Source organism: Eubalaena glacialis, chromosome 9 (assembly GCF_028564815.1).
Source record: "Eubalaena glacialis isolate mEubGla1 chromosome 9, mEubGla1.1.hap2.+ XY, whole genome shotgun sequence".
Lineage (NCBI taxonomy): Eukaryota > Metazoa > Chordata > Mammalia > Artiodactyla > Balaenidae > Eubalaena > Eubalaena glacialis.
In genome coordinates, this window is record NC_083724.1 from 114,591,612 (window position 1) to 114,735,311 (window position 143,700).

The 143,700-nt window shown below is 46.1% G+C and overlaps 3 protein-coding genes across 9 annotated transcripts in view; 1 reads left to right on the forward strand and 2 right to left on the reverse strand.

Moving 5' to 3' along the window:
* The first annotated feature begins 7,868 nt into the window (after positions 1-7,868).
* On the forward strand, positions 7,869-34,341 carry PNOC (prepronociceptin). 3 transcript variants are annotated; one of them, XM_061199457.1, is made up of 4 exons: positions 7,869-7,913; positions 18,337-18,486; positions 30,156-30,549; positions 33,950-34,341. In XM_061199457.1, the coding sequence occupies exons 2-4, from the start codon at positions 18,361-18,363 to the stop codon at positions 34,033-34,035; spliced, it is 606 nt and encodes a 201-aa protein (XP_061055440.1). In that variant the 5' UTR covers positions 7,869-7,913; positions 18,337-18,360; the 3' UTR covers positions 34,036-34,341. The 3 variants fall into 3 exon arrangements, with proteins under 3 accessions (XP_061055440.1, XP_061055439.1, XP_061055441.1); XM_061199456.1 differs by lacking the exon at positions 7,869-7,913 and adding an exon at positions 8,156-8,179; XM_061199458.1 differs by lacking the exon at positions 7,869-7,913 and adding an exon at positions 8,156-8,179 and having other exon boundaries at positions 30,156-30,607; positions 33,950-34,034.
* A 2,817-nt stretch (positions 34,342-37,158) lies between these two features.
* On the reverse strand, positions 37,159-76,828 carry ZNF395 (zinc finger protein 395). 4 transcript variants are annotated; one of them, XM_061200738.1, is made up of 11 exons: positions 71,127-71,273; positions 70,023-70,062; positions 53,341-53,587; positions 51,761-51,993; positions 49,261-49,370; positions 44,795-45,030; positions 44,240-44,340; positions 43,251-43,530; positions 41,817-41,909; positions 40,837-40,940; positions 37,159-40,614 (listed from the first exon to the last, which is right to left on the reverse strand). In XM_061200738.1, the coding sequence occupies exons 2-11, from the start codon at positions 70,055-70,057 to the stop codon at positions 40,503-40,505; spliced, it is 1,551 nt and encodes a 516-aa protein (XP_061056721.1). In that variant the 5' UTR covers positions 70,058-70,062; positions 71,127-71,273; the 3' UTR covers positions 37,159-40,502. The 4 variants fall into 4 exon arrangements, with proteins under 4 accessions (XP_061056721.1, XP_061056720.1, XP_061056722.1 ...); XM_061200737.1 differs by lacking the exons at positions 70,023-70,062; positions 71,127-71,273 and adding an exon at positions 76,775-76,828; XM_061200739.1 differs by lacking the exons at positions 70,023-70,062; positions 71,127-71,273 and adding an exon at positions 76,081-76,152.
* A 25,486-nt stretch (positions 76,829-102,314) lies between these two features.
* Positions 102,315-143,700, reverse strand: part of FBXO16 (F-box protein 16) — a 66,183-nt gene continuing 24,797 nt past the window's right edge. Inside the window, exons 5-8 of one of the 2 annotated variants that reach the window (XM_061199460.1) lie at positions 140,716-140,880; positions 136,515-136,747; positions 130,312-130,414; positions 102,315-102,451 (exon numbers count right to left, since the gene is read on the reverse strand). In XM_061199460.1, the coding sequence (XP_061055443.1) occupies positions 102,443-102,451; positions 130,312-130,414; positions 136,515-136,747; positions 140,716-140,880 (510 nt within the window). In that variant the 3' untranslated portion in view covers positions 102,315-102,442. Of the gene's footprint in view, positions 102,452-112,576; positions 112,774-130,311; positions 130,415-136,514; positions 136,748-140,715; positions 140,881-143,700 lie in introns of those variants that run through there. The other variant, XM_061199459.1, reaches the window with a different exon arrangement.

The following is a 143,700-nucleotide window of genomic DNA, read 5'->3' on the forward strand; positions in this document are numbered from 1 at the left end:
CAGCTGTGTGCGAGCGCGTGCAGCCGGCAGAGGCCCAGGGTGGGTAGAGGACATGAGGGAGGGAGACAGTCACGACGAGGTTCTTAGGAAATATCTTTTAATTGATGCAGAAAACTTGGACTTAGAGATCTATTATTTCATTTTGCAAAGAATGAAAACAATTTCCTTTCTCAAAAAAAAAAAAAATATATATGTGTATATATATATATATCTGTTTTGTATTCTCCTCTCCCGAAACCATGAAATAGCTTTGGGAAGATAGTCATCTTCTGTGAAAAACAACACAATTTCGTGAAATGGCATTCTGTGAACTTTGGGGAGAGGGAGGAAGAAGGGGCCCAGACACTCTCCCGCTTTCTCCCAATCAGTATTTCCCATCTGCCCTAGCGTAGCGCTCCCCAAAGACTGCCTTGAGCCTCTCACCCCCTGAGCAAAAACTCTCCATGTCTTCCGATCGCCAAGACAGAACACAAATCATTGAGGCCACCATTCCAGGCCTGCGACTGTCTCACCCAGCTGGCCTGTCCAGCCCCTTCTCTGACCGCCCTCTTCTGCAAAGCCTCCTCCACTGCAGGTGAGCTGGCCTGTTCGCTGTAACCCACTTTCCTGCATCTCCATCTATCCGGATCTCACCCATCATCCAAGAGCCGGGTCAAATCTTGCCTTTTGGCCAAGTCTTTCCCACCACCCCAGTTGGAGGGGGATCCATCACCCTTAAACATCCACGTATCTTTTGTAACAGTCTTATGCATCTTTTTCCATTCCTGCAGGTCATCTTCCAAGCCAGACAGACTGTAAGCTCTTTGAGTGCAGGGATTTTTATTATAGTTCACTGAATCTCTTGCTTATTCATATGTGCCTTGTGTGAATCAAATATCTGATGCTCAGTCAGTGTATGTGGGATTGGTTGACTTCAGTGTGCTTGACACCGTGCTCAGTTGGAGAGGAACAGGAGAGAATGTAAGCGCGTCCCTCGCGTGGTTTACAATCCTCCTGGACAGGCAAGATGTGACACCGGCAGAGAACAGCAGGGGGCGCACCATGCAATGCAAACTGCAAATCTGAATACCACGAGCAGTTGTCAGGAAAAGGGTTAGGGAAGCTCAGGAAAGAAAAAGGCCAGCTTTTAATTAGTTGTAAGAAGTGGTCGTGCTTGAGATGGTCTTGAGGGGTAATTATATTTTGTAGTATTTGTGTGGTACCTTAGTGTTTTCAAAGACCCTTCACTTACACTGGCTGAATAAATGTCACACTGCTGTTGTTAGGGATTACTATTTTAAAGAATAAGAGGACGGGGTCCTGGAAGCAGGAGTGATTTGGCCAAAGTCACATGGCAGGGTAGGGGCAAAGCTAGGACTCAAACCTGGGTCTTTGGAGTTCAAGTTCACTGGGCCCCCACTGCCTTCTGACTCTATCATCCTTTGCCTTTAAATTAGAATTTTGGAGCAAGGTAGTGAAGCAAAATGAAAACGTCACTTAAAAACATATTGGGGGCTTCCCTGGTGGTGCAGTGGTTAAGAATCCGCCTGTCAATGCAGGGGACACGGGTTCGAGCCCTGGTCCGGGAAGATCCCACATGCTGCGGAGCAACTAAGCCCGCGAGCCACAACTACTGAGCCCACGTGCCACAGCTACTGAAGCCTGCGTGCCTAGAGCCCGTGCTCCGCAACAAGAGAAGCCACCGCAATGAGAAGCCCGCGCACCACAACGAAGAGTAGCCCCCGCTCGCCGCAACTAGAGAAAGCCCATGCGCAGCAACGAAGACCCAACGCAGCCAAAAATAAATAAAATAAATAAATTTTAAAAATATGTATTGGGCACAGAAACAGAATCACGGATATAAAGAACAGACTGGTGGGAGGGGTTTGGGGGAGGGATGGAGATGGGAGGTGGGGTTAGCAGATGTAAGCTTTTATATATAAATTGGATAAACAACAAGGTCCTACTGTATAGCACAGAGAACTATATTCCATAGCCTATGAGAAACCATAATGGAAAAGAATATTTTGAAAAAAGAATGGATATGTATGTATAACTGAGTCACTTTGTTGTACAGCAGAAATTAACATAGCATTGTAAATCAATTCTACCTCAATATAAAAAGTGATGAAAATAATAAATTTTTAAAAATAAAAATAAAAAATACTTGGCAAGCTGCTCTGTATAGGATAGATTGAAGGGGGGGGCAGTTGGGAGCTCTGACAAATGGCAATAAAGATGAAATGATGACACTTGATAACACCCTGGTTACAAAGGCTAGGGAAAGAAGGGGGCGGAAGACGACTCAGGTCGTAGGGCTGAGTGGATGTGAGAATGTTGTTTGCGACACTGGAAAGGTGAGGGGGTGGGCTAGAGTAGATAGGACAGCGTCCCTGTGGGCGTCGAGGTGACATTAGTGAGGACTCCTGAAGGCATTGGCAACGTGGCACTGGAAGTCCAAGGGAAGCTTTGGGCTGAGGGAGACCTAAGGGTCCCCCCAGTGGGTCAAGGAAATAAGCTCACTGACGAACCTTGTGCCTAATTTAACAGAGGGACCAGCTCAAGAGGGGTTTCGTAGCATTTATTTACACAAAACGATGGAACATAAGGATGTCGGGGCCACCCCCCGGCATTCAGATACTGACCTGAAGTGGCTGGAGGCCTTCTTCCTCTGAGCATGGCACTCCTTAAGTTTCCATGATCTTCATATTCCAAGTTTCAGGATACACCTCCCTATAGGGATGGGACTCTAAGACATGGCCCTGAGAACGGCACGGGTGCCAGGCGCACCATGATACGGCAAAGCAGGACATGTATGGTCAGGGGTTGGTGTCTGGGGTTACCAGGGTCTGGGGTTACCAGGGTCTGGGTCTGGGGGTCTGGGTGGGGGGCAGGGGAAGGAACCCACTGTGCACATGAGTTGCCCGGTGTCCCATAGTGACCTTTAGTTCCCTTTCTGGGGCTTTATCCCCATTATCTGATGGGCACAGTATCATTTCCCCCATTACAGGTTGAATTGTGCTCTCCCATCCCCAAAATGTGTATGTGGAAGTCCTAATCCCCAGGACCTCGGAATGTGACTGTATTTGGAGAAAGGGTCATTACAGGAGGTGATTAAGGTTAAATAAAATCATCAGGGTGGGCCCTGATCCCATATGACTGGTGTCCTTATAAGAAGAGGAGATGAGGACACAGACACACAGAGAGAGAAGACCACGTGAGGACACAGGGAGGAGAAGACAGAAGGAGAGAGGCCTCTGGAGGATGCAACCCTGCTGATACCTTGACCTCAGATATCCAGCCCCCGGAACTGTGAGAAAATGAATGTCTGTCGTTAAGCCACTTGGCCTGTGGTGCTTTGCTGTGGCCGCCTGAGCAGACCAATATACCCCCAATCCTGATACTTACCCAGATTGAAGCCCAGCTGCCCCTTTTCTACCCACTCAGAACCTGCAATTGATCTTCAGCTTCTTAACATTTCATTCAAAAAATAAGACAAACATCCTGTCTCTCCCGTCTCACCCGAACTTTTCTCTCACTTCCAGGCAGATCTGCAATTAGCCCCTTATGACGTGCGCTCTCATTCTCTCATTTCTAAGCCACTGGAGTGTGTGCTGTCCTGTCCCGCAGGCTCACTTCTCAAGGGCGGGACACCTGAGTCCATCTCGCTTTTGCTCTCCCGTCACCTGGAGTAGCACTGGGCTGAATGCTCTGGGTCGCAAAACCTACCCTTGTGACAGTAACAGGCTCTTTGCCTTGACATTGGATTTGCCTAACTCTTCATTTAAAACGATCACTACTACTCAACTTTCCCCCAATACCCCAAAAGCCCATCCATTTGGGGAAGCAAGGTTGGGGAGAAACAGGGGAGTCTCTCCATTTTCAAAAGCTATCTGTGTTCTGATTTAGGGTGTTTTACAGTGTGAAGAGGGTTTGCCCTCTTTGAAAATATGAAGCAGCTTTTCCAGCTGGGACCCTGCTCGCATGGTTACTAAGGCGACCAACTGGCCTAGGTGCTGTAATTAATCACTAAATTCTGAGCAGCCAAATCCCCGGTGATGAGGGCCTCTTTCCTTTGAGAGGGACAAGTGCTGGGTAGGTGGAAGTTTGAGATGTTCACGGTGGAAGCCCAGCTCTGGCTGTCCCTTCCCCCTGCACTCCCTCCACTGAAATTTGCCAGCGGCTGTTTTAAGAGCTTCTAGATCTGCTTCCAAACTTACCTGTCAGAACTGAATGAAGAATAGATATAGGGACTTCCCTGGTTGTCCAGTGGTTAAGACTCTGCACTTCCAATGCAGGGGCCCCAGGTTCGATCCCTGGTCAGGGAACTAGATCCCGCATGCTGCAACTAAAGATCTCGCACGCGGCAACTAAGACCCAGTGCAGCCAAATAAATAAATAAATAAATTTAAAAAAATTAAAACAACGACAAAAATGGAATAGATACATGTATATGTATAACTGAATCACTTTGCTGTACACCTGAAACTAACACAACATTGATAATCAACTATACTCCAATATGAAATAAAATTTTTTTTCAAAAAAGAACTGAATGGAGTCTAATGCTTGCAGCCACCCTGGCTCGGGCCCCTTGGCTGCAAGAGGATGGGGAGCTGGGATGGGCAGAGGTGACTTTTCCTCTCCAATGATTTGAATAAGTAGGTGCTGTCAGTCAGAAGAGCAGAGGGCAGCTTGCTTTTCCAAGACCAGGTCCCACCCCCGAGGGAAGCCCATGGGCCTCAAGGTGTCTTGATTCAGCCACCAAGTGCAGAGGAGAAAGGCTTTAAGTGACCCTGAGCACCCAGTTTGCACCCCTGCTAGTTCACTCCTGCTGTTCCGAGAGGCAAGCTTCTCACACACTCCCCCCCCCCACCACACACACACACACACAACTGTGGCCGTAAACTCCCTCTGGGCTCATTCCTGCCCTCCCCTCCAGGTGGTACAGGAAACAACCCCCAACAAAAGGCAGCTTCACGGGGCTTCCTTGGTGGCGCAGTGGTTGAGAATCTGCCTGCTAATGCAGGGGACACGGGTTCGAGCCCTGGTCTGGGAAGATCCCACATGCCGCAGAGCAACTAGGCCCGTGAGCCACAACTACTGAGCCTGTGCGTCTGGAGCCTGTGCTCCGCAACAAGAGAGGCCGCGATAGTGAGAGGCCCGCGCACCGCGATGAAGAGTGGCCCCCGCTTGCCGCAGCTAGAGAAAGCCCTCGCACAGAAACGAAGACCCAACACAGCCAAAAAAAAAAAATTAGTTAATTAATTAATTAATTAAAAACTTAAAAAAAGGCAGCTTCATTCAACCCAAGAGGAACGTCCGGCTCATTTGGTTCAACGCTTCCCTTTGGTAAAGGAGCAAAGAAAAGTTCAGAGAAATTAAGTGGCTTTTCACTCTTGCTTTTTCTCTCCCTCCACTGCAAGGACAGAAAAGCCTCTGGTCCCCCAACACCCAGGGAATGATGAGATGCTCGAGGGCAGGGAGATCATGGAAGATGCTTTTCTATTGTGAGTAACAGAAAACCCAAGAAGGGTTTAAACAAAATGTGGTGGTTAAAGTTAGCAATGGCTCCAGTGAACAGCCTCGGTATAGCCACCCCTTTGTCCTCTGACCCTGTGGTCTCCACCCAACCTGGCTCTGGACTGGCCTTGGGATGACCTTTAGCCAACAAATGCAGCCAGAGCAAACGGAGTGCCAGTGCCCGGCTTAGGCTTCCAGGGATTCTACGTGCTTCTGCTTGGCGCCTTGCTTGATTGTACTTGCTTGCACTCGCACCTCAGCCTTGCTATGAGACCATGCCAGACCAGGCCTGCTGAGGGGACGTGAGAAACACAGGAAGGATAAGACACTTGGGAGAGAACCAAGATGCCTCCAACAGACAGACAGCCAACGTGCAGCTGACTGCAGATTCACGAGGGTGCCTGAGACCAGGACTTCCCTGCTGATCCCAGCCTAAGTCGCCAATCTGAAGGATCAGAGCCAAATAAATGGTTTCTTGTTTAACAAAGCCTCTGACTTTGGTGTGGTTTGTTACAAAGCAACAGTGAACTGAATCCTGACATTTGAAATAAATATTTGAGTTTTTTCTCTTAAAAAAAGTTGGAAGTTTCAAATCCAGGATTGGTGTGGCAGCTCCATAGTCAACCGGGACCCAGAATGCTTCTATCCTGATGCTCCACTATCTTTAGTTCATGGCTTTCACGCTCAAAGCTGTCTCATGAACCAACATAGCTGCTGAAGCTCCAGCCATCACATTTGTGTTCCAGGCAGGGAGGAAGAAAGAAAGGCAAATAAGAGGCCTCTTCTACCTGAACTGTTCCCTTTTAAAAGAGTTGGAAGCCCCACCCAATGACTGGCAGCTTGATTCTTATTGGCTATCCTTGGCTGCAAGGAAAGCTGGGAAAGGTTGCCTTTTAGTGGAGCACATTGCCACCTAGAATAAAATCAAGTATACTATGTAGTAAGGAGGAACAGGGGAATGGGTGTTGAGTAGGCAACCAGCAACATCTGCCTCAGCGTGTGTAAAATCAAGCTCCAGGCCCCAACATACATCAGGATGCAAAACTGACCACATGTCATGCTGATTTCTCAGAGTTCATAGTGGTGGCTTTGCCCTGTAGTAACAAAGTGTAAGATTTGGGCAATAGACATCTAAGTGGACAATCGTGAGCGTGCCGGTCTCCTGGGCCCTTTTGTAGTGAATACAGATGGAAGCGAAGTTTGTTCTTAGAAGGTGTTGCTCTTAACCTGGGGCAGGTGTTGCTTGCTTGCTTGCTCTCTTCCTTGCTTTCTTCCTGTTTTTTTTTTTTTATTGAGATATACTTCACATAAAATTCACAATTTTAAAGCATACAATTCAGTGGGGTTTTAGTATATTTACTATGTTGTGCAACCATCAGCACTATCTAATTCCAGAACATTTCCATCACCCCAAAAAGAAACCCCATATCCATTAGCAGTCAGAGCAGATGTTTTCTTTAATCCTTCTCCACCAAGTCTCAGGTCCATCAGAGAGCCAGACTCGCCACATGAGAGAGTGCTGAAGATCCTTGGACCACTTAGGCTCAAACCCTGGGATTCTAGAATATTTGTGGATCTTCTTGGGAGAGCCAAGGAGGAGGTCATGGTGTAACTCACCTACAGCTGGGAAAGGAGGGATCCACAAGGGCGCTGCAGAATCTAAACATTCCCTGCCTGGGCTGACCGTGAGGCTACCTTCCCACAGGGAAAGGAAGGGAAGGGAAGAAGGCTCCACGCTGAGGGGTGGGTGCTTGGTGGTGACACCCTAAAGTAGAGCAGCAGCTTTAAAAGCACTCTATTGTGACGGTAGATGTTGGGAGAGGAGTTTCAGATTCAGTCGGAATGATTTTTGTGAAAGGATGCCGAACTCGCATTTATTAAATGTCTCAAAGGTTCCAAATACAAACAGAATCTCGTTTTTCTACCCACAACCATCCGGGGAGTTATTTCACCCCTTTACAGAAGGAGGACCTGAGGTTCACACAGAGAACTTGCTCTAACCAGAATTTCAGACACTTCATGCTGAGTCTAAAATCTCAGCATCTTCCATTGTGCTGCACGGTGGGCACCTGTGAGGCATCTCTGGCCCCGGCCCATGGCAGGTGGAGCCACTCCCTTGAGTGGCCTAGTTGCTGCTGCCTGTGGGGCGGTGACAGCAGGAGGGGGCTCATCTGAGCTCAGCTCTGGGCTTCTCTGTGCCGGTGGGAGCTCCCCCTTTTCTGCCCACTCCCTGTTCTTCATTCCTCAGGCACAAAGGTTGCTCAAGGAGACTCCAGGACTGGGGTCTGCCTTGTCACTGTCACCAGGAGCCTTTTTTTCTTCCTGACTAGCCAGAGCTCCCCGTCAGTCTTCGCAGCGCCTCTGGAAGCAAAGGGAAGGCAGCTGTGGGATCCTGGCTGAGCTGAGTCCAGGTAAAGCAGGCTTGGGAATGGACTGATGGGGAGGTTGGGATGTCACAGGTCTGAGCACAGAGCCAGGGGGGCGGGGAACAGCCAGGAAGGATGGTAGGTTCTGCCGCTCGCTTGATTAAGGGGGTCAGCGTGTGTCTGTGTCATCGAGGTGGGCAGGGAAGGGGAGGGCTGTGTGGGGCGCGGGGGGCGGGGAGCGTATATATGCTGGTGTGGCTGATACCGTGAAGCCTCACATCCGAAGGAGCCTGGCTACTGACAGCTCCCAGGTAGGCGACTGCAAGCAAGCCCCAGCCCCAAGACTCGCTGCTGAGAGCCTGGGGAAGTAGCCGGGCGGCAGGGCTTTCTCCCCAGCCCCTCTGCTTTGTCCAGTGTGGATGCTGCTGGCCTCCTGTGAGATTATCCCTTCATTCGTCTTCTTTTCTGGGCTCGGATGGGGGGTGGAGGGGAGGGCTGAGGCTTTTATCCTGAAGAGAGATGCCGAAGAAGAGCTGAACTTGGAAATGAGGAAAAGTTTTGACTCCCCAGCTGTGGCCCCTACTTTGTCACTGCTGTCTGTGGCAACAAGGTGGTTATAGGTGTGAGGTTAGGGGAGCGGCAGGCACTTGGGGGTGGGAGTGAGGGCTTGCATTTCAAGGCAACCCTCCAGAAGCCCCCAGCCCTCCAAGCACCCTTGTGAGTGATTTCTCTCTGCGCCTGACTTCTTTTCATAGGGCGTGGAGGCTGTTTTCAGCATATCACTGAACTTGATTCGGATTTGGGTTTTTAATCCTGAGGGAACCCTGCTCCCCTAGGCACCGAATACAAATCGCTAGTAATGATACGGGGGAAATCGGACCCTGCCTTGTGCTCCACCAGTACTTGGCTGATCGCGGTCGCTGTGTGTGAATTCCACGTAGATTTCTGCGAGGTTGACCTTGGTCTCCAGATGCTGAATCCTTTGGAGGTCTCTTCTCTTTCTTTGCATCTTTCTTCCTCCCGCCCGTCTCTCCCACCTAAAGGTCTCTGCCGGGGTCCTGTGGAATACGATGTTCAGAAGTCATCCAAACTCTCTCTGGCTCAGCCTTTTTCCTCCTTCTCTCTTTGTGCGGCTCTCCCTTTGCGTCTGGCTTCCCCTCCCACCGCTACCCACCCCATCCTCCCCCACCTCATTCTGAACATGGGCAAGTTCTGGGGGAATTTCAAGTAAGGCAGGATGATTCGGGAAATGGACTATTTAAAGCAAGCAGCTTTGGACTTGAATACCCTGATCCTGGGCTTCAACATCTGTGTTTCGTTTCCTTGAGCAGCCCATAATTGTCCCAATTATAACCAATAACATTGGTCGGCAGACTAACAAAAGATGAGCTTTGCATGGCATTCGCCAGCAAGCCTAAACCGGAGTTTTCAACATAGAGGGGGGAAAAGTAAGTGCCTGGCTTCTTATCAAAACCTCCCAGGGAAACTGCTGCTCTCTCGCTTCCTGTGGCTGGCTACTGCAGACACTCCTCTTTCTCATTTATAAAGTGTGGCAGGGAAGAAGTCTGCACGCTTCCACCGCTGCTGTGATACCGTTCACAAAAAGCATGCGTGTTCCTTTGGCCTTGCTGAGTCTTCCGCAGGGGAGGGTCCCTGGAAAGACTGCCCCCAACCACCATCTTGGTAAAAGGAGCAGCTTCCACCGTTCCCTGTGCTGCCCATCGAGGGCGCTGTGGTGCAGCCTGGGGTCATTCAGGGGGTGCAGTTTTGTTCTCCCAGGGGCGGCAGCCCTGGCTTTATCAGCTGAAGGCTGAGGGTACTGGGGGATTTAGAGGATGCCGATTTTGCATTGTCAACGAAGGGAATAATTGCAGGATTAGGCGCAAACCCGGTGCTCTCTGGAGCCCAAGACCGGAGCTGTCACAAAGCTATTCTGCATTCAATCAGGTATTTATCATCTACACTCCACCAGGCAGGGTGGATCCAACAGAGGTGATAATAACAGCCCTTTACACTCATACAACGAGTTACATCTTAGCGCTTTCACACCCACTAGCCCCCGCAACAGCCGTGAGAGATGGTGTCATTATCTCCATGGTGCAGTTGAAGAAACTGAAGCTGAGAGGTTAAATAATTTGTTGAGGACGTGGCAGAGAGGGGACTGAGTCCAGCCTTGCTGGCTCCTTTGCATCCCCCTCTTCGGGCCAGGGGTGCTTACAAACTAACGGGATGGGCGTGGGGCTACACACACAGTGAAACAACTCGCGGATGATGCGAGGCTGGGTGTAATTAAGTCCTGAATTGCGTGGTCCAGACAGCAAGTGCTGGAGGAATTTGGGGGAAGGAGTCCTTGCTCAGAGATTCCAGGGATTCGAACCGGGCAGGGAAGGAGGTAGAATCTGGAAGAGCCAAGGGCTTTGGAGAGGGAGGTGGCAGCCGGGACAAGGGCACAAAAGGAGGGCAAAGAAATGAACCTTTATTGAAACCTACTATGTGCCAGGTAGTGAGCTAAACTTGTCTACATGCCTATTTCATGCTGATACACACACGCACAGTAGGGATGGGAGGTTTAGGGTGAGTGTTCTACGCTTTTATCCACACGGTTCAGTTAGCCTCACACCCCCAGCCCCAGAGCTCCCATGAAGGAAATCTACCTGATGTGAATCTGGGTGGAACTACTCATCAGATATCCTAGGGAGGGGATGGCCCCCCCCCAGAGAACAGGAGTCATAGTGATGACAGCCTGCAGTGGCTTGAATGGCTGGGAGTTCATTAAGCAAACTGGATGTTCTAAATACTTCTATGTAAATACCTATAGGTCCTCCCACTAACCAACATGCTGCTTTCCTTCTCACCACACACTGGCTGTGAGATTTAGGGCACACCAGTTTGGGGGGCAAGCCTATTTTCTGGGCATCTCCCTAGATAGCCAATGATCACGTTCGGTCTTGATTTTCCCCCATCCTGTGATTTTTCAAATACTGGTTGCTGCCTCAGTGTTGCAGAAACACAGCATCGCCAGCTCTGAAGGGCTTGGCTCGGCATGTGACTTGTGGAGCTGGCCTCCGAGGAGTCCTGGGTCTCGGTGAAAATGTCAGCGGATCACCAGCACGCACCCAGGGCTCTGCCTTGCAACCAGGGCTCAGAGCCAACCTCCCCTCAGCTCACACTCATCCTGTGCCCCTCCCCCACCAAGTCCCCATTCATCCTTTCATTCATTCAGCCGAGAAACGTGCTTGGCTTACTGATAGGAGCCCGCAGTGCTGAGTGCCAGGAAAACAGACCTGGCAGCCTGTCCTCAGAGCTCTGGCCAATGTCACTAGATGTGAACGAGTCTAGGCCAAGTGGTCTCCAAAAGGGGCGTGGGTGCCCGACAGTCCACTGGGCTTTGGGAAACTGAGGCTTAATTTTCTATGTGGTTATCTTGTCTTTCTTAATTTGCACTTTAGTGGGTTTTATATTGTATGTAACTTTTATAAATAAATTGGGAAGGTGAGCTCAAAACGGTCTGATTGCTAGAAGTATAAAGTTAAAGAAGTTTGAAGATTATTGGTCTAGAGCCATTGCTCTTTTGCTTATCTGTATTTTCTAATCTTTTTGAAAGGAACCTTAAGAGGCTTTACTGTAAAAGTAAATAAAAGCTTTGAAAACTCCATTTAATTTATTTTGACAGTATGTGTGGAACCGTGGGCCAGAATCAGGAAGATCCAAGTTAAGAGCGATGACACCTTTCCACTTTTGTGGCAGCCCTGATAGAAAATGTGTCCCTTGGGACTTCTCTGGCAGCCCAGTGGTTAGGACTCGGCGACAGGGCCCCAGTTCAATCCCTGGTGGGGGGCGGGGGGAGGAGGGTAGAAGCAAAAATAAAAAATAATAATAAACACAAAATTTTAAAATAAAATAAAAACAAAGACTTAAAAAAAAAAAGAAAGAAAATGTGGCCCTCTCCTGAGCCCCAGCTGGGCTACTGTAACAACTATCTGGCCACTTATAATATCAAAAATATTGACCATCTAATCTATTGTAACTGCCTCTTTTTGGAGAAGGGGAAACTGAGCCCCAGAGAAAGAAAGGGCCTTGTTCAAGATCCCACAGGTGAGGGCAAAGCCAGGCCTCTCGCTTCCAAGCAGAGAGCTTTTGTTCATTCACTGCCCACCCAGCTCCAGGCACACCCGGTCTGTGCAGGGCAGGGGCGTGCTTTGCCCTCCATCCCCTCCTTCCAGGTGGAAGTTTAGAGCAGAAGAGGGACCTTTTTGGATGTAAGTGTATTTGTCAGAGGAGGAAAAGAAATAAAGGGGCCTCAGTCATAGCTGGTGAACAAGCAAAACTCAGTGTAGGAGTCACGTCTGCGTTAAAGAAATGGGGCGTGTGGAAGACAAACCCCCGTACTGGTGGGCAAGGAAACACTCCTCCAGGAACTGGGGAGAAGCAACAATAAAGAGGGTGTCATCAGAGAGGGGGAGCCCAGAGTTCAGGACAAAAGGAGCTCCTTACAATGAATTCACGTACACGAACACAGACAGAAAACTGCCGAAATCTTTTTTTTTTTTTGGCCGCGGCATGTGGGATCTTAGTTCCCTGTCCAGGGATCGAAGAGTCCTAACCACTGGACCGCCAGGGAATTCCCCTGCCGAGATCACTGAGAGGTCTGGTGAGAGCATGAGCTTGCAAATCAGATGGGTTGGGTTCTCAGCTCTGCCACTTCAAGTTATTTCTCCTCTTCAGGCCTCAATATTCTCAACTGTAAAATGGGGACAACAGCATTTACCCCATAGGGTGGATGCTTATAAAGCAATCAGCACAGTGCCTGGCACAGAAGATGCTAAATATAATAATAATGTGATTACTATTAAATACAAACAGAGACCATCCCAACGAGATTCCACCAGAATTTGCCAACCTTTCCAAAGCAGGACTAGTGTGTGGAACTTATGGTTTCCCAGAACACGTTTTAGAGTCAAAACACCTGAGTTTGTCTGGCTCTTGTATAAGCTGGATGATCTTAGGCAAGTTGCTTAACCTCTATGAACATATGTTCATCTCAAAAGGGGGGATAATATTAACCCTAGATTATAGGATTGTATAAGAATATAAAACTCTTTTGTAACCTACAAGAACAATATTTATATATGTGGTTGATGAGAAGAATGGGGACAGATATACCTCTAGCAGAAAGGCATATCTGTCATCTTCCCTTCTCCACTAGAAGCACTAAAATTACAGGCTTTCTCATAGGTCATAAGACAAAACCCAATTGACTTTTCGCTTTGGCTAAATCTTCATATGTAATCCTCCAAACAGATAAGCAACTAATTACATTGCCCTTGGAAGCAAGATTACAAGCAAATAGATTAAGCTAAACACAGTGGTATTTTATCTTCATAAAGAGTGAGGCATGATTAATTTATGAGGTGTTATTACTGAAATAAAAGGTAATTAAACATTTCTTTACTCAATACAAGATGTCCAGACGCATAGCATCCCCACATAGAAGGGTTAGCTGAGTTTGGTTCACTAAGTGAATACAAGCCATGTAAAATTCAAACACACTTAGGGTAGTGTTATTTACTGATGGTCTCTATGGTACAATTTAGAACAACAATAACAACAAAAACTGTTGTTACCCCCATTTTGCAGGTGAGAAGACTGAGGCTCTCAGAGGGGAAACAACTTGCCCAAAGTCACACAAAGTGCAAAGATCAAACATAAATATAACTCGGGAATTAACTAATTCCTCACCTTCATTTTACTTCACATTAACTGATATACAGAGCAACAAAGCACACAGATGTTGTCAAGTCTTCTCAAAAATGAAAAACTTCTATTGAGTTTTCAAGAAAGTTTAGTCTTAACCTAGAACACAATTGTTAGAGGGTTGTGAGGAGTACCAAAAAGGACAAAGCGTTGTCTCCTTTATAAGGATTATTACATATATTCTGAGCTTTTATTTATATTCATCTCATTTAAATATCAGGAACCATCTTTGAGTTGGACTGTGTGGTGATTCCCATTTTAAGGATTCTTTGAATTGCAGAGGAGAATGAATAACATTCAGTAATGACTGGTTTTTAATTACTAGGTGGAGTCACTAGTTAAAAGCAAGGGGTAGAAATCTCTGTCTTCCGGCTTCTTTTACAGGCTAAATGCCCACTGAAATCCATCAATCTTTCTGTTTCAGTGTGGCTGGAACATTGTTATGAAAAAGAAAGAAAAACTTTAGCCTTCAGCATCAACTACTCTTTAAACTCATGCTAATGCATAAACAAGGATAATAACCAACCATGCCTCCCCAGCACTCAATTGCTTCCAAGTGTTTCTCATTAAATCTAAGTGAAAACACTTCCCACGATGCAATTTTAAGGGAATATTATTAATCACATGCCTTGATTAGCCTTGGGGAATGCAATAAGCAAATTGGCTGAATAAAAATGACTTTCTTCTTTCTGAAAAAAATACAACTTTAAATTTTAAATTTTTAAATAAATAAAAGTGCGGGGTAGGACGTGGAGGGGTAGGGAGGTCAGAGATGGGAAGAGAGGTAAGTGTACCATGGACCAGCAAGGAGGGCCAGGCTAATGCCAAGTAGATTTGATAAGGTTTTTCCAAGTGCCAGACCAACAAAGGCCCACATTTTACATGCAGGAAACGTATCAAATGGAACACATGCTCAATGTCCCAGGAGCTCATCTTCTTTCCTCAACTCATCCTAAAAACCCATTTACCCAGAATTTGAGATAACAGGAGCAGTCAATCCATCAAACATTTCCTGAATGTGCAAATTGCCACGGTTAATGAAGTTCATGAAAAACCTCAGCAGGAGAGCACTTCATTAACATCTGCCACAACTTATCAGCTCAGCCTGTGCAAACATGTGTTGCAATTTTGTATTAGGAAGCAGTCCCTTTTCTCCCCGTCTTCTGTGAAGTACAGACACTGCCATCATGTGGCCAAAGAGAGCATAGCATGCTGGACAAATCCTACAAAACCGTCTCCCACCTAGAATGAAATTGAGTAGAACAAGAAACGTAAAGGCAATTACCAAATTAAACAAAAGATCTATCCAAGCAGTCCTCAGTTTAAGACATTTGCTTACATGGTGGCTGTTTGGAACTCAAGATACGTGTTCTCTTCAAAAGAGCCTGTAAGTGGTGATGAGTTTCCCTGGATCGTCTACAAACATGTTGCACCAGAGCAAACTTAGCACGTAGCTAACCATTCCAACCACGCCTCCCGGCTACTAGCAACCAGTCTTCTTCCAGAATGGGCATGGTGTTCCAGCTTAGGATGGCATCTTGCCTTGCTCTGGAGCAAAACTCATTCCCACCCCTCCCTGCCAACCCCCCCGCCAAGCGGAACAGTTAGCTACTGGACACTTTGTCAGTGACACAGGTCCTGAAGTGACTCCTGTGCCATGAGCATCTCGGGCCCCCGGGGGGCCGGTGATCCCAGACACTCCCCAGTTCTCTTCTCACTAATTTGTGAAGGAGAAGGGAGAGGGCTCCTGAGATACTCCACTGTCACTTATCAAACTTTCTTGAGCACCTCCTAAGTGCCTGGCCCTGTGCTGGGTGCTGGAAATTCAGAGAACCATAGAATGAGATCTCTGCCCTTCAGGAACTCACAGCCAGTGGGAGACATAGACACATAAGTCCAAGCTTACCACGTAGAGTGCTAAGGGCCGCGCGAAAGACAGTGATAGTATCACAGAGTGAAGGCTATGTCCTAGGCTCTTTCTTTGACAAGCTTTTACGTTGTACCTGTTCTGTGCCAGGTGCTATTTTAACAGCTTAAAAACATCAACCCATTCATCGTCCAATAAGATAGGTACTATCATTATCCCAGTTTTACAGATGAGAACCTGAGAGGGTGACTTGCAGGCGTGGGATCTGAACCCACATCCGTAGCGATGAGCAGCTGACAAAACGTAAATCCCAACAACCCCGTCTTGGGAGGTCTGTTGTGCCTATTTGACAGGCCCCTGGGCCTCGCTTGCTTCCCGGTGTGATGTGCTGCTTAGCGAAGCCACAGGAGCAGAGGAGACTCATCTAACTCAGACCAGGGCTTGGAGAGGGCTTCCCAGAGGGGATAATTCCTGAGGTGTGTATGAAGTATGAGCTGGTGGCGGGTATTCTGGGCAGAAGATAGAGCAAGGGCCAAAGCGCAGTAGGCGTGAAGGACCCGATAGAGTTGGGAATTATGTGTGATTCACTAGGAATGGAGGAGATTCAAGGGTGAGTGACAGGAGCTGAAGCCAGAGAGCTGGGCAGGAGCAGCGCCGCCTCCCACTGGGGGTTACAGAATTATCTTAAGTATGAGTAACATCATCAGATGTAGAGATGGCTTGGTCGGGAAGGGGGATCATTAGGCAGACTAATTAGAAGGCCATCACAGTAACCAAGGCAATAAATCTCAGCTAAGGCACTAGCCCTCGGGGTACAGGAGAAAAATGCATTTGAGATATATTCATCTGAATAGATGTTCAAGTTCATTATTCATTAACCCCAGACATCCCAATCTGTAGGGTAAAGGTCAGACCCTTTAGGATGGCCAACATGACCCTGTTTCATCTAGACGGAGCCTCTCTCTCTCTTAGCAAGTGCTTCCCTTAGGGAGGGGGCCCCAGTGCAGCTGCCTGCTTATCTCCCCCCACCCCCCGATCCCGGGCTGTGGTCCCGATTCCAATACGCCTTTGAAAAGGTGGAGTCACTAGTTAAAAGCGAGGTAGTTCTGTGTCTCTCAGATGCCCTCTTCTTTGTCCTCTTGGCAGACTCTTACTCATTATTCAAAACCCATCTCAAATGTCACCTCATTGACTTAACAAACATTGATTGAGCATCTTTCATTCGACATCCTCTTGGTATGAAATGCTTGGATGACGCCCAAGAAGAGCTGGGGTGGTCTCCCAACATGGCCACTGGCGCTGGATCCCCCTCCTTCCCCATTGACTTGCTCCGTTTCACATCCATCTTCTACCATTTCTTCTCAAACTTCAGCATGTGTATGAATCCCCTGAGACTCTTACTAAAAAGATCCAGATTCAGTGGTTCTGGGGTAGGGCCTGAAATACTGCATTTCTTACAAGATCCCAGGGGATGCTGCTGATCTGCAGACTGCATTTGAATAGCAAGGCTTTTACGTTTTCTCCGTACAGTCTGATGAAAAAGCAATAAAGGCAATTATTTTTGTCTTTCTATGCTCAACTCTTATTAAGGTAAAATTTATGTACAGTGAAATGCACAGAATCTAAATGTACAATTTAGTGGGTTTTTGGCAAACGTATACACCCCTGTGACCTACACCTCAATCAAGAACATTCACATTTCCAGAAAGTTCCCTTGTTCCCCTTTCCATTTAATCCTCCAAATAAAGATGGTTCTACAGGGACCCAAAGTGATGTAGTCCAAGAAAATAGCTTTCTGATTCAGGAGACTTGATCACAGGAAAAATTTAAAGGGAAACAGGAAGAACTGTACATCTTTGAGACAATCCTACATAAAGAATATAAACAACTGATCTAACTAATAATCATTAGAGCTATTACCTTAGAATAGTCTCTTTGTTTATTTTTTATTTAAGATTTTTTTTGATGTGGACCATTTTTAAAGTCTTTATTGAATTTCTTACAATATTGCTTCTGTTTTATCTTTTGGTTTTTTGGCTGTGAGGTATGTGGGATCTTAACTCCCCGACCAGGGATCGAACCCACACCCCCTGCATTGGAAGGCGAAGTCTTAACCACTGAACCACCAGGGAAGTCCCTCTTTGTTCATTTTTCAATAGATAACTCCAAAGCCTGGTTCTGCAAAGCCTCGTCCTGTGCTTTGCACGGCTTAGCAAGGTGAACATATTAGCTCTGTGCTCAGGAAGCTGGCTCAAGTCTAGCAGGGGAAACAGACAAGGAACCTAGCAGAACCGTCCCGGAAGAGTGAATTCTGGGCCTCGGGGCATTCCTAGCAGAGGCAGGGGAATCTGGGGAGGATCAGTCACACATAAATCTACTTTACACGTCTCACTCATCACCGCACTTTGCAAAACGTCCCTTATGGGTCTAATCTTTGCAATAGCCCTGGGACAAGGTGAGTACCACTATTCCCCTTTTAGAGTTAGGAAAACTGAGGCTGGGAGAGGTTGTCTTCAGGCCGCACACTGGTAAGTTGCAAAGTGAGGCCTTTAGCTCCCTGGAAGGGTTCATGCACGTGGAGGTCAGCTGAGTGGCAGGAATCGCAGGGGTGCTCCCCCCAGGAGCCCAGACACTAGCCCTGCATGAACATTATGCCTGGCAGACAGTCCCGGGCCACCTGTGCTCTCAACAGTCCACTCCCCTCCTGGGAGGTGGAATCTCAGGCCCGGCTGCACTGTCCCCTCAGAAGAGTGTCTTTCCCGCATCCCCTATGTGAGGGTCTCCAGCCCCTACTGGCCCCCACAGAAGGGCTGAGCTAATTGCCACCCGCCCTCACTTGTGTTTTAGCATCCTGCTTCCAGCTCCTGCACCATGAAGATCCTGTTCTGTGACCTCCTGCTGCTCAGCCTCTTCTCCAGCGCGTCCAGCAGCTGTCAGGAAGACTGTATGACCTGCAGAGAGAAGCTCCGCCCAGCTCTTGACAGCTTCAACCTTGAGGTAGGTCCAGGAGCAGCCCTGTCTTCCCCTCCCCCCCCAGGTCACGTGACTCTCCCAGTGTCAGAGGGTCTGTAGGAAACAGATGTGGACTTGAGCATCTCCTGAAAGCAAACCCTGTCATCTTTCCTCTTTATCACGTTCATATAAAGACCCACCCATGCTGCCATTTTGTTCCCATCATTAAAATAATGCATACTCATTCTAGAGAATTTGGCAAATTCCAAAAACGATAAAAAAAAATTTAAATCACCTTTAATCCCACCAGAGAAAGAATCCTAGTTTTTTCACTTGCTATGTTACACAAGGATAATTTTCCCCTGTTATTAACATTATTTTAAATTACTTCTTCCCATGAATACAGTATACTTTGCGTAACCAATCCCCTCCTGTTGAACATGTATGTTGCCCTTCCGTTTTGATATTATAGACAGTTCTACAATGAACACCTAAATGCTCTCTCGTGTTTTAAATTTTGATTTGAGCACTAAATTTCTTTTTACTAAATAAGCTGCTTTCTCAACTGCTTTCATTACAGTTTAGTTATTCCTCTCCTATTAAATCCAATATAACTCAATTACTTTTTCTTTGTAGTCAAGTAAACTCTTTTCAAAAGATACCATGTTTGAAACTCCTCAACCTTTAAGAACAAACTTTCGCCTACTCTTCCTTAAGGCAAGCGTACAAATATAGGAACCAAGTACTCACGCTGGGATAACACCCTAACGTGAGCAGACATGGCCCCCGACGCACCCAAACACCAAGCTCCTCCTGTGCCAGCTCAGTGGTTTTCAAGTCTGTTTTCTGAACGGTAATAACCACCGAATCATGAAGCTCATCCCCAGAGAACCCATTCAAAGTTCATCCATTCTCCTCATTCAGCCATTGTGGGTTTCCTGAGCACCTACTATGTGCTGAGCACTGGGCTTGGCCAAGGGCCCCGAGGTGAGCGGATGGATGGCTTTTGCAACTGGTGGGAGAGAAGAACCCCCAATCCCTCCATGAGCGTAATTACTGAGCCCCAGGGAAGCAAGAACAGGGGACCCCAACCTAGTCTAGAGGGGCAGAGGGGGCTTTTGGAGGAACTAAGTCTCTAAGGAAACCGTAAGAGGATCGGGAGTGAAGAGGCAGGGAGCGAGAGCCCCAGGTGCCCAGGTAATGGAGGGAGGCGTGGGGTAGGGGAGGGGGGCACATGTGCAAATGCCTTTCGGGGGAGGGGAGCGGCAATTAAGGAACTGAGAAAAGCTGAGTTTGGCTAGAACACAGAAGGCCCACCTGCCTTTTCTGTGCAGCCCAGAGAGGCTTAAAAGTTCACCCAAAACAAAACGCTTTCCCTTGGTCTTAGTAAACAGAGCAGACAACTAGTTTACACGTAAACCAGCGAAGGAGTTGATTAAGCAATAATCTCATAAATGCCACACTTTTACGGCTCTGAGGTTGCAGCCTAGACAAGACTGAAAGTTGTGAACAATTCCTGAATCACGAGCTTTAACTGCAACCCTTTATCTCCCACTCAAAAAAGCATCAGGACTCGAACAGATATTTGTACACCCGTGTTCATAACAGCACTACTCACAAGAGTCAAAAGGTGGAAATGACTCAACTGACCACCGAGAGATGAATGGATGAAGGAAACACGGTCTATGCATACAGTGGAATATTATTCAGCTTTAAAAAGGAAGGGAATTGTGACACATGCTACAGCATGGATGAGCCCTGAAGATGTATGCTAAGTGAAATAAGCCAGTCACAAAAGGACAAATGCTGTATGATTCCACTTACCTGAGGTTCCTAGAGTAGTCTGATTCGCAGAAACAGAAAGTAGAATGGGGGTTGCCAAGGGCTGGGGAAAGAGAAAAGGGGAGTTAGTGTTTAATGGGTACAAAGTTTCAGTTTGGGAAAATGAAAAAGTTCTAGAGATGGCTGGGGGAGGTGATGGTAGGACAGTAATGTGAATATATCAATACTTAATACCACTGAGCTGTACACTTAAAAAGGGTTCAAATGCTAAATTTGATGATATGTGTATTTCACAATAGAAAAAAAAGTGTTAGGACCTCAACTGTAAGGATAACCCTAAGTCTGCTCTAATTTATTTTCTACAAAGTAAAGCATTCATGGATTTAGGTGATTTGTTTGTAACAAACATCACACCTGACTGTGAAGCACTATAATGCTCCCACTCCCGGGACACCTTGACCTTGGGAGCCCCGTTCTGAGACAACGAGGCCACCAGGGACAATCGATTCTCTCCAGCCTCCTTATTGCCATCTCAGGATCTGTCCTCCTGCCCTTTCTTCTTCCTTCTTCCTTTGTACCATTGATTTTCCTGCTGGGAATTTTTCCTTTTTTCCTCTCTCCCACTTGCTCTTTCCTTCCCTCCGTGGGCATGTTTTTGAAAGAGTATCTACACTTGTGACTTTGAGCCCCTTGCCTCTGCCTCACTCCTTAGCTGCTCTCGGAGGTCACCAGCAGCTCCTAACCACAGAACCCCCGGCAGATGTGCAGGCTTCCTCTCCTCGTCCTCTCTGGGTGAACCCGGCTCTCTTCCCCACTATGACTCTTCCTTTTCTGCCTCCTGTTGGGGTCCTGTTCCTTTTCCTGCCCCCTGAACATAAGCAATCGCCAAGATGCCCTGCTTCTTACCTCCTTCTGAGATGCCACATCCGCTTTCCAGGCCGTCCGCTCTCCCCAGACAGCAGGTAACGCCCAAAGGTACACTCCTCACTTCTTCTCTGCTGGGCTTCCATCACTTTCCATAGTTTCTGGGAAATCCAGGCTTCCCTTCCCTTTCCACGGCTCCAAGAACCTGACCTGCCATCTTGCTCGTGGCTCTCCCTCCTCCCCCAGCCAATAAATGCTACTCTTTCTTCAAAACCCAGATTAGGTTTCCCCTCTTCGGAGAATCTTTGCTGATTCTCCACCTGGCCCCAATTGAGCCAGCCCCTAGCTCCTTTGCTCTCTGATGATTACTTGCGTCGGCTAGTCTCTCACCACCAGGTATGAGCTTTCTTTGCTGATTATTCTGGGTATCCCCAGCATGTTGCAGTGTGTGGCACAGAGCAGTACTCAGTTAAGATGTCCCATGGAAACTGTAAAATTGCAAGACCTTTAGTCTCCTAAGAGGTGCAGGCACTGCACAGTTTTTACACTGGTGTCTTTCAAAGCCAGTAAAGAATTTGGAGCCTGTTTCCATTTCTCCATAGCATCTTCAATCTCTGGGGTCCAGACAACACTGTTAGAAAATGGCCAGTTCTAGCCTCACAGTGAGGGATAATCCCTGCCAGTGCCTGCGGACCCCCAGAGGATCTGGCTGCCTGGTTGTCTGGTTTCTAGCTTGTATTCACTTTTAACCTATTTTTTTTTAACCTATGAGATACCTAGAATTGAGGCAACCACATCTCATTTCCGAATCTTTCAACCCTTGAGTATGTCTACTCTGTGAATGATGGGGGACTCAGATATTTAGGCAAGGGTCACCTCCCCAATCCCTCCACCAAATGATGTAATCCTGAGTTATTCCCAGGACCCTCTGGACCCTTGGCTTCATCAAGAATTTCTTTATTTCTCATTCCAGGGCAATGGTCCAAGTATGGTTGTCTTTTTGTTAGACTATCATTTTGGTCAGTAAATGATTCACACACCCCCAAACCATTGCAATGTCCTGGGCTTTCAGCTAAACTGTGAATGGTACTTACACCAACGGCTTAAGAAGAAAAAAACTAGATTCACTGAGTTGTTTTAGAGACAAAGAAGAAGGTAACTCCCAAGAAAGGTCTGGGGAAATTTATTTAAATTCCCTAAAACTCTATTAACAGCAGAAGAGACTACCTTCTGCTAGTACTTTCTGTCTTCATTACATGAAAATTCTTAGTAGTTGACTTGCAGTAGGAGTTCCTAATACGTTTTTCTTTTGTTCTATTCCTCTGCTGGCCTGCTAGTGTTGGCCCTCAGATATCCTGGCAGAACCTCCTAAAGCAAATAGATCTCAAATGTCTCTCTGTCAGAAGTGGTTGGATTCCTTAGTGGCAGAAACGTGACAAACTCAACGAGCTGCTGCTTTTCCTTCCAATGGGCTCGTGGGCCTGTTTCCCTAATCTTCGATCCCAGACATCCAAATGGCCCTTTGCTCAGTTTCCTCCCAAGCCCAGCTTTACAGATCAATTTGGCACCAATCTGGGACTTTCCAGATGCTCCTCCGTACTGTGGCTTAATATAGCAATGTCATCAGTGTGGGCTGTGAAAATGTGTCCAGCTCACTTAACGGGCCATTAACCCATCTCTGGAAAGAAGCTGGTGGGTCCCTCAGACCAGAGAGTTTAGGCATTAAGCTCATATGCCCATCTGGTGTTACAAATGCTGTTGTGAATTTGGATTCCTCATTTTTGCCCAAAACCTTCTCCTAAATCAAGAATTGAGACGATTTTGTGAGTACCGAATTCATCTAATAGTATGTTGAGTCCCGGCGCGGGCTCTGCGTCTGGTTTGATCGTAGAATTTCATTTTCTCTGATTGACACACAACCTAATTACCATCTGGGCTTAGAAACTCAGGGGGCTCACAGAAGATCTGATAGCCTCTGGGCTTAACAGCTTCCAACTGTTTCTGTAAATGGAAGGAGCAGAACAATAGACCAAGCACTTTGAGGCTCCTATTCTGTGAGGATGGGACCCAGTGTGCGCCAAAGGTCCATTTCACCTCTACACTTCTACACTTCTGAAACCGCACAACTCAGATTGGGACTTGAACCAATGGGGCTGGGACTTGAACCCACGGTCTTTTAATTGAGATCACCCACCTGGTCTTAGGACTTAATGAAGCTCAGATTCTTTATGTCTCATCACAGAAAGAATTCAGTAAAAAACAAAGTGAAGGGTAGGAAGTGGATTTATTTAGAGAGATACACATTCCATAGACAGAGTGTGGGCCATCTCAGAAGGAGAGAGGCCCCGAAATATGGGGTGGTTAGTTTTTATGGGCTGGGTAATTTCACAGGCTAATGAGTGGGAGGATTATTCCAACTATTTTGCAGAGGGGAGGAGATTTCCAGGAATTGGACCACCACCCACTTTTTGACCTTTTATGGTCAACCCCGGAACTGTCATGGCACCTGTAGGTGTGTCATTTAGATGTTAATGTATTACAGTGAGTGTCTAATGAGGTTCAACGTTCCACTGGAAGTCGAATCTTCCACCATCTTGGACCTAGTTGGTTCTAACCTGTTTATGTCATATCTTCTAGGGCTATGTCCTTCTTTTAGAGGTTGTGCCCTGCCCCCTTCCCTCCTGTTTCACTTCTACTGGCTTTCCCAGTGCTACCCATGCTTTCCTGTTATCTCCTTGACTCTGTAGTGTAGGGTTTCTCAGACTCATCACTGTAGATATATTAGGCTGGATAATGAGGGGGGAGGGGAGGGGCTGTCCTATGCATTGTAGGATGTTTGCTAGTGTCCCTGTGAAACAGAGCAGGACTCTGTGGGGCCCTCCTGGGTACAAAGCCTTTCTGTGTCCCCCATTTCTTTTTTTGTAGGAAATAGGCTTCACCCAGCCTCCAGAACTTTCCCTGAGTTCCAAAGGGTAGGTTCAAACAGTTGTTAATCAGGGACAAGGGAGGAGCAATCAAACAATAGTGCAGCCTTGGGGCAGGGTTCCTCCTCAAGGGATACACATAACAATACCTTTGTGTTCTTCTGTGGGAACTAAGGCCCCCATCCTTAGGAGGATGGTAACTCCAGGCTGAGCACAAGATTCCTGGAGCACCTGTTACCTCACCACCAACACATCAGAACAAAGTCACACACCCTGCAGCCTTCACCCCAAATTTTGCCTATTAAAAACTTCTCCCCGAAAACCATCAGGGGTTTTGGGATTTTTGAACATGAGCCACCTGTTCTCCTTGCTTGGCCCTGCAATAAACCTTTCTCTGCTCCAGACTCCAGTGTTTCGGTTTGTCTGGCATCGCTGTGCGTCGGGCACACAACCTCGTGTTCAGTAACAGCTGGCCTCTACTCACTGGATAGCAGTAGCATCCCTGCTCCCACCCACTGTGTGACAACCAAATGTGTCCCCAGACATTGCCAAATGTCCCCTGGGGGGGGGGCAAAATTGCTCCCAACTGAGACCCACTGCTGTAGAGCAATAACCCAATAGGATGATGATCTAAAAGAACAAACTACAAATTGGTTCTACTCAGTTTTCTTCAAAGTGTTTCAGGAGCAGGCGAAGTGCAGACCCAAGTGACTCTCTGAAGGAGTCCCCAACCACCATGTTCCATGATGGTTTCTTCCTCCTCAGAGCCAGTTCCAAAGCAGGGTTTCTCAAAGTGTAATCCAGCCTCAGAATCACCTGGGATGCTTGCAAATGCAAATTCCTGGGCCCCACCCTCAGTTTACTGCATCAGAATCTCCAGGGGTATAGATTAAGAATTTGCATTTTAACAAACCCCAGTAGGGGTTCATAAAGACCACTCAAGTCTGCAGCTCCATTGTTCTAGAGTCCACCCTCCCCATCTGTGGAATTTGCCCATCATTCTTTCTTACCCAGTGAGTTTGTGGGTGTGAAAAACTGGTTTCTCTATGTGTCTCACTGAGTTGTCAGCATCTCTGAGGAAACTCTAAATGGAAAAGACATACTCGAAAAAATCTTGTGTATCAGTAGGGGCCAACCTCACCACCTCTGGCAAGCAGGTGGCCTGGGCAAAGGTGTTCCTTGGAAACCTTACCAGTGAAGGAGAGTGAGAGTAACACTCCCACTGGATACCATCTCTTTCTTCTCTCTGGTCCAGCAGAAAATGAGCAATTTCCCCATCAGAACCTTACTTTTTGGTCTCATAGAATCCTTATTTTCCCATTAGTTTCCACCAATTCGTATTGCAAGCACAGAGAAGTCGCTGACTAGGAGGTGTCCTGGGTTGGGACTTGAAACATTGGAGTTCTGTTCAGGTTATACTGTTATTTCACCATGTAGTTTTGGACCCATTACTGAACCTCATTATAACATGCGAACATGGACCACACTGGTCGTTTCCAAACCTAGGCAAATCTCACAGTTACCTGAGCTTTGTAAAAATAAGCTTTAAACCCTGGTTCTATTCCTCAGAGACTTAACTGGGTTATGAAACTCTGTGTTTTAAAAAGTTCTGCAGATGATTCAGATTCACACCCAGGTGTAGGACCCATTGGACCAGGTGTTGCCCAAGGAGTCTATGCAATGCCTTGATGATGCACAAGAAGAGTTGAGGCATCTCCCAGTGTGGCCATTGGGCGACCTCAGCTGCAGACCCCCTCTTCCTCCTCTTGTTTCTCTTCATTTCACATCCTCACAATGGACTCCACTTTGTATTCCAGCTATGAGATGCCTGGAATGCATACACGTTCTCCCTACAGCACAGCTAGCAGCCAAGTGAAGAGGTCCTAAGCCTGGAGTCCACGGATACCTGTCCATGGCTAGGCTTTAGAAGATGTATGAACCCCCTAAAATTATATGCAAATGTGACATGAATGTGCATTTATACGGTGAAAGGGAGGGAATCCCTTATGGAGAATCATTAGATTCTCAAAAGAGTCCATGACCCAAAAAAAGGTGAAGAACCCTGGTCTAATGGGACAGACAAGACAAAGAGCTGCAACAGGGTGACAAGCACTACATCAGAAGCGTGTGCTAAATGCCAGAGGAGTTCGAGTTTGGTTGCAACTAGCTGCAACTCCTGTTCTTCCAGTGACTCCCTTTCTCATTTTTTTCTTTTCTTTTTTTTAAAAAAAAGTTCTCCCTTTGTCACGCTTAGCTAAATATAAAGTGAATTCTTTATTAATATAGCTCAGGGCAACAAACCTCTACTTGAAACCCTCCTATTTACTGGATGGAGAAGATTCCTCCATGAGTAAGATGTGGTCCCTAACTTGTCATATTCTGTCTTGTAAGGTGTTACAATTATACGAAGCATTCAAACTTCCACAAGCGCAAAACAAAGTTTTGTGGGAGCACAGAAGCAGGAGAGAGCAATTCCAGCCAGGGAGCCAGGAGCAGGTGTCATTGAGGGGTAGCTCTGGAGCCTGTCTGGCCCCAAAGGATGGATGGAAGGAGGTTATTCCATCAGAAGGAACAGAGTGAGAAAAGACATGTGGGGAAGGCGAGGGAGCTCGCTGTGTTTGAGGCACTAGGAGCAGCCTCATATGCCTGAAGCAATGAGGGGTGTTGAGAGGAAGATTCAGAAATAAGAATGAGGGACTTCCCTGGTGGTCCAGTGGTTAGGACTCTGCGCTTCCACAGCAGGGGGCACGGGTTCGATCCCTGGTCAGAGAACTAAGATCCCGCATGCCGCGTGGCCAAAAAAAAAAAAAAAAACTGAAAGACGGGCAAGGACAGGATGGTGGAGTCACTTGAATGCTCTGCTCAGGAGTTTGGAGTTACAGTATTTTACAGACAAAGACAGATATTGGACAGTTGTCGGTAAGTAACGATATGTTTAGATCCATTCTTCAGGAAGGTTTTTCTGCCAGGGATATAAAATGCATTAAGGCAAAGCAAAGATCAGAGATGGAGAGATCTGTTAGGAAGCCACTGCACCCCAAGAGGAACTTAGGCAGAGGGGATGGAAAGGAGGGGGCAGACTCACATGCTGATTGGATGGAGGAATGGGGTCCTGAGAAGGGAGATGTCAGAGTGATGCCCAGGGTTCTAAACCTGAGTCAACTGGGGAATAAGGTGCTGTTCAGAGAGAGACAAAGAGACACAGAGCGGAAGGACAGACTTGGGGTGGAGAAAGTATATCAGATAAGAATTAAATTCACCCGCTCGTAACAAACACCTAAAGTAACATCTTTAATAAGATGGAGATTTGGGAATTCTCTGGTGGTCCAGTGGTTAGGATTTTGGGCTTTCACTGCCCTGGCCTGGGTTCAATCCCTGATCCGGGAACTGAGACTGCGTGGTGCAACCAAAAAAAAAAAGATGAAAAGATGGAGATTTGATTCCTCACAAAGAAGTCAGGAGGTGGCCAGTCCATGGCTGGTATGGCAGCTCCATCACATCACCAGACTCCTTCTCTTTCTGCTTTCCCTGTCTACGGCTGCCACCCTCATATGCTTCCATCCTCTGAGTCTCCTCAAGATTTCAAGACGGCCCATTAAACACAAGCCAAAATGTCCACATTCTAAGCAGGAGGCTGGAGGAAGGGGAGGAAGAAGGAAAAAAAAAAAGATGTTCTTCCCGGATAAATCAGCCCCCTACTTTCCCAGAAGCCCCACCTGGTCCTTTCCATGTATATGTCATCGGCCACCTCTGGCTACAAAGGAGGTTGGGAAACATATATGTGGCCTTCAGGAAGAAAAGAAGTGTTCTCTCTCTCTTTTTTTAAAAATATTTATTTATTTATTTGGTTGCACCTGGTCTTAGTTGCGGCAGGCGGGCTCCTTAGTTGTGGCATGCGAACTCTTAGTTGCGGCATGCGTGTGGGATCTTAGTTCCCCGACCAGGGATCGAACCCATGCCCCCTGTATTGGGAGAGCAGAGTCTTAACCACTGCGCCACCAGGGAAGCCCCACAAGTGCTCTCTTAGTAAGGAAGAGGGGAGATGGGTACAGAATGGGCAGTTGGTAGCCTCTGCCCCAGAAGAGAAGGTAGGCTTTATTCTTAACAAATTGCACTTAATGTGTTGGTCAGACATTTTGACGGAGATAGAAGACAGGGATCAGAGAAGTGTCTGGACTTCAGGAGGTAACAGGTACCGGATATAGAGACCTGGGGTGCCCTGAAAGAAGTGATGGCCAAAATCACAGAAATGAACAAAGTCACCAAGGGGCAGATTGTAAAGAGAGATGAGAAGTGTAAAGACCGAATCTTAGGAACACAGGAGGAAGGAGCCCAAACAGTCTGAGAGGTGAGTGCAGTGTCAGACAGAGAATTTTCAGGAGGGTGTGGTCCCCATTACCAGATGCTGCAGGTCAAGGACTAAGTAGGACCATTGGATCTGGTGACTGGGAAGTCGCTGGAGGTCCCTCAAGTAGGGGTGAGGGTGGGAAGCAGATTTCAAGGAGTTGAGGAGAAAGTGGAAGATGCTGAGATAGAGACATGGGCACATGACCACATCTTGGAGAACCTGGGCAGTGACAAAAGAGGGGCAGGGTTGGAGGTGGCAAAGGCTTCAGGAGAAGTCGGATTGAAGGGAACGTTTTGAGGGTTTGGTGGAACAGCCTGTGAGGTCTGTGATTTAAGCTGCGCACATATCTCACTCCTTGGTTAGAGATCAGGTTGGAAACCTTGCCTATAGAGGCATCCGTGCCACTCTGAACACCTGGGTGGATGTTCGTGCTCCCCAGGTAGGGCCGATGAGGCACACACACATCTTCTCACGTCCCACACCTGCCCAGGCAGAGCAGTAGCTCTTGATGCCCTATAAGCCAAGCAAAGATTCCGAGGTCTGACAAAGGGCTCTGCCGCTTCCTGCTGACCATGATGTCAAGGTCAGGTTGAAGGGTGATTTTCATCTGGCTAAGGCCAGAAACACAGAGAGGAGCATTCAGGGTGAAGTCAAAACAGCAAATAGGAAAAAAAGTTGGAGGCAGAGGCTTCCAGGAGACCTAATCGGAGACCGGAATGTGGGAGGAAAGGGCCAAGGCCAGGACCAGTCAGGAGGGTGGGAGATATCATGGTGAGGCTGGTAGTCTAGATGAGAAATGGAGATGCCTGGAGAGACAGAGCAGCAGCACGAGTTCCTCGGGGGCTGGCAGGTCTACTGGATTGTGTCCAATGTTCCCCGAATGCCCATCCTGCCTACATCCCAAAGTCTTGACCCCCATTTTCTTTTTTTTTAAATTTATTTTATTGAAGTATAGTTGATTTACAATGTTGTGTTAATTTCCGCTGTACAGCAAAGTGACTCAGTTATACACATATATACATTCTTTTTCATATTCTTTTCCATTATGGTTTATCCCAGGACATTGAATATAGTTCCCTGTGCTATGCAGTAGGACCTCGTTATCCATCCATTCTATACGTAATAGTTTGCATCTACTAACCTCGAACTCCCAATCCATCCCTCCCCCACTCTCCCTCCCCCTTAGCAACCACAAGTCTGTTTGACCCCCATTTTCTATAACTGATGCACAGATAGTGATGACTAGTGTATGTGAGGTGAAAAATGAATCACACCAAAGTTGATCTTTACCTGGTGACCTTAAAATAACCATGCAGATTTAACTACGTGACTACATACTTTGACATCCCCCATTTCTTAAACCGATCTGACCTCTCCTAAGCTTGATAAGAGAACAAAATAAAATTCAACTTTATGGGTGACCCTGATGAGTTGTGTTTGGCTCCAAAAACCCGACGAAGGCTATAACGTGGTGCAGATTTGGTGCACTCATTCTGTTAACTCGCTGTGTCTCCTGTGGTGAGTTAACCTCACCTCCCTGAGCCCCAGTTTTCTTTGTGAAATGACAGAGCTGGGCTAGTTTTCTGCTTCTTTCCAATTCTGAAATTCTACAAACTTAAATAACTGCATGTAAAACTGCTGCACGGTACTTGATAAATAGGTGCTTCAGGAGCACTTGCACTGGCACCAAAGTAGACGACAGAAGGACTTGATCTCCTCATGGACTTGATCTCCTCATTGCCTTGGACCAATAGCTGTCCCTGGTCTTTCTCCCTCCTCCACCTCCATCTTTGCAGGTGTGCATCCTCGAGTGTGAAGGGAAGGTTTTCTCCGGCCCTCTCTGGACTCCGTGCACCAAGGTCATGGCAAGGGGCTCCTGGCAGCTCAGCCCTGCTGACCCAGAGCACGTGGCAGCTGCTCTTGACCAGCCAAGAGCCTCTGAGATGCAGCATCTGAAGAGAATGCCCCGTGTCAGGAGCCTCTTCCAAGCTCAGAAAGGGACAGAGCCCGGCATGGAGGAGGTGGGGGAGATGGAGCAGAGGCAGCTGCAGAAGAGGTTCGGGGGTTTCACCGGAGCCCGGAAGTCGGCCCGGAAGCTGGCCAACCAGAAGCGGTTCAGTGAGTTTATGAGGCAGTACCTGGTCCTGAGCTTGCGGTCCAGCCAGCGCCGGCGCACCCTGAACCAGAATGGTAATGCGTAGCCGGAAGGGGAGCCCCTCCCAGCTGTACCGTCCACTTCAACCCATGAGTGAGTGGGGCCCGAATGAGCTGGGGGCAAAAAGAAACCTCCTCTACCCCTGTCTTAGCCATCCTCCCTGGCCTGGGGAAGCACGCTGGCCCCCAAGCACATGCACACACCCTACACCACCTCCAGGGGTTCAGCTCCTGGGAGGCCTGGGAGGTAAAGCCACCTCCCTACCTCCTGCCCACCTTCTCTCTGGGAGCAAAGATTTTCCTGGGAGTGCTCTCGACGCTGACCACTGCCATTAAGAGACTGGTTACCATGGGGATAATAGTAGTGTGTTGAGATAACTAATTCCTCTATAGCTCTCCAGGAGCTTAGTTTCTATGGGGACAGTTAAGTGGACCAATCCTCCTATCTGGTTGCCATAGAAACCATTCACTCACCTTTCCTCCTAGACTAAGAACCGAGAACTGGACCTACGCTTAGCCATTCGCAGAGAGTCTGATTTCTGTGGCTGTGATGTTGCTATTTCACCTTCAAAGATGGCTTAGCTGTCCCTTCCCTTCCCCCCTGTATCTCAAGGTGACTGGCTTCCATGGAAACCATTAAACTGTCCCAATCTCCCCCAGTCAAGGAGTTCTGGTTAGGACCAGTTCTTGTCAGGACACTTTCTGCTTTTCTTTCTTCCACACATCACTCGTCCATCTGACCACTTTGCCAGAGACGGGCTGATTCTTTGCAGCCAATGGTACCTGAGCAAGGCTTTGAGAATCTGGCCCAAATGACCTGAGTCGCTTCTGGAAGAGGGACTAAGGGATCATCATCTTTCCTCAGTTTTTGCCTCTTTCCAGGTGCCATTTTTGTTTTGTGTTTGTTTGCTTGCTTGCCCTTCTTCCTCTCTCCCTTCTGGTATGTTCTTACCCCCATAGACATGTTTATACATGTACCTATAATGCAGACCAGATGATAAACATCAGAGATGCTAATTTATTGCCCAGTCATTACAGACTCAGCTTTCCTCAGCCCATCAACTTATACGTAACTTTGAGTGGCACAGGGAACCAGCACAGTGGAATTGTCTGAAAATCTAAGAAAATCCCAACCATCAAGCATATATGCCTTAATTCATGTGTGGGAATATGATTATCTGCAGTATCTCATATCTTTCCTTAAACAGTCTAGAAACTTCCCCTAACAGAAAGAACTAATCAGTTGGTCAAAAACTTTCCCCAAACATTGTTACCCAGGTGGGGGCTTTTCCCTGACTCAGAGGCATAAGAGGAAAAAGTCTGCATGTGCTGTGTTATTTTGCTTCCCGTATGTCAAAGGTAGCCAGATTGTTAAAAATCTTCCTTCAAAGTATATTAATACACGTGTGAATCTTTGGCATCCACACTTTAGCAGGGAGGCAGCCCATGTAGTGCTTTGCAGGTAGGCTGGCTTGTTTGCAAAACATCCATTGCCAAATACGGGTATAGGTATTAAGTTGTGAGCCGAAGGCCGCCGTGTTTATTTTAGCAGAATGACTAGTCTCCGAAGGCCCTGAATTAACCTGCACTGTTTTTGAAGTCATATTCTTGGATCCTTAACAAGCATTCTATTTTTCCTAAGCCATACCTGCACAGGACCTAATGGTAAATCTTTCAGAACTAGCATGGACTGAATTCTTTCAAATCTTAAAGATACTCTTCTTTAAAGGGACCCTCAAGGAACACTGAAGACATGTCTAACTCTGAACTGCAACCATTTTCTTTACCTAAAGACAGTTCAGAATCAGTCACATTAGCAAGAATCGATTTATTTAAGAAAACAAAACAAAAACTATTTGAGCCCCTATTCAGGTAATTGGTTTTTCTAGTTATCTATTAAGCTTCCAACTGAGCGGCACTGAAACATAACTGGTAACCAGCTTCTGTCTGTGGCTTTGCTCAAGATGTAAAGTTCTTGATGGAAACACTGCAGATATTAACCAGCTCATTTGGGTGTTATTGATTGCTCTCCTCCTGTGACCATCTCACTCATTCTTTTTTCCACGCATTCATGGTTGCTGAGTTCCAGTGCGGATGTGTATTTATGAGTCCCTTAAGCCTGTCTTTATTTGCCTACACATACTCCAACCAGCCCCACACATGCTTGAGATTTCTCCAAGGCTGGGGGACTCCTGTTGCCAGGCTGTTCTGGACTCCTGAGACATCCAACACCAATCTATATTTAGAAGGCTGGAGGAAATGGCGCCACCTAACACACGGGATAAAGAGCCCTTATTCAGGGACTTCTCTGGCTGTCCAGTGGTTAAGAATCTGCGCTTCCAACGCAGGGGGGTGTGAGTTCAATCCCTGGCCGGGGAACTGAGATCCCACATGCCACACGGTGCAGCCAAAAAATTAAAAAAAAAAAAACCTTATTCAGAAAGTATAATTGTTACTGGGTCTAAGCTCGGCCACACGACAGGCCGATAACTGAGAGATGAGTTGTTGGGACAAAGCATAATGACTTTATTCGGGAAGCCAGCAAACCGAGAAGATGGTGAGCCAAACCACCTTGCCTGAGTTAGAATTCAGGCTCCTTTTATACTAAAAGGGGAGGGAGTAAGGTCAAACACTTCCTGGTTCCCATCAGCCTCCGGAGGGGATGTGTTAATTTCTTCCTCCCCGCAGTCATTCACAGGTGGGCCTGGTCAGGATGTTTCCTGGGAGCTAAACAAAGGTATTTTAGCTTAATGTTCATTACCTGGGAAGCAGGATTCCCAGAGATGGGCCTTTATGTATAACTTAAGCTTATAGGCAGCATCCCTTTAGTGATTAACATGTAATAGAATACAAAAGTTCTTCCCTATTACATAATGATGTCCTAGAAAGGAAGGACACTGGGGTGCAAGACCAGTCCTAGACAGACCTGTGAAAAGTGCACAACTGGTCATGGTATATACCGTCCCTTTCCCTGGCCCTATACTTCCCTCCTCTCTTCTGCTGTCCCTGGCCTTGAACTTCTAGACTGTGGAAAGTAAGCAGATTCATTCCTGGTGAGAAATTAGTGAAGTTAGCACTTGTATTATAAAAGAGAGCCATAAATGAGGGTTCTATTTAGCCTGAAGAAATGAATTACCACACACAGATTCCAAACTCCAGGGATGAGAGAACTGCTTCTGGGCAGTTCTCCCCTTCTGCCTTTCAAGCCCTAGCCCACAGACCTCCCTTCATTCTGTTGGTCCTGCCACTAGACCAGGGGCCAGGAAAGCAGGTGTGTAGAGGGAGACAGGGAACCCTTCTTGCTGCTTTTGGGGCTAATTATGTGAATGATAGCTTTTCTTTGCCTCCTGTCTATTGCTCAGGCACTAGGGAAAACAGAACTGAAGGGTCAAAAAAACTGTCAGATTTGCCACTGTAATCCTTTCTGTCTCCCCAGGTATCCGGGTGATCCCCAAATCAGCATGTCTCCAGCCCCAGACCTGCCGGCTGGGAATCAGGATTCCTTCCTCCCCAAGGCCCTGAGGAAGGCCTTGTCTCCAGGCCTCCACCCCCAGGGCCCAGCCCCATCTGGTTGTCTTCCCCTCCCCCCATGGCATGTTTCATGACCACCCTGTTACTACATCAGAGTGTATTTTTGTAATTCTTCCAGCTAACATTTAAACAGCCCCATCTTTCCTTCTCACCCGCCTCTTCCCTCTTCTAGGGGTGGGTTCAAGGAACAGGAAATCAAGAGTGGGGTTTTGACTCGTCACTGCCATAACTTGTTTGTAAAAGAGCTGTTCTTTTTGACCTATTGTTTTAAACAGATATTTCTCCATTAAACTTCTACTGAGCAAATGGTTAGCAAATTGGTTGGCTGGGTTTTTTTTTCTTAAAAAGTGAGCATTTTTATTCCTGAAGAGCCTTTAGTAAGAATAAAAACAGGGACAAAGAGGGACTTCCCTGGTGGTCCAGTGGTTAAGACTCCACGCTCCCAATGCAGGGGGCAGGGTTTTGATCCCTGATGGGGGAATTAGACCCCACATGCATGCCTCAACTCACACCTGGCACAGCCAAAATAAATAAATAAATTTTTTTTAAAAAAAAGAAAAGACAAAATGTTTAAATCCAGAAATTACCCAGGAATATGATCCAAAATGCAAAGTGGGGGAGGGGTGGGGGGAGGGGTGGGAGGCTGGGATTAGCAGATGCAAACTATTATATATAGGATGGATAAACAAGGTCCTACTATATAGCACAGGGAAATACACTCAATATCCTGTGACAAAGCATAATGGAAACGAATATGAAAAAAAATATATATATATATATATGTATAAGTGGATCACCCCAGTGCACAGCAGAAACTGGTTGGCTGTTTTTTTTGTTGTCATTTTTTATAAATGTGTTTATTTTTTATTTTATTTATTTATTTTTGGCTGCATTGGGTCTTCGTTGCTGCGCACGGGCTTTCTCTAGTTGTGGTGTGCAGGCTTCTCATTGAGGTGGCTTCTCTTGTTGAGGAGCATGAACTCTGGGTGTGCGGGCTTCAGTAGTTGTGGCATGCAGGCTCAGCAGTTGTGGTGCATGGGCTTAGTTGCTCGGCGGTATGTGGGATCTCCCCTTACCAGGGCTCGAACCAGAGTCCCCTGCGTTGGCAGGCGGATTCTTAACCACTGCGTCACCAGGGAGGCCCTGGTTGGCTGTTTTTAAGTGAAGTAAGTGAGAAGCACAGACGCCGGACACACGGTCAGAGCTGCCTCTCCTGGGAGGCAGAGGCAAAAAGAGAGAGGCTCTGCTTTATGTAAAGTGTGACGGGCGAGATACATGAGCAGAAACTCCGCGACTGTCCTGGGTCCCCAGATGCAAGCCCACAGCTGCGTGATTGGACTGGGCGGGATGGCGGGGGCCAGGTTGCTGGGCACCACCCCCAGTTTCTGACTCACTAGAAATTTGCATTTTTAACAAGTTCCAGGTGATGTAGAGCCTGCGGGTTTGGGACCCCCGGATTGGGTCGCAATTAACACGAAACATGTTACGATGTGTAATCAGTTCAGCCAAGAAACCTCGGGTCCACCCAAACGGAGTGCCTGCAGAGAGTCAAACATCTACAGAAGTAGACGGGGCCGTGGGAAATCAGTAAGGGAGGGAGGATAAGGCTCTCTGTTGGGGAACTGGGGGGCCCTGGTGCGGGATTACTGGAACCCAGTGAGAACTGTAGCTCCCTCTAGCGGTCAGTAGGGAAACGGCCACTCACTGTGCAGGGCAGTAAAGGGCGGCGAGATTCAAATACCCAACTCCTCTCTCCTCCGTCCCTTCCAACTCCAGCCTGTTGTCTCCAGTTGGTCAAACCCAACTGGAAGCCAGAAAGTTAGGGAGTCCTCGGATGCAGCCACAAAGGTAGGCCTGGGAGGGCCCAGGGCCGCAAACGGACAATGTCCAGCCCAAAGGCAGTAAACTGATTTAAAGGAGGGATGGGGGAAGGGGGTCAAACTGCAACAGAGCAATGATTCTATTGGGGCTTTCTTAGAGAAGTGGGGCAAGGACAAGGGAAGGGGGAGAAAGGAGCCCTCTGTTCTACCCCAAGGTGAGGAAAAGGCCAAGGACAACCTCCTCCGCAGGCTGCTGAGCTTGACGGACTTCGGCGGTAATCTAGTCCCTGGGTCTTCTCCAAGTGGCCTCACCCTCCCCACTGGGTGCTGTTAGGGGGCCCTAGAACCCCCTCCCAGAGATGCCTCACCGTCCCAGAAACGCCTCCGATTTCGTAAAGCAGTCCCTGAGCTACCAGAACGAGACATAGCTTTCTGCACCAGCTCCCCTCCCACCCACGCCAGCTCTGAACCAGCTACGTGGGCCATCATAGGACACGGAACCCATGAATTCAGGGAGCAGCCCATGTCACTCCCTAGCGTCAGAGCTCACTCCATAGCAGAATGTGACTCATTTTCTCCTTAGTCACTTGCCCACTCCCCAACAAACTCAGGTACACAGCCAGGAACATCTCCCTGTTGTCAATACAAGCAGGAGAGAAAATGGTTACTTCCTAAAGCAAGAAAGTAACTGACACAGAAAGTCAAAGAATAGTGGTTGCTTTTATGCGGAAGAGAGGAGTGGCACTTTTCTTGAGGTACAAAGGCAATTTCTGGAATGCTGGCAGTGATCTGTTTCTTGAATGACTGGTAGATACTTTGGTGTTTGCTTTGTGATAAATCATTAAACTGTAAAAATAAAAACTGGAGATTAAAAAGAAAAAAAAAAAAGAAAATGGTTACTTCCTAGATTATAATCCTAGTGCCATTATTTCCCAGATGATGACTTTGGTCAAGTTTTGTAACCTCTGGGCCTCACTCTCCTCATCTGTAAAATGGGAATGATGAAAAGAAGAAAATAAATTAAATTAATAAAATAAATTTTAAAAATAAAAAATTTTTAAATTTTTAAAATAAAATAAAATAAAAACGGGACTGACAGTAGTAACTCCTTCGTGGGTTATTCAGGTAATCCATGTAAGCAATTGGCTGGGTCCCTGATAATGTTGCCTGTTGTTATTATAAGCAAATGAGTGTGTATGCTTCGCCCCCAGGGCTATCACTTGTTTAACACCAAGGACAATGATAATCTTATCCTTTGTAGGGGGAGAGGGCAAAGGGACAGGCACACATTAAATCAGACAATGTACCATTTTATTCCTTATAAAATATATTTCATATTGTTGCTGTAAAAACATTACATTTCACATTTTTTAAAAAAATTTTTTGACAGTAAAAATAATACTTGGAAGACAGCTGGGGGAAAAGGCGCCAATAAGACAAGTTCACAGATGGGATTTGTCTCCCTCTTCTCCTTTTTTTTTTTTATTTGACCCTGGTAAAGTCAGAACCTGGGAGGACCAGAAAGTAACAGGACAGATTTCTTCAAACAAATCAGAGTTTCCACATCCAAATTCATTATGTCCTCCAAGAAGTCGAGCCACGGGCCGACTGCAACAATGAGAACGTCACTCAGAATGCATTCTGAAATTACACAATTGCTTTCACAGCCGGCTTAGAAGTCAGATCATTAAATCCAAGCCATTTTACTAGCACGTTGGTACTTATGCTTTGCACCTGTGACCTCATTTGCCCACAGCTACTATTCGCCGGTCTCTCTCTGCACTGAATGCACAAGCACGTGTGCAGATTTGGTATCATTAAGGCTGTTCAGAGCAGGCACCACAGACTCCAAAGGTACTTCCAGAAATATTCTGAATAAGGGAAACATCCCTGGAATAGAGAGTTTCCCAAGACACCTGCTTTTGCCGACCCGTCCTGTTAGTTTCCAGTGCGCACCTGTGGCCTCTTACCTCCTATCAGATTCTGCCGCCCGGGTGGGCCGGGAAGGAGGGAGAGAGACAGAGATGAAGAAAACAGGCGTGATCGCGGGATCAGTTCACAAACCCCCCCCCCACCCCCGAGAAGAGACGAATGGGACAACCCCAGGACAGACCACACGTCAAGAACCAACACGATAGCCACAGATGGGGCAGCGGGAGGAGGGCGGCCAGAGGAGGCCACCGCCTCCAGAAAGGAGGCAGGAGCAAATGCTGACGGGGAAAGCCGCACCAGAACATTAGAGAAAAAAAAAAAAAAGACCTCAGTTTTTAAATTGTTGCATCAATTTCTTCTCTCTTCCTTTTCTGCCCTGTGTACCAGTGACATAAGAAGCCTGCCTTACTTAGAGAAAATCTTTATATCCAGTTATATCTACACGGTCCAAACTGAGGGGGAAATTAAAACAGCTTTTCTAAAGGCGAGACCCAGCAAGAGCTCTGATTAAGAAGGGAAGGGAAGAGGCTGCTGGGCTGAGCCTCCCCCCACCCCCATCTCAGAAGCCCCTTCCCCCCTCGGGGAGGACCTGCAGATGCACGGGTGGGAAGTGAGGCGTCAGCACAGCAACCCCTGCATTAGCTTTTAATCAGGGAGCTTGAAGGGGCAGCAGGAAGAACCCAGGGCACCTCTTGCTGGCCTGGTTTCAAGCTTTACCAAGGGACAGAATTCCGCATAACATTTTTCTTTTTTTGACTAAATGATAAAAATATACCCCATCACCACCAAAAACACTCATGCATAAGAGTGTCTTTCCCTTCTGTCACCAAACCCAGGTCACTATCACCCTTCACAACATCACAGCCCTATTCTGATGTTTGCAACACTCAGAAACCTGCACGTTTGAAGGTGTGTCTCGGACTGAAAGGCATCTGCACGGTTCCTGCTTCAGCAGCCAGATGATCCCACCTGGACCAGGAGGACAGCCTCGCTCACAGCCAAGGGCTGCATGCCGCTGTGCAGGCCCCAGAGGGGTGGCCTGGTGGGATTCCCTGAGCCCCTGACATCTGGGACGCAGGCCCTGAGGAGTCCCCAGACCAGTCCCGCTCAGAAGAAAGGTGAGGCTTCGAGACAAAAACACGCCCTCCCCTCAGCCCAGCTCACCCAGCCTTGATCCATCACTGGCTGGCACGGCGCGGAACCCCCCTCTTCTCCCTCAACAAGAAGAGCTTGGCTTATTTACCTCCCAAGCATCGCAGTCTGGGCTCCCCTCCGTTCCTGAGGTCTCCAGAAGCGCCAGCAGCTGCTAAATCAACCCCGGTGCCCCTCACGTGACCTCCTCAGGATCCTAACTTCCTGCATCCTGCCGGCAGGCAGAAACGGCGCTCAGCAGGTATCTGGGAAGGTGACACCGTATCAAAGTGCGCCTCCCCATCACACTGACTGGACCAACCAGAAGTCTCCTGCACTGACTGAAGAGTCCGGTCCTACTTGTCACCTCAGGAAGGAGACCAGATGGTCCCCAAAGGGGCAGGTGAGCCAGTGGACCCTTTGGGGACCACTCAACACCCTCTCACAATGGGGGAAGCTGCCACCTACCTTTCAGTCTGTCCTCTCCGCCAGCCCAGCCCTGCGGCCTTGGAGGGACATGGGAAAATCCCTGGTGAAACCAGAGACAAAGAGGAACCTACCTCAGGGCAGGGTCTCTCAGCCAAACAAAAGGGATCTTTACTCAGAAAGAGGCTTCTGAATACACCGTAACAGAAAACAGAGTGTTTCCGGGGTGTCTTCCAGAGCTGGGGGGAGTTGATTCACTCGGGGAGCAGGGGACAAGTCTCACAAATACTACACCCTCTGGTCTCTCCTCAAGCAAAGAGGCAAGAGTCATCAAGGTAGTGTTTAACTGCCACACCGCACAACGTGAATTCGTTTGAGCCTTTTGGCTCAGCTATTTGGGGACAGTCTTTACAAACCTACAAGGAGTCTGGGCTTGGAGAAGAAGCCACACAATATCTGTTGGGCTGCAACTCAGCGTCAGGGAGCCCAGATTCAAACAGTCGTCACCAGGAAAATGGTTTTCCTTCGACTTCCACGGAAGCTGACTGGTGAGGACAAGGTCTCCCTTCTCCCAGATTCGGGCAGAGAAGAGGGCCGGCTGCACCTTACAAAGCCCCCAGATTCCCCCCACTCTCCCACCCCAGCCTCGGCAGGTCCTGCTCTCTGAGTCATCAGCCAGAAATTTCTTTCTTTCTTTCTTTTTTTTTTTTTTTAAAGAAAAGTAAATCCATCTTGCTCACCGTCCCTTCTGGAAGAGTGGAGAAAGCAGAGAATTCACCACCTCAGCAGGAAACAGAACGAGCTGTTGCTTCTTTCCATACGTACAAACTAATCCCCTAGGGAGGCGGGCTGGGGGGAGGGGAGCGGAATCAGTTCTTTGGTCTCTGGTTCGTTGCAGAATACCCTTGGTTAGTTTTGGCTCTCTTCTATTTTAGGGGGGAAAAAATATTTCCGTGGTTTTTTTTTTGTTTTTTTTGTTTTTTTTAAATAAAACGTTCCCACGCGGGAGGGAAAAACGTTTTAAGTATTAAACCTTAGCCAATGGAGCCCAAACTCCCAATGTCCACGCTTTAGCTTTTAGGTTTCTGCTGAGGGCTTAGGACGCATCTGCCTTTGTCCTCTGGCCGTCGGGCAGGGCTGCTGGACAGTTCAGTCCAGGAAGCGCTGGCAGGCCTTCTTCCAGCGGCAGGCTGTGCACCACTGGTCCCGGTGCTCGATGCCGTACACCTTGCGGCACTTCTTAGCCTCCCCACGGGCTTTCCTGCAAGACGGAGCAACGAGGGGACAGTCACGCACTGGCCGGAGCGCGGCCGGGCCCGAGGCTGAGCCAGAAGCGGTGGCAGGAAGGGGTGGGAGCCACCGGGACCAGAGGACCAGCTGCCTCCCCTCCGCACCCAGGGTGGTTCGCTGGGACTGACCCTGCGGACGAGGGTCGGGCGGGGACCGAAGCCAGAAGGGAGTCCACGGGAGCAGACGGTCTCACCTGGTGCTGCTCTGGGCCCGGGGTGAAGAAGTGACAATCAGGTGAGATTTCATGGCAGGTGGAGGCTGCTGGGGCTCGCTGAAGCTGAGCGACCGGCTCCGGACCTGGGCACGGGGGCGGGGAAGGGCCGTGAGCACGAGGGCGGACGTGCAAGATGAGACGACCATCCCAAGGGACAGCCGGCCACACCCGCCTTGTGCCAGGAGGCCTTCTCTGGAAGGACATTCCAGGCAGAGGTGAGCAGGGACCAGCTAGGGAGGGGAGGTGGAGAGGGAGGAGCCGGCCTGGAAAGCCACACTCTCGCTGGGAGTAGGGAGCACGGGCAGGGGGAGCCACTTGGCCTGGCCACCTTGCGGACTGCTCCCTGCAGATTCGGATGGAGCCACCATATGTGGGACAAAAGGAGGGACGGCCCTGCCTCAATGGCACCTCCAAGGCACGTGGGTTTTACAACGTGTGATGCCTTCCTGCAGGAGATGTTTCAGACTGGAACCCACCAAGCGTGGTTCAAAAGGAGTTCCGATGTATTTTAGTTCAGAGGCGAGCCACCTAAGGCGCTGGTCCCCAGTGGCCTGGGGACCTCTGATCCACCCGCACAGCCCACCCACAAGCTCCTCTCTCCTTCCTCACCTGCCCTCTTCCTCTGCAGCTTTCCCACGTTCTCTCCCTTCTCCTCTCAGCATTAAAACCTTACCAAGCACGCACAGACACTCACGGCTAAATAGGGCACGGACCCCGCCTGGCCCCGTGATCTTCTTGGCAATCAACTTGCTTGATCTGCGTGCTCCTCTGCAGGTGCGCCCCTCCCACCTTCTACAGGAGCCTGTGACCCGCTGGGGGTGGTGGGGGTGAGGGGCGAGCTGGGGGGCGAGGGCACACAGACCTTCGAGAAGCTGGGGCACAGGAGGCGTGCGCAGGGAGGCGGCCTCCAGCACCGGGTCCCTGGAAGTGCTGACGGGCTCAGAGCTGGGCACACTCACCGGAGAGAGGGAGGAGGCTGTAGAGGGGGCAGCGGCCCAGCTAATACTGGTGTAGATGTGCGGTGAGACGGGGATCTGGAAGGACGGCAGGGCCTGCCGGAGATCAGAGAGCGTCAGCCTGGGCCGCAGCTCAGGAAGCCTTCGGGGCCCAGCCCTCCCCCCGTGACCTCACGGTCTGCAGCAGCAGGTGCACCTCAGACTAGGAAATTCTGGGACACCCCGAAATGCTCTTCCAAAGAGAAACATGAGAGTACCGACTCCGTGGAGTCGCCTGAGTCTCAGGCTCCAATCTTTTTTTGGAGCCCTCCTCTCGGAGCTGGTGTACATGCCAACCTCATGACTTAATCATCTCCGCGGATTAATTTCTTGGCTGGATCACCCACCAAGAACATGCTCGAGGCAGTTTCCCCCAAGAAGTCCAAAAGCCTTCCGAGTGGGAGCTTCTGGGGCTGCGCTAAGGGTCTGGCGTCCCCAGGCAACCGCGTGAAGTGGCACGTCCAGGTTGAGGGTTGTTTGTAAAAACACCAGCTGCCCTCTCCAGGCCCCATCTCACAGAGTTGGCCGGCTGCCCGAAGGGCCACCTGAGGTTGGCCCAACATGAAACAGCTAAGCGGCCACTCATTCTAATGAGCAGGAGAGATGCCTCGATCTGTAAAGGCTTTCTGATGGGAAACACTGCTTTTTAATTACAAACTTGCAAATCAGTCTAGAGTCGGATAAAACCAAGCTGTAGGCATACAAGGATTTTAAGAAAAACCGACACGTGGCAAGCAGAGTGTTCAGTACCTACTACGTGCAGTAAAGACCATCCTAATGCCACTCCCTCCGTGACAGCTTTACCAACCCCACAGGCATAGTAGCTTGGTCTTTCCTGTACCCACAATTTCTTATGTCTCCAGTAAGATACTTTGATTACTTATTATAATTAACCATAGTTACCCATTCATTTCTCTCTCCAGCTAAAGCACACACTTCACAAGGTCAGGAACTATGTCTTATTCTATCCGTAAAGCTTAGCCCGAGGCTTAGTAGGTATTCGAAAAACTGAGTGCCAGATTATTTCTTAACACAATTCTAGGAACTGGGGATTTGCTTTGGGAAACCCAACTACACTATTCTATCCCCTTTTATAGCCAGCGATGTACCAATTCCCCCGCCCAAATCCATCAGCCTGGTTACCCAGGGATTCATCCAGATTTCTCATAACCGCTCATGACGGCCACTGAGGTAGAACTCTGGAATCCCCATATTTATCAAGTGTGGAGTCATTTTTCTTTTCTTCTTTGTAGAAGTCAGAGATTACTAATGTAGCCAAAGGACTCAGCCTTCAGCCGGGGTGGTCAGTGGCCTGTGATCAGGCTGCCCAGTGACAGTCGGAAGTTGAATGTCCTCACGGCCACCAGACTGAGCTCCCAGCAGGTCCCCACCCTGTACCTGGTATGCATGGTCGGCCTGAATGTGCCAGAAGGAGCCAGGAGCTGACTTGCTGAGAGCACCAGAGGGCAGGTAGGACTCCAGGCCAGGGTGATCTGGGCCTGAGGACTGGGCTTTGGGAGGAGGCGGAGGGAGAACGGCAAGGGGCGGGCTGGTCAGGCTGGGGCTGGGAGCCGGGTCAGCGGCGGGGCCGCCAGCGGCAGCAGCTTCCTCCTTTGTCTGCACCTCTGTGTAGTAGAAATCCTCCTCCCGCTTGAACTGGCCGTAGTCCACGCTGTCCCTGCGCGGGAGGGAGACGCACTGATGACCAGGGACACGCTGCCTCGGTCCAAACACAGGGGAGAGTGAGGCGCGAGGGGAGCACTTGCCCAGGGCCACCTGGCAAGTCTGGGAAGAAGGCCAGCAGGACACCCGGGAGCCCTGCTCCTGACGTGGGCTCACAGGGGATTACATGCTGGCCCGTCAACGGGAATTGTTTTCCCCATCACTGAAGGCTTCTCCTCCCGCAAGATCTGACTCTGATCTCCGCCCCGGGTCCTCTCCAGGCCCCACCCACTCGCAGTTGCTCTCCTTCAGGGAAAGGGCTCTGAGTCAGTTTCCTTGGCCGTAAGCTGCCCCAGCTCCAGGGAGTCAGTGCAAAGGGAGCCCTGGCTTCCCGAGGGGAAGCTACAAGCTCTCACCAATCGCCCTCTATCTGTCCAGAACTGAAACACCTTCCTTCCTACGGTGAGGTGAGAAGACACAACGGCAAGGTGGAGAGAGCTCCCATCCCATCAACAGCATCAACATCCACTACTGCAGGAGGGGCCTCCTTCCCGGCAAAGATCTCTTTCCAAGGGGCTGTTTTGCAGGGCACAAGGCCGGGGACAGGTGGCGTCCTCAGCCGGCCAGTTTCTCGGAGGCATTCGGGACTGCGGGTCTCGGGGAATCGGCAGGTGAAGGAAGCCTGAACGGCACCCTCGGCAGAAGGGCCCTGGGCTCGTACCTACCCCAGGTGGAGGGCTTTGACGTGGCGCTTGATGCCCACGATGGAGCGCAGGACTTTGCCACAGTTGGGCCACAGGCACTTGTACATCACCTTCACCGAGTTCTGGGGGAAAGGAAGACGTGGTAAGGGGGACGTGTCCTCCCCTTCTGCCCCCTCCCAGTCTCACCCAGTGGGGGCTTTAGCTGCCTTCGAACAGGACCCAGCAGAAGGCCGAGGAAAGGGTTTCCCAGGGACCAGAGACACTGACAAACAGGGGCACAGAGCCTGGACTCGGCAGCTGGTCCCGGGGGCCGGCATCGGCGCCTGGAGTGGGGAGGGTTGGGGGGGAGGAAGGAAGGCCTGCCGGAGGCCTCTGCAGGAGAGCAGGAACAAAGGCAGGGTTGGGGCAGAGGTGAGAAGGCCAAGGACGTGGCATTGGAGAGGAGGTGCAGGCTCCTGGGAATGCCAGGAGGAAAGAGAAGCAGCAAAGGAAAGCTGAAACGGGATGGAGCCTGAGAAGGCCCAGGACCCGGGGCCCGTCCCCTCCACGGCTGAGCTCCCCGCTCACGCCACGTACCTTTCTTTTGCGGGGAGCTGGTTCATCCAACAGGAAAGCGTCCGGGTCGGTCTCGAATCCATTATCAGTCTGGGGAGAGCCAAAGGCGTCCCCCAAATACTTGGGGCTGGCCTGGGGGTGGGGGGGCGAGGGGGTGGAGACGCCGCTGCTCCCGCTCCAGTGCCCGCTGGTGGTGCTGCTGCCGCTGTCCGACACGTCGCCGCTCTCCTTCCACGGGTCACAGGCCGCGCGGGAAGCTGGGCAGAGACAAGACAGAGGATGCTCAGGGGCCTGTCCCTGGGTGCACTCCAGATTCCGCACGGACAGCCCAGGGCAGAGGCCAGGAAACTCTAGTTTGGAGTCTGGGTTCCGGCATCTAATTCCTGGCTCTGGCTTGCCTGGCTTTGCCACTCCAAGGGGGAAAAACAAAAAGACAAAAAAATGTCGCCCTGCCCCCAACAAGCCCCTCCCCTTTCTGAGCTTCAGTAAAAATGAGGAGTGGGTCCATTCATCGCAGCGCTGTCTGTGGGTGGCCCTGCTCCGCTGTAGTGGACACTTCCTGGCAACAGCCATGCTGAAAATCTGACTGCCGGACACACGCTGCAACTGCGTTTCGTGTGCAGGTGTCCCCCACTTTTCGAAAGTTTGCTTTACACCATTTCCGTTTGATGAAAGACCCACAGTCGGCCCTCCGAATCTGCAGTTTCCGCATCCAAGAATTCAACCAACCGTGGATTGAAAATATTCAGGAAGAAAAAATTCCAGAAAGTTCCCCAAAGCAAAACTTGAATTTGCCACACACCAATTAAACATTTAAACAGCAACATTTAAAAGGCATTTACATTGTATTTACAACTATTTACATTGTACGCATTTACATTGTTTTAGATATTAAAAATAATCTAGAGGTGATTTAAAGTACACAGGAGGATATGCGTAGGTTACATGCAAGTACTATGACATTTTATACAAGGGACTTGAGCATCTATGGATTTTGGTATCCGCACGGGTCCTGGACCAATCCCCCACAAATACCAAGTGACAAACCATACATTAGTATCTGTTTTCATTAACTAAAAGAAATTTAAGGAGGGTTTTCACTTTAAGAAAAAAGGTGAAAATAGCGTTCGATGTTGGTTTTGCAGCGAGCTGTGACAGAGGCAGTGCGCACCCCAAGCAGTAAGAGTGGCCCCGCTGAGCTCCTTTCTGGGAACCACCCTCAGCGCCTCAGCACCTAGCCACCATAGCTTTGAACTGTGTCTGTGAGCATCCGTGCTTTATCTCGATTTATTCTGTGCATCTGTTAGCAAGATGTGTCCTAAGGTAATTGCTTCGCTTTATACCATTTCAGCTTTCATCGAAACGTTCTACTTTCAGATAGCAGGGGAAACCTGTATTATTAATGGAACGATAACCTAATTAAAATGCACTTGTCACTTTAAAGGCAGGGGGAGAGCGGGGAGAGGGGAGGGGCAAAGCCTCTCCTGCCTCCCTCCCAAGCACAGACAAGCGGGCTGGGTACCACTTGGGAAGCTTTCCCTGCAGCAGAGTAGGAATGGAGAGGCCAGGTTAAGGGCTTGTTAACCAGGCTTTCTTGAAAAATGCCTGTTTGATCATTTAAACCCAGGCAAGTACATCAAAACCGGCGTGTGAAAAGAAACCATCCAGCCAGCTCTCGCAGCTGTCAGGAGGTGTAGCCTTTACCAGAGGTAGCTGTGGCCCAGGTGGCTCCTCTTTTATCCACAGGCAACACGCTTAGAGAAGGAAAGACGAGCTCTGAGAGCAGTTCAGACTCATCACAAGATGACAGGAGGCCCACACAGCCGACGTGGCCTAAACCCACTGCCCTGCTCCCAGCAATGCGTCTGTGCAGGAAGGTCATAGGTGAGACATGTCAAATTTTCAGTTTTTAAGCTGCCTTTCTTCGGGCTGCTTTAGGCCCGACCCAGATTCTTCCATGCCGACACCATAAATGCATATTAATTTTTACTATAGGAGAATCTGAAATTTTGATATGTGGAAATAGCAAGAAAAGGGGGGAAAACTGTGACACATGCAGGTATGGTGGCCTTGTCCCCAAAAGCCCCAACTCCCAACATGGGCAGCATTCCACGGAGCCTCCTTACCCTGGCTTCTGAGATGGTCTACCACATCCCCTGTGGCAGGATAAACATCCCACTGCTTTTCTCTCATCCTGCTCCATATTCCAAACCGCTTCTAGGCTAATCTAGACACCCAGCATTTCGTGTTTCCAACGCAGGCTCTCCTTAATTAAGTCTCACACGCTAGGAAAAGCCCACCCAAACAGAAGGGGACAGATGAACTCTGCCCTTCCTAAGTGTCACTGTCAAGTCTCAAAGCAATGACTTCCTGGAAACCAAGAGTTTACGACATCTACACATGGGGCTAAAAATAGGGTAGCCCTTCAGGAAAGATCTCAGGAGCTGCCAGCAGGTCAACGGTTCGCACACGTCCACTCAAGAAACCTATCAGGGAGAGAAGGGCAAGGGAGCGGAAGTGCTACCTCTAGCATCAGGACAGGAGAAGAGAGCAGGTCAAACGGCAGGCCCGCCCTACAATACAGCACCCTTCCACCGAGGAACCATTCAAGTGGCTCAGCAATGACACTGGCAAATTGGCACACAAGGAAAAATACAAAACAAAGCAAAAAGTGAATCTCATAAATTAACCTATACCTTGTAAGAGGAACATAAATCACTCTACCTTAGGTCGTAAGATTTTCTAGGGCAGGGTCAACAGAGCATGAAAGCAAAGTGCTCCCCTGCAAACGCGTGGTGAACTTCTAAGAAATCCTTGTGATTCTCTCTGCTCTCTACACGCCCACGCAGAGCCATCCTGACAGTACGGAGACCAGAGGGAATGGGTGGATTCTGCACAAAGAGCATCCACGATTAGAGCAAGGTTCTGGTTGTTGTAGAGACCTCACCTTGCAGAATACGTCAACGTAATTAGCTGCCAAGGGGGCCTTATTTCTCCACTGACTTCAGCGTAAGATCAGAAATATATTGGAACTTCCCTGGTGGTCCAGTGGTTCAGACTCCACAGTCCCAATGCAGGGGGCCCGGGTTCGATCCCTGGTCAGGGAACTAGATCCCACATGCCACAACTAAAGATCCTGCGAGCGGCAACTAAGACCCGGGGCAGCCAAATCAATCAATCAATCCACAAATTTTTTTTTTTTTTAAAGATACTGTAATGGGAAAAAAAGTCTTTAATAGACAATGAAAAATGTTTATCAAAGGGGACTTAAGATGTCATGGCATATTATCAGTTAAGATACATATATGCTGGTGTTGGGATGTGTGTGTGAACATATGTAGATGGATTATACACACACACACACACACACACACACACACACAACCTAATGGGAATTGCAGTCAACGATTTTCTTTCCCTTTATGACACTTTCCTGGATCTTCTTCCTGTTGACCAACCTCCTGCATCTCCTAAACTCGTAGAGTTTCCTAAGAACTTAAAATTGACTCCTTTCCTCCCTGCGTTGCCTGTGTGGCCCCCAGGTGCTCACAGAGCAGGTGTGCGATGCTCTGCCTCACAACTGGTACCGTCAGACTGCAACAGCTTCCTCTAGCAGCCTAGCCATTGACGACAGGCCTTGGGTGAAACAAGTAAGTCTGCCTTATCACCCCCTTAAATTGATTTTCTATGTAGGGAGATTACTTATGAGGGATGCTTATAAAGGCCACTTTCCTCCTGGTATGTGTTCAGAGCTGACTCCGTATTTTCCTATAAGCTTTTAAGGAGCTTGCAATTCAGTTAGATCTCACCAATGAAAAAGTTATTCCCTGGGAGTAAGTTAGGCCAGCCTGATGACAAGTTTCAAAAAAACCCATTCAGGTTCACTACCAGTCTTATCAAGCTACTAATATCCAGCAACCCTCCTTCCTCCCATATTACTCGTGATGTATTTTGGGGGTTGTGCTAGAATTTTCTTTTAATTTATAAATTTGCTGTGAAGTCTTACTATAGATTTGTATTACTCAATTAGATTTATTTTAGACTTCAGCTCATTTGTTCCACACTAATTTACAAGGCTGAATCAGGCACTTGTAACGGGGGAGTGAATCGGCTGAGGCCACTAGGGGACCATTTGGTAAGTTTCTACCTTTAGAACCCAATGTTCCTCCACTGGCCATGTTCAGCCCCACAAGTGCCTCGCTCGCTTACTCCCATTGAAGAACTTACTCAAGTGGCCAGTGTGGCTCAGTCCCGTGCTCAATCATCTTCACAATGCACCAGGAAGCTTCTCCCCAGAGGAGGAAACTGAGGAAAAAGAATGGAAGCGGCTAACTCCGTGTCACTCAGCCACTCTGGGATGCCAGGGAGAAGAGACTCCAGAAACCCTGCTGCCAAGCCAGCGACTTAGGCAATTAGCTGCCCAAAGCAGAAGAGGTCGGTCGTGGGCCTCTGCCACACCCAGAACCCACCCGGGCCCCGTTCCTCACCAGAGAAGTTGGTCTCGACCCCAGGAGGACTCTGCACCACAGGGCTGCAGGACAGGGACGTCAGCACCATGGCTGCCATCATCTCGTCCATTTCCACTGCATCCGACTTCCTGGATTCAGACAGGTGAGAGCCAAAGGTTACTTCCCGACACAGCTGGTCATGTGAGCATCTTACATTCCTAGACTGTCCCCTCCACGCCTTGACTCCACTCAGTCAGTGTGTGCTCAAGTAATATCGTTAAATAAAGCATGCAGACCTCTCCTCATTCTTCATGAAAAATACTCAATTCTGAGCTACACTGATAATATCAGTCAATGCCCGCAGAAGCAGGCTGGTCCCCATCCCACTGCTGACACCAGGAGGCAGTTCCACTCTCCCTTGAATTCCCTTCCTAACTCTAAGTCTGCAGCTTAAAATCAAGAATTTTATTTGGGGGAAAGGAAAATGAGTCCAAGCAATGAAATAAAGCATGGGCATAAAAGACGGCCAGCTAGAATTCAAAATCACCAAAATTACCTTCCTTTCTTCGTTTTATATTTAAATTTAAGAGGGAACAATTACACTAACCAATTCCTTCCCCTCCCCCCAAGATTAATGATGAGGTATTGTGATAGCTTCTGAATGTGAACAGAACCTGGTACATAAGCCAATGAGCAAAAAACCCAGAAATACTAAAATAAATCTTCCAGTGCAAATCTCAATGCTGTAAACAGCAGAGTTCTATAAAATTTTACACATAATTTTTTAAATCCATATAAAGTTATATTATTTGGAAATAAAATTAAAGCTATCTGTAAGTTAATGCTAAAGTATGAAGTCAGTCTGAAATAAATTTCTAGGTGGCTCCTCTATTTCAAAGGACTGTATTATAGAATTCATTCTTTACAATTCAGATCCACTAAAATATACAACTGGGCTTGAAGCAGCTAAACGAAAACTAGTAATGTATTAAATGCGTCAGCATCCCCCTTTTTATATGATTATTTGTATTTTTATTTCCACAGAATAGAAAGACAAATTCTTTGCCAGTATTCCATTGAATTGACAATCACAAATGTTGTTGCTCTGGTCTGGTCTCAAGACACAGGGTGTACTGTCAATAACAGTAATACTCACAGACAAACACAGATGGGGCGGGGGGCAGGGCTCAACTGCTTACACATCCTGTATACGAGAATCTCATTGGCAGGGGCTTCCCTGGTGGCGCAGTGGTTAAGAATCCACCTGCCAATGCAGGGGACACCGGTTCGAGCCCTGGTCCGGGAAGATCCCACATGCCGCGGAGCAACTAAGCCCGTGCGCCACAACTACTGAGCCTGAGCTCTAGAGCCCGCGAGCCACAACTACTGAGCCTGCGTGCCACAACTACTGAAGCCCACATGCCTAGAGCCCGTGCTCCGCAACAAGAGAAGCCACTGCAATAAGAAGCCCGCGCACCGCAACAGAGTAGCGCCTGCTCGCTGCAACTAGAGAAAGCCCGCATGCAGCAACAAAGACCCAACACAGCGAAAAATAATAAATAAAAATTGGTAAATTTATTAAAAAAAAAAAAAGAATCTCATTGGCAGATTTTCTTTTTTAATCTTAAAATATCAATGTGCATAAAGTATATAATATAGAAATTAGAATATATATATTCTCAGGGAAAAAAATCATGTCATAAAATTCTAAAGCAGGGACTTCCCTGGCGGGTCCAGTGGTTAAGACTGCGCTTCCACTGCAGGGGGCATAGGTTCAATCCCTGGTCGGGAGCTAAGATCCTGCATACTGTGCGGTGTGGCCAGAAAAGTAAAAATAATTTAAAAAAAAAATTCTAAAGCAAAGTAAGCATTCTTCATTCAACGTCAATAGTTTTAAATATCTAGCCAGGGGTCTGCAATCTCTAGACTGAGCCTTCCGCCTGTTTTAGCCTGGCTCACAAGCTAAGAATGGCTTAACAATTTTTAAATGGTTTTAAAAATCGAAAGAAGAATATTCCTTCTTGACATGACACATGGAAATGACATGAAATTGAAATCTGAGTGTCCGTAAGTAAGGTTTTATTGGGGCACAACACGCCCGCCTGTTTACATACTATCTGTGGCTGATTTCGCGTGACCACAGCCAAGCAGAGCAGCTGTGACAGAGACCATTTGGCCCACAAAGCCTACGTTATTTACTCTCTGGCCCATTCTGAACACGTTTGCTGACTCCTGATCTAAGCCATTTTTTTCTCTCTCATCATGAAAAACTAAGACCTAATTTTAGTTTGAGCATGAAAGGGGAAAAAAATAGCCCTTAGCCAGACAAAGCTATATCACCCATAACAGAGTTACAGGGAAGAAAAGACGCCCTTCTGGGTCTTTTCAAAAGGATGCCCTCTCACTGTATCTCATTTGTCCGATATCTTGACAACTAGACACCTGGTAGTTCCACATTCCTTCCCCAACACAAGGCATCCCAAAACCCCATACCTCACCACCCATGTGTCTTTCAGAGCCCAGGTTCTGTCACACAAACCTCTTTGGGACATCAATGTTCCTGGAGACAGGCCTGTAGGCTGGCGCCTGGGTTCCCTGCTCGGGAGGTGGCGCCTGGGGGATGGGACTCTGTAGCTCGGCCGGCCACACCTCCTCCACTTTGCAGCAGATTTGTAACTTCTGGTCCAACAGCCAGACAGTCACCTTATCCTCTGCCCAACTATGCCGCTCCACCAGTCCTGTACACTCTTGACCCCCGTACCACACACAAACCTGGGGAGAGAAAATCAGCAAACAGTGGTCAGCACTTGGGAGTTCTCACTCCGTATGTCCCAAGTTCTGGGAGCCAGGAGCCGTATGCCACAAACTGCATGCTCTGACTCATCTTTAATTCAAGCAGATGCTCCCAGGTACCTGCTTCCCACCTGAACACCCAGACTAGCTACAGTGGATTGGTTCTTCCCAAAACAAATCCTTATAAATTCTCTAGATGGAGAGAGCAAATGTGTCAGTTTCTGGGATTTTTTTTTTAACTTGGAGTCTATATGCAATTAAAGTTGTTATCATCTTAAAATAGACTGTTATAACTATAGGATGTTTTCTGTAAGCCTCATGGTAACCACAAAGGAAAAACCTCTAGGAGATACACAAAAGATAAATCAATGCACAGGACTCCAAAAAAAAAAAAATCAACAAATCACCAAAAAAAAGACAGCAAGAGAAGAAGAAAGAAACAAAGGAATTACAAACCAGTCAGAAAACAGTTAACAAGATAGCAATACCAAGTCCTTACCTATCACTAATTACTTTAAATGTAAACGGATTAAATTCTCAAATCAAACGAATTTGGAATCTGTGTCCCTCCTCCTGATTTCTTGCCCTGACTAGCCTCTGAAGTCCTACATATCTGCTGGTCCCCAACTATTGCCTCGAATTGCTCACACCCTGCATTTCTCCCTTCAGAGAATCCTGAGTCTACCTGGGAGCAAGATGGTAGTGGTGAAGAAGTAGGCTGACTGCTTTCAAGGGTGCCTAGCAGTTGCCTGGTGGCCTCACCTCATGGGAAGAGATGTCTGGACGACACAAGCCTTGAAACAGAGGCAGAAAGCAGAGCCTCTATTATCAGCTCTTGAGAAGGCAATGAAAGAGAAGCCCATGCATCTGGATCTAGTGACAATATCAGGCACAGGTGATGCCTGAGCCCTGCCACAGGGGAGGAAACACTGGAAAAGGGACTCCAAATGGCATTCTAACTAAACAAACACCTTCATCTCTTGAAAATATCTAAAGGTAATTCAAAGATGCAATCTTATCTGTCTCCTGTAAGTCTGAGATTCTTTCCCTTGTTTTTGTAAAGTTGCAAACTGAGACAGATTAAGAGAAACAGCTCTGGCCATGCTTTGAACTGAGGTTCTGAACAGGCCTGAGCCCAGAACTGTCGTGGAGGAGCCCTGGGTCTGCTCATTCCCTTGAGAAGCCTGCTGCCCAAGGGCTCATATGACTGCAGGGAAAAGGTCTATGCTAAAGCCAGTGCCCAGAGAGTTTCACTCAGGGCACCACTGGGCCGCCAGACGCAAGCCTGGGGAGATCGGACATTTGTCCACTCGGGGATCAACCTACCTTCTGCCCAGGCTGAAAGGCCACCTGCTGGAGGCCTGAGGTGCCTGGAGCCTTGAGGAGTTCCTTGGGCTGCTCCTGGCAGGACGTGTCCTTAGAGGCAAGGAAGGGCTGGGGAGCCGCCCCCTCAAGCAGCTCTGCCTGAGGCTCCAAGGGTGGGGCAGCCCCGGGTGGCCCCAACACCCGGGCGCCCAGGAGGGACCTCTTGCCAAGGCGCCGGGACAGAACGCTGGCCATGCTGCTGCCTTTCCTGGAAGGCAAAGGGGACACAGAGTCCTTTATCCCGTATCTGGAGGCATCAGGAAGCCGTACACACAGACGGAACCCGTGAGTGTCCGTTAAAAAGGATGAAACATTTTAAAGTAACTTTTACAACTTTTTTCTTTTTACAAAAGTAATACCTGTTACTAGTAGGACATTTAGAATATACTGATAAGCACAAAGAAAAACAAATCCCTCAAGAAGCAGCCTCCCAGAGATACCCATGTTTCCTATACAGCATTCCAAGCTTTCTTCTACACATAGATTTTTTTAAAAATAAATTTATTTATGTATTTATTTTTGGCTGCATTGGGTCTTCTTTGCTGTGCGCGGGCTTTCTCTAGTTGCGGCGAGCAGGGGCTACTCTTTGTTGCGGAGCGCGGGCTTCTCACTGCGGTGCCTTCTCTTGTTGTGGAGCACGGGCTCTAGGCACGTGGGCTTCAGTAGTTGCGGCACGTGGGCTCAGTAGTTGTGGCTCGCGGGCTCTAGAGCGCAGGCTCAGCAGTTGTGGCGCACAGGCTTAGTTGCTCCGCGGCATGTGGGATCTTCCCGGACCAGGGCTTGAACCCGTGTCCCCTGCATTGGCAGGTGGATTCTTAACCCCTGTGCCACCAGGGAAGTCCGCTACACATAGATTTATATATTTCTATTTCTACAAAAATGGGATCATGGTTTGGTAAACTGAATTTACCCTTATCCTGTGTGGGTTATACTGCATCACTAAATGTTATTCTACAATCTTACTTTTATAAGTCACACAGTGTTTTCTGAGGCGGATGCATCACTGCAAATTTAACAAATTCCTTATTCTTCTTCCTGAGGGCTGTACCAGGGTTGTGTTGCTGAAACTGCTCTGCCCGCAGGGAGCATCTCAGCACACACACCAACGTCCGCTTCCCGGGTCAGGATGCTATTACCACAGCACTAAGTCAGAGCGGGAGGGGGTCTGTCAGACACTCAGATTCTCAAGCTCAGCTGGCTTCAAAGTTGCCAACAGCCACAGAAGTGAGTCGTGCTAACTATCCTTGTTTTCCACTTGAGGGAACTCATGTGGGGAGCTTAAGCGACTTATTCCTGGCGGTACAGGTAGTTGGTGTCAGGGCCTGAACGAGATCTGGTCTCCTGACTCCAAACCCAGGTCTTCTCAGCGCCTCCCAGCTGCCTGCACCCTGCCCCCGACAGGCTCCGGGCTTAGGCCACTCGAGCATTCAGGGCTGATGGAAACGCAGGACCACAGCCCTGACATGGACCACGGAGAACCGTTCCAGGCCTCTGCACGGTCACCCCACGATGGACAGAAGCTGCTCTGGAAACCGCACACATCATTTCTGCGTGCTCAGAGGCATCAGCTCACCCCCACGTATACTACTCCAGAAAGCAGGGCACTGGGGAGCGCTGTCCTCTGCATTTTATAGGGAAGAAGAGCTAGGAAGGAGACAACACCAGAAAGCTTGGTGTGATGCTCCTTTAGTCAAAATCCTCCTGCCTGAGAGGCGGGGTTCTAACCAGCCGATACTCTATAAGCCCCAGGGCAGGGGGGGGCGGGGGACACCCCTTGACCTTCAGGTGCCTTCACCATTCCAGAAAAGAGGAAGTCAATCTCATGGGACCTCAGAGATTCAAAACAGTCAACAGAGCTTGCTCTTGGGAAATCCCAGCCCTGATCCACAGCCTCCCTGCTAAGCAGGATGCAGGGAAGACACGGTAGATCTGCCTCAGGCCGCACTGTGGACCCCGCTCAGAGCCTGTTTCCTTATCTGTAAGTCAAAATGCTAATACTCCCCTTATCAACCTTCAAGGAGCAATGAGAACGTTCCAGTAGAAGCCCTCTGGACACAGGCTTCTAAATAATTCTGTATTAGACTAACCTTTCATGTTCTTAAAAAGATGATGAATAATCCCTTTTTCCCCCATTAGGTAATAAGATGTAACCCCCAGGTTATTTGGACAGCTCACCTCTTAACACCTCATTTATGTGTAGACACGGTATCCATACCTAACACTGAAGAGCATTTCCTATGTGCTAGACTCTAAGTGTGGTACTGGCATTCTCTCATTCCACAGGTACCATTAGCGTCCATCCTTATTCTGTTCTCAAAAAAACAAAGACCCAGAGAGATTAAAAGACTTGACCAAGGTCAGGGTAAAAGGCCAAATCAGGGCCCGTCAGGACCTACTGACTTCAAAGTCTGTGTTTTTTTTAGGACAACACCACACTCCCCCTCCTCTTTCCAAATACCCTCTGCCTGGGGCCCATGACCTATGGCCTCTACTTCCCTATTCTCACCTCCTTGGACTCCACTGACTTCCATCTCTGCTGTCCATGTCGTGACCTGGGTCACAAGGTACTGCCCAGCACCAGAGGGTCAAGCTTTGTGCTCACAGCCCCAGGCATACCCTCCTTCCTGGTTCCCCTTCCCGGTCCTCAGGTTACTGGCTGCCCTTCTCAGCAGCTTCATTCCCACCAACTCCTCTCCAAGAACTGACTTCCACTGGTCACCCAACAACAGGTCAGAACTTTGCAGTCCCTTCACCCCCAGAAACCAGAATCCCTCGCATCCGCACAGGGCTCAAGGGGTGGATCGTTACCACGGGGCACAGCTGCTCCCAGGCCTGCTGGGTCTGCTGGCAGAAGGGGAAGAATCAGACCTGGCACCCTGCGAACTCACGCTGCCCCTTCTCCAGAGCACTCGTGGCTCCTCAGCCATCCTGCGGCTCATTCCCTCCGGGTACCCTAGCACACTCCGAATCTCTGCTGCCCCAGGTCCTCTGTTCCCTCTTAACTCACTTCTCCAGTCAGTATTTAGCCGAGGAACTGATTTGTACAGAGCATATCCCTGGTGCTGTGGCAGGTGTAAAATACTAGGATTTTCACGGACTCAATACCAACACCATTTCCCTACCTGGAATGCCCATCAGGCTAACTCCACCCCTGTCTATTAAGCTTGGCATTCCCAGAGACTGTTCCAGCAGCCTTTCTCCTCCCTCCCACCCCTCTGCCCCTGGCCGCACCCACGCCAGGAGAAAACTGCACCACAGCTACAGGTTCAGACTTTCTTTGAATAGTTCCATAAACCTTCTTTACTTTTTCACCCTTGTCCAGAAGTACCTCGGGGATTTGTTTGGGTCCCATGCCATCTTCACATCTCCCGATTCCTGGCCTCCTTCCCAACCATGCCAGGAAAGTATGCTCAGCAAACATCTCCACAATAACAAAACGTGAAGGGTAAAAATAAGCTTAAAAGATAAGAATAAAGTCGCAAGTATAGAGGAAAAGGGTTTGGCACATTTTTATCAGTGTTTTACTCAGAGCTTCAAGGGCTAGAATCAGAGAGTATGGTATCTCCACCATGAATTCCCTAGAAAGCAAAGAGATAAGAAAAAGGTCAAAATCACAGCATCCTACAGAGTTCCTCTCTAGGTGTCTGGTGACTTTATATTTAGTTACACTCTATTGGAAAGCTTTACTATGTATGTCATCAAAAGGAATAAAAACGTAAGGAGTAAATTCTTTACCACTACCAAAAAAATGTCCAAGCTAATTTGGTGCTAATTTGCGTTTAAAAACTCAGTCACCTACCACCATCCTCGAAGCCTCAAGCCAGAAACAAGAACCTCTAACCCTCAGTTTAATGTCGCTGAGCTAGAAGTGAAGCCACAGTGCCACTTAGAGACATCAGATGGCAGCATCCATCCAGAGAAAGAAACAATCCTGCTCTTGACCCCAAAAAAAAAAAAAAGAAAGAAAGAAAAAAACACAGTGGCCACCCCCACTTTCCACAGCAGGAAGTTTGAGGTTTCTACCACTGAAAATGAAGAAAGGGTAGTATTTCCAAAATTCCTGGGCTTCCAGACGGAGCCTGAAATATTTGGCTAACAGACTCTGACGATGTTTTTGTTAAGTCTTTTTTTTTTAAAATGTAAAGAACGCTTTTTACTTGGTTTGTGAAGCTGCAGCTTCCAAAACCTGCTGGATTTGCACAGTTGGTGAACCTGCCCACTTCCGGCTTCTTCCCACATGCGTTCTCTGGCCTTTCACCTTTAACTGGCCTGAATTCCACCCTGAAACACCTTTTATTTATTTATAGTGCGCCCAAATCTTAATTTTTAAAAGCAGAAGAGAAAGAAGGAAGGGAAACTGCCTTTATTAAATGCCTAATAGCACCAGCTTTCGCAAATTGTATCTAATTTAATCTTCAGAGCGACTTAATATAAACATATGGTCTTTTATTTCTGATGAGAAAACTGAGCCACTGAGAGGTTAGGTTGCCAAGGCTACACAACCAGGAAAGGCAGCCACGAGGGACTGAACTCATGTCTATCTGGTGTCAATGTCAAATACCATTATTCCAATAGGTGTGAGATCTCTCAAAATAAAACACTCAAGTTGCTTTTCATCTACATGGTATTTTTTTCCCCTATGTCAGTGAACCTCTACAGGAAAAAAAAAAAAAAAGCAAAAGCAAAACAAACAAACAAAAAACCAGCTCCCAATCCTGCAAGTCTCCTTGTGCGCTTTTTCTTTCCTTGAAAACCCATTCTCCACCTGCATCTTAGCCTCCCACCTACAAAATAAAGGTCAATGCTTTCCTCCAACCTTGTTCAACAGTCCAGGTCACTGTTAATCATTTAGCGGTTTGGGAAGACCTTTATACACAATATTGCCCTCTGAGAGGGTGCAGAGAGATAATGTAATCAATCCCAAAAGTTAAGGGAAATCTTAGCCAAATTTATACTGCAGATTGATAGCATGGAAGTGAAAAAACATGAATCTAGACTAAATGTAGGCTGGGCAGGATGGCCAGGTGTGTTGATCAGCATTACATTAGGAACATGGCTCAACAGATAACACCATCCCTCAAGTCCTTCGGGGATTCGGAAGTGAATTCAAGCACCTACAGAGGTCTGCCATGCAGGCAGGAAGAGGATCCAGAGTAATCTGGACTCTAGAGGGACTTTCCAGGACGGCCTGTTACTTTATACCTTAGCTCGAGGGTCCCAACCCCCTCCCAGCATGTTTCTACCAATGTAACCACCGCTTCCTTCACATCTTTCTTCCCTGATCTCTACTTTCAACTCACCCCCCTATTGGTTTCTTTCTTGGGAGCTATTGATGGTCCATAATAACCAGCCAGCCCCTAACTTGCCATATGGTTCTGGTACGGCAAAGAGAAATCAAGAAACATCTACTTCAGGGTAACAATAACAGTGTTTCAACACATAGTCAAATCCAGCTTTACAATGGTACATTCTCGACTTACGTAAGTCCTTGACCGAAACATAGACTCATGCTAAAAAAGACTTCCTGGCTGATGTACAGTTTTAAGATATCCCGAGTCCCCTTTGCTTCTCACCACACCACTGTCACCCACAGGGAGGGGCTGGCTACCCGAGAAGATGGATTTTGGTCCCTGTAAAAGGGGTTAGCCCTTTTCCAGGCTCAGCAAACATCTTCTGATGCGCTAATAGCCCTTAATGAGGACATCTGCACTCAGTTAAATAACTGGGACAGACAGAATAGGAAAACAAACCCTCTCTGTGGTTCTAAGTTGCAAATTGCCATTTGACATGTCACTGTTGCCGGACAATCCCAGGTGTCAGCACATCCATGTGTGTGCACGCGCGCATGTGCTCACGCTCAACGGGTGCTCTCTCCTACCTCCTGTGGCAACAGGCCATGACGTCACCGAGTAGCACTTCCAGGACACAGGTCATAAAGTCAAACTGATGCATTACACAACTAATGGGGTTTTTGGTGGTGGTGTTTTGTTTTTTTTTGTCGTTAAGGAGGGTGAAGTTTGGAGTAAGACTCCCATTTGCCGAAGCATGGGTGCTTTGCTGCCTCTCTAATGAACAATTTAGGGACCAAGGTGCCGGGCATTACTCCTCTTCCAAGAGTTTCAGGTTCTCCACTAACCCTCAGCTTTCTACTCTATGATCTCCCCTGGTAACCACTGCACAGAACATCGATTTGAGTTTTGGGTTCTTTGGCTAATATTTTGCATATCATTCTTAATCTTTTATCAGAAAGTTGCTAATGTTTTCTTTTTAATTTTATTTATTTACTTATGTCTGCATTGGGTCTTCGTTGCTGTGTGCGGGCTTCCTCTAGTTGTGGCACGTGGGCTTCTCATTGCAGTGGCTTCTCTTGTTGCGGAGCACGGGCTCTAGGCGCACGGGCTTCAGTAGTTGTGGCATGCGGGCTCAGTAGTTGTGGCGCACTGGCTTAGTGGTTCCACGGCACGTGGGATCTTCCTGGACCAGGGCTCGAATCCGTGTCCCCTGCATTGGCGGGCGGATTCTTAACCACTGCGCCACCAGGGAAGTCCCTAATATTTTCTTTTAAATCTGTAAAGTTTTAACTTAATTTCTTTTTTCAATGCAACATTCTAAGCTCATGCAAAGGTCAAACTGTTGCAGCACACCACATCTTTTATAACAGAATTCAGTGGAGAATAGGACAATTCATTTGTCCAAAACAATTCATTTTTCAGCAATTCTTGGCCAGGGACGATCTCTGTTGAGAGATGCCATGTGCATCCACAGCATATTGATGACTATATGCAAATACGTCTGTGGTCCTTGCCATCTGAACCTTGGCAGAAAGAGGTAAGTTGTCATACTCCACCATCACCGCCCAACTGCTGCCTGGTAGTTTCTTAAGCCTTATTTTCTTCTGGGGTGACTTCTTCAGAAAAAGTAAAAAAACAAATTCACTTCACTGAGCATATATTGACCGTTTCTTCCCAGAGGATTTTCCTCCCAGCCTGGCTTTGGACAGAAAAACCTCCAAGGGTAGCCAAGGGCCTGCACTAAAACATCTAGGTCTCTCAAGTTATACATCAGGTCCTGTTACACCATTTTTTAAATGTGTGGTATGCATTTTAGGTTTTCATGATATGAGCTTAAGATCACAGCACTGAGCATACTAGTAATTGATTCAATACCAAGATTTCTAAATCAGCTGTTCAGAGAATGACCATTTGGATTCTCAGGTCATTCTAACTGTTGTCTTCTTCTGAAGGTTTTTGGTTTTTTAAAAATATTTATTTATTTATTTATTTATTTGGCTGTGCCGGGTCTTAGTTGCAACACACAGGATCTTCGTTGCCACGTGCAGGATCTTTAGTTGTGGCATGTCTGAAGGTTTTAAAAAACTGGATTACACTGCCTCAATGTATAATAGTTTAGACTACCGGTAAAATTAAAATTAGACGATCAGGATTGGCAGGGATCTTAAAGGTTGCCCATCCCCCATTCGGGGCTGGATCCTCTCCACAGCATTTCCTATAACTGAGTGTCCAGCCTTCCCATCACTGAGTACTAGATGTAACAGAAAAATGGAAGGAGAAAATAAGGGCCCCAAATAGCCATGCTATTTTCATATCCCAGCAGATGGGCCACAGAAATAGGTCACCTGATCTGGTTACACTGAATTTTCTCCAGCAAATAACAAATGACCCTGATCAACAAATACTTTTGTTGGTCTGACTGCACAACAGCCATTCAATCAAGTAAAAGAGACCATTCTGTTTGCACTGCCAGCAGGGAAGGAAAGCATTTTCACAGTTCAGCCCAGAACTATACTTCCCCTTCCTTCACACCTAGCTCCCCATTTGCTTTCAAAACCACCAGTGCCCTTTATTCATTGCTCTGTCGTGCATACGCTACTCGGTATGAAACAAGACAATTCTTAGCACAGTACTGGGCACACAGGGCTCAGTCTGTAACTACTTCTATTAGTTCCGACGGACTGCGTCTCCCTTAGACGGCAAGCCCTTGCTTATCCCATCAAATTTATGATTTTGAAGAGATGCTATTCCCATAGGTGAGGAGAGCCCCAGATTTCAAAAATAATGTGTTGTAAGAAATAAGACCCGCTGCTCGCCCAAAAATGAAGAACAGTCATAGCATCTTAGTAGCGCTTCAGTGTTCAGACTCGGTTCTAAGATAGCAGTGTTTTCTTGAAAACAGGTAGAGAATGCTTTATAAGGAAGCAGGGATAAGTAAAAGCATGCCTACGAACGTGCCATGTGAGAGGGAGAGATGATCCAGCACTGTTTTCGTACATGCACGGGGCACGCATGCATGTGTATACATGTGGGTGCCTGCACTGTGGTTAAACCTGATTTGGCTGTACCAAAACTATGTGAGACGCAGGAGGCACGGAGATACATGACTGCTGACTCAGCATCCTACCCAGAGCCAGCAGGAAGGAGGGAGCCAGGAGCTGAGTATCTCCGCGAGAACAAGCCTCCGAGAACTGACAGTTCCCTCCAGCAGTTTGCAGGGTAAGCTTCCAACCTGAACGTTAACCGCCAGTGAATGCCTGAATGGCATTTGGGTTTACAGTCACTTTGATACACACATTCGAGGCTTCCTTTTTTTTCTGACCTCCTGGCAACTCAAGGAAACACGGAGGGACAATTTAATCCCAATTTTATAGCTCAGAAAACTGAGGTTCCTCCAGAAGGCCACTGATTTGCCCGAGCTAGCCAGCTGGGGTGCCTGCAGCTTTCCTGGCCCCTCCCTGGACTCGTTCTCTCTTCCCCTCAAGGGGAGACCCAGCAGCAGGACAGGGGCTCGGGCTGGAAGGGCTCCAGAGTTCCCAGCCCCAATGCCTTCACATTGCCTTGTCTGATCCTCACAATGAACGCTGTGAGGAAGAAAGCGTGAGTTTCATTGGGAAGAAGGGATCTATTAGAGGTACTTACAGTAATGAAAAGGGAAAGCTGGCAATAAAAGAACCACCCCCCAAAATATAAAACACAGAGGGGAGAATTTAAAACGCCTAACGGTCCAGGACCCATTAGTGTAAGGCCCTGAGTGGTGCACACGCCAGAAAAGCTCTGTGATCATGATGCCTGAGGTGCCAACCCCGAGATGCAAGAAGAGGGCCCCTTATGTTCTCCCCACTTTGAAGGCAGAGAAATGCAGGCTCTCTCTATTTTTTCATTGAAGTGGTTAAAGTAGAAAAACTATTCGGAACTCAACAGTCATTTGAATGAATAATCACATTCCCTGACTATGCTAAATAAACAGACAGTGGGGGGGCGGCAGTTGTAGGGAAGGTGAGAGCCACCTGGTGACTTTCCTGGCTGGAATCAATAGGTAATAAAAAGGCAGCAGCCCTCTACAGGGGTGGATAATCAGAGCACACAGGGCTGCAGGTGCCCAAGAAAGGAACCACCTGGTCCGGGGGCCGGGCCAGGAGTGGGAGATGCAAAATTATAGATGAGAAACTATGCACACGCAGACAGGATGGGCCAACTAGAGACACCAAACCAGAAAAGAGAAACAGGTACGGGAAGGGATCAAGGTGCCCAAAATACCCCTCCGGAATCCAAGTCTCATCTGGGAGCCACCGGTGCCAAACCAGCCAGTGGGAAATAAAAGTGTAATCTTGGCAGTTATAAGTCACGAGATAAGAAACACGTGCTGTTGGGATGACAGAACATTCTAGTGGCTGATAACATTTAAAAACCTGAAATAAGAGCTGGGTGCCAGAATTCATTCCAAGACCAGGATGGCTGACCAGCCAAGGGAATAGATGTGTCTAGCCAGAAGGGCGATAACAGGCCTCCACAGATCAACTTTTAATCCAACTTTTCCCTCCCTTCTGACTTCCCGGCTGACTGTACAGGCTTTCTGTCTCAGGATGGCAGTGGCTCCTCACGCTGTCACGCTATCACCTTCTCCCGGGAGATTGCTCTGATCTCCTGGGATTGGAGCATCTCCCCCAGTACCAACGGGAATGCTTCCCATCCCCCAGGAATGCTGTGGCTGAGGGGGAAAAAAAGGCTGGATACACCTGAGCAACTAAAACTGGCTCCTCGAAATGGAAACAGAACGTGCAAGAGAAGCTAACCCCGGGCACACTGCCGAGGACGCCTCTCCAGGGAAGGGGCTCGTGGCAGCCCATCACCTTGACCTGCGTGACTTTCGGCAACAAGCCACCACCTCGGAGCCTCAGTTTCCTGCCTCACCGTGAAAAATGAGAACAGTGCCCAGCATGTGAAAGGATCTCAACAGATGTGTTGCCTCCCCTGTTCCCCAATTTCAGACCAGCAGTAGACAGCTAAGTGACACGGTGGGCCACTCAGAGAGCTCAGGAGCCAGTGTCCCGCTGGCATCTGGAAACTGAGGTTGCAAAAGGATATTCAACCCGAACCAGTAATACAACTACTGACTCTAAAGGGAATCAAGAAGTTGACCACGGGTGAGCCGCTGATTAACTGAAATCCCAACAGAACTGATTTCGGCAAGACAGGGGAACCGAGAAATCCAGCATATTCCATTTAGAGGCCAGCTGGCCACGGTGAACCAACCCCAGGGCTCCCTGCTTCAAGAGCTCAACACCCAGCCGGCCGGCTCTGCCCTGTGGCCCAAAGCAGAGCCCACGTGACCCGGCCTCTCACCTCGCTCTCAGCACACAGGTCCCAACCCTGCCCTCCTCCTCCAGCTGAAATCTCCATCTTGGTACCCTTCCCAGGGCGGTTCAAGGCCCACTGCCAGGCCTCCCCGAGGCAGAGCGTGACCAGCCTCTGCGAGAACAACCCCCCAAATCTGACGCTTCAGTCCCGGGTTCCAGCGGTCCCAGATCTGGATCCACATTCACCCATGCAGACCTACACAGCACACGGGGCAGCACCGACTCACCAGAAACCCAGGGCAAGGGGAGCCGCAGAACCAAAACACCAGCGTTCTAAACAATCTGCGGGTACTCGACACACCTGCAGGCTCTTGCCCATGAACTGAACCGAAGAATGACGGAGCCTCAGCTTCAGACCCTGCCTTTAGAGAGCTTTAGGCCTCGCTGAGCTCCTCCTGCATCCCACACCCAGCACTTGTTTATTAAAGCACTTAATACGCTCCAGAGTGACATTCATAGATCTGTGCTGTATAATTAGTGTGAGGCCACACTTCGTATTCTAAAGACAGACGGAGAAGAATCACAGATGCGTTGAAGATGTCCAGCTAGGGAATGAAATGGGTTTCGAATTTACCATCCAGAGTCCACCACTTCTGTTCATCCATCCGGTGATTCCCCTCCGACACTCAGGCCAAAGTCCTCAGGGGGCCAGACAGAACTGACTATGGGGCTCAGCGGAGCCCTTCCCAACACCCACCCTTCCAGCCAAACCGTGTTGAAGCACGGGGGCCACACACTCGCACACCCTAAAGCCTGCCCCATTCTTAGAAAACAGTTGCTTCGTGTCTGAGCCCACCTCATGTATGCCCGGCCTACATTAAATCTAAGCTTGGAACTGACCTTGTAATGGGTCTTTATTAAGATTTAAAATTAATGTACCCTGTTACCTAGCAAGTCCCCTTTCTCAGGATCTACCCTAGAGAAACACTCACGTGTATGACAGAGAGGCATGTACGGCCATGTTTATTGTAACAGCATTTGTAACAGCAGAGGATTTGGAAATAACTTAAATGGCCATCAATTAGGCTAAATCAACCAACAGTTTAGCCTTGTGATTCTAAGGAAGGCTATGCAGGAGTTAAACAAAATCAGTAAGACCTATACATACTGACAGGAAGCCATCCCTGAGATGTAGTGGGGTGGAGGGGGCCAGCACACTACTACTGGTAGTGAGTGCACTTAGCTTCTTTTAAGTTCTTTAGGTATAAATGCAAGTATGTTAAGCATTTGGAGAATACCAACAAACTTGTAACAGTGGTTAACCTCTGGGGAAGGGCTGGGATTAGGAGTGGTTGTCAAGGAAGATTTTGTTTGCTCTGGAAGGTTTGCATTTTTTTTTCCCCCTACAGAGAATGTGTTCAAGTACTACTTGTGTAATGAAAATTTCATTTCACCATGTAATTTTTTAAAAAAAGAAAGAAACTGACCCTGCTCCGTACATTTCAGTCACGTGTTTGGGGGCAATTTCTACTCGAATCTCACACACGCTTCCCAGGAGGCTGAGCGCTCAGCAGTACAAAGCAGTGGGCTCTGCAACACAGATCTCGTTTCAATATTAGAAGCCCAACTCTGTGACTCTGTGGACCGTTCAATTTATACACTAGTTCAAGGAAGAGGCAAGAAAAAAGAGAAAGGCATGTCAGAGGACTTCTGGGTAATTCAAAGGGATGTCCAAGGAGCGATTTCAGTTCTTCTAGTTGAGCGTTCCAGCTCTCCACCACACACACACACACACACACACACACACACACACACACACAGACGCACATGCACACGCACACACGCACTTGCCAATAATGGCAGCCCTCGCCCAACCACACGTAATCCACACCAGGCCTAGCCGGCTGTGCCTCAGACTCTTCCATCCGGGAATCAGGACTTCTAACATAAAGTCAGATCCTGTGGGCTAATGAGAAGGAAGAATCTGACCACCACATTAGAAAAGCTCCAAAATATCATTTACTCCCCCAGGGCCACCTAACCACACAGAACGCTGATTTTTAAACACAGACACTCCTCCACCTCCACCTCTTCAAGACACTACGTGAAAAGTCCTTAGAAACACAAAATTCTAATATTAAGGACCTAGGGTAGGCAAAACTAACCTAGGGTGATAGAAAACAGAGCTGTGGTCCTTCCGATCGGGGGAAGATTCACTGGAAAAGGTCACATGGAACACTTCGGAGGTAATGGAAATGTTCTGTCTCGAAATGCATTTGTCAGAACTGATCAAACAGCACAATTCAGATCTGAGCATTCCACTGTATGCAAATTACACCTCAATTTAAAACAAACAAACAAACAAAAAAAACTACCCCAGTACAGTTTCTCTGCTAGCTGCAGCAGGACTGTGAGCTGTCCTATCAGACATCTGAAATCTCTGTTGTGCTATGTAAAGAGCACAAGTACCATGGCGACAGTCACCATAAAAATAGATAACAAGATTAAAATGGATAGAGGACACAGGAATTTAAGAACGGCGCACCAGGAGCAATTCGTTTTCGGCAGAAGAAAAATAGAGGACAGGGAGTTTTTCATTCCCCCTGCACTTTGAAAAACAACCATTGAGTGTGGTTGTTTTTACTAAAAGAGTTTTATGGCTTCCCAATACTCAAAGGACAAAAAAGGCTGAGAGCTGTTACTTCTTATCACGTTTTGCCTTAAAAAAAAAAAAAGTATGATACCCTAAGTTTTTCCCATACCCACTGTTCTGTGGCCCAGGGAGCCGATTCACAGCAATGCGACAAGCACAGATGATGTGCCATACACTGTGTGAGGTCCAAATGATACTGAGATAAAGGCGGCCTGGGCCCTTTATCAAGCGCACAAAGACTTCCAACTTTAGTTCCAATTACCAAGTTCTGCCTACATTTTTTACATACATCGAAAACTGACGCCCCCTAGGTGTGCACCCTGAAATTACTCCACGTGAAGAGAGCACTTCCTTGCCCAATACTGACTTCTTTCAAATGCCAAAATGTAGGCATGAATCACTTGGCGACAGAAATCTTGTGTTCTTCTCCAAAAGATGAGATAAACCTCTGTTCTCCTTGTGGAGTTTCTCTAAGAAATGTCTGCTAAGTGACAGCCCTTGCAGTGTCCCCAACAGCAAAAGAAGTAATCCAAAAATATCAGGAAGAAAATCTAAAATTTTTAAATAATCAGGGTGGATTCTAAATAAACCATATATTTAAGTAAAATTTAGGCAAAATTAAACTTCCACGTGTAAGCTACAAATAATAAAAATGCAAAAACAAAAAAAATTTTCATTCAAACCACAAATTTACTGTCGGACAGCAACTAAATATATGCATTCCTGGAAAATCCCACCCGAAAGTTTCTTTAAATCTGTCTCTTGTTCCCTCTGTCACTAAGCCTACAGAGCAATCACAAGGTTCAGACTCGTCCCTGATGTTGGGATGGTTTTTAACGTGCTACACCTGGTGATATAAATCTGCAGTGGAGAAAATGAAGGAGGAGATGGTCAAGGACATTCCCAGATCCTCCGCAGCCAAGCAGAGGACCCAGTAGTCAGTTAAAGGTCCCCATCTTGATTCATTCATTATACTGAATACAACCGGCCAATAAACACATTAGTCTTCCGTATGTCAATCTGTTTTATTTATTGTTATTTGCCATTTTCCACCCCACACCCACCTTCTTGCTTTTCCTAAAGACAAAATTCCGTTTTCAGCAGCCCTGGGGCCACAAACTGAGTCCTGACCCACCTTGGAATAGTTCTCTTCCTCCTTTCTAAAATAACCCCAGAAGATCTCTTGAAAATGTTAGGACCCACTTATTAACATTTTTTTAAAGAGCTTAAAATGATGATTTGACCCCAGCACTACACACTAGAGGTATATTCCATATTCCACATTATCTTTCAGCTTTGACAAGTCACACAATAACCCAAGAATTAGAAAGGACCTTGGAGGCCAGCCTAATTCCTGTTCTCTTCTACAGCACCCCTAATCCACAGCATTCAGCCCAACCTGAATACCTTCAATGATGGGGAGCTCACTACTCCACGGGCAGACATTTCCACTGTTGGTCAGGCTTGCCAGCTAGAAAATTCCTTTTCTGATGGAACTGAAATCTGCTCTCCCAGTCTTTAGGGTTAAAAGGAACCTTAAAGCTCATCACCTTCAGTGTAATCATTCAGTGGATAAGGAATCATGTAATGCAGTCATTCTACAGAAGAAGAATCTGAAGCTAGAGAGGATAAAGCAGTTGTTCCATCCATTGGCCATACTCCAACACCAGAGCAGAAATGAACAAGTCGACTCTTTCCTATACCTCATAACCACGAAAATATTTGAAAAGTGCTATTGTGTACCCACCCCATGAATGTACTCCGGTCATTCCTGATCCCACAGCATCCTAGTCTCCTTCCTGTGGGTGAAGCCTTGTTTGTTCATGTTTCTTTTAAATCATGGCCCCCGCAGTGGTCCGAATGTCACATGACCAGCAGAGGTCATTAAAACTAGACCCTGTGATTGGATTGATGAATTTCTGATCCAGTTATGAATGGGATTCAATTTCTAAAAAGCTTCATCCCACTCAGGGCTCACATTTAACTCATGAACAGAACAATCTCAAAACTTTTTTCCCACATGATCTGCCCCCTCCTCGGCACCTGGAGGACCACCAGGGTTACACTGTGCTTGTCTGTTTACCTGTCAGTCTCCCCCTTTCAATCAGATCATCAACTTCAGGTCAGGGACTGAGTCTTCTTTTTTTGACTCCAGTACCCAGTCAGTGCTTGACACACGCAGGTAAATACTCAAGATTAGTCACTAAATGAATCATCTACCTTTACCCATCCTGTCCTTGAACGATAAAATGTTTTTAAAATAGCAGTGTTCAAGAGAATGAAGAGACAAACCACAGGCTGGGAGAAAATATTTGCAAAAGACACATCTGATAAAGGACTGTTATCCCTAATATACAAAGAACTCTTAAAACTCAACAATAAGAAAACAAACAACTCAATTTTAAAAAGGGAGCCAAAGACCTTAACAGATACCTCACCAAAGAAGACATACAGATAACAAAAAAAGCACATAAGATGTCATCACAAATCATTAGGGAAATGCAAATTAAAATGAGATACCACTACACACTTAAGAGAATGGCCAAAATCCAGATAACTGACAACACCAAATGCTAGTGAGGATATAGAGCAACAGGAACTCTCATTCTTTGCTGGTAGGAATGCAAAATGGTGCAGGCACTATGGAAGACAGTTTGGTGCTTTCTTACAAAACTAAACACACTCTTACCATATGACCCAGCAACTGCCCTCCTTGGTATTTATCCAAAGGAGTTGCAAATTTATGTCCACACTAAAACCTGCATACGGGTGTCTATAGCAGCTTCATTCATAATGATTGCCAAAACTTGGAAGCAACCAGGACGTCCTTCAGTAGCTGAATGGATAAATACACTGTGGGACATCCAGATAATGGAATATTATTCAGTGCTAAAAAGAAATGAGTTATCAAGCCACGAAAAGACATGGAGGAAGATTAGATGCATATTACCCAGTGACAGAAGCCAATCTGAAAAGACTATATACTGTATGATTCCAACTGTATAACATTCTAGAAAAAGCAAAACTGTGGAGGCAGTAAAAGGATTACTGGTTACCAAAGGTTGTGGGGAGGGAGGGATGAATAGGCAGAGCACAGAGGATTTTAGGGACATGAAAGTACTCTATATGATACTATAATGGTGGGTACATTTGTCCAAACTCAGAAGGTACAGCACCAAGAGTGAACCCTAATGTCACCCATGGACTTTGGGTGATTATGACGGTGTAGGTTCATCAGTTACAACAAATGTACCATCTGGTAGGGGATGTTGATGGTAGGGGGATGTGCATGTGAAGGGGGCAGGGGGTATGTGGGAACTCTCTGCACCTTCCTCTCAGTTTTGCTGTAAACATAAAACTGGTCTAAAAAATAAAGTATATTTTAAAAAATATACTTACATATATGGTAGTGTTTTTTCCACTGTGATATACATACACACTACAAAAAATACAAATAGTAAATTTAAAATGTAAAAAAAGAAAGTCACTCAACTCATCCATTTAGAAGTAACCAATATTAGTATTTTGGTATTAGAATTTTTAGTATATTTCCTTCCAGTCATTTTCTATGCACTTTGTTTCTTTAAGATTTGAAATCATATTGTAGATGCACCTTAACTTTTAGCAGAAACATCTGTCCATGTTATTTTAAAATTATTCCTAAACATTATTTTTAATGGCCATAATATTCCACTATTACGGAATATTAGTGGAATCACTTTCGGATTACTTCCAGCCCAGTCGCACCATTGGATATTTAGGTTGTTTCCAATTTTCCATTATAGTTTAAGAAAAAAAGGAAAAAAAAAAACCTCTAAATAATCTCTGTGCACAAAGCATCATCTACATTTTGGATGTGGTCTCCAGAAGTGGAATTATCTTACCAGAATGTATGAACATTACAATTCAAATTTTAAAAACTAAATCAGACTTTACATTTATCCCTTACTGAATTTCTTTTTTAAATTTGGGCCCTTATTCTGGATATCTCTGAACCTTGGTTTATCTACTAAATAAGCAATTCCTCCCACCTCTACGCCATCAACAAAGCTGACAAACATACCTTCTGTATCTTGATCCATGGCACTGGAATAAATGTTGAACAGCTCAAGGCCAAGAATAGAACCCTATGGCACTCATTTTCAGACCCCTTTCCAGGCTGACTCGGTGCCACTAATTAACAGTTTTTGCATATGACAATCAAATTAAAATAATAACACCATCCAGCCCACATTCTACCACTTATTTAATATGGACCTTCATATCTTCAGAAATTGTTAAGTACTTTACTAAAGACAAAGTGTACTATAGCTGCTGCACCATTTCTCTGATATAGTAACCATCATATAAAACAGGAAATGGGTTTAATTTGATACGATCTGGCTGACTTCTGATTATCCCTGCATCCTAAGGGCACACTTTTTCAAGCAATTAAGCAAAAGCATTTCAGTTTCTACGTTTTTTTCCCCAAAACCTGTATTTTAAAATAATCAGATTGCGTACCTGTATAAAGCAGGGTGGCTCTTATTCAGTCCCTGTCACCTGTGGCTCCCCCAGGGAAGGGCTCTGAATCACAGGTGGTTATGGACCCCCAGGGTAAACCAAACTGTCTCCAGACCACAGAGATCTGAACTTATTCATTTCAGCTGGTCCCAAATCAGCCTAGATTTCCAGGAGTCATTTGCATTCACACCTTGAACCAATTATTCCGTGGTCATTACGAATCCTGGCTTCTCAATCTCTGGATCCTGGAGGCCTACCCCCGGGCCCATCCTAGGAAGAAGGAAATAAGAAGTGACACAGCCCCTCTCCTTGCCGTTCCTTTATTACTGACTCACAGAACTAAAGCTCCTGAGAATCTAATGTCTTGCGGCACTTGGCGGCCATGACTCACATCTCACCAAGTTATTACCCCGACATCGTTCTCAGAGGATACGTGCCAGGAGCCACCAGCTAACCAGGTCAGCCTGAAGTGGAAAATGGCAAGGCCTGAGAGATCTTGGGGTCGCTAGAAATTGGCTTCACCATAGAGAATACAGCCCAAAGCCGTCTCTAATTAGTACCATTCCAGTCATCAGAAAAATATTTCACAGTGCCAGCCGGCAGCAACTCAGAAAGCGCTGCTCACCTGCCCAAAACAAATCATTTGCACACAAGGTTCTCAGATTCCATGTCACGCTCCTACCCGAATCCCTGCGGTGGCCACCCAGAGCCAGGGACGCGATCCCAAAGTCCCTACTTGGCCTTCGAGTCTCTTGAAAACTCAGGTCACAAACCCAAAGGCCTGCAGGGCTGAGCAGAGAATTGACTTCGACTGGATTGAGGCAACAGAGAGAATGGGAACTGGGACGGCTGGGAGCCCCGGGCCATCTCCCGCCCACAGGGGGCAGCCGCCACTCAGCTGCACAGACCTGCCTGCTCTCTTTACCAGAGTCCCAACTCCAGAGGTTTTCTGGATTGCTCCTAATTTTTGAAAACCTTTGCGTGGTCCCAATGACAACTCATCTGAAGGTTGAACACAGTCTTCGGGCCTCCCGTTTACAACCCTTCCACTACCCTTTGATCCTAACCGACCTTTCCAGCCTGACTGCTCCCTCCTCTCACAAGGACCTCTGTTCTTCACTCTTCCGCACACTATGTACACCCCTAACTCCAAGCTGTGGCCCGTGATCCACACCCCACCTGTGCGGCACCATGAGACACCCCAAAGGGTTTATCCCAGACTTCCTTCCCTATTCCGGCAAGTTTCTCCAAGCCAAACAAGCATGGCCCCTTCTCCTGAGCCCTATGGCTACTTATTTTTCATCTTGGCATTTCGTCATCTTGCCTTGCTCCTTAATCACAGGTGGATCCTATCTTTCCATGGAGCCTGTAAACTTTCAATCCCTTCCTCATGCTTCCTTCCACCTCCAGCACAAATAAGGGTAGCTCTGCCCAGGCGCAGCTTACTAAATACTTCCTAGATATGAAAATGCTCTATAGCTGTTTTCCCAACTGTGAGTGATGATCCATTACAGACTGGTTACATCGACTTAGTGGGAAACAATAAGCATTTTTAAATGAAAAATAATGGAATAGAAAATAAAAGTACCAGAGGAGATTGCACCAAGCAAAAGAGGTAGTACTCATGAACTTAAATTAGATTTTTACATACATGATTGAGTATACTAGGTCATGATACAAAGTTTATTTCCTAATGTAGGTCATGGTCGAAAGTGTAGAAAACACTGCTAACGAGATTAGCTCCACCAGTGCTCCACGCAACTTTGCTTTTTTTTTTGACAGTCACATATTCCCTAAAAAGAAAAAACTATCTGATGGCTACCTCTCCCCACACGAGTCAGCTTCCCCTGCTGGTTCACTGGTCCTGCAGAGAAACAGGGAGGCTAAGTAACTGCAATTACATTCTCACTCATTCTGCAACTTTTTGCAATCACCCTTCAAATTCACCAGCCCTCGGATGCTGCAAGTTGAGGCTTAGGGAATTTGTTCAGCAAATCACCCTAAGTCACCCTTGCAACAGGAAAGCAGAACTCAGAGCTCAGGAGAAGCCCCAGCTCCCCTCTGCGGGCTGGTCGCTGGCTTCCTGAGAACTGGCAAGGGCTCTGGTTAGGAGGGACCTGGCCCAGGGAAAGGCACTATCTCTAGGCCCACAATCTTCTCCTTCTTCTTTTAGATCATCTTGCTGCCCCCTCATCTTGTTGCTTCCCCCATGCACATCTACAAGGGGACAACAGGACTAGACTGGAGGTCTCAGTGGAGAGCAAAATTCAACGTATTTCAAAGCCCAGCAATGTATGTGCTTATTGAATTCCATTCTACTTCCCTCCAATCTCCAATCCCACCCTCCTGGTTAGCAGAAGAAGTGGCCCATCCTCCTTGGAGCCTCATTTCCTCCGAGTTACTTTGCCAAATTCATGTTCAGGACCAGGTGGTATCTTCTGAATGGCAAGACAGAACAGAACCTTCCAACTCAGACCCCCAGTCCCCCTCAACAGCATCCTCTACTGCCCCCCACCCCATGACCAAGAAGACACTCCTCGGAGTGCCTTCCCTCCCCGGCTTTGGCAGCCTTTTCCACCCTACACACCCTGGTTTCCCACCAACCTCAGAGCCACAGCTGCTAGCAGGACACCTATGTTTCGACGTCTTGGCAAACACAAGACACTTCCCTGCAGCCTGAGTGTCAATTACTTCTCTCCAAAACACACATTTCCGATTTCTCAAGTTACCAACTACAGCAGCTCCAAGGCCCTGGCGTGTAATCAATTTCCACAAAGAATTAATTTCCATTCATCTCCTTCCTTCACCCTGCCCCTGTCAACAGATTATTTCAACAGTAATGCTTCTAAAATCCACCCTGTTTTCCATTTCCAGTTATCCCAGTCCAAGCCCTGGGCACTCCACAACTGTAACAGCCTACTGATTTGTCTCCTAACATTACTTTTAAAAATCTTTCCAAATACCCTTTCGTTACATCAGTCTCTGGCTCAGAAACCTTTACTATCTCCCCAGTACACACAGGGTAAAATGCAATCCCCCAGTCTGGCTTTCTAGGACGTTCACAACCTCAACCATTGTTCGTCTCTATCTTTATCTCCTACTGTTCAGGAAACATCCCCCGGTCTGGCCAAGGCCATCTCCTTGTCTCTCAAGAAAAGTCATGTTCATTTGCACCTCATGGCCCATCTCAAAGGTCTCACGCTCCAGAAATACAGTTCTGGTGATTCCTACCCTATTCCTTCTCTGAACGCCAACAGCACCTATTCTACACCTCACAGTTTGCCAGGTCATTGTGCCCTATCTTGAGGTCTTATTTCCCATGCTCTAGTCTTTCTGTCCCCCCGCCCCCCGAGGTTATAAACCCTGGAGGGAATCATCTCATGTATCTTTTGCATTCTCCTCACTAAGATAACTGTTTGAACCTCTTCTACTCCGTAGTCCCTTTCTGACCTCTCACATCCGTTACTTCTTTCTCCCTTGCCTTTGGCCTTTGCCGGTTATCCTTCACATGCATAACTTATTTCCTAACTTAGGACTCTAAGTCCATTCCCCAACTCTGACCTTGCCTTTGATAGTCCCCCTGTCCCCCAGCATTTGCAGTCACTTACGCAGTCTGCGCACATTAATTTGAACTTGAGCTCTCAAATCACTTCTACCTGGTCAGTAGGCTTTCTGAGGCTTTAGATTTCTTGAGTGTCTTTTATCTCCCAGAGAACCTGGCATGGTGCTGAGAACGCAGCAGCCCCCCAGAGGTACCTGTGGAGTTGAACTTAATTGCTATGTTTCCTGGTGTTTCAAGTTCCCTGAGACCCAGAACCTCTGTTTACACAACATCTTAGGAGGGTGTCAAAAAGACCTTCAATACCTGTTGATCACTCACTTCCAGGCAAAATGCACCAAATACACTTTTCCAGAAAAGGGGGTGTAAAGAACGGACCGGTGGCCTGTAGGTAACCCCTGCACCTGGCCGCCTGGCATCAGGAGAACGCCGGCCTGCGAGAAGCGCTCCAAAGCCACCGAACATTGGCCCAGGCTGCCTGCAATCAAGGGGGCAGCGGGACCCCCCTCGCCGCCTGGCAGCTGGCCTTCTTTAGGTTACTGCGTCCGTCCCAAAGTGAAGGCGCTGAGCCCTGAATTCCCAGGCAGGAAAGAAAATGCTGCCTTTGAAATTGCACATGACAAACTCCCCGTCCAGGCCCCCACCCGGGCACCCCACATGCCCACAGTGCCAGTGCTGAGAAGGGTCAGGGGCCGCCGGCGAGGAGAGGCAGGGTGAAGGCGCGCAGAAGGAAGCGGGGGTGGACAGAAGGGCAGAAGGGGACCGGGAGGGTGGGGGCCAGCCCCCGAGGTGGAGGGTGTGTCGCGCCGCGCGTCCCGGAGCGCGGCACTCGCCCGCCCGGCCGCCCGGCGGAGCGGGCAGGAACGCGCGGGGCGCCGGGAGAACTGGGCCGGCGGCCCGGCCGGAAAGGGTCAGGGAGGGGGCAGGTCACCCTCCGGCGGAGAGGCGACTCCCGGCCGGCGCTCAAAGTTGGGGAGGGGATTCCTCGGCGAGCGCCGGCGGCGGGCGAGATAAACAAGGCGGCGCACGGGAGGGCGGGCGGCCACCCTCTCCCGGCCGGCGCGGCCACTGCCGCAGCGCCCCCGCGCCCCGACCGGCCGCTGCCCCGGCGGCGCCCGCCTCCCTGGCCCTCCTGTCGCCTGCCCGGCCCCCGCGGGCGTGCGGAGCGTGGGAAGTTCCCGGGCCACCCCCGTCCCCGGGCTGCAGCGCCGCGAGGTCCCCGCGCAGCTCACCTCGCCCCGCCACGAGCGGTGGCGCGGGCCGGGCAGCTCCCGCTCGGACAGCTCGGCTCGGCTCGGGGCTGCGGCTGCCGCGGCCCCCGCCCACCCGGCGCGGCCCACCGCCCGGCTCCGCTCCGGCCGCCCGCCCGCCCGCCGAGGCTCCGTTCGCGCCCACCTGGCCGGCCTGCCCTCCCTCTCCGGGACACTGCGCTCACGTACGCGGCCGCGGCCACAACCCGGCCCGGATTCCCCGCCCGGGAAGGGAGCGGAGGCGCGCGCCAGCCAGCGAGCGCCGGGGCGAGGCGGGGGACACATCCCCTCGCCGCCCTCCCTCCGTTGCCGCCCCCCCGCCCTCCGCCCCCCTCCCCCCGCCCCCCTCCCCCGGCTCCGCGCGCGCACGCCGCCTGCGCGCGCCTCGCCGGCCACGCGCACCCGCGCCCCCCGCCCCAACACCCCCCCAGCGCGCGCCCGGCGTACACACCCCCGGCCGCTCGTAGACAGTGGGCGCTCAATAAGTGCCCGAGCGACTCCTCGCGCACATGCGCACTTGAACCTGACCGAGTGGTGAAGTCCCCGCCCCCACCCCCAAATCGGACCCGGCGGCTGCAGCCCCGAACCAAACTTGAGTCTTAGCCTGTTTTCACTGAACCGGCAACCGAGCCAAAGTTTCTTGCTGTTGTTTTTCCAGGCCGGGCTCTGGGACAGGCTTCTCCGAGAGAGGCCGAGCTCGCCCCAAGGCGGGAAATGCCGCCAGCGGGCTCCGGGCGCCTCCGACGGGCGCTTGGCGGGGGCGATCGAGACCCAGGCCGCGCCGCCCCGACCCGCCGAGCGTGAGCGAAAGGCGAGAGGGAGGGAACGCTGGAACCAACCTTTCCATCTTCCTTTGCTTTAATGTTGTCTTCTCCATTTTATGACATTTTACTCGGTCTCACTCGTTTGTAGTTGTAAAGTGAGGCGTTATTTGCTGTTTCTGGAATTAACTTGAGAGAAAGTTAACTATTAGCCTTCAGCCCTTATGTAAACAATACCAGTTGCTTTTGGCACCGTTAGGCTCTGGCTTTTGTATAATTTGTAACAAGGAGAATTGAAGCTGATCCATTGTGTTGCTCTGTGTTTTTCAGAGATAAGACCAGAGCCACAACGGTAGTGAGGAGCCCCAGTACCTATATGTGTGAGCATATAGAGTCATATTCAAATAAGTTTAATGGATAAAAGAAATAAATCCCCTCCCCCCAGAAGTTTAAAAATATTTTTGGACATACTTGTTGAGTTTGCAGTCAGTTCACCTTCAATTTGAGGTATGCTGTTTTTCCTGCAGAGAGGCAGTGGGGAGTGTGTAGGAAAGGACTAAAGGCTTTGCAGTCAGACAAGCCTGGTTTGCAATCCTGATTTTACTGCTGAACTAGTTTTATGATCTTCAGCAGGTTCTTTTATGTCTCTGAACCTCAGTTTCTTTATCTGTAAGATGAAATAAAAAACATAGGTATAGTGCCTAGCTCACACCAAATAAACACTAGATATTATTTCCCTTCCCCCACGTCCACCATTTGTTACAAAAGAAAAAAATCTAAAAAAAAAAAAAATTCCTATAGGACATTAGTTTTCAACTGGGGGTGATTTTGCCCCCAGGAGACATTTGGCAATGTCTGGAGACATTTTTAATTGTCACAACTTGGGGTAGTGGTGCTCCTAGCATCTAATAGGTATAGGCCAACGATGCTGCTAAACATCCGGCAATGCAGAGGACAGCCCCATACAACAAAGAATTACCTGGTCTGAATTGTCAATAGTGACATCGTTGAGAAATCCTGCTATAGGCTAATTCTGCCATCGAATAATTCACCAAAGACTGGTTCTACCTTTTAATTCTCATCCTCAAGGAAACGTTCTTGTTTTGCATTCAAGAGCACAAGAATGAAAGCATTTGGGGGACCACAGCAATTATATTAATATGCAAAGCCTGCCCTTAACATGAAAATGCAGATTCGAATGTTACATTTTATTATTAAAGGAATATTTTACTTAATTAACAACCAATGTATGTGCCCTAATTATTAAGGTATCTTATGATATATTATGTATTACTACAAGTCACAAATAGCTTTTGGTTCTGTTTCTCTTTTTCCTCAAACAGTGGGTGTTTACTCACTTCTGCAGATTCAGCTCTCTGCTAAGTCCCTCACCTATCCTGAAGTTTATAACATAGTCCCTGCCCCCAAGGAACATCCAGCCTAGTTGGAAGTAGATGAATGCACATGCAACAATTAAGGAACAATACAAGATAGCATATAATTAAGCTTTAATTGCAGCACCCAGACTAAGGTGGCACAGAGGCAAGGGAAATGAGTTCCAGCAACAACACCCGGTGCCGCCTGGCCGAGGTGTTCTGTAAATGTTTGTTGAATGAAATGAAATAGCGAAAGCTTTTGACATGAGATAGGACTCCAGCTAGTATATAAATTCCATTCCAGGATTTAAACTGCTAGACTTTGTAAATGTATGTTGGTGCCTGGCTGTGAGTTTATTTTTCTTAAAACATCCAGTTCAAACTTGTAACCCAACCCATATATTTCCTAAAATGATCAAACTTTAATAAAATGGAAACAATCATTCGTTTGACAACTATGTGAGTGCCTGCTGTGTGCAGCGTGAACCAAAGAGTTTCTAAATTTGAACAGAACCCAGAGCTTGTTCTGTCTGAGACAGGCCATCAAAAGGCACGTGCTCTCTTACAGCATATATTGAATGAATATCCCCTTTGACTGCAGGTATGTACTTGTCAGTATGCATTCCAGAGTTTTGCACATTAACACAGACTGAGAACTTTCCCTCACAAACATCCATTCCCAAACACACACCCAGCTCTCAGAACCTTCACAGGGACTCCGGGCCCTGTCCTAAACACATACTGCACAGCACACGGGACATAAAGCAGGAGGTGCTTAGAAAACTCTAACTGGTTGGTTTCCAATCTTGGCTCCAGCCCCACCCCCCAGAGTAGAGCTCGTCCTCCCTGGAGGCTGTCCCATCCTAGAACTGCCCCTTACCGTGGCCCCCTATTAAAATGTAGACATCTGGTACCTCCTTTCCATCAAAGTCATTAGCTTCTCAGAGAGCATCTCCCGTTAAGCTGGGGTTCAGCAAAGCAGACCCAGGCCTCGTCTCATGTTATATGGACACATTTAGAGGAGATTTTCAGGGCACTGTGAGTCTGAAATTGCCACAATCTCCCATCCCCTGATGTAACTCTTTCCAGGCTTGCCTCCCTCCAATCCATGCTTTACACCAGCCTCTTTCCTCTGCTTCAAACTCCTCCAAGGCTTCCTGTAGCTTTTATAATAAAGTCCCAGCATTGCTCATTAAGATCCTTCATGGTGGGGCTCTTAATTAGTTCTCCAGCCACTACTTGCGGCTCTCCGCCTCCAGCCCCTTCACTCTGCACTCCACACATGCTAAACTGAACTTCCGTCCTTTGCCTGAACAGACGTTTTCGTTGCTTGACCCATGCTCTTCTCTCCGCCCTGAACACCCTCCGCCCCCTCTCTCATGTCTTTATCTGGCTATCCCTACCCAGCCTTCAGAGTCAGCTTAGATAGCACTTTCTCTGGCCTCCAAGGCTGGATTAGGTGCCTCTCCTTTAAGTCCAGTAGGACCTATACTCACTCCCCTGCCCAGTGCATTGTACCGAAATCTCCCTTCCCTTGTCCTAATTTCCCACAACACTGAACATCCTAGTAGGACAAAGAGTGTGTCTTGTCTCCATGGAATACCCAACATTTGGCAGAGTGCTGGGCGTGGGGTAGGCACTTGATAAACACTGGTGAGTAATGAATTGCTGGTTGAAACCTGGGGAGTGACTAGAGCTTTTCCATCCATGGTCCAGGCAATCCCTAGTTGGAAGCGTGCCTCAGATGCTCAGAAGATGTCAGGGCTGGTGAAGACTTTCTAACCACTTATTTAGAACAGGACGCAGCCTATGGAATGAACTGAGTTTTCAGGTTCCACCAGAGCCTCACTTTATACCTAACCTGGCTTCTTGAACACCAGTGATCTACCTAACACCTCCACTTGGATGTCAGATTGGATCTCAAATGTCCACGTCCAAAACCAGACTTTGATTTCCCTCCCAAATCGGCTTCTCCCTATCTCGGTAAATGGCAATTCCATTTTTCTAGTTGCTCAGGAAACAAAGAAACAAGAAAACCTTGGAGTCCTTTCTTTAATCCTTAACTCCTTTCTTTTTCTTTTACTACACATCGAATCCACCACAAAATCCTCTTGATTCCATCTAGGAAATACATCCAGAATCAGTGACATCCCTCCATTTCCAGCCCTCCATCACTAGGCAGACCACCATCTCTCTGAGCTGGATTTCCACAGTAGACTTCTACTGGCTCTCCCTGCTTTTTCTGTTGCCTCCTTACACTCTGCTCAACACCATAGCGGCCAGAATGATCCTTTTAAAACCTAAGTCAGATCACATTACCATTCTGTTCAAAACCTTCAACTGCTTCCCACCTCCCTCACTGCAAGGCCCCCAGTCAACTCTCTGGTCCCACCACCCACCACTCTTCCCTGGGTCCCCCAGTGCCAGCCACACTGGCCCCCTTGCTCTTCCTCAGACCCACTTCCAACTCAGTCTTTTCAAGGCTGTTCCTTTGGGCTGGAATGATCTTCCTCCAGATATCCACATGGCTAGCTCCGTCACTTGACTCAGGTCCCTGCTCAAAAGCACTCTTATGAGAAAGACATTCCCTCGCTAACCTATCTAAATAGCACCACCCAACCATCCCTTGGCCCAGCTTTATTTCCCTTCTTAGCATTTATCACCACCTGACAGCCTGTTTCCACCCACTCGACTATAAGTTCAAGGATAGTAGAGACTGTAGTTTTGTTTACTGTGTATCCCCAGCTTCTAGAACAGTGTCTAGCATATGGTAAACATTCAAGAAATAACCACGAGGGACTTCCCTGGTGGCTCAGTGGATAGGACTCCACGCTCCCAATGCAGGGATCCCGGGTTTGATCCCTGGTCAGGGAACTAGATCCCACATGCATGCCGCAACTAAGAGTTTGCATGCCACAACCAAGGAGCCCACGTGCTGCAACTAAGGAGCCTGAGAGCCGCAACTAAGACCCGGTGCAACCAAATAAATAAATATTTTAAAAAAAGAAAGAAAGAATCTTGAATCAAGGATCTGGTTAGACTACCAGAAAGTTATCCCTGAACTGGTTCCTATCCACTGCTTTAATCCCAACTAGTCCCTCCAGAATTTAGCTCTCCTACATTAGGGCATCAGGACACCAGCAGCCCAATTGCTTGCCACCCTGCTTCTCATCCACTTAGACCAGGGACATCTATTACCTCTATGATACACAGTTTGAAACACAGCTTCCATATCACAACCTCAAACCAGGCTATGAGTTTCAAATGAAAAGGATAATACTGCAAATTTTGCATTTGTAGCAGACTTTATCCTTTTCTTTTGATTTAGAAAAAGTACAATGTGTCCTAGTGACCAAAACAGACCCAACACCTAGTTGAAGCTTTTCATTCTAAAAGGCACAAGACTCAGGAACTCTAAAGAGAAAGTCAGGGACTTCCCTGGTGGCACAGTGGTTAACAATCCTCCTGCCAACGCAGGGGACATGGGTTCGATCCCTGGTCCGGGAAGATTCCCCCATGCCGCGGAGCAACTAAGCCCGTGCACCACAACTACTGAGCCCACGCGCTGCAACTACTGAAGCCCGCGCACCTAGAGCCCAAGCTCCTCAACAAGAGAAGCCACCGGGATGAGAAGCCCGCGCACCGCAAAGAAGGGTGGCCCCCACTCGCCGCAATTAGAGAAAGCCCGCGCGCAGCAACGAAGACCCAACGCAGTCAAAAAGAAAAAAAATTTTTAAATAATAATAAAGTCGGTTGCAGTTATGCCTGAGGCAACTGGCATCTTCTCTCTGATCTACCCAATCTGTAAGGCTTTCCTGGAGAAGGTGGGCTTTGCATTTCATTGAAGAGAAAGGATTGACAGGTTGCAAGTAGGTTGTTCAAAGCTTAAGGGTATCCCTGGAGTAGTTGCTTAGATCTGCACAGCCATACTTTTTAACAAACAAGCTCCCACATGTGTAAGGATACTCACAGACACACCCCAGTGCATAAACACCCAGATCCTTGCTTACTTCTTCCTAGCTCTGAAACTGGGAATACAAGAAAGAGTGCATATTCACAAGGGGAAAAAATGAGCTGACTTTGGGAAGACAGACCATAAAGCCCTATAACTCTGGGTATGAAAGAATGTGTAAGCCCAGGCAGGCTCTCTGTGCACATCTGGTTTTTCCTTTTATGCTTCTGTGATTTCTATGACACAGGAAATCCATTCTGGAACAACCCTGTCTGCTTTCTAGTGAGGACATAAAAAATGAGGATTAAAAGTATGTTCCTCTCACTGTTCAGGGCAGGAAGATAAAATCCAGAACAGTACCAATTTGAGGGTGGACCAACTCCAGCTTCATCCTCCATGGTGCCCCAGGGGAGATGCTAGTAACTGAGACACAGGAATGAGAGGCCTAGGAAAAAATTTCTGCCCAGGCTTAAGACTATCTAGGCATGGCTCTCACGCTGAAGCATACCAGGTACAGGAAAATACCACGTGGTGTAAATACCAGTTCCGTCAACTCAACAAATACTATTGGAACCGCTCCCAAGCTCACTGGGAGTCCTTCTCCATTCGGCTTTCCCAGTGTAACCTTTGTAAAAACAGTCTTCTCATAGAAAGTCCTTAAAATGGGCTGAAGCAGCCAGCTTTCCCACTCCAGGAGATAACACAGAGCTGTTTAAGAGATAAGCAACATTAAATAAGGTGGAAAAAGACAGGAAAACTTAGACTGTGGAACTGAAGAGGACTGGGTCACACCCCAGTGGGGTTGGGGGCTGAAGTCATCTCACCCCCGAGATAACAAATGTGATGAGAAAAGCAGATTGGGAGAAAAGAGAGATCAAGCAAAGGCAAAACAACCAGTAAGAAGCAAAGCAGTGCCAGAAAAGTGTGCATTGTGAATGCACCTCCATGCCACCCCTTATTTTAGTTTCTTAGGTTCCAATCAACAATAATTACTTTTCTGGGACTTTCCTGGCAGTCCAGTGGTTAAGACTCCGTGCTTCCAGTGCAGGGGGCGAGAGTTCGATCCCTAGTCTGGGAACTAAGATCCCACATGTGGCATGGCCAAAAAACCCCACAAAAACAATAATTACTTTCCTGCCCTGTGTTTTTTGTCATGTGATTTTGCTCTTAAGCCTTCTATTTTTGTTTTCCCTCCCATGGCAGTAGTACTGTCCCCACTCCACAGCTTCCCAGAGAAGGGGCTGTGGCCTTTTCTCTGGAGAACTTGCCAGAGTTTCATTTTGCCAAGCTGTTAACCCCCTCAAATACATGCCATTTTGTTCACTAGCCCTACATAAGGTCTGAAACTTAGCTTCTCCTTCAAATTTAATTTTTTCAAATTGAAATCATTTACTGACAAAACATTTCTCCTCTTTCCATAGACCTGCCTAAACTAATTTAGATGAAAAGAGTAAGCCTTCCTGATCTTTGGTTTTCTGAAGAAAGTCAGTCAAATGCTTGCCCAGGAAACCTATAACTTACCTTGATAATATATCCATATAGTCACCATGGTGATTCTTTTTTTTTTTTTTTCACGGTGATTCTCTACAATTCATCTAGCTTTAGGGCACATCCTGCCTTAATAATCCTTATAATACATTAGAGTAGGGGCTTCCCTGGTGGCGCAGTGGTTAAGAATCCGCCTGCCAATGCAGGGGACTCGGGTTCGAGCCCTGGACCAGGAAGATCCCACATGCCACGGAGCCACTAACCGAGTGCACCACAACTACTGAGCCTGTGCTCCAAAGCCCGCGAGCCACAACTATTGAGCCCAAAGTGCTGCAACTACTGAAGCCTCGTACCTAGAGCCCGTGCTCCGCAACAAGAGAAGCCACCACAATGAGAAGCCTGCACACCGCAACGAAGAGTAGCCCCCGCTCGCCACAACTAAAGAAAGCCCACGCGCAGCAATGAAGACCCAGCGCAGCCAAAAATAAATAATAAATATTTTTTAAAAATACATTAGAGTAGAAATCCTGTGAGTTAACAAAATCCTGTTCAATTATCCTTTTGCGTTATCCACCTGGGAGCACTCTGATTTGCCAATACTTGTTTTCGACATGGCCACTCACAATCTTCTCACTTATAAATTGTTGAATCACCAAATCCCAACTTTCTCCATCTGACAGTATAATTGATTGCCTCTCAGGTCACCCCTGATAAGCTTTAAATGATTCCTGAGGGCAAGAGAAGTGGCTAGCACCTCACCTAGGTTTTCAGCCATTTAGCATCCAAACGTGGGAGTGAAGATCTGCCATATATAGGAACCAGATTTCTATCCAGTCCCAGACCACCCTAGGTTGTTATTTGTCTGATATTTCTCTTCTTTCTTCATGGCTGACCTCCCAATCCAAACTAATCACCCAAAGAGAAAATTCACTAGCCAATAACCTGCCAAGCTTCTTTGACATGAATACTAAAAGCCAAAATGGCTGGGAAATCATTACTATCACATACTTTGGCATCCGCTGGTCCCACGGCCAACATGCTAACCCACCACTTGATAAATGAAAGTTATCATTGTCACTGATTTCTTCTATGCATTGGGAAAGGTGCAGGAGGTGAGATGCTATAGCACCTTCAGTGAGTTAGAGGGGTGATGAAATGCTGATGGCAGACTTGTGAAATCTGGGTGACACAGCCAGGAGTAAAACCAATTCAGTTCAAAAAAGCCTTAAAAATAATATGTCTTTGTTGACATTTTCTTTAGGAGGAAGCCAAGAAGGAATTTCATCTCACCACACATAACAAAGCTTCCAAAAATCCTCTCTTCAAGCTTCTGTCCCCAAAAATCCTACCCCTGTTAGCAGCTGTCTCTCTCCCCTCCTCCTCCTTCTGTCTTCCACTGTCCTCACCTTGTTCTCTTTGTCTCCTTACTACCCCTTCCCCTCTTTCTCCTCCTTCTTCAAATGGATAAATAGCCTGCTCCTGACTTCTGTCTCTGAACTTTGTCAAAGACCTAGCAGCTGACTGAGCCAGCCAAGAATCCTCCCCGTGGAAGCCAGGGAGTGGCAAGGGATTGGTATCGTATATATTGAAATTTTAATGTTTTTCTTTTCTTCTTCTCATGACAACAGTATCAGTATCAGACCAGTTCCAGTCTCTCTGGTGCCTCTACAGTTTTATCCCCAGACCCTTAGAGTAGCTGAAAAAGTATGTGAAGGACCTGCTCATACTTCCCTGCTCTCCTTGGACCACTGACCACCTTTTGCTCGATGGCCTACTTAGCTGTCCATCACCAGAATCATTCAGGAGGAAGAAGAATGATCTGTCAGGGACTCCATCTGTCTCTAAGATCCCGTGATGCCTAAGGCCCCTGCTCCTTGTAGTTCAGTGTCGTTTTTCATTGCATCTCTGAAACTGACCAGTCCCCTTCCCACACTTCAGCTTGAATCCACTAATAGAGTAGTTGTTACTGGACCCTCTTTCTTTACCCTTTCACTAAAAGCCTTCTAATAATCTCATCTCAAAAATCTCAGTCTTATCCTCTTCATGATTCAGACTGTTACAATAGCCCAAGGTTAAATGTTATCTATCCAACTTCTAATTTGGGTTTGTTGGCTGGTGTCCTGTTTACCATACAATAATACTGAGGAAGAATTCTATTTTCTTCTGTCTACCCATATCCATGGGACACTTGGTATGACTCATGGGAACTAGAATACTTAAGAAGTGATAGTTGTGGCCAGAACCCAACTTCCATTATTTTCTGAGGGATAAAGAAATAATCCTGTGCCAAACTTATTAGTCAGCCCTCTCTTTGGAGACAAGTGACAGGAACTGAATTCATGCTAACTTAAGCAAAAAAATGAATTTGTTGGCTCCCTTAACTGGGAAATCCAGGAGTTTATACTGGCCACAGACACAGCCAGACCTCAGGTTTAAACAAAGTTGTCAGGGTTTGTGCTCTAAATCTCTCCTTTCTGCTTGCCCCTTTTACGAGTCCCCTTCTTTCCTATTTCAAAAGAACCACCCCCACCCCCCGCAAAAAAAAGAGCTTCCTTCATACACTTGGGAAGCCTGTTGCTGGCAACTACCAACTATGACATCCCAATTTAGCAACACCAGCAGAAAACAAAATTCTCTCTCTCACTATTCACATATTAGTTCCAGGGAGAGACTCTAATTGATTCTGCTTAGTTAAAATGCCCCACTTTGGACTACTGTTGCCAGAGGTATGGGTTACTATGATTTTGAGCCTAAGTAAAACCACAGGGAATAGAGGACTGATGTCCCAGAGGAATGAACGCTGGAGAGAGACATCACATATGTCCACTACACAAACGGGAGGGAGGGAGGGAAGGAAGGATAGCATTTAGGAGTCAAAGGACTCATGTTCCTGTGCTCTTTTACCAGCTGGGTGATTTCGGACATGCCATTTCGTCTTTCTGAGCCACAGTTCCTCAGGTATAAAATGGTTACATGGTAGTTACTAGTACAATATCAAATTATATGTGACAGTATCTCTGTATGGTACCAGGTGATTTTTCAGATAATGGAAGACTTAGTTGAGGAAGGCATTTTATACGAATACATTATGGAGTACTTTACATTTTACCAAAAGCTTTTTCATCTACCGTGCAAATTGGAAAATGAAGTTCAAGAAGCTGGAATGCCTAGAATATAAACTAACTTATTTGTGTAACTGTAGCCACACGCAGACACGCAAAAATATATGACGATCCTGCAACTGAATCATTTCCTGGATTAAGAAAAGTGGCAGAGACCCACTCCGAGACAACACGCACGCAGACATCCACCTCGTAAGGCAGGGAGCCCTACGAGCACGTCTGCACAGCCCTCTCCTCCGGGGAGGGGAGCCCATTCTAGGTTTAAGGAATTTCAGGGCCGAAAGGCTTGCGGGCGAGCACCCTTCACCAACGTGGGCGTGTGTGTGTGGGTGTGTGTGGGTGTGTGTGTAGGCGGGGGGGGGGGACGGGAGCTGTACAGGCTAGGAAATTTAAAAACACCCACACACCAAAAAAAACAACAAAAAACAAAACTGTCCTGGGCGTCTGTAGCTGGACCCTTCCAGGAACGCAGCGGCCTTGGCACCTTCGCTGCAGTCCCGCCTTCCGCCCCTCCTCCGCCCCACTCCCGCTCCGGGAGCTCGCAGATCCAGCTCCGTGTTTTCCCAGCCGCCCTCCCGCCCTTCGGGTTAAAGCTCCCCCGCCAGGAGTAAACAAGCAGCCCGACAGGCAGCCGGTAGGACCGGCCCCCTCTCCCCGTTTCCTGCGCCAGCCCCAGCAACAGGCCCCGCCCTTCGCGACAGGCCCCGCCCCGGACCGCCCGCCCTCCACCTCTCGGCGGCCGTCGGTCCCGGCCGGGTCCGGGCTGCCGACCCAGTCCCTGGCCCACCCCCGGAGCCGCCTCCCTCAGGACCCCGCTCCCAGCCCGCCCGCGAGCCCCTAGCCCGCGCCGAGGGAGGGTGCGTGGCGCACACGTGACTCGTGTTGTGGGCGGAGCCTGCGTGGGCCCGGGCGGCGACGGCCGCGGGGGCCGGGAGGGTGGGTCCAGCCTCGCCTCTCTCACTCCCGCGAGCCCGCCTGGGCCGCGGCCTGCCGCCAGCCCCTCCTCCGGCCGGGCTGGGGCCCCGCTCTGGCCCCTCGCCCGGCGAGCGCTGCGCTAGGCCTCCTAGTGACTTTGCCACTGTGACTGCTCCTCCTCGCGCAGTCTCCCCCTGCAGCCCGGCCGCTGGGCTCGCTCTCGACTCCTCGCCCCCAAGTCCCCACTCGGCAGAGCCTCTGAAGTTTCCTGCCCCGTCCGCAGCGCCCTGCGTACTCACAAGCCCCCTGCTGCACAGACACACCGCCTTCCTGCTTCCACCCGCAGAGAAGTCCTCCTGCACACACAGACCTGTATTGTACCGCCTTCCGACACCTCTCCATTCATTAACTATCCCGGCCCAGCTCCCTTTCCTTTCTCTTACTTTGAAGGTGGGGAAACCTGAGGTTCAAAAAGGTGAAAAGATTTCCTAGATCCGGAACCAAGACCAGACCTCCTGTGGCCAGGGCCTTCTCTGCCCTGATCCTTTCCTGCAATTCAGGGTCAAACTGACTACCCTGAACCGGTAGTTCCAGCCTTGGTTATCAGTTAATACCCTCTAGATCTCCCCACACACACACCCCCCGGGGAAAATGTATCCGCCCTCTACCTTCTGTCCGTCTCAGGGTAGCTCAGGAAATAGATGAGAGCTGGCAAAAAAGAAAACCTTTACCGAGAGGCAGTTTCATCTCGAGGTTGGGAGCGTGGACTTGGAACCAGTCGGCCTGAATTCCAGTCCTAGCTCTTCCCCCCTACTAGGTATCTTGGGCAAGCCATGTGACTTCTCTCTGCCTCTAGTTCCTCACTTGTAAATCGAGGATAATGACACTACCTACCTCATAGAGATGCTGTGAGGATTAAATGAGTTAATATAAGTAGAGTTAGGACAGCCCCTGTCATATAATAAAGCCATCAAAGAAATCACTCTGGGCTAGCCACTGTGCTGGGTTTCTTTACGTCCTAGCTCTCTTTCCTGATGCCTCCCTCTATGTATTGCAGGCAGATTAATCTATCAGGCCAGGCTCAGCTTTGGAGGAGTGACTTCAGGCTCCAGCAGATAGTGACTGGAAGGGCAGAGGCAGGGGAGCCATGTTGGCTGGGGCCTCCCCAGGTTAAGAGCAGCACAGCTGACTTCTGAGGAGGGGAACAGGATGTGTGGCAGAGTGAGCACAGAGGCAGGGAGCTTCTGAGCGCTGCCCTTATAGGGTGTACATGGTGGGGTGCTGGAATAGGGGATAAGCTGGCATTCAGAGGTGGGATTCAAACAGTGCAGTGGGGAGACAAAGGCCACTCCCAGAGAGAATGTCAGATAGATACTCCACCAGTTGCTGACCTTTTAGCCCCTGACCCCTCATTCAATAAATTCTGCAAGTGAATATGTGCATCTAATCCTCCCTTGTAAATTTCTTGAGCGCGAGCTCTGTGTTTTGGTCTCCTTTTTTCATCCTTTAGCACCTAGCTCAGTGCTTTGGAAATAAGTGATCAACAAATGTTTGAATGTTTTTTAAATGAAAGTATAACATGCCTATCACTGAGTTGGGCCTTGGCCGGAGGGTCCTAATTTTAAGAAAAGGAATCTTAGAATTTCCCTATCCAACCCCCTCACTTCTGAGTTAATTTGCCCCGGGGTTATACAGAAAGTTAGAAACAGAAACCAAGTCTCTGCTTTCCGTCTGATGTTATTTCCATGACATTGCACTGGACTTACAACGCAATTGGAAGGAAAAACAAACTCCCTAAAAGCTATAAAACAAAATAAGGCAGTGTGTGGTTAATTCCTGAATGCAGGGTTCAAATCGGAGGAGTGGTAGGAGTTGGGACGACTGCAATCCCCAGGGCCTGGGATCAGTCAGAAGATGCTCACTCCAAGAGAGGGGACCAGTCCTGAAGAATGGGTAGGATTCAGGACTGTGGAGAGGAGAGACAATTCCTGGCTTTCCCTGAGGCCGTGGTGGATATTTAAAGGTCAGTGAAGAAACCACTCTGGTTAGAAGACAGGTTTGGGTTGGGTTAAGGCGGTGGGGGGGAGGGGGGGATGCAAGAAGCTTAAGTTGAATCCTTTTTTTTGGCAGCACTGCTTGCTGGATCTTTGTTCCCCCCCAGCCCGCCCCCCCCCCCCACCCGCAGGGATTGAACCCGGGCTCTCAGCAGCGAAAGGGTGGAGTCCTAACCACTGGACCGCCAGGGAATTCCCAGAAGGTTAACTTGAGATGTGGGGAAATTTCAAATACCAGGATAAGGAGTTTCAGCCTTGCTCTGTGGATGATTGGGAACCCCTGAAAATAGACACTGAGCTAGGCGCTGCACCAAGGCAAGACACCAGACAAATATCTGCCAACTTGGTCTGATTTGCATCTTTCGTAGACAGTTGCTTGCCATATATGTGCATTTACTTAATTTACCCACACAAGAAGGGAAACGCCACCAACCAGCTTGTCTATATTTGTTTTGTCTCCAAATATACATGATATCTGTGTGGGAGCAGAGGAAAGAGAGGGAGATTGAGTTGTGTGCCTGCCGCAGAACAGGGACTTTCATCTGTGATATCTCATGTAGCCCTCACGGTCCTGTGGGGTGTGGGTTTTATTGCTCCAGTAACACCAGAGATGGTAAGTGACTTGCCCAGATCACAGAGTGGGAAGTGGTGGAGCCGGAATTCAAACTCAGCTTTGATGCCAAAGCCCTTTCCAGTCCCCTGTCACAACTTTCCAGTGAGAGGATACAGAAATTGCGTTCCCATTCTCAGGTTCCTTCTTACAGAGGGTCAAGTGCGGAGATGCCCCAGCTAGGCTCACATTTCTAGGAGTGCTTTCACATCCCTGGTTTTCTATTTTTATCTTTCCATTCTTATCTTCCTATTCTTATCGTTTCTAGTCTTATTCTTATCTTAAGCATCAGGACCCCTCCTTGCATAGGCCCCTGGCAAGCCCTCTACCCAATTCTGAAACCCTAATTGTGCATTATTGTCTGTACAGAGAGCTTCAACAATTGTATACGCTTCAGATCCTGTGAAACCTGGATCTGCCTCATCTGGATGACCTCCATCAAGTTACTTTCTGAGACTTAATTTCCTTGTCTATATAAAAATCATCCTAGACTCTGGCCTATCTATTTTTTTTTAATTCCTATTGCTTTATTTTATAAAATATTTCCATTTTGTAATAATTAGATATCAATTTTACATCCCCAGATCTACACAGGGAATTTGGAATTATTTTGATTTCATTATCAAGTATCTTCATTTCTTAGAGTAAAAATAATTCAAACCATTACAACTTAAGTTAAATAAAGAGTATATCCACCACGCACTATAGGTTAAAAAGTAGATCACTTATTAATTTCCCCATTCGAGTGCCTTCATAAATTCCTCTTCAGTGAAAGACAACATCTTGGCAGCTTCAATATGCTAGAGTAAAAATAATTCAAACCATTACAGCTTAAGTTAAATAAAGGGTATATCCACCATGCACTATATGTTAAAAAGTAGGTCACTTATTAATTTCCCCATTCGAGTACCTTCATAAATTCCTCTTCAATGAAAGACAACATCTTGGCAGCTTCAATATGCATCTTCTGCCTTTTTAAAACATCAATTAATTTTCATTGTTTCTTGAACCCTATCATTAATTCTCCTTTTTGTCTTTCTAGCTTCTTGTTTTCTGATTTTCACACTTCAATTTTTTTGTGTTCTTTTATTTCATTTTTTTCAGGCCACACCGTGTGGCATGCAGGATGTTAATTCCCCAGCTACAATCACGTACTCATGAAATTTGTGCACCCGTGGAGCTCTGCAAACTTCTCAAACCTTGGAATCAGCATGTGCACAACCACCCTCTTTTCCTTTTCCCCATCAATTTTCTTTTTAACACAGCAGCCGCAAAAAACCCAACTCCATAAACATAGGATGTCATCGAAACAAATGTCATGCAACCTTATGTTGAAATTGTGGATTTCCTTTAACTAGTAACGCATACAGTGTGGAACCGGTGTTACCCATCAGTGTGTTTCCTTCAACAATGTAAAATATCCCAACGTGCCCCTGTGAATTTTCTGCAGCACCCTGGGGTGACATGGCACACAGTTTGGGAACCTGGGACTGAGGACTGTGTTAGAGACTATTTAAGGAAGCAGCCAGAGGACAGCAGAGTTCTCTCCCAGAGAATGGGGGAGGGGGACTCACATACCCTTGTTCAAGGTTTGCCACAGTGTTATTACTCAGCTATCCACAGGGAATTTTCCAGAAGTTGCCCTTCCTGCTGCCTCTCCACTCTGCCTTGTGGCTATTTACATGACATTAACAATGCAAGGAATGATGGTGGTTTGTTGGGAGTCCTGGGCTCCAGTTCTAGATCTGCCACTTGAGAGGTCCAACACCTTGACCATAACCTCTTCTTACCAAAGTCCCTTCCAGATTTAAGTATGTATGAATCTATGAATCTACCCTCAGGCTTTCTCCTGAGAAGCCAGAGTTTTTAATGCACTTGATTTTAACTTGGCCTCAAGACTAGGAAGGAAAGAAGTAGTTCTTCTGTTGTACACATACTGCATGCGAGGAAGCTGGGGAATGTGCCGTCTTTAAATCAGATAAAAATCCATTTTCATGTCAGGCAAATTTATGAAAAGAGGGAAGAAAGAACAACAATAAGAAGCTCTATACAGGGGGGCTTCTGGGGTGAAGGAAATGTTGTTTCTTGATCTGAATACAAGTAACTGGGTGTGTTCAGTTTGGGAAAGTTCATCAAGCTATAGACTTTTGATATTTGCATCTCTCTGTATAAATAAATAGTTTACAAAAAGGGAGGAAAGCAAATCGCAGAATTGAAGTGATATATAACTTACATAAAAATATAACACAAACAATGCTTTTTTAAAAAATATTTATTCATTATTTATTTTCTATTTTTTGACTGTGTCGGGTCTTAGTTGCAGCACACGGGATCTTCGTTGAGGCATGCGGGATCTCTCGTTGCGGTGCACAGACTTCTCTCTAGTTGTGTTGTGCGGGATTTCTCTCTCTAGTTGAGGTGCGCAGGCTCAGGAGTTGTGGTGCGAGGCTTAGTTGGCCTACAGCATGTGGGATCTTAGTTTCCCGACCAGGGATCGAACCTGCGTCCCCTGCATCGGAAGGCGGATTCTCTACCACTGGACCACCAAGGAAGTCCCCAAACAATGCTTTTAAAATTAAAAACAAAAACAAAAAAAAAACCCTGAGAATAAATTGTAAAGGTGTTAGTATGCTGTATGTTTGTGGTAAGGTTTTAAAATAAATTTTAAAGCATTTGAAAAACAAAATAAAATAAAACTCTTGCCAGCTCCAAGGAAGCTTTAAGCCTTGAGCCAGGAGTAGGGATGCTCCTTTCCTTCTGCATGAAAGAGTGGGATTTTTGAAAGGTCCTCTTTGGTCCCTGCTCTTTTCCCTGTCATACTACTGAGGGTCAGATGCTGAGCCAGTCCAGTGCAGACCCATTATGGGAATTCCCTGGTGGTCCAGTGGTTAGGACTCTGCGCTTTCACTGCTGAGGGCCTGGGTTCAGTCCCTGGTCGGGGAACTAAGATCCCATAAGCCTCGTGGCACAGCAAAAAAAAAAAAAAAAAAAAAGTTTATCAGGATATTCTGCAGAGTTAATATAGGCAAAATCCACATTGCTCAAGAATTCAGGATTGGCTAAGCAATCATCTTGAGTAGCCAAGAGACAGAGGCCTCTGCTCCATCTAAGGGCATTGATGGGTTACCTGTTCTCATTGTGAAGCTAGTTCAGGAGAGCCTGGAGCCAAGGAAACAGTCAGTGATCAGAGGCTGCAGGAAAGAGCATGGGATGCCTGTATCCTAGCCTTGGTGACTCAGCTAGCAGAGTGGCCAGAGAGTACCTCCTCTTGAAAATGATGAGTAGACACTGGATAAGGTCTCTTCTAGCTTGAAGATTCAATCATTTTGTGAGTTAGTGATGCTGAGAATGTTTAATTGTCTTAAGGAAACCCCAAAGAAGAAGTAAGCAACATATCCACTCTGGAAAGAATAGTTAAAGCAGTCTTTAAAAAACATCACAAGGGGGCTTCCCTGGTGGCGCAGTGGTTGAGAATCTGCCTGCTAATGCAGGGGACACGGGTTCGCGTCCTGGTCTGGGAAGATCCCACATGCCGCGGAGCAACTAAGCCCGTGAGCCACAACTGCTGAGCCTGCGCGTCTGGAGCCTGTGCTCTGCAAAAAGAGAGGCCACAATAGTGAGAGGCCTGCGCACCGTGATGAAGAATGGCCCCCGCTTGCCGCAACTACAGAAAGCCCTGGCACAGAAACGAAGACCCAACATAGCAATCAATCAATCAATCAATAAATCTTTAAAAAAATAAATAAATAAATAAATTAAAAAAATAAAATAAAAATAAAAAGTCCTAGTGATGAGTAAGAAATCGGACTATTCCTATTAAAAAAAAAAAAAAAAAAAAAAAAGAATCCGCCTGCCAATGCAGGGGACATGGGTTCGAGCCCTGGTCTGGGAAGATCCCACATGCCGCGGAGCAACTAAGCCCGTGTGCCACAACTGCTGAGCCTGCGCTCTAGAGCCCGCGAGCCACAACTACTGAGCCCACGTGCCACAACTACTGAAGCCTGTGCACCTAGAGCCCATGCTCCGCAACAAGAGAAGCCACCGCAATGAGAAGCCCGTGCGCCGCAGCGAAGAGTAGACCCCGCTAGCTGCAACTAGAGAAAGCCCGCACGCAGCAATGAAGACCCAATGCAGCCAAAAATAAATAAATAAATTTATAAAAAAAAAAAAAAGAACATCACAAGGCCAGTGGCCCAGATGGGAGATGCAAGGCAAATACATGAATATAACTAACTTCAAAGGTAAGGCCAGAACAGGAGGCTCTGGGTGCAGGAGTGAGCTGAATTTATGGGGCTGGGAATGCAGGCCAGCTTAGTGGATAGAATATGGTAAAACCACGTGATGACAAATTTGCAGCCAAATAGAAGTCAACATGAAAAGTGGTTGCTGCAGCTTTGTGGTTTGATCCCATCACTGCTGTACTATGATTGGGTTGACACGGTACACAAGGGTTTAGAATTTAAGAAAAAGTGCAGATCTTGTTCATATTCACTCTCTCTCTCCACTGGTGCAAAGGGTTAAAAGAGAAAGCAACATATGCTATCAGTTACAGAGTATCAAGGAATCAGACAAACCACTCTGACTTCAGTTTCCTTATCTGTAGAATGAGGGCCATAATACTACCTTCCTCAAAGGGTGATTATGACCTAACACTCAGAGCATGCAAACTCATGCTCAATAGATTGGCTATTATTATTTATTATGCAATGCCAAAGCTCCAGAAAGTCACCCAGAGTCCCTTCAGCCACTCTGATTTGGGGAATCTAGTACTGTGACTTGCTAAGCAGTCCTGAATGGAGAGGCACTCAGTTTTCGAGATTTTTTTTTCCCCCTCTTGGCATTTTGCATTCACCTTTATTATAGCACTTGTCCATTTAGATTTTAATTCTTCGTGGGATGAAGTGAGAGTGAGGTCATTTCTGTGCACAATGTTGCTTCTTTTCTCTCTATTTTATTCTCTAAAGTCTCCGCTATATGGGACTTTTTTTTTTTAATTGAAATACATTTGACATATAACATTGTGTAAGTTTAAAGTGCACAGCATGTTGATTTGATACATTTGCAATAATGATTACCACTGTAGCATTAGCTAGCACTTTGATCATATCACATCACAAAATTATCATTTCATTTTTGCGGTGGGACGAATTAAGATCTAGCCTCTTAACAAGTTTGATGTTTATAATACAATATTGTTGTCTATGATCCCTGTATTGAGCATTAGATCCCCAGGACTTATCCCCAGTGTGCTAGTTCCAAGTATGTACCCTTAAATGACATCTCCCCTACTCCCCCATCCCCCAGCCCCTGGTAAGTACCATTCTACTCTCTGTTTTTATGAGTTCAGCTTTTTATAGATTCCACATGTAAGTGATATCATACAGTATTTGTCTTTTTCTGTCTGACTTATCCCCCCTAGCATAATGCCCTCAAGGTCAAATTATATATATCTGGTATCTATGTGATATATATATCCCACATCTTCTTTAGCCATTCATCCCTCTACTGGTACTTAGGTTGTTTCTCAGGGAATCAGAGAATTCTTAATAGGAATAATTACTTAACACCTGAGCTTTGACTTCTTATTGGCCTGATCCCATGGGAGCCACTGCATCTATTAGCAGGCTGAGACCCTGAGGAAACACACTGAAGTAACCTCACTTGGAGGCAGGAGGGCAGGGTTCTAGAAGAGAGACTTCTGGCTGATTTCTCTTCCATCTTTAAGATACTGATTGGGTGGTATCCTTTCAAAGCTTTAGGGGAATAGAAAATGATGGGGGAAACTGAAAAACAAGAACTGGCCGAAGTCCCCAATAGTCAATGTCTGAGTCCAATAGGCTTTGAATTTTTCTTTACATTTTTAACGAAAGGAGGCAGGTAGAGCAGAGGTTTGTTGCGGAGGAGAGATGGGGTTACCTGATCAAGACCCCGGTGTCTTTCTCTGATCAACATATACCGGTGTACTAAGACTGGCCATTCATTCAGTGCGACTGGAAAAATAAATTAGTACAGTCTTTGTGGAGAACAATTTAGTATTAAGAATCACGAACTTTAAAAATATTTTTATCCTTTGGACCTTTAAAAAATGAAAATGGTTACATTTTGCTACAGCTCTATGTTAGCACAGAAAATGTGTTCAAGGAAATGGGAAATGTTTGTAAGGTTATTAAGCACAAAAAGCAAGATACTAAATAATTTGCACAGAATTATCAATTATGTAAAGAAAAATATACATAGCCTGATATGAAGAAATATCCCAATATGTCAAGTGTTTCTTGTGGTTAGTGGAACGATGGGTGCTCCTGGGTTTTTTTTTTTTTTCTATTTGGTCTAATTAAGTTACACTTCTGTAATTATGGTGGCAGGCGGAGGTTGAAACCGACCTCAAATCCTCTCAGTTTCCTTCCCAATTCTTTGAATCAGGTTAATTTCCTCCAGTTTAATTCCCCCCTCTTAAAAGTGTTGAAGCCCCCGCAGGGCCCTTCAGGCGAGCTCGGCGAGGCTGGAGAAAGAAGATTCGAGAGGCCGAGGCGAAGCGGGGAGGGCGGCGTCGGGGGAGGAGGGCTTCTGCACGTTCCTTCCCAGACGCGAGCAGCGCCGGGGCCGTCCTGCCTCGTGCGTCCCGGCTCGTCAGCGCTCGGAGGAGCTGCGCCCGGGACGCCCCCAGACGGCGCGGGGCGACGGCTGCCAAGGCCCTGGGCCGCCCGGCGTCCCCGCTCCGTCTCTGCCCGGGCGCAACGCCCAAGCCCCGGCTGCGGCCGGCGGAAGCGCCCGGGCCCGGAGGCAGCGCGAGGCCCCTCCCCGCCAGCTCAGCCTCCGGGCGCGCGGGGCGAGGAGGGCGGCGGCGCGGACGTGCCCCGGCCCACGGAAGCCTCCCTGCGCCGCTCTGGGCGCGAGGCCGGCGGGCGGGGAGAGCGGAGGGGACGCGAGGAGGAGCGTGGAGGCCGGGCAGCCCCGCAGCCCGGACGCGCTGCCTGCCCCGCGGCCTGCGCGGCCTCTTGGTCCCCGAGTCGTGCTCGGCCCGCGGATGGGAATCGCGTCCCCGGGCCGTGCGCGCGCTTCTGCGCCGGGGTGGCTGGCCTCTCCCCGCCCGCGCCCCGCCGTCTGATCCTGCAGGCTCTCCACCAGCCCGATCGTTAAGGCCCGCTCAGTCCTAGGCACCAGACAAGGTTTTAAGGCAGCGTTTGGCTTGTCCTCAGTCTGTCCCCTCACCTTTTTGGCCTTGGCTGTCTTTCCACCTCGATTTTCCTCCCGTCCCGCTGCCTGACCAAGGATAAGTCTGCCGCCCCAAAGGCCTTGAACCCCTCTTTCGCCTTTTCTGTAAATCCGCCCTCACTCGGCAGCTTCGGTAATCTCCTCCCACCGTCCACTGCCCTCTCGCAACACACATGCCCAAGGCTAAGTGAAATTTGACCTGCGCTTTGCCCCTGGGACAAGGTACTGACCTCTCTCTGTCACCTACACATATTCCCAAAGAATAGATTACACTTGCGGGGTCACTCAGGAGCAGCCACATAATTTGCAAGGTCCAGTGCAAAACGAAAATGCAGGACCTCTTGCTCAGAAATTAAGAATTTCAAGAGCATTAAACCAAGCCTGCGACTCTTCTAAGCGCGGGACCTTGTGTGCCTACACAGGTGGTACCCCCAGGATGGCGGTCTTGCCAACACCCTTTCTATCAAGCCTATGCGCTAACCATCCCCCCTCCGCCACCAAAGTTTGTCGGATGCATACAAGAACAGACGGATAATGTCTTCCTTGTGGCTCGTTATCAGAACTAGGGATCCTTCCTTGGTCAGCCGTCTCCTTTATCTTCTTTGCAGTACTCACATGGCTGACTACTCTTCCTTACAAAACTCCCCCTTTCCTTTGGTTTCTCTGACGCGGCACCATTGGATTTCCTCCCTCTTTGATGCATTCCTTTAGGTCCTCTGCGGGCTCCCTTTTTCCTTCTGTACCGCATCTGTGCGCGTTCCCTAAGGTGAGGTCCCCAGTTCTTTTTCTTTCTCATTCCTTTGGAGAGATTATCCTCCCCGTTTCAATCACCACCTTTGTGCATGTAACGTTCCAGCCTTTATCTTCAGCCCAGATTTCACTCCCAAGCCCTAGCCTCGCTCTTCTAACGCTTAGGTATCCGGGCAACTCAAAGGTAACAAGTCAAAACTTGAATGTAGGGAATTCCCTGGCGGTCCACTGATTAGGACTCTGAGCTCTCACTGCCCAGGGCCTGGGTTCAATCCCTGGTTGGGGAACTAAGATCCCTCAAGTAGCACAGCCAAAACATAAATAAATAAATAATTTTAAAAAATTTTAAACTTGAACTTCTTTGCCCGTTCCCTCCCTCCCTCCTTCCTTCCTTCTTTGTGGGAACTGAGCAAAAAGTAAACCAAACCTGGGACCCTTCTAAGTGCAGGGCCCAGTACAACTTCATTGGTGGTACTGCCAGGAAGCCAGCCTTGTCAGCATTGTTTCAAAGTATCTCTTCACTACATATTTTAGTAATTAGATAGGGAGGGTGGAGTCACTTTACCATGGTGAAAACTGGCAGATACCATCTTAATCAAAGTAGGGAAGTTAACATGACAAGTAATGAGATAAATCACTTTGTTGATGCAGTGAGAATACTGGTCACTTCTGTGACAGTCCAATCAGAGGTGCATCACCTGGGTCTAATCTGGAGGAAGCAATACACAAACCCAAACTGGGGGACAAACCTACAAAATGGCCTGTAATATTCAAAAAAGTCACAGGCATGAAAGTAAAGGAAAATCACAGCACTTTTCTAGATGGAAGGAGATTTGAAAGACGTTGACAGCTGAGTGCGCTGCGTGGTCCTATTTTGGATCCTTTTGCTGAAAAGGACATTATTGAGACGGGTGAAAGTTGAGTGAGTTTCTGGGTAAAGGGAATGTGGTAGTTATTTTGTACTATTTTGGTATAACTTTTCTCTTAAGTTTGAAATTATTTCAAAAGAAAAAGGAAAAAGAAAATTTACCATTACAAACCCCCCTCCAAATTCACTTTTCCTCTACGGTTCTGTTAGTAGCAATAACATTCTTTTAGGTGCCCAAGTTCAAAAACTTTGGGATCACCGTTGATTCCTCTCTTCCCTGCCATCCCTTCCCCCACCAACCTACCACTCACTAAATCCTGTCAATTAAAAACAAAATATTGCTCACATAATCACCTTTTAAATTAAATGTCCACTTTTTTTCTTTTTGGTTTTTAATGACACTTCCTCACATAATCATTTTAAGGAGTGCCTGTGAAAAGAATGTGTATAACATAAAGTAGGGTAAATATAAGGTCCTATTACTCCATCTCAAGTCTGGATTACTGCTGTTTACTGCTCTAATCTCCTAACTGGTCTTCTTGTCTTTGGTTGCTCCCTTCAACAACCCAGTGTGTATACAGTTACCAAAGTAATCTGCCTAAAAGCACACATTTATCCTTTCGGGTCCTTACTTCCCACGGTTGACAGTGGGACTTAATCCATATTCCCTGGGAAGTCTGATGTTCTATGAGCTGAACCAAGGTGGTCTGCCCTCGTATCAAATAACCTTGACCTTTCCCCAATTCATAGAGAAAAGAACATTTAAAGGGTAGAATTTCCTCAACTTGTAATTTTTTTTTCCCCCCGGTATTTGTTTTTCCTTAGTAGTAAGGATCCAAACTTTTATCTGCTAGCATTAGCAGATGACAAACTGAATGAACCAGCAGCAAGTAAATAATAACAAAGATTTGGCAATTGCGGATCGTATTTATTTTAACAGCTTGGTTTTCTCCTGGGCACACGTGCTGGTAGTAGTGATCATTATGATATTAAAGGTATAGTCATTTTCTTTCTTAAAATTGTTTCTCTTTGGGATGATGGAAGGAAATATATCAAAATTTCATCATGAACACGTTAGAGAAAACACTGCACTCCCGAATAAATACCGAGGCCTCTTCTTCAGGGTTCTTCCAATCTTATCACTACTACTCCCCTTCATGAATCCTTGACTTCAGAAAAAGTTGTCTAATCTCTGTTCACATTCGCTTTTTTTTTTTTTTTCCTCCTTTGCATAAACAATTTTATCTCCCTGGAACTCTGTCTAGGCCCACACCTATCCATACAAACCCCGTCCGGCCTTAAAGGAACAAATCAATTCTCTACTTGGTGAAAACTTCTAAGATCATAATAATCTCTTCTAACTCACTATGTTACTGTGAAAAGTGTTCTTCAAACATCAAAGTGCATAAGAAACACCTGGGAATCTTTTTAAAACGCAGTTTTTTGTTTTGGTGAGAACATTTAAATTCTACTCTCTTAGCAAATTTCAATTATACAGCACAGTGTTATCAACCATAATCACCATGTTTTACGTTAGATCCTCAGGTCTTTTTTATTTTACAGCTGAGTTTGTACCCTTTTACCAACCTCTCCTGTTTCCCCCATCCCCCCTCCAGCCCCTGGCAACCATTTTTCTACTCTGTTTCTATGAGTTTTGACTTTTTTTTTTCAGATTCCACATATAAGTGATATCATGCAGTATTTGTTTTTCTTTCTTTGCCTTATTTCACTTAGCATAATGCCCTCAAGGTCCATCCATGTGGTCACAAATGTCAGAATTTCCTTCTTTCTCATGGCTGAATAATATTCCATGTTTATATACACATTTTCTTTATTCATCTGTTTACAGACACTTTGTTTCCCTATCTTGGCTATTGTGAATAATGCTGCAATGAACACAGGAATGCAGACATCTCTTTAATATTCTGTTTAATTTCCTTCGGATATATACCTGTAGGTGGAATTCTGGATCATATGGTCGTTATATTTTAAAATTTTTGAGGCAGCTCCAAATTGTTTTCCACAGTGGCTGCACCAATTTATATTTCCACCAGTAGTGTGTAAGGGTTCCCTTTTCACTAGATTCTCCCCAACACTTGTTATTGCTTGTCTTAATGTCTTTATGATGGTCATTCTAACTGGTATGAGGTGATATCTCACTGTGGTTTTGATTTGCATTTCCCAGATGATTAGTGAGGTTGAGCACATTTTCATGTGCCTCTTGGGCCATTTGTATGTCTTCTTTGGGAAAATGTCTCTTCAGTTCTTCTGCCCATTTTATTTTATTCTTCTTCTGCCCATTTTAAAATTAGATTTTTTTTTTGCTCCTGAGTTGTATGAGTTCTTTATATATTTTGGATGTTAACCCCTTCTTATCAGATATATGATTTCAATTATTTTCTCCATTCTGTAGGTTGCTTCTTCATTTTCTTGATGGTTTCCTTCGCTGGGCAGAAGTTTGTTAGTTTGATGTAGTCCCACTTGTTTATTTTTACTTTTGTTGCCCTTGCTTTTGGTGTCAAATCCAAAAAATCGTTCCCAAGACCAATATCTCACCTTCTATGTTTTACTTATTTTGTCGTGTCATTTCTCCATGCAAGAACCCACAAAGGCTCCTTACTGCATCTTGTTCAGGTCTTGCCTACCCATAGCCCCACACTCCCCATCCGCCCTTCCTCTTCTGCCCTCAAAGGGTAAGGGTCAAGCCTTTACACCCCTCCTGGTAGCAAACTTTCCTACCTCTGTCTTCATGCTCCTCCTGTTGTCTCCTCCTCTCTGTCTATCCAAGCTTCACCCTTCCTTTGGGGCTTGGGGCAAGATTCACTGTCACAAAACTCTTTAATGATCCTGGCCCACACTGACTATATTCTTTTTTTTTTTTTTAAACATTTATTTACTTATTTATTTATTTACTTTTGGCTTTGTTGGGTCTACGTCACTGCACACGGGCTTTCTCTAGTTGCGGAGAGCGGGGGCTACTCTTCGTCGCGGCGCGCGGGCCTCTCATTGCTGTGGCCTCTCCTGTTGCGGAGCACGGGCTCCAGGCGCGTGGGCTTCAGTAGTTGTGGCTTGCGGGCTCAGTCGTTGTGGCTCGCAGGCTCTAGAGTGCAGGCTCAGTAGCCATGGTGCACGGGCTCAGTTGCTCCGTGGCATGTGGGATCTTCCCGGACCAGGGCTCAAACCCGTGTCCCCTGCATTGGCAGGCAGATTCTTAACCACTGCGCCACCAGGGAAGTCCCTCGACTATATTCTTTGAACTACAACCATGCTTAACACCTTTAAAATGAAGACTAGAGTTTTGAGGCCCTCCAGTTGTTTCTTTTCTATAAGAAACCTTCCTGCTACGTTGTAGTTTCCTTGATTGCAGGGATCCTGTCTTACAGCTTTTAGAATCCTTTATGGAATCTGGAAGAGAAACAACTTTTTTTTTTTTTTTTTTTTAGTACAAAAGGCTGCTATCTATGTTAAATACACCGATGACAAGTGGATGGGGTCTCATGAAAAATCAGTTATTGGTGTTTCAATGATATTAGCAAGGGAGTATTTATTTGGGCTTTTCTGTAAGATTGTCTTATAATAGAGCCACGATTCTCAACTCAGGGCGCATGCTCTCCCGAGTTCTAAATCACACTCATGACACGCCCCGATTTTTATGCACTCTCCCAGAATCATCAGCACAGAGAGCCACTGATATAATAGGAAAGTCATTTCCCTCAAGTGTTTTGGGGTTGAGAACCACCATGACAGAAAATTGAAGGTATCGGTGGTATTTATCAAAATAAGATGATTTCGATCGTACTGGGTTAGAATTGCACCTTTCTGAGAGCATATCAGTTCTTAGTTCCTTGACAACTGATGAGTAAGAGACTCTACTAGACAAAGTGGGGAAGAATATGCCAGATCTAGGAATGACATGTGCTTCCATGCCAGCAGGCAGGGCAGACCACCCTGACAGCGCACCTGCTCATGTACAAGCATCTCTAGACCACCTGAGATTCCATTTGTGTGCGATGGTGCGCTCAGGAGAAGGCACGGCCTCTCGTTCCCTGCTCTGCCACTCCTTGGCACCGATATATTTTACCTTACTTTTTTTTTTTTTTCCTAATTCTTTGGCTGTGCTGCATGGCATGTGGGATCTTAGTTCCCCGACCAGGGATAGAACCCGTGACCCCTGCAATGGATGTGTGGAATCTTAACCACTGGACCACCAGGGAAGTCCCTATTTTACCTTAGTACACACACACACACACACACACACACACACACACACACTCAGATATTTTTTCTTATTCCTCACAGATAGGATTTTGGGGAAGTAAATCTCTTCCCCAATAAAGAAACTGAGACTCACAGAAGTTAAATGATCCCCACAATCATGAAGCCGAGTGGGGGAGCCCTGTCAGAAGTGTCTAAGATCCTTCCTGCCTCATTTTATGTTTAAGAAATAAACGAGGGGGGCTTCCTGGATGGTGCAGTGGTTAAGAATCCGCCTGCCAATGCAGGGGACACGGGTTCAAGCCCTGGTCTGGGAAGATCCCACATGCCACGGAGCAACTAAGCCTGTGCACCACAACTACTAAGCCTGCACTCTAGAGCCCGCGAGCCACAACTACTGAGCCCGCATGCCACAACTACTGAAGCCCACGCGCCTAGAGCCCGTGCTCCGCAACAAGAGAAGCCACAGCAATGAGAAGCCCGCGCACCGCAACGAAGAGTAGCCCCCGCTCACCACAACTAGAGAAAGCCACCACGCAGCAACGAAGACCCAACACAGCCAAAAATAAATAAAGAAAGAAAAAAAGAAAGAAAGAAAGAAAGAAAGAAACGAGCGACTTCCCTGGTGGCGCAGTGGTTAAGAATCTGCCTGCCAGTGCAGGGGACACAGGTTCGAGCCCTGGTCTGGGAAGATCCCACATGCCGTGGAGCAACTAAGCCCGTGTGCCACAACTACTGAGCCTGCACTCTAGAGCCCGTGAGCCACAACTACTGAGCCCGCGTGCCACAACTACTGAACCTGCACGCCTAGAGCCCGTGCTCCGCAACAAGAGAAGCCACCGCAATGAGAAGCCTGCACACCACAACGAAGAGTAGCCCCTGCTTGCTGCAACCAGAGAAAGCCCACACAGCAATGAAGAGCCAATGCAGCCAAATAAATAAATAAATAAAAAAGAAATAAATGAAACATCCTTGGCTGCTGAGTATGAGGTACTGGCAGAACATCCAAAGCGCAAACACCCTGTAAATCTGGGGAAAGAGTGGGATTAAATGAGGGAGGGTGGTCTGCATTGGGGATAGAGATTTGGGAGTCATCATCATAATCTGGTAAAGTAGACACAGATCTGATGACCTCTAAGGCGAGACCACAACAATGTCGATAGAGTAAACAGATGGCTGCTACAGACTCAAGGGACTGACCACAGTTAAGGGATGGAGAAGAACCAGGGTTGGAGAAGCCAGTAGTGGGTAGAAGTCAAATAAGACAGTAGCTAGAGGAGAGAACAGGCTTCAGCAGCAGTCACCAAGATGGGGACAGACTTCTAAAAAGAAAAGAACTTGGACTTCCCTGGTGGTCCATTGGTTAAGACTCTGCGCTTCCACTGCAGGGGGCACGGGTTTGATCCCTGGTCGGGGAACTAAGATCCCACATGCTGAGGGGCCAAAAAGTTAAAAAAAAAAAAAAAAAAAAAGAGAGAAAGAAAAGAATGCTTGTCTAGACCAAATGCTACAGAGAGGTCAAGTCGAATGAAGACACAGAAAAGGCCATTTGATTTGGCAATGAGGAGGGTCCTGGTAACCTATGTGCTATGATCTGAATGTTTGTGTCCCCCCAAAATTCATGTTGAAATCCGGGGGTTACTAGCTGGGGCCCTTGGGAAGCGATTAATACATGAGGGTGAAGCCCTCATTGGTAGGATTAGTGCCCTTGTAAAGGAGACCCCAGAGAGCTCCCTTACCCCTTCTGCTAGGTGAGGACACAGGAAGAAGGTGCTGGCTGTGAACAAAGGAGAGGAGCCTGACCAGACACCGAATCTGCCAGCACCTTGATCTTGGATTGCCAGCCACCAGAACTGTGAGAAATAAATGTCTGTTGTTTTTAAGCCACTCAATCTATGGTATTTTGTTTTAGCAGCCCAAATGGACTAAGACACCATGACAGTACAATTGCCATGAGGTTAAGGCTGAGACCAGGTTAAGGAGAGTAGTTATTGAAGAACAAAAGAAAGACACACATGTAACTTGCAGGAAAGTGTTTAGCAAAATGAAGGAGAGGAACAAGGCTGGGTCAAATGATAACATTTTAAAGACCAGTGGTAAATTGTGGGGTAAAAAATGTAGGCACCTGAAAGATGCTAAACTGAGAGAGCATGGTCCCAGGAGACCAAAGGGGATGGAACCAGGAGCCCAGGTGGGTGGGACACTAGTCTTAGCAGGGGCCATATTCAGAAACCTTGGCTCTCTCCCTGACAGACATGGCGATGCACGGCCATGAGGTTCTTCACTACTCTAAGGCACCTTGGTAAGAGATAAGGCTGTATACGAAACAGGGCTTAAAGATACATCTCTCTCGGTCTGGGTTTTTTTTTTTTTTTTTTTTCTTCCATCTTTAAAGGTATGCTTTAGTAGAATTAAGTAGATTTTTGTTTATCCATTCATCTGTCAATGGACACTTGGGTTGCTTCCACCTTTTGGCTATTGCAAATAATACTGCTATGAACATGGGTGTACAAATATCTCTTTGAGTCCCCACTTTCAGTTCTTTGGGGAATATACCCAGAAGTGGAAATGCTGGATCTTATGGTAATTCTGAGTTTAACTTTATGAGGAACCACCATACCATTTTCCATAGCAGCTGCCATTTTACATTCCCACCAGCAATGCAGAAAGCTTCCAATTTCTCCACATCTTTGCCAACACTTGTTATTTTTCATTTTTCATAATAGCCATCCCAATGGGTATAAAGTGGTTGGTTAATTTTTAAAATAGATGTTTCTTCCTTAGACTATAAGTTCTTCCAAAACTGACTATGTGAATATTTGTTTGATTCAAATGGAATCAAAGACTTGAGCTGAATAAATATTTCCCTAAGTGTGTCAGTATAAATATTCAAAATTCCCCAAAGCCTCTCCCCAGTAGCAGTAAAAAACATGTTTTCACCAACGTCAGTCGTGTCTAAGTTTTCAAGAGAGACCTGAAGGGGCAGAAAAGGTGCAGCTCCCTGAACGCAGATAAGAGGGGAAGGAGCGCCCTCTTGTGTCCTTTCTGTGCCAGTGTCAGTGAATAAAGAAGCCAGCTGAGAAATGAACATTTCAGATCTTCTGATGACACTTCCAACGACAACAAACTCCAGACACATGCCTACTGCATAAAAGAAAATGTGAAAACATGGAGAGAGCGAAACTAGGATCTTTTGAAGAATTCCCAATCTAGAAGAGGGACGGAAACAAAATCCATGCAGAAATAACAGTAGAAGACTAAAAGCAAAATGGATTAGGTTACTATAAGCAAAATGAATAGATTATCTATTAAGACTCCACAGGAGATAAGATTCGCATCAAAATGTAAATGTGGCTGGTTACGAAGGAGCTTGAGTTGGCTCTCAGGTTTCTCTTAAGGCTCCAGTTCCAGGGTCCTGGAGGGACCTGGGAGGGCAGCCTCCATGTAGGGGCCACTTACATGGCTGTCAGGTTTCCAGAGCCCCTTCTGAGGTTTAGACAAACTCACTGTGCACTCCCATCTTTGGGAGGGAGGCCCTGGGGACTCCTCCCGTGTTCCTTTCTTTCCTGTAGTGTCCTGCCCATGGCTACCTATCCCTTGAGTTTCATCTCCCTTCCATCCCTCCCTCCCTAAACAGGCTGTTGACGGGGACACCGTCTCCAAAGCTTCGTCTGGCCTTGACATTCACAAAGATAATTATACAGGAAGTATGGCTCTCGGAGTTTTGCAGGTATCATCAGCACGGGGACCAGTTACAGAGGATTAAGAAGCTCTCTTGCAAACCTTGCTCCTGCAAGCAGCCTTCAGCTAGCCTCTTAGGGCCCTGAAGGAGGTAGAGCCCTTACTTTGGTTCGCATCCTCCTCTCTTTTTTTTGGCCACGCCAAGGCACGCGGGATCTTAGTTCCCGGACCAGGAATCCAACCCATGCCCCCTGCAGTGGAAGCGTGGAGCCCTAACCACTGGACCGCCAGGGAATTCCCTGCATCCTTCTCAAATGCTGAATGAAGGTAGAATGAAGGTAGAATGAAGGCATGGCAGTAGATGTGACCACATATCCAATCGGTAGAAACTAGTGTGCTAATTAGGGAAGCAGCATGGTGGAATGAGCAGTTCTTCAGAGTCAGACACAGCTCACTGTAGAGCCCAGCTCTGCAGCTCTGTGGCAGTGGCCCCGGGGACATGCTTCTTTATCCCCATCCGGCAGTTCTGAAATGGGAATAATAGTCTCCACCTACCTCCCTTGTAAGATTCTCGTGAAGCTTAAAAAAGATAGTGTACATAAACCTTGAGGAAGAATCTAGTGTCATAAACACCCCTCTCCTTCCCCCTCTCGCCCCAAGCCTCCTCCTTATCCCGATGTTCCCACAGTCTCCTGGCTGTATGGACCTGAGATTTCTGGGGCAGTTGCACAATAACAGAGATTTTAGGTCAACAAGAGCTGTATGGCAAGCAGAAGAAGGGCTGCTTTGTTTGTATTCTCATGTCAGGTGCAGTGGGGAAGGTATTTCCAAACCATCTTAATGACTTCCCAAGACTTTTTCCAGTTGCCCAAGCCAGAAATCTGGGAGTCATCCTTGATTTCTCCTTCTCTCACCTCCGACATGTGTATTTCTAAGTTCTGTTACTTCTCCTTAAGACATTCTGAATCCTCTGGGTCTCTCCATCTCCTTCCATTATTTTACTTTAAGTCCCCATCTCTGTTCCCTGGAAAACCACCATGGCTTCCTGACTGGCCTTCAGTATTGTCCCTCTTCTTCATCATCCAGCAGATAGAGCTCTTTCTAAATGCAAGTCTCAGCAAGTTGCTCCCCTATTTAAGATCACTTATTGATGGCTCAACTACTTCCAAGAGAAAGTCTTAACTCCTGAGTGTGTCTCAGTTCCTGTTTGGGCTCCTCCTACTTTTCCAGCGTTTCTCCCACCAGTCCTGTGGCAACACCCACTCCTCTGTGCACCAGCTCTACTGGACTATTTACGGTTCCACGGAGAAGGCACAGTGGCCAAGGCGTTTTCCGGACATGGGACTTTTAGTGCTAAAACCAGGACAGCCCTGGGCAAACCAGGATCGTGGTCACCCTAGTTCTACCTCAGGCCTCCGTGTATCTTCTTTCTTAATCCCCTTGTCTGTCCCACCCCGTTTACTACTCAATACTCCTCATCCTCGGTTTCTGCTTGGACATCACTTCTGCAGCCTCACGGAGCGGTATATTTGTTCCTTCCAGGAGCTGTCACAGCAAGCTCTCCTGGCAGCGATCACTGTATTGTAACGGCTGCTCTGTCTCCCTCGCAGTTATAAACTCATTAAAGACAGGAACAGTTTTTTTCTCCTACCTGTATTCCCAGAGCCTAGTAGAGAGTCCGGCACACAATAAGTGCTCAATGAAGTTTTCTTGAATTAATGAATATCAATATAAATTTATCAAGTGTCATCTATTTCATATCACTATGGGGGATGTTAGGGACTGAATGTTTGTGCCCCCCCAAATTCATATGTTGAAGTCTTAACCCCCAGAGGGGCTGTATTTAGAGATGGGGTCTCTAAGGACGTAATGAAGGTTAAATGAGGTGATAAGGGTGGCGCCCTGATCTGATAGGATTAGTGTCCTTATAAGAAGAGACACCAGGAGAGACATCTCTCCTCCTCTCTCCCTCTCCTTCTCCCTCTGCAAAGGCACCAAGGAAAGGCCATGTGAGCACACAGTGAAAAAAGACAACCCAAGGAGAGCTCTCATCAAACACCAACCCTGCTGACACCTGGATCTCGGACTTCCAGCCTCCAGAGCTGAGTGAAAATAAATTTCTGTTGTTTAAGCCACCCAGTCTATAGTATTTTATACGGCATCCCAAGCAGACTAACACAGGGGATGTACCTAGTTCACATAACTAGGCTGTGACCAATGATAGGTACAGGTCACACAGGTACCATCCTGAGGCAGAGATTTGGTTTCTATTCCGAAACAGCCGTAATAATATTTCCCATCCCACGTGTTCTTCCAGAACCTTGCAACTCTCCTCAGTCTACAACCCCTCTGCTTGAAATTGGACAAGCCTCGTGATCACCAGGGGATGATGGAGTGACTTGGAGACTTCCAAGACAGGTACCATCCTGAGGCAGAGATTTGGTTTCTATTCTGAAACAGCCGTGACAGCCGTAATAATATTTCCCATCCCACGTGTTCTTCCAGAACCTTGCAACTCTCCTCAGTCTACAACCCCTCTGCTTGAAATTGGACAAGCCTCGTGATCACCAGGGGATGATGGAGTGACTTGGAGACTTCCAAGCTGTGTGCTCAGGCCACTCAATATGGCTGTTCTCTTGCTCTCTGTACATCCCCTGCCCGACCAGTGCCTGCTTCACCTATATCTTACACCGGCGGCCCCCAACTTTTCCAGCACCAGGGACCGGTTTCACGGAAGACAATTTTTCCACGGATTGGAGGGGGCGGGACGGTGCAGGCAGTAACGCGAGTGATGGGGAGCAATGGAAAGCGGCAGATGAAGCTTCGCTAGCTAGCCACTCACCTCCTGCTGTGCAGCTCGGTTCCTCACAGGCGGCGGACTGGTACTGGTCTGTAGCCCGGGCGTTGCGGACCCCTGTCTTACACACATGACTGACCTTCCTATGTACTTGCCTCCGCCCCAGCTGATGATTGTTCTTATTAAAGAGGTGGTGAGGGGCGTGCCCCTCTGCTAGTTTCCCTGGAAACCGATGAGCCCACCTGACATCAATTCTCCTATAACTGGTCATCTCCACTTCCCCACCCCCCTCCACCCCGAACGAAGACTGCCGCCCCATCCTGCCTGCCATGCACCACACACGGTGGGGTGTCGCTCCAGGACCCTGGTCCAGATGTGTAAGCTCCCCCATCCATTAAACCACTGATGTCTCTGTTGTTGACTTTGGACTCTTTCTTCAGTCTTGAAGTTGGCGCGTGCAGGCCTTGCAGGCCTGTGGGGTGCAGCCCAACGCAAGGCTAGGATAAAAATGTGATTCAGTTTCCACCTGGCTCTCTTGGGACTTTTGTCCTTAGAACCCACCCCCCCATGCGATGAGAATCCCAGCCCACGTGGAGAGGAGCAGAGGCCCCCAACCCTCAGCCCTGTTGAGTGCCCAGTGGACGGCCAGAACCAACTTTCCAGCCATGCCCCTGCACTATCTTGGAGGTGGACCTTCCAGCCCTCTGCTGGGGGGAAGATGCCGTGTGGATCAGAGACAAGCTCTCCCCCAGGCCCCTCCCAAACTGCAGATTCAAAAGGAGAATAACAGACAGCTGTAAGCAACTAAGTTTGGGGTCGGTTTGTTTCACAGGAATAGATAACCCAATTCAGCTTAAGACAAGATGGAGCCACTTGTACTGGACGAGCCCTTCTTTCTCTTGATTATGTCCTTGCCCCAGGGTATCCTGGTTTATTCCAGAAGGGGCTGGGGACTTACTCCAGACTGGCCCATTCAAACATAGGCCTCCAACATGACTGGTTCCTGACATATTCACAGGCGTTCACTGGGACAAAGTGGGGCAGGATCCCGGAGCTGCAGGTCCCCCCACCCCAGCTTACACAGCTGTCCCTGGCTCCTGGGGGCTGACCATGAGGGCTCAGGCCCCAGGAAGAGGAAACCCTAACTGACAGCCATCTGCTTTGCCCATGGGAAGAACACAAGGTCTCATTCTGGGTGTGTCTTCTTTCTTCTCTGCCTCAGAGCCACATATTAGCTTCATCCTGGGTGATACAAACCAATCAATTGTAAGTTGGTCATGTTTTGTCCTCCACCGATCATTTGGGCATCCAAACCACTGTATCTTGGGCCATCCTGCCAGGTCACCATTTTGAACCATTCGAAAATACCTATATTACAGTATATAAAGTAAGAACATAAGTGTTCAACATGACAAGATGGACAAACATATTTGTTTTTCTACCATCCTGCTTTACTTACGCAAATAAGTATCCTAGAATGGTCACTTTTGGGACCTGGAAATGGTTACATGAGTAGGTGGTTTAGTTTAGAATGTATGACTAATATTTTTGCAGTTAAGTAGCATTTTCTGTTTTCCAGTAACTCTTTAAAGCCCATTTACGTTGCCTGAATATGCATCATAATTCCTCTTTTGGAAATGTCTACGTTTCCACCACCGTGCTGGTGATTCTTCATCGTCCCACTCAAATCCTACCCCTCCCCGCCCACTCCTGGCCACACCTGTCAGCCTGTTCCCTGCCTCAAAGGCTGACACCTACGAGCTGCATCCCCCAGGCTTCTCTGTTCTCTGACTTCCAGGTGGGTTTGACCAAAGGGAAGTGCTGTTGGAGTGTGAAGAGTGGCAAGAGAGAGGGGTGGGTCTTCTCCCTCCCTCCCTGCTAGGTCCCGGTCTCCATCATGGCTGCGTTCCTCCACCATATACCATAGGCTGGGCAGTCCCTCTCCCGTGGCGACAGCTCTCACTGGGTTCTAGGAATAGCACGCCCTTTCTCTTTTGCTTCTTCAGGCCAAAGGATGATAAAGGCTTCTGCTATTGCTAGTTTCCAGGGGCTTCACCATCTCGTCTTGATTCTCTTAACCCCGCCCACAGTGTGGGTTAAGGGCTGAATTGTAACCGCCCCACACCAACTCCTATGTTGAAGTCCTAACCCCCGAGACCTCAGAATGTGACTGTCTTTGGAGAGACTATCTTCAAAGAGGTAATTAAGGTTAAACAAAGTCATATGGGTGGGCCCTAATCCAATCTGACTTGTGTCCTTATAATAAGAGGAGATTAGGACACAGACACATGCAGAAGGAAGACCACTGTGAGGACACCAAGAGAGGACGGCCATCTGCAAGCCAAGGAGAGAGGCTTCAGAAGAAACCAACCCTGCCCACACCTTGATCTTGGACTTCCCAGCCTCCAGAACTGTAGGAAAATAAACGTCTGTTGTTTATAAGCCACTTGTCAACGGTACTTTTGTTATAGCAGCCTGCGTGGACTCGGACAGCGGTAGTTCGTCACGGCAGCCCTAGAAAACTAAGACACCATGGTAAACGCTCCCATCATTAAACTGCTCAAGTAGCCTTGGGAATGTGCTGGCCGTATCCTTCTGGGACCCTGCCTCACACACCCAGTCTCACCAACGGTGCTATCATATGTCCCTTGATCAACCCCATGGTATCTATCATCACATTTCTATCTCAGTTTGTAAATACGTCAACATCTGTGCCATGAATACCTTTTACCGAAATACTGTAGGACTCACTTTCACGATAAGGTACCTAAACTGTTTCTAATCAAGGAGCCAAGTAACATCTAACTCTCCATGTAGAGCAGCCTGTCATTTCTAGAAAAATCCTTTCACATTTTTAAATCAACTTTGGCTGGAAGGCCTGGGGTAATGATTGAAGCCCAGAGTGTCTCTGGAGATGCTGCATGAGAGTTTTCGTTGCTGCTTCAGTGGCTGGGAGCCCCACTGGTCGATGTGGAAGCCAAGCAAGATGAGCTGGAATGTGTACGGGGGTGCTGGGTTCTGCACTTAGGGATATCTAGGGAGGAAAAAGATATCACTAGAGTGAGAGTCGTTAAAACATCCAAAAAAGCTATATAGTTAACATTATTTAAATGATAAAAAAGGATTTTATAAAATCACCGGGCTGGATGGGAGGTATTGAGTTTCCCAACTTCACCACCTTCCCCCCGTCCCCGCCATCTTCACCTTGAGTTACTAATAATAAGTTCCTTAGTCTCCAAAGTGCTCTTACAACTATATTTCATTTGCATCTCAAGAAAATTCTGCGAGGTAGGTAGGGAGGTATTAACATCTCCGTTTCACAAATAAAGGAAACCGAAGAACAGGTAGTTTAAGCGCCAGCTCAAGTTCATGGAGCTGAAAGGCATTAGAGCTGGGTCTGGAGACTCGTGATTCTTAGACCAGGTGGGTATCGGTAGAGTTCCCATCGTTTATCCTCCCTACTAATCTGGGCATGCACGCAAAAGGCAAATGTCACAGGTTGACACTCCAACCAAAACTCACAGCGAGAAAGGATTTCTCCTCGACATCTGGCCGTAAGCAGAAAGAGGAAAGAATGGAGAGATCAAGAGAAAGAAATAATACGAGCTGAGCTTGCAGGGAGCAGGAGGGATGTACACTCACCCTTATCTTGGCCCCGGCTGTGTGTAGAGCGACATAGGAGGGCTGGCAGATGTACAGATGCTGAACCTCCTTAAACACTGTCCCCCTCCCCGATTCCACATTCAGCTGCCAAGTCCCAGCAGTCAGATCATCCATTACATCCCTCTAATGCTCTGACGGCTATGTTTGCAACACACAGGGTTTCTATTAATCCGGGGAAAATCCTACTTTAGACTGTCATTGAATCAGAAATTGCTTCCGCCATGACTGCTGCCTCCAGCGAACCAGGTCCCTCTTCGTCCACAGAGATGTGCCGCAGGGGCGGTCTCGCCCACACCCTCCACCTGCCTCAGGTGTGCTCTTTACTCCTTCTCTATATCTGTCCTTGGAGGCCCCTCTTCTCCTAGAAGCTTCAGTGTCTTGACCCTCAGGGATTTCTGCCTCAGCTGCATTCCTGAAGCCATTATTATCCAGACCCCTAACTTAGCACTGAACGTACGCTCTCGGGCGTTAGTACCCGTTTCTGAATGTATTGGGTTGGCCAAAAAGCTCGCTCGGGTTTTTCCATGACATAGATAACCTGAACGAACTTTTTGGCCAACCCAATAATTATCTGTCTCCTGATGAGACTGTCAGTCAGGTCCCCGAGAACAAAGCTGGAATCCCACACCCTGTTGAATCTACAGTCCTGCCTTTAGTAGATCCATCCATGTTTGCTGGTGACTTTTCTGGGAAAGAGTAGGCAAAACTGGGGTTAAACATAGCCAGTTGTTCGAATCCAGGAGGAAAGGGGGAAGGAATGGGAGTAAATCATCTTCCCGTGTTTGAAGTTTTCAGTGTTGTTTCAAGGTCAGCGTACAGTCAGCATTTTTGTGTTGTTCTGAGATCAGCATAAGGTAAGAGAACAAACAGAAGCCTTCCTTTGTATCATTTTAGGAACAATGAAAATAAAATAATACCTGCTGAATGGAGACAAACCCTAGCTTTCTGTGATACAAGAATGGGCTAGTAACACCTTATCTGTAACAGTTCCAAATTTAATCCTATTACAGTGCAAAGCATAATTTATCACTGTATTGGAGGAACCCTTTCTCCTAAGCCCCCCAGGAAGATTCACAGGCCCAGGCAGGCTCCCCTCAAGCTTTCCTCTTCCGCCCTGGCAGGTCCCAGGGACTCCCCCGCCCCCCTCCTCTCCTGCTGGTAACCGTCACCACCTACCCAGACTGTGGGTTTCTCATCCCTCCTAGATGGGTTCCCGAAGATGGTCTCGTTATGTCCACCTGTTGGGCTGCACCCCGCAGGCCTATGGGCCCTGCACTTGCCCAGGTTCAAGACTGAAGAAAGAGCCCGAAGTCAACAACAGAGACATCAATGGTTTAATGGATGGGGGAGCTTACATGTCTGAAGCAAGGTCCCCCCATTTGCAGCAGGCGGCAGACAGGACACGGCGGCAGTCTTCGCTCCCAGGGTGGGGGCGGGGCGGGGGGGAGATTACCAGTTATAGGGGAAATGACGTCAGGTGGTCTCATTGGTTACCAGGGAAACCAGTAGAGGGGCACGCCCCTCACCACCCCTTTGATAAGAACAATCACTAGCTGGGGCGGAGGCAAGTACATAGGAAGGTCAGTCACATGCGTCAGATATAGGTGACGCAGGTCCTGGTAGGGCAGAGGACGTACGGAGAGCAAGAGAACAGCCATCTTGAGTGGCCTGACTATACAGGCTTCCTTGCTGTCCCTGAAAACAAGTTTGCAGACCCTTTTCATTTTAAGACTTTAATGTCCATCATTACAAGAGAAAAGACAAGATCTAAGGGCAAAATATGGGGAAGTTATATAAAAGGGTACAAATCTGACAGTCTTGGGTCTTGGTCCAGAGCATCTGATGATCTGGTTAAAATAACTGGAAATTTCTTTTACACCAACATTGGGTATTATAAGCAGAAAGGGTAGGGGGTCCCCGGAGAAAAGAGAACCAGGCATGGCTTTCTTGACACAAGAGAACCCATTTTGGCCTAAGCCATTTTGTGATCTAAGCCTGGCCATGATGCTTGCCCGTAAACAGGTCTCAGTAATTAATGATCTTAAGGGAACAAAAGAATGCAGGAACAAAGAAAAAGCAGTCAAGAAACAATGGTTCTGTGATAAAAGAGTCCTAGATTCTCCTCAAGAGATACACGTAGATGTAGAGAATGGAGTTGAGGACACGGGGAGGGGGAAGGGTAAGCTGGGACGAAGTGAGAGAGTGGCATGGACACATATACACTACCAAATGTAAAATAGATAGCTAGTGGGAAGCAGCCGCATAGCACAGGGAGATCAGCTCGGTGCTGTGTGACCACCTAGAGGGGTGGGATAGGGAGGGTGGGAGGGAGACGCAAGAGGGAGGAGATATGGGGATATATGTATATGTACAGCTGATTCACTTTGTTATAAGGCAGACACTAACACACCATTGTAAAGCAATTATACTCCAACAAAGATGTTAAAAAAAAAGAGAGATATACATAACAATTTGATACATATCGTTGGGTACATACATATCTCTGGGGGCAGAAAGTAAGGCCGCCACCCAGCTGGAGGATGGAATGATGATGCTGACCTTTTCTGACCCTCGTGACTTCAATCAGTTGAAGCTTGCACTCTGTCAACCTTTGCCCCAATTCTACACTGAATTTTCCACTGCTTAAGATCCTTCACGAATATGCGTGTATCCTTAGTTTCAAACTTCCCCAATTTTGCTATTCGGGGAGGCACAGCTTGGGAAAGATCCCTGGTGTTCTCCTTTCTTTTGGCGGTGCTGTGAGATCTTAGTTCCTTGACCAGGGATTGAACCTGGGCCCTCGGCAGTGAAAGCATGGAGTCCTAACCACTGGACCACCAGGGAAGTCCCTCTCCTTCCTTGCTGCAGATAATAATTCCTTCCTTCTCCCATTCTTTGGTTTGGCCATGTTTCTTGGCTCGACACCCACCAAAAGGCAAATCCAGTTTTTTGGGTAACACATCCACACCGGGAGGATGACACACCCCAACTTCACGGGGACAGAAGCTCCTGTGCTTGGGACCCTCCCAGACCTCGCCCTATGTGTCTCTTCATCTGGCAGTTCACCTGTGTCCTTTATCACATCCTTTAATAAACTGGTAAACATGTTTCCCTGAGTTCTGTGAGCCGCTCTAGCGAATTAACCAAACCCAAGGAGGGGGTCGTTGGAACCTCTGATCTATAGCTGCTTGGTCAGAAGCACAGGTGACACTGGTGACTGAAATGCGGGGGAGGAGGGCAGAGACGAGTCTTGTGGGACTGAGCCCTTATCCTGTGGGCTCTGATGCCGTCTCCAGGTAGATGGTGCCAGAACTGAGTTAAATTGCAGGCAACCCAGCTGGTGTTGCAGAGAATTGCTTGGTGTGGGGAAAACTCCCACACAGTTGGTGACCAGAAGTGCCAGAAACGTGTGTTTTGTGTGAGAAGTAAAAGAAGCACTTAGGAGATAGACAGAGCTGAGGTTTTTTCCTACAACAGGAGGGAAAGACTAGGGTTTTCCTTCACATTGGGGCTCATCAAACCTTTTACTTCCTACTCATCTTTGGCTGCTGCCTTGCTGTGAAACTCCGTCTCGGTCCTTCCCCCAGAAAAGTCCATTTTTTCAGTGCAGAGACTTAACAAGGACCTATCTTAGCAGGATAGCTGAACCCCTATTTCAAGTGGTTTATTTTCACTTCTGAGCACTTGGAGACCAGGCAAGACATATTTTACAACACTTCTATCCTACATGGGATTCTTCTCTTAAGAGCTTTTGCCTACAGCTCCACTGACTTTTTTCCCTTTTCTCGCTTTTTAAAAATAATTGTTTATTTTTGAACAGGTTACTTTTCTACATAGTTCAGTATTGGAAAGATACAAAAAGGGACAGTGAAAAAAATCTCCCCCACTCACCTCCCAGCCCTCCAGTTCCCTTCCTCAAGGGCAACCAAGATGATCTTTTTTTCCTCTGTATCCTTCCAGAGATATTTTATACATTGCAAGCAAATATACACATAAAATGCAAATATATTCTCCCCCTCTCCTTTTTCATACAATTGGTAGTATACCATCACTTTCTGTTCACTATATATATGAGAGTATGCGTATGTGTGTGTGTGTGTGTGCCCGCGTGTATGAACAGTACTTAAAGAAATTCCTTGGGGACTCCCCTGGTGGCACAGTGGATAAGACTTCGCACTCCCAACACAGGGGGCCCGGGTTCGATCCCTGGTCAGGGAACTAGATCCCACATGCATGCCGCAGCTAAGAGTTCGTATGCCACAACTACAGAGCCTGTGTGCCGCAACTAAGGAGCTGGAGAGCTGCAACTAAGGAGCCCTGGAGCCACAACCAAGGAGCCTGCCTGTCACAACTACGGAGCCCACGTGCTGCAACTAAGGAGCCCACAAGCTGCAACTAAGGAACCCACCTGCCACAACTAAGACCCGACGCAACCAAATAAATAAATAAAATTTTAAAAAGAAAGAAGCATAAGAGAACTTAAAAAAAAAAAGAACTTCCTCAATCTTTCAAGGGTTGTATTATAGTCCATTTATAGATGAGCCAAATTTATAGCTATTTGAGCTGTTCACAATCTTTTGCTCTTAGAAACGATGCTGATATAAATTTTCTTTTTTTTGGGCTGTGCCATACAGCATGCAGGATCTTAGTTCCCTGACCAGGGATTGAACCTGCGCCCCCTGCAGTGGAAATGTGGAGTCTTAACCACTGGACTGCCAGGGAAGTCCCTGATATAAATTATCTTTACATATGTGCAGGTCTGTCTGCCGTCGCCTGTTTTCTGATGGGCTAAGGGTGTCGACAGCCATGCAATCTACCAGTAATCCCAGTACCAGAGCATCTTCACATACAGTATTCCTTTCCTCAACCTGCTCCTACAAAGACAGACAGAATCGGGTAATTTAAATGTATTTTTTTCATCAGTTGAACTTACTGTTCTTTTTCTAGAGATATTTACACAACAGTTTCTCTCCATGTTGCTGTCACGTCTTTAAATGGAAGGACATGGGAGAAGATGCATGGAAGGCCATGCTTCACACATCAGAACTCTCTGGGGTTCTTTTCTTAGCCCACTTCCTGGGCAATCAGTGCCTAAATCTTCAACTGCTGGATTTATATCTCTCGCCCCGCTCTCCCCGCCAAGCTCTTGGCTCATACATTCAGCTCCCTTCTCAACGTGCCTACTTGTCATCCCGCAGGTATTTCACATGTCCAGTCTCAGTAGGAGGTGGCATGAACCTTTACACAATCGCCCAATCCAGATACCCAGGAGTCATCCCTACGCGGCTGGAGCCTCCCCCTCAGCCTGTTAAGTCCCTCGAGGGCACGAGGGCACGACTGGGTCTTGTTAGGGTCACACGTCCCTCGAGCCCCCTCCAGTGGCTGTAAGATACTTGTTGGATAAATGAATAGACATATGAATGACTTCTCCTTCTCTTTCATTTCAGGGCAATGGCTGAAACCACCTTGCAGGGGAACTTTGAAGCAGGAAGAGAAAATTCCTATCTTCCGGCTGGATGTCATTTTACTGGGCACAGAGAAGGGAGTGAGAAAGGCAACAGGCTACTGAGGCTGAGTGACCCCAGAAAGAGGGGGGCTCCTCAGGAGGCTAAGGCCCAAGAAGGGCTGTTACAGGGAACAATTTGCATACCAGCGTGTACACATACACCTGTGTCTGTCGCTCCCCAGTTGAATTTTTTTGTTCTCCATTTATGTTATTTGCAGACATTTGCAAATGATCACTGATACAAACAGCACCATTCGATAAACCCATGGATCACTTAAGAGAATAGGTCACGTAAAGGAGTACTGTAGGTGGATATGGAAAACAGATAAATAGAATCACAACAATGATAGCCCTGCAGGGTGCCAATCACTCTTCTAGAAACACCACCACCACCAACAGTAATAATTGCAAATATCTGGCTGCTGGGCATTATATTACTTCATTTAATCTTCCCAAGCCTGTGATGTGTTAAAAAAAGGTAAAGAGGGACTTCTCTGGCGGTCCAGTGGTTAAGACTCTGCACTTCCACTGTAGGGGGCGCAAGTTCGATCCTTGGTCGGGGAATTAAGATCCCACATGCCAAAAAACCAAAACATAAAGCAGAAGCAATATTGTAACAAATTCAATAAGGACTTAAAAAAAAAAATCTACCCTCAACACTTTATGATGACTCCCAGTTCAGGGGTGATGTGGTAATACTGTATGTAAATATGGATTATTGTGTTTGAAAGTCATAAAATCAGGAGTTTTTCATTTTAGTCATATAAACACAGCTTCGACTCACCCCTGTAAATTGCCTAAGCGTAGGCTGGGAGCTGAGTGACAAGTAACGGCCACTGGTGGGGATGAAGATGTCTGGGGGGGCTTCCCTGGTGGCGCAGTGGTTGAGAATCTGCCTGCTAATGCAGGGGACACGGGTTCGAGCCCTGGTCTGGGAGGATCCCACATGCCGTGGAGCAACTGGGCCTGTGAGCCACAACTACTGAGCCTGCGCGTCTGGAGCCTGTGCTCCGCAACAAGAGAGGCCACGATAGTGAGAGGCCCGCGCACCGCAATGAAGAGTGGCCCCCGCTTGCCGCAACTAGAGGAAGCCCTCACACAGAAACGAAGACCCAACACAGCCAAAAAAATGGATAAATAAATAAATAATAATTAAAGGTGCTAATAATTAAAAAAAAAAAAAAATGTCTGGGGAGGACCCCCCGCAGAAGGGTTTCCTTCCAGGAGGAGAGTCTAAGCGGGGTGACTGCTCATCCTGGCTTCAGCTGAGTGGATGCTTCACCCTCAGGATTGAGCTGCTCCCTGGACTTTTCCATCTGGGGATTCTGTGCAGAGGACCCCTGCTGTCCTCTGTCTGCCTAGGAGCCCAGAAGGCTGCGCAGACGGTCTGATCACCCCTCCAGGTGACACCGACGAAGAGGGTGCTCTCTTTTCCTCCTAGCTTACTCTGCTTCTATGAGAAATAGAGGAAGGTGTGAGGGAGAAATAATCAATACAGCTTTAAAGAAGCCACAGGCCTGTCTTTGTTCTTGGTTTGTCTTTAACTCGGGGTGAAACTGTCAGCTGTGGAGGAAGGCTAGGCAGAAAATTCTAGCCAGGGTTTTGAAATTTAAATCCAAGATTTTGTGGGACTTCCCTGGTGGGCCAGTGGTTAAGACTCCATGCTTCCAATGCAGGGAGCGTGGGTTCGATCCCTGGTGGGGGAACTAAGATCCCACAGGCTGTACGGGGTGGACAAAAACTTAAAAAATAAATAAAATAAATAAATAAATAAATCCAAGATTATGTGATGGCACCATTCAGCCTCCCAAGTAGGTGGCATAAAGTAGGGATGTGTTCCAAAACATTCCAATGGTTGTTTGTTAGTAGGGATCATGAATTCATACTTCAAAACATCCATTCTTAGAATATTGGCTTCTACTGTAGTTTGTGGTAAAATACCGTATTACAAAATGTTTTACATGTGCACATACATATATACTACATATACACATATATATTTTAAACCCCAGTAATAACAGTGATTAAAATACCCATCATAACTAATATGTATATAACTAAAAATATCACATAACTCATAAACACGGTTCTTCTTTTCTGGTAGATCCTCAAAAGAAGCCCATTTTTGTCAAATACTTTGTGTTTAACTCTTCAGTAAAAACAAGCAGCCATTTGGCCCCAGGGCAAGAGAAGCAGGTAGAATCACTCCTGTTGGAAATGCCAGGGTAATTTATTATGGGTAGCATGATCAAACAAGAGGCTACAAGACAGAACAAGTAAACTATGCTCTTTCAGAGGCAAAGGAGAAATGCAAAGACGCTAAGCAGTGGCCCTTCCTGAGAGTTAATTTTGCCCCGAGGATTCTTAGCAATTAGGCCTTTTGGTCTTGTAGGTATCAGAAATTAACAAAAGCCCATATTGTAGTTAGTAGGCAGCGGAGGGCGCACAAGACAGAATTCACAGCACTGAGTTTAACACACACTATTCCATCTGGGAGCGTGGAATCAAAAACCCAACACTGGGGACTTCCTGGGTGGTCCAGTGGTTAAGACTCTGCGCTCCCAATGCAGAGGGCCCGGGTTCGATCCCTGGTCAGGGAACTAGAGCCTGCATGCTGTAACTAAAGATCCTGCGTGCCACAACTAAGACCCGCTGCAGCTAAATAAAAAAGCAAAAAACAAAACAAAAAAACAACCCCACACGGATGAGGAGTAATGAGCAGGCGGAAGATGTTATGGAGGCCAGGCAGGAAAAGAAAATATATGGCTTACATTTCATGTAGCTCTGGCTGCAACTATTTTTTACACAGAGGAAACTGTGAGAAAGAAGACAAAGAAAAGTGAGGAAAGTAAAGGTAAAAGCGAGAAACAAAGCTTATTCCACAGGTTGGAGCCTCCTCCTGGCCACGTGGCTGACCCCTCGTCAGCGTCTCAGCAGCTGCTCACCATCAGTACTCTCTCACTGGTCCCTGCTGTCTCCATGATGATTTGGTGTGATTCTGACAGCTTCTGCTAGTTACCGAACGCTTACTTTGAGCTGAGCACTGTTGTTACTAACTCTATTCTACAGACGAGGAAACAGAGCCTCCGAGATTGTTAACAATTTGGCCCACATCACTGAGCTGCTAAGACTGTGAGATCAGGCATTGAACCTAGGCTATTTCAGTCCCTAGCCTGTGCTCTTGTTCAGCAAAGTAAAAAATAAGATGGTATTTCATGGGGGAGAACACGAATATGTATTGAGTACTTAATATATACCTGGCGGCATTTAGTCCTCACCGCAGTCCTGCAAGGGAGGTATCATTATTCCCATTTTATAGATGAAGAAACTGAGGCTCAGAGAGGTTAAGTAACTTATCCAAAGTTGCGCTGTTTAGTAAAAAAAGCCCAGGTCTCTCAGACCGCAAAGCCCATACTCTTTCTTATTCTTCCTTCCAAATGGAATTCTCAGGAATTTCACTGAACTAACTAAATAAAAATCTCTCCTTTAGATATTTTTACCTCTGCACATCCAAACCAAATAGACGTTATAAAACGAATACCTGGGGGTTTCGTCAGAATTTGAAAGGAATCTATTAAAGATTGCCTGCAAGGAAGCCACTGCATAAACTGTGTTTTGTAAATTCTTCTGTTTTAATTAATTAAGTTTTCTAAAGTTCAAAGAGAAAGATGGGAGACGGAAACCAGTTTTTATTGGTTTATAATCAGAATTCATGAATATACTGGCTTCTTTTTTGGTATAAGGAGAGAGCAGAGAGTAAATGTGGTAGGAAACTATGGGGGTCCACAGATCCAGACTTTAGCCTGGAATGGACTTTAAAGATGTAATTCAAACTTATAAACTGGGAAATGAAAACTCAAATAGCTTGAGTGACTGCTAGTTAACAGTAGAGCCGAGGCTAGAAACCTGGATGTCCTGATTCTTAAACCATTATTCTTTCCATGACATGAACCAGGAATCACTTTAGAGAATATTCCTTTTTCCTCTTCTTTTGACCCAGACAGGGATGAAAAAGTGAGAAAGCTTAACAAAGCATTAAGGATCATACACCATGATCAAGTGGGGTTTATCCCAGGAATGCAAGGATTCTTCACTATATACAGATCAATCAATGTGATACACCATATTAACAAAATGAAGGATAAAAACCATATGATAATCTCAGTAGATGCAGAAAAAGCTTTCCACAAAATTCAACACCCATTTATGATAAAAACTCTCCAGAAAGTAGGCGTAGAGGGAACCTACCTCAACATGATAAAGCCCATATATATCAAACCCACAGCCAACATTGTTCTCAATGGTGAAAAACTGAAACCATTTCCTCCAAGACCAGGAACAAGACAAGGTTGCCCACTCTCACCGCTATTATTCAACATAGTTTTGGAAGTTTTAAACACAGCATTCAGAGAAGAAAAAGAAATAAAAGGAATCCAAATCAGAAAAGAAGTAAAACTGTCACTGTTTGCAGATGACATGATACTATACATAGAGAATCCTAAAGATGCTACCAGAAAACTACTAGAGCTAATCAATGAATTTGGTAAAGTAGCAGGATACAAAATTAATGCACAGAAATCTCTTGCATTCCTATACACTAATGATGAAAAATCTGAAAGAGAAATTAAGGAAACACTCCCATTTATCATTGCAACAAAAAGAATAAAATACCTAGGAATAAATCTACCTAAGGAGACAAAAGACCTGTATGCAGAAAACTATAAGACACTGATGAAAGAAATTAAAGATGACACAAACAGATGGAGAGATATATCATGTTCTTGGATTGGAAGAATCAACATTGTGAAAATGACTATACTACCCAAAGCAATCTACAGATTCAATGCAATCCCTATCAAACAACCAATGGCATTTTTCACAGAACTAGAAAAATTTCACAATTTGTTTGGAAACACAAAAGACCCCGAATAGCCAAAGCAATCTTGAGAAAGAAAAACTGAGCTGGAGGAATCAGGCTCCCTGAGTTCAGACTATACTACAAAACTGCAGTAATCAAGACAGTATAGTACTGGCACAAAAATAGAAATATAGATCAATGGAACAGGATAGAAAGCTCAGAGATAAACCCACACCCATATGGTCACCTTATCTTTGATAAAGGAGGCAAGAATATACAGTGCAGAAAAGACAGCCTCTTCAATAAGTGGTGCTGGGAAAACTGGACAGGTACATGTAAAAGAATGAAACTAGAACACTCCCTAACACCGTATACAAAAATAAACTCAAAATGGATTAAAGACCTAAATGTAAGGCCAGACACTATAAAACTCTTAGAGGAAAGCATAGGCAGAACACTCTATGACATAAATCACAGCAAGATCCTTTTTGATCCACCTCCTAGAGAAATGGAAATGAAAAGAAAAATAAACAAATGGGACCTAATGAAACTTAAAAGCTTTTGCACAGCACAGGAAACCATAAACAAGATGAAAAGACAACCTTCAGAATGGGAGAAAATATTTGCAAATGAAGCAATGGACAAAGGATTAATCTCCAAAATATACAAGCAGCTCATGCAGCTCAATATCAAAAAAACAAACAACCCAATCCAAAAATGGGCAGAAGACCTAAATAGACATTTCTCCAAAGAAGATATATAGACTGCCAACAAACACATGAAAGGATGTTCAACATCACTAATCATTATGTGATTAGAGAAATACAAATCAAAACTACAATGATGCATCACCTCACACCGGTCAGAATGACCATCATCAAAAACTCTACAAACAATAAATGCTGGAGAGGGTGTGGAGAAAAGGGAACACTCTTGCATTGTTGGTGGGAATGTAAATTGATACAGCCACTATGGAGAACAGTATGGAGGTTCCGTAAAAAACTAAAAATAGAACTATCATGTGACCCAGCAATCCCACTACTGGGCATATACCCCGAGAAAGCCATAATTCAAAAAGAGACATGTACCAAAATGTTCATTGCAGCACTATTTACAATAGCCAGGACATGGAAGCAACCTAAGTGTCCACCGACAGATGAATGGATAAAGAAGATGTGGCACATATATACAATGGAATATTAGCCATAAAAAGAAATGAAATTAAACTATTTGTAGTGAGGTGGATGAACATAGAGTCTGTCATACAGAGTGAAGTAAGTCAGAAAGAGAAAAACAAATACCATATGCTAACACATATATATGGAATCTAAAAAAAAAAAAGTCGTTCTGATGAACCTAGGGGCAGGATAGGAGTAAAGACGCAGACGTAGAGAATGGACTTGAGGACACAGAGAGGGGGAAGGGTAAGCTGGGATGGAGTAAGAGAGTAGCATTGACATATATACACTACCAAATGTAAAATAGATAGCTAGTGGGAAGCAGCTGCATAGCACAGGGAGATCAGCTCGGTGCTTTGTGACCACCTAGAGGGGTGGGATAGGGAGGGTGGGAGGAAGACGCAAGAGGGAGGGGATATGGGGATATATGTATACATATAGCTGATTCACTTTGTTATACAGCAGAAACTAACACAACATTGTAAAGCAATTATACTCCAATAAATATGTTTAAAAAAAAAAAGAGTAAATGGGCATAAGGGATCTTATTGGGGTTTTAAAATGAAATGTTTTAAAACTGATTTATGTTGATGGATACACAACTTGCTAATTTCACTAAAAATTATTGAATTGCACACTTGAAATGGGTGAATTAAATGTTATGTAAAATATGCCTAAAAAAAATCCCAAAACTATCAAGACACTAAGAATCAAGTTATCCTGGAAAGAGGTCAAGAAGGTAACTGCAGAGGCTGGAGCTAGAAAAGCGCAGGAAAAGATAAGGTCTTATCTAAAGCAATTAACAGTAAGCCGGCAATTAGAGGCTTTTATTACTTGTATTTAGCTGAATGCTGTGAATAGCAAGCTGTTTGAAATTCTTGGCCAAATCAGAACCTAGAAAGTGAGGACTTCTAACTCCCAAGAAAAGGTTGAGTGTGAGACAAAAGGTAGTTGTTTGTATACTTAACTTGGTAGAAAAAAGAAAAAAACAAAAACAAAAACAGATGAGAAACAAGATATCAGCTGGGGTCCCTGGGGTCCCAATTCCAGGCCCTGGGAAGACCAAAGCCCACCCCCTTGGTTTTTGTGAATTGTCCTGAAGGGCTTTCTAGGTATCTAGACTTCTTTTTTTTCTTTCTAATATTAGAAAGTGAAGTCATCCTTTATTCCTCTTTTCTTCACATGCCACATCCAATCTACCACAATGCAGAATATGATCACTCCTCACCAATACCACTGCTAACATGCTGGTCTGAGCTACCAGTATCTCTCCTAACTTCTTCCCCTGTTTCCACTCTTGCCCGCCCCCCTTTTCTTATGGCCGTGCCACACGGCATGCGGAATCCTAGTTCCCCAACCAGGGATATCGAACCCGTACCCCCGGCAGTGGAAGTGTGGAGTCCTAACCACTAGACCACCAGGAAAGTCCCTGGTTTCTAGACTTTTGAGACCTTGCTTCCATGTGTAAATTGAGTAGAATTTACTAGAGAGATGGAAGGCGGGGTTACATTCCAGTAATAGGGAATAAATTTGATGGGAATGGATGGGTTACTATCCAACACTAACCTGGCCCCTCGCCCCTTCCCTGTTTCAGCTTCTCTCCATCGGGCTGGCTTCTCCTTCCTGGTCTTATCTCTCTCCTCCCCTCTCTCTGCTCCCCCTCCGCTCCCCTTGCAGAAGCAGAAGCAACAAGGTCTTCCTCTAATCTCCAGCCTCTGCAGGCTTTCCTCCTCTGGAGCCCGGGTGCCTGCAGCATCCAAGCCCTCGAGGAGTCATCCCTCCCTACAAGCCCCTCAGCGGCTTTCCCCCAAGGAGACAGCTCCCTCCTTCCCCTTCCCGAAGAGGAATCGTGGGGTTAGCTGTTAAGATTAAAAAAAAATTTTTTTTTCACGTCTTTACACAAGATGGGAAAATCTCTGAAGTTTAAGACGGTACCCGGCTGTCCTGTGGCATTTATATTTTTTCATTGCTTTGTTCTGTATGGAATTTTGTTATAATAACTAATGGTAATGGGCATTTCCTGATATTTATATAATTTTAATAAACCACCTTCAAAATTACAAAGCATTAGTGATCAGATCGAGGCTTTATTCCCATCTTCTATCAGTGATTCACACTGAAAGGTGGTTCAGTGAAGCAGCTATGATGAGGCAGTGCTAGAATTAAAAGGGAAATCAGGTACCCTTGTGAGGGGCAGGCTTTGAGAACTCAAACCTAATGATAATAGAAAACGTCACCAACTCACAGCAATATACGTGGATTTGAAACTGTTTCCTTGAGAATGTTTCTGATATGGGGGACAACTCTCATATTTGAAGGCTCTAAGTAACGACAGGCAAAAAGTGAAAATGTCTCAGTGGCCTGACAGCCACGCCCTGGAGAGATGGCCTAAGGAATATTCTTTGTACTTTATATCTGTGCTTTTTTTTTCCTTCCAACCCTTCCATTTAAAAAAAAAAATACTTTTATTTATTTATTTTTGGCTGCGTTGGGTCTTCGTTGCTGCACATGGGCTTTCTTTAGTTGTGGCTAGTGGGGGGCTTCTCTTGTTGCGGAGCACGGGCTCTAGGCGCACGGGCTTCAGTAGTTATGGCTCGCGGGCTCAGTAGTTGTGGCTCGCGGGCTCTAGAGCGCAGGCTCAGTAGTTGTGGGGCAAGGGCTTAGTTGCTCCGCGGCATGTGGGATCTTCCCGAACCAGGGCTCAAACCCATGTCCCCTGCATTGGCAGGCGGATTTCTAACCACTGCACCACCAGGGAAGTCCCCAACCCTTCCATTTCACAAAGCTTTAACTTCTCCAACTATCACATACCCCTTTGCCACTTAGAAGGGCAAGGAATACTCCAGTGTTCAGGCCTCAGGTCCTTCCTGGGCTTTGGTGATCTGGCCTTCTCATCCTGGCTTTATAACGTGATCTGGCCTTCTCATCCTGGCTTTATAACGTGTTCCCCTAAGTTTGCCTAGTCACCTGTTTCTCGAGTTCCTCCTGAATCTTCCTAGATAAACCTGTCTAAATGATGCAAGGATTTTCTATCTAATGAATACCGGATTTTCTCCACTGCAATCACACCCAGGCTGTGTCTACCACACTCTCTCTACAGCTGCACTTGTTGGAGTTTTATTTACTCCCTACTTTTCTTATGTCCCTTAATTGAATTTCCTCAATACCCATTTCCTCTCCTCTCAGGCCCCACTGCCACTATTTCTTCATTTTCACAATCACCTTGCCTCATCTAGGAGGTTGCTCTTTTCCTCTAAGGGATGTGGTGGGCAGTGGGGCAAACTGGCACCTCGGGGGGGAGGGGGCCTTAGCCACCTGCAGCCTGTGGTCCAAACAGCAGGCTTATCGCGGACACCATTACAGAGTCAAAAATCCTAGCTCACTTTTGGAGGGTTTAATTATGCCTTGTGCTCCTCAGAACTCCTAAGCAGAAACAGGGATTCTCTCTTTTTTTTTTTTTTTTTTAACCTTCTTTTTCTTTTTTTATTTTTGGTCTCGCCATGAGGCATGTGGGATCTTAGTTCCCCGACCAGGGATCGAACCCACGCCCCCTGCAAAGGAAGTGTGGAGTCTTAACTACTGGACCAGCAGGGAAGTCCCCAGAAATAGTGATTCTAATTAGCATATTTACAGAAACAATACAAGTAGATCGATACAATTGTACACTTCACTTATTAATAGCTTAATGGTTCTCCATCATTGTTTAATTTGTCCTGGTTTCCCTTTCAGCTTTAATTAGCACAACTTTTGAAGTTGTTAATTTATAATGACTATTTTCACTTAAGCAAGCCCTGCTAGTGTGTGCCAGATGGTGAACATCAAAAACCCAGAGGGAAGGTTTCTGTTTAGCCTTTGATTTTTGTTTTGTTTTTATTAAGCCAGAGAAAGCTTCGATTGTGCTGATAATTTGTAAGCATACATCACCAACTTTTATCTTCCTTCAAATTCCCTGTTCTCCCCCAGATATCTCTTCTACTTCTGGCCTAGGAGGGGCCAGGTAACTAGGCAGAAGCATGCCTGAATGGCTTGGGTGATAAGCCTCATAAAGTTATTTTTCTCAATTAATGGTTTTCACTGACAATTTTACTGCTCTATTTTAAGCTTCTCCATTCCCTTGGGCATCTGTACATATGTCTGTGATAAGCCTCATCCAATCCAACAAAACTGGCTCCTCAGAATACAGACCACCCTATCTTAAAAAGCTCATCTCTCTTTTTGGAACATAACACTTGAAAATGCATTTAAACAGAAAGTAACTGAGCTTTAAAGGAGAATGATAAAAGTGATTTATTCATGAGTACACACTCACTCCTCTCCCAATTGACACCCATTTTATATTAATTTTCCTTGAGTGTGTATCCGCAGCCTTTTTCTAAATCTTTACTACTAATAGAAACTGTTTATTCCACCCTTATTCCCTTCAACTTTGCTCCAATGATTCTCATATGTGCTGAAAGGGATCTATTGGGGGTACAAAACCACAATTTGGGAAAGTCTGCTATGAAATAATAATGCTCCCTAGTCACAATCACTGACTTTTATTAGGTAGTCAATTAGCTATTTTTTAATTAGGGAAAGAAAAGTTCTTAATTCATTTTTTCTGAAGTTATTTGAAATGCACTTTTATAATCATGTTCCATTGGTGGCAGGAAAGCTATGGAAATCATGCCTTTTTCTTAGATTAGTGGAACCTTCACTCTACAGATAAGTAATTTCTATAGAGAAATTTCTATAGGCTCTCCTCCCCCCCACCCCAAAGGACTCACAGAAGAAGAAAGACCCAATGATAATAATGCTCCCTTTATACTGTACAGTTTTCATATCAGATTCATACACATCAGTTCATCCAAGATTTTTTCTCTTTTTTTTTTAAACAGGTGGGAAAACAGAGGCTCAGAGAGATAAAATAAAGGGCATCTTCAAGGTCACACAGCTAGTCAGTCAGTGTCAGAGACTAGGATTTAAACCACCACTTGATGATTCTGATTAAAAAAAAACAAATTCAGGGACTTCCCTGGTGGTCCAGTGGTTAAGAATCCGCCTTCCAATGCCCGGGACGCGGGTTCGATCCTTGGTTGGAGAGCTAAGATCCCACATGCCCCAGGGCAACTAAGCCTGCGCGCAGCAACTTCTGAGCCCACACGCTGCAATGAAAGATCCTGCAGGCCGCAACAAAGACCCCGCATGCTGCAACTTACACGCGACACAGCCAAATAAATAAATATAAATAAATAAATAAAAAATTTTTAAAATAAAAAAATTAAAACAAACAAACAAAAAACCCAAATTCAATCTTGCGAATAGGATTAGAGATCCAGCAATTACCATTAACACTATGTTGGGGAATCTTTTGTAAGAAATACTTACCAGTGACTGTGCTTTTCTTAGTTTAGATCTGTCCTGTGATTTATTTTTCTTACCATGTGACTGTCGGTTGAACTCTGGGGTCATTTCGTGTCTTTTCCTTCTTCTGTAAATTGGAAAGCATTGGAAAAATTATAAATATCATTTTAAAGCTTTGGTGGTTGGCATAGCTGTTTGTCCATTTCATTTTGTTGTACCTCTGGTTTAAAAGATTGTCTTCACTCAACTGGAAACAAGCCAAATATCTATCAATAGAGAATGGGTACAATAAACTCTGACACATCCACACAATGGAGGACTGTGAATTGTAAAAAGGAAGGCAGAATATTTCTTTATATAACTGTGGAGTGATCTCCAGGATATATTGTTACATGAAAAAAGAAAGGGGGATAAAGTGGTATGTACTGTGTGACACCATTTCTTTCAGAAAGGGATGTGTGTGTGTGTATTTGTTTATATATTTTTAAATGGAAGGACTGCACCACGACATTTTGAAAAATAGTTACCTATCAGCAGGATTCCTTTGTGGTCCAGTCAGGAACAGGGAACAGTATGGAGGGGTCGGAACAGAAGCTAGACTTCTCCAAATACACTTTGTTTTGTGTATCTGACTTTGGAACCATATCAAAATTATAAAATAAAATGAAGGAAGAAAATTCCTAAAAATCTAAAAACAAAATGAAACAAATGATCTTATCTCTCCAGTTGGTGGCATTACCCCACACAAAGGAATTACTTCGTGGGACTTTAACATAGTAATTTGTCTGAATAGTCTTAGTAGAATATATCCTAAGGACAAAAACACAGGCAAAGAAATCTTAAACTGTTTTTAGTAATCCTGTTGTTTGTATTAATACTAATATTTGTTTTCTAAAACTATTGTATGTAATAGGACAAAGTAGGGATCCACAAACTACAGCCCAGAGGCCAATGCAGACCCATGCCTATTTTTGTAAATAAAGTTTTACTGAAACACAGTCATGCTTACTTCTTACATACGATCAATGGCGATTTTCAGGCTGCAATGTTGGAGTTGAGCAGTTATGACAGATATATGTCCTGCAAAGCCTAATGTATTTGCTGTTCAGCCCTTTCTGGAAAAAGTTTGCCTAAAATAATGGACCAAGGCAATGATCATCAATGGCCACTAACATCACAAAAAGAGAGACAAACAGAAACCATGTGCCTTATGATGTAAGTACCTGAGCATTATATACCCAGGCCTCCAGATCTGACGACTGGTACTTGTACAGGAGACAGAGGAACATGCTGGGAGTACAGTCCCCAAAAACCAGAAGGTGAGAAGGTCTGTAGGATAAATGACCTGATTTCTATAACAAACAAATTGCAAGGGGAAAAAAAAAGAGGGCAGAGAAGAAACCTATGGATCAAAAAACCCCCAAAAACTTAAGTGACACATGGACCAAATGTAATATGTAGACCTTATTTGGGACCTGATTAAACAAATCAACTGTTTAAAAATATCAAACCCTTATGAGACATTCAAGGAAACCTGAAAACTGACTTGATACTTGATTGATTATATTAAGGCATCATTCATTGACTTAGAAGTGATATGGTATCATCTTATGATTTTTAGACAGAGTCTATCTTTTAAGGAGAGGCCTTGAAATATGTATGAATGAAATAATATGACATTTGGATTTGTCTCCAAAGTAACCAGGGGGAACAGCAGAGTGGGTGAGGTATGAATGAAACCAGACAGGTCATGTGTTGAAAACTGTTAATGCTGGATGGTGGTTATAAGAGGTTCTATTCTCTTTACTTTTGCATATATTTGAATTTTCATTATAAAAAGTTTTATTGGGACTTCCCTGGCAGTCCAGTGGTTAAGACTCCATACCTCCATTGCAGGGGGCCCGGGTTCAATCCCTGGTCGGAGAACTAAGATCCCTCAAGCTGCGCGGCCAAAAAACAAAACAAAACAAAAAAAGACCAGCTTTGCCCAAGTATTTCCTGATACTTAATTTTCAAAAATTTCCACCAGCTTTTAATTAAGAAATTTCAAACATACAGAATAGTTGAAAGAACAGTAAAGTGATTAGCCATATACTCTCCAATTAGATTCAACAACTGATAACATTTTTTTTTTTTTTTTAAACATCTTCATTGAAGTACAATTGCTTTACAATGGTGTGCTAGCTTCTGCTTTACAACAAAGTGAATCAGTTACACATATACATATGTTGCCATATCTCTTCCCTCTTGCATCTCCCTCCCTCCCACCCTCCCTATCCCACCCCTCTAGGTGGTCACAAAGCACCGAGCTGATCTCCCTGTGCTATGTGGCTGCTTCCCACTAGTTATCTATTTTACATTTGGTAGTGTATATATGTCCATGACACTCTCTCACCCTGTGACATCTCACCCCTCCCCCTCCCCATATCCTCAAGTCCATTCTCTAGTAGGTCTGTGTCTTTATTCCCATCTTGCCACTAGGTTCTTCATGACTTTTTTTTTTTTTTTTTTTTCCCTTAGATTCCATATATATGTGTTAGCATACTGTATTTGTTTTTCTCTTTCTGACTTACTTCACTCTGTATGACAGACTCTAACTCCATCCACCTCATTACAAACACCTCCATTTCATTTCTTTTTATGGCTGAGTAATATTCCATTGTATATATGTGCCACATCTTCTTTAACTGATAACATTTTGCTATTTTTGCTTCATCTCTGTGTATGTGTATATATATTTTCCCCTCCCCTGGGCCATAAAAATGTAAACTGCAGACACTTCATCCCCAAATACTTCACTCATCTCCTAAGATAAAGACATTTGCCTACCTAACCACACTAGTGCCATCATACCTTAGAAAATGAGCAGTAATTCTTTAATGTCATTTTAATATATGGTCCATATCAACTTTCTGCAATTATCCCAAGAATGCCCATTATAGTCTTTCTTCTTTGAACCAGATGCCGCCTAGATGCCAACTGCATTGGTTTGTTATGTCTCTTTATGTCTAGAACATTTCCCCCGCCTCTTTTTTCCCCCTATGGCACTGACTCTTGGCAGAGTTCAAGCACCTGGTCTATTTTGGTGAATGTAGCACATGCACTTGAAAAAAAATGTTTGTGGAATTGTATGTTTATCTTTTAAAATCTTTCAGTTTTTGCTTTCTGTGCTTTTAGGCTTTGTGATTATGTACATATGCATTTGCAACAGTTATGTCTTTCTGTTTAGTTTACAGATCCCTGTATCATTATGAAATGTCCCTCTTTTTGTTTGGGAATACTCTTTGTCTTGATGTCTATTTTAACTGATATTAACTGTCATTCTAGCCTTCTTATGCTTCCTCTTTGTATGGTACATCTTTTTCTATCACTTTATTTTTAAGCCTAACTGTGTCTTAGTATTTAAGGTGTAGCTCTTGTAAAAAAGCATATAGTTGGTTCTTGCCTTTTTTACCCATTCTGATAATCTCTGCCTTTTAATTGGAGTGTTAAGTACATTTAATGCAATTATTGCCTTTCACAAATAGTATTTGAGTCTCACAGAAAACTCAGGAGACTATTGGTTTTTCTCAGGTTAATGTACCATTCATATGCCTAGGTTACTAAATTTGCCTCTAATTTACCAACCTAGTCCAGACTAAGGGCCACGTACAAACTTAGACACTATCTCCAGGGATAAACTGACCAATACACAGTTAATACATTCACAGTGATTCCAAATTCAAGAGTTCAAAAAGATATACAGTGAAACTTTCCTATCCATCCTTGTCTCCAACTTACCGTTCTCCTTGAAGGCAAATGGTAGTATCAGTTTCTTGTGTATATTCCAGAGATATTGTATGTATATAAAAATATGAATGTGTATATATGTATCTTCCTCCTCCACCCATTTAAATGTAAACAGTAGTATTTCTTTCAAACTCTGTTTTGTACCTTGTCTCCCCGCCACCCACCTCAAACTTTCTAAATTACCAGCAAACTATTTAGACTTTTTCTGATACAACTAGATGAATGTGAAGTTCATGAATCAAAAGGCTACACTTCCTTTGAAATCAACCATTTAATGAGTATTGCAATGATAGTCAGTGGTAACAAAGATGAGTAAGGCATAGTCTGTGCTCTCAAAGAGCTCAGTTCTTGCTTAATTAGGGATACCACTCTCATCTCATCTCCAAAGGACCTCAATGTAATTTGAATGTCCCCAAGTCATCAAGCCTTCTGGGATTACCCTTTCCTTTTTTAGCCAAATAATATCCTTTTAGAAGCCATCTTACTAAAAAAAAATGCTTACTTACTACGTGTCAGGCACTATTATAAGCATGCTACATATATTAATCCTCACAGTGATCCTATGACTTAGGTGTTACTATTATTGCCATTTTACAGAGGTGGAAACGGGCACAGAGAGGTTAAGGCACTCCCCAGGGTCACACAGCTAGAAGTGTGGGAGTCTGGATTTGAACCCAAGCAGTATGGCCCCTGAGCCTGTACACTGTCACTATCTTATGCTGCCTTGATGTTAATCTGTTGAAATAGAACCTAAAACTATGAAAAAATATATTAAAACATTTTCAAATATTTCAAATTTTGTTTCCTTAATTTCTTGTTTATCCTGTGTGCGTGTGTGTGTGTGTGTTAACAAATGAACAGATATATATGTACATAAAGATGTATATTTTCTTACTCTCTTTTCTTTCTACATTATGTGTAGGATACTAGAGACACTCTTTTGCAATTTGGTTTTCTCACTTAACTATGTACCCTAGAAATCACTCCTTACCAGTTCATAGAGACCTTCCTCATTTATTTTTACAGTTGCCTAATACTCCATTGTGTGAATGGGCCATACATAGTTTATTCAACAAACACTCTCCTATTTATGGGCACTTAAGTTATTTCCAATATTTCAAAATCATAAACAATACTGCAATAAATATCCTTGTGCTGACATACTTTTGGTATTCAAGGTTGATTCCTAGAAGTGGGATTGCTGGGTCAAAATAAATACAGATATTTTTTGCTGGATGTTGTACAATTTTTCTCCACAAGGTTTGCGCCGATGTATATTCCCACCAGCAGTGTATGAGGATGCCTGCTTGTCCACAGCCTCACCAACAGAATATATTGTCAAACTTTAAAGTTTTTGCCGATCAGAGAGTTGAAAAACGGCATATTTTGTAACGTTGTGCAAAAAGCAACACTGGGAGGATAAACCAGAAACGCATGAGATTTGTAAGTGGGAATGGGGTGGAAAAGATGAGTGTACAGTAGAGTGGAGGAGATGGAGGGGGTGATTCTCTGAGTCCACCTTCTGTACGCTTTTTGTATAGTTTTACATAGTTTTAACTCTAGAATCACGTAACATACTCACATGGGGAAGGGGATATTTAAAGAAAAGAACCCACATGACTTTTGAACACAGTAGTATGAGTATATACCCAGGCTAAAGGCAAAAAGAACCAGAAACAAATATCGAATTCTAGTTAGTAGATTTGTTTCGATAATGATATGAGTTAGCAATTCTGAAATTACTTTCAGAATTTGTTAAGTAAATATATACTCTGTGTATTTATATATATAATACATTTTATATAAAATTATATATGTACATATAATATATAATCAAAATTATATATGTATATATATGGAGATATGTATATGGAGATGTACATATTTGTATATCCCTCCCTCTGTCACAGAAGGGAGATACAAATGTGGAAAAGGAAAAGGAAAAGACTAGAATGAACCTTCCGGTACTGGATTGGAATTTGAGGTATTAAAATATTAAAAGAAGCTGTAAGGAAAGCATTACAGCTACAAAATGCAAACAAATCCTAAAGAACCGGGCAAATTTACCAATAATAGTTCATTTACTTTTCAATTACTTTTTGCTTCTACGTAGTGAAAAGCATTTGTATTTCACAGTAAGTTCTGTTTTCATCTTTTCATAGACTGAAGTGCCAGTCGATTGTTTCTAAAAGCAAAGAAGTGTGGGATGGGGAGGGTGGGAGGGAGGGAGATGCAAGAGGGAAGAGATATGGGAACATATGTATATGTATAACTGATTCACTTTGTTATAAAGCAGAAACTAACACACCATTGTAAAGCAATTATACTCCAATAAAGATGTTAAAAATAAATAAATAAATAAATAAATAAAATGGCTGTATAATAAAACATAAATAAATAAATAAAAGCAAAGAAGTGGAGAAGGGCATGACTCTCACCCTTGCCAGCTTTGCTCAATGGGGTCACAGTTGTCCAGGTAATTGAAGCGAATGATATCAGTTGGATGTTTGTCAGAGGATCGCCAGGGTGGGAGTTCTTTCTCCCCTGGGTGGTTCTTCTTTCTTAAAGAGGAAGAGGACCGGAAAGCTGATGAAGGGGACGGCTTTTCCTCTGGAGAACTGCTTGTAACTGGTTGAACATCAGCGATCACAAACCCATCTTTTGGAGGTGTCTAGAAGAAGAAAATTAATTATTTCTGTTCTCAAAATACTATAATAATAACAGAAGTAAAACAAGGAACATCATCATCACCATGATGGCAATGATAATGGTGACAATGGTTATAGCAGCCACCAACCCAGGACTACTTGCTATGTGCCAGGCACTGTCTCAGAAGTGTTCATGCGTTACTTTATTTAACCTTCACAATAACTCTAAAAGGTAATTGTAACTGCTCCCATTTTACAGAAGAGGAAACTGAAATAGGATAAACTAATTAATTTGCTCACTACTACTACATAAGTATTGACACAGGGTCAGAATTTGAATCCAGGACTATCCTGCTTCAAGTCCACACACTGAACCTCTCTATCCTGAACTGCCCCCTCTCCTACAATATCATTGTACAGTTTTCCACAACTGCAGTTAATTTATTCATAAAAATATACACATTCCAAAAAAAAAAGTACCCCAGCCCTAAGTATACCTAAAACACAGAGACAATTTCGATTATGTAGGGGCAGACTTCATAGATTTTATCAGTTATCAAAACTTCAGCCATTCGCAAAGAATACTTCTGCTTTAATTGCCCAAAATGAAAGTCTATTTTTTGTGTATAAAATTCATAAGGTTTTTATGTGGTTGTAGCCTAAGGGAAGTGGTAGTGGTATGCTGAGAAGCCATTAAAGGTTTAATTTTTGTTCTTTAAGAGATTAGGGAAGCTTTGCTCAGTAAATTGGTTTGCCCGACTTGTTTGTGAAAATTAAAAAATTCCCCAGTCCCTCCAAGCAGAATCAGTTAATTTCTTATCCTTGTTTCAACTGTTCTTTGTATGTATTTCTATTACCAGATAGCACTTAGTATTCAATGTTGTAATTATTTGCTTGTCTGTGTCCTGGGCCACTAGACTAGGCTTCCAGAAAGCGGGGTTAAGACCATTGTACTCTTAGCACCTAGCACATAACAGTATTTAATAAATATTTACTCATTTAGTGAGTGATTGTAATTAATAGAGTAAGAAGACATTTTACATTTATATAACTGATAGCTCATTACTAGTTTAGTATTCAATATTTTGTGCAGATCTCATTTTAAATGGACATTCAGGGAATTCCCTGGTGGTCCAGTGGTTAGGACTCTGCGCTTTCACTGCCTAGGGCTTGGGTTCGATTCCTGGTCAGGCAACTAAAATCCCAAGCCACACAGCGCGGACAAAAAAATAAAATAAAATAAAGTAAATAAAATGGACATTCATTTCATTTCTCTGAGTTCATATTGAATGAAATCTGTCTGTTTTTGCTGGAAGAGGTCTTGGTTAACACCACTGGGAATAAATAATACATGATAATAAAAAGCAATTTCAGGGGAGAAAATTTAGGCGTGCATGCTAGTAACTATATATAAATAAGCATCATTAATTCTGAAAAGTACACAATATTTGACCCATTAACAGAATAGGTAATAAAGAAAACTGATGACTTTTCTGTTAAGTAAACAAAAATCTTGTTCCCTTTACCCAAAGTCTTTTTGAGAATTTTAAAAATCGTGAATGTTGAAAAAATTTTGAATGCTTTTGTTTGCATATATTGAAATGACCATACATCTTTTCTCTTTTATTCTGTGAATTACATGGATTGATTTTTGAATATTACGCCAACTTTATTCTCCTTGGATACATCCCACTTGGTCATCATTTATTATTCTTTTTTTTACATATTACTGGATTTAATTTGCCAATATTTTTAAAGGATTTTTTTTTTAATTTTTTTTTTTTTTTTCTTTTTTGACTGCGTTGGGTCTTCGTTGCTGCACGCGGGCTTTCTCTAGTTGTGGCAAGCGGGGGCTACTCTTCGTTGCGGTGCGTGGGCTTCTCACTGCAGTGGCTTCTCTTGTTGCAGAGCACTGTCTCTAGGCGCACAGGCTTCAGTAGTTGTGTCTTGCAGGCTCTAGAGCACAGGCTCAGTAGTTGTGTCGCACGGGCTTAGTTGCTCCGCGGCATGTGGGATCTTCCTGGACCAGGTCTCGAACCCGTGTCCCCTGCATTGGCAGGCGGATTCTTAACCACTGTGCCACGAGGGAAGTCCCTTTTAAAGGATTTTTATGTCTGTGTTCATGAGGGGTATTGGTCTGTGGTTTTGTTTTGTTTTCTTGTAAAGTCTTTATCTAATTTTGGTATAAAGGTTATGAGTTGGGCAGTGTTCCCTCTTCCTCTATTTTCTGAAAGAGTTTATGTAGAATTGGTATTAAAATTGGTATATTAAAAAGTACTACCTACAGAAATTTAATACTAAGCAAAGATGTGGCAATTTTCTTGCATCAGAACTATTCACTATTTTAAAATATAGTTATGCATAAATATTTTGTGGAGAAAGAGTTATTGCTGAAGACGAAGCATTAAAGTCAGTATTATATATAATACTCAAAACCTTTTTTCATTCTACAAGTTGGTTAATCACTTTTCTCTCCTCTGCCTCAGACCAGCCTATGCTTCAGCCATTGAATGCCATTTCCTGCCTACAATTGAGAACGAGAGTCAAGAAAAGCTTCATGGGGACTTCCCTGGTGGCGCAGTGGTTAAGAATCCGCCTGCCAATGCAGGGGACATGGGTTTGAGCCCTGGTCCAGGAAGATCCCACATGCCGCAGAGCAACTAAGCCTGTGCGCCACAACTACTGAGCCTGTGCTCTAGAGTCCGCGAGCCACAACTACTGAGCCCGCGTGCCTAGAGCCTGTGCTCCGCAACAAGAGAAGCCACCGCAATAAGTCTGCGCATGGCAACGAAGAGTAGCCCCTGCTCGCGGCAACTAGAGAAAGCCCGCGCGCAGCAACGAAGACCCAACGCAGCCAAAAATAAAAATAAATTTAAAAAAAAGAAAGAAAAGTCTTTTGATAAAATAAGTCATAGCTATTGTAATTTTTAAAATAACTTGTCTACCAGTTCAGTTTAAAAATTTCTTTTTTAAAGAAATCCTCAGGGAGAACACCAATTATTGAACTCAGAAAGACTAGTTTTATCATTGCAATTATAACAATATTAATTATGCATAGCTTATTACTATATTAAATGTAGATGGATTCTTCTTTGAGCAAACAATAAAACAAAACCTAAATGAGCATGCTAAATAGTCAGCTCAGGAGCTGACTATTCAGATTTCAAACAGATTCTTCAATTTGAAAAGGATTCACGGCAGCTTTTTTACAGAAAACCCCTGTGGTTTTAAAAATCATTAAAAAATTTTAATTTACACATAATTTTTCAGGAACTCATCTACTGTACAAAACAATGTATAACTCTGTAAGTATATGTTAGATCATGCCATAAAGAAAAAGCTCATAAAAATTTCCCATGTTACCTAATTAACTGTTACTATAAGAATGAACATAAACATTGGTTATAATGCATGCAAAACCACTAGAAAATATTATGCTCACATTATTTACTTTTTATGATTATATGTAAGTGCTTTACATTGCTAGTTTCTAGGGTAAAAAGAACTTTAACATGCCCATTATGCCCTTCCCTAATTACTAATTTATTGCAAAACTCTTCTTTATAAATGATACAAAAATAAACTTCAGCTCGTCTGGTAGAATCATAGAAAATTTGAATCAGTTACGTAAAGTGTGATGACCCATAGGTAATAAGGACTGCACACTCCCCCAGAATCCCAGTGTCAGAACTCTGTGGTATAGGCGTCAGAGACACAGAAATCCAGGAATCTGAACAGAGTGAGAAGCTCCCAGTCCTAACCTGGGTGGAACTGTGGTTTGGCAGTGTCAGGTGACAGTTCTCAACTCACATGGATACCTTGAAAAGCGCCATCAAGTTCTCAGAAAAGGAGAATTTTAAAGTCACATCAATAGTATATTTCCTTTGAGTCAACTGCCTTCCCCAACTTCAAGACTGATCATTTAGTCTTACTTCTAGAATTCCTACATAGTGGATGTTTGTAATTTTGTTGCTTCTTTCCCCAAATTTACCTTGGGCTTGGTAACATGGAGTTCTTTCACCATGTGAATATAGTGTTTCTTCCATATACCCTGCTCAAAGGGAGTTGGAGAGAAATTGATGTACCAGTTAAACCGTAAACATTTGAGCATCCAGAGCTGATCCAGTTCAGTTAAGTTCTTCCAATGCCAGCTCACCTGGAAAAACAACACAAATTTTAAAAAACAAAAAACTATTCAGTTTACATGCTCACTTTCTCTAGGTTTTGAGCTGTCCCTTTCCTCCAAATCACAGTTTAGTTATCTCCTGCCTGAAGTGCTGCCTAGCCAGGCAGAAGGATTTTTTTAATGTTAATTCAGACTTAGAATCAGAGTCAACTAATGTTTATTGAGCACCTATTAACCATTCTCATAGCAACCTAAGGAGGGAAGTATAATTATTATTCTCATATTGCAAATGAGGAAACTGAGGCTCAGATAGACTTTGGAACTTCCTAAAGGCTCCTGAATGTCTCCATATGAAAGTTATATGAAAGTTACAGAAACTCCAGTTGGCACATTGCTTATTCTTTTCATGATATGCTTCCTTTTTTCCCTCCATTCTTATGATTTAACTAAATATAAATTTTATAAAGGGAACACCATTGCTAACACTATATTGGAATGTCCTAAATAGCCTTTAAGATTCAATAGAGCATTAAGTATTTGTTCTATACATTCCATTTCCATAGCTTTCGTGTCAATCCTACACATCCAGCAAATAGTGGAGGTGACCCTACTATGTGTAGTAGTACTTACAATAATTTACTCCAGGTTTTGAGTAAGTCTTGTTAGAAACTAGAGTCGAGTCCATATATAAAGTTGAGACTAGGCATTCTATGTCTCTTATCAAGAGTTGCAAAGATGACAGCTAACCTTCAAACTCAAATTTCATCCTTGGAAAACTGGCCTCTTTTTCAAGATTAACTAAATAATGAATAATGTTTGAGTGCCCCAAAAATAAGCAGAACACTCTATAATGGAACTTGCTACCCATCCATCCATTTATCTATCCCTCTCTTCCTCCCCCCTTCCGTCCTATCATGTCTAGGATTGTTTTACGCGCTGAAGATGAGACGTGCAGGAGAGAGGCATGCCGGAGAGGGCAAAATTAGAAGTAATGACAGGTCCAGGAGCTGGAAGGAGGAAAAAGCTTAGAGGATCTGATAGAGCCCTGCGGGCAGAAACAAATCACATCTACTTTGTTCAACCAGACATGAAACTACACAGACCTTAATCTCCGTGTGGTTAGTTAACTCAATTCAATCGAGAGGTGAGGTTTGGGAAGGAGGGGATGGGGAGAAAAGTTGCTCAATTCTCCCTCTTTTCCTCTGAAAAGAGGAACCTTAGATCTGGTTTAGACCTGGGTATTTAAGTTGGAGGTCCCCCCACCGGGGTAAATAAAGTTTTCTTTTCGTTGTTTTTTGTTTTTTAAACTAAACAGGAATGAGGAGAAGGGTAGGTAAGAGCTTTCAAAACTATAAGACAGGGACTTCCCTCGTGGCGCATTGGCTAAGAATCCGCCTGCCAATGCAGGGGACACGGGTTTGATCCCTGGTCCAGAAAGATCCCACATGCCAGGAGCAACTAAGCCCGTGCGCCACAACTACTGAGCCCACGCTCTAGAGCCAGCAAGCCACAACTACTGAGCCCACGTGCCACAACTACTGAAGCCCGCGCGCCTAGAGCCTGTGCTCCGCAACAAGAGAAGCCGCCGCAATGAGAAGCCCGCGCACCGCAACGAAGATTAGCCCCCGCTCGCTGCAACTAGAGAAAGCCCGCACGCAGCAATGAAGACCCAATGCAGCCAAAAAAAAAAAAAAGTAAACAAAACAAAAAACTATAAAGCATCCCCCACCATATTTTTAAACAGCTCAAAGCTCATTTTGATGCAATGACTTTACTGTTTACTTTAAATCTAGCTGAAGAACAACTGCTTCACAGTCAGTTCTGGGAATAAAATACGATGCTGAAATCTTGCAAGACTGACATATGGTGCACATAGATGAGACGATTAGTTATTTAAAATAACATCTCCCTGGAATGATAACGTTCTCATTGTGAAACATTTGGAAATTTTTGAGAAGCTTGAAGAAAAACAATACCCATAACCCCATCAATCAGAGATGACCATTATTAACAACTTGGTAGAGTTCTTTTCCTTGCCATCTGTTTTCTAGGCATATACAAAACAAAACTGGGAAACTCTGTATACAATTTAAAATCATGCTTTCTTCATTTTACACATAATAAGCATCTCTGTTCTTCCAAAACATGTTTTCTAATGGCTGCATAGTAATTCATCATATGACTGTATGATACTCTCCTATTATTGGGCATTTAAAATGCTATGTTGGCGACTTCCCTGGTGGCGCAGTGGTTAAGAATCTGCCTGCAAATGCAAGGGACACGGGTTCAAGCCCTGGTCCGGGAAGATCCCACATGCTGCGGAGCAACAAAGCCTGTGTGCCACAACTACTGAGCCTGCGCTCTAGAGCCTGCCAGCCACAACTACTGAAGTCCACATGCCTAGAGCCAGTGCTCTGCAACAAACAGAAGCCACTGCAATGAGAAGCCCGTGCACCGCAACGAAGAGTAGCCCCCGCTCGCTGCAACTAGAGAAAGCCTGAGCGCAGCAACGAAGACCCAACACAGCCAAAAATAAGTAAATAAATAAATAAATTTATTTTTTAAAAATGCTATGCTTTTTTTTTCTTTTTCTTTTTAATATTTATTTATTTATTTTCTTATTTGGTTGTGCCGGGTCTTAGTTGCGGCAGGTGGGCTCCTTAGTTGTGGCAGGTGGGCTCCTTAGTTGTGGCATGCATGTGGGATCTAGTTGCCTGACCGGGGATCGAAACTGGGGCCCCTGCTTTGGGAGCACGGAGTCTTAACCACTGTACCGCCAGGGAAGTCCCGCTATGCTTTTTTTAAAAATTGTTTCATTTTTGGAATAAGTAATATGTGTACATTAATACT

Excerpts from the sequence above, each read along its gene's own strand:
- PNOC (XM_061199457.1), top strand. The coding sequence starts at position 18,361 with ATGAAGATCCTGTTCTGTGACCTCCTGCTGCTCAGCCTCTTCTCCAGC. Across the intron at positions 18,487-30,155 it reads TTGACAGCTTCAACCTTGAG|GTGTGCATCCTCGAGTGTGA; the intron begins GTAGGTCCAGGA and ends CCATCTTTGCAG. Across the intron at positions 30,550-33,949 it reads GCGCACCCTGAACCAGAATG|GTATCCGGGTGATCCCCAAA; the intron begins GTAATGCGTAGC and ends CTGTCTCCCCAG.
- ZNF395 (XM_061200737.1), bottom strand. The coding sequence starts at position 76,812 with ATGGAGAAGACAACATTAAAGCAAAGGAAGATGGAAAG. Across the intron at positions 53,588-76,774 it reads AAGCAAAGGAAGATGGAAAG|GAAAGGCAGCAGCATGGCCA; the intron begins GTTGGTTCCAGC and ends TTTGCCTTCCAG. Across the intron at positions 41,910-43,250 it reads AGGCCGACCATGCATACCAG|GCCCTGCCGTCCTTCCAGAT; the intron begins GTACAGGGTGGG and ends GATCTCCGGCAG.